This window comes from Lactuca sativa, chromosome 8 (assembly GCF_002870075.4).
Source record: "Lactuca sativa cultivar Salinas chromosome 8, Lsat_Salinas_v11, whole genome shotgun sequence".
In the NCBI taxonomy this organism is placed as follows: domain Eukaryota; kingdom Viridiplantae; phylum Streptophyta; class Magnoliopsida; order Asterales; family Asteraceae; genus Lactuca; species Lactuca sativa.
This window is the reverse complement of record NC_056630.2, coordinates 147,047,275-147,191,453: the sequence shown is the minus strand read 5'-3', so window position 1 is coordinate 147,191,453 and position 144,179 is coordinate 147,047,275. Positions and strand designations below refer to the sequence as shown.

The following is a 144,179-nucleotide window of genomic DNA, read 5'->3' as shown; positions in this document are numbered from 1 at the left end:
TGCCTAGACTACCTCCGGATAGGCAAGTATCATTTCGAATTGATCTTGTACCTGGTGCTACTTCAATTGCTAAGACTCCTGATCATCTTGCGCCAACTGAGATGAAGGGAATGATGATCCAACTATAGGAATTACTTGACAAAGGCTTTATTCGACCAAGTACCTCTCCTTAGGGTGCTCCAGTATTGTTTGTCGAGAAGAAGGATGGTTCGATGCGAATGTGTATTGATTACCATGAGCTAAATAAGGTAACCATCAAGAACAAGTACCCACTACGTCGCATTGACGATTTGTGATAAACTTCATGGCGTTAGCTATTTCTCAAAGATTGATTTGAGATATGGCTATCATCAGTTGAAAGTACACGAGCAGGATATACCGAAGACTGCTTGTCGTACTCAATATGGGCATTATGAATTCCTTGTCATGCCATTCGGTTTGACAAATCCTCGATAAATCTGTCATCGTATTCATTGATGATATTCTAATATATTCAAAGTCTAAAGCTGATCATGCCATTCATATTCGTGAAGTATTAGAACTTCTTCGAAAGGAGAAACTATATGCTAAATTCTCCAAATGTAAATTTTGGCTTCGTCAAATTCCATTTCTCAGCCATGTGAGTTCTGGTGACGGTATATCCGTAGATCCTACCAAAATCGAAGCCATTCAGAATTGGGAAGTGCCCCGTAATGCTTCCGAAATTTGCAGTTTCTTGGGTCTCGCAGGGTATTACCAAAGATTCATTAAATATTTTTCACGTATAGTTGTACCTCTTACAAGTCTTACACGAAAGGAAGAAAAGTTTGAATGGGGTGAAGCTCAAGAAAAAGCTTTCTCAACTCTAAAAGATCTTTTGACTCATGCTCCGATCTTATCAATCCCAGAAGGTGATAATGATTTTTCTGTGTATAGCGACGCTTCAAGATTGGGACTCAATTGTGTGTTGATGCAGCATGGTAGAGTAATAGCCTATGCCTCAAGACAACTGAAAGAGTATGAAAAGAATTATCCCACTCATGACCTCGAACACACTGCAGTGGTGTTTGCCTTAACTTTGGAGACATTATCTTTTTGGTACAAAATGCCAATTGTTTACCGACCACAAAAGTCTCAAGTATATATTCAGTCAGCAAAATTTGAATATGAGACAACAGCGAGCCATGGATCTAATCAAAGACTACGACTATGAAATTTTGTATCATCCTAGAAAGGCCAATGTAATTGTCGATGCACTTAGCATGAAGGTTTATCATAATAGTGTGTGTTATGTTATTTCCCACACTACCGTAAAGTTCACTATTCTTGATGAACTAAAGAAATGGCAAGTAGAGGCCTTAAAGTTAGAAAATGTGAAGAAAGAATGGATGGTGCATTATGTTGATATTTTACTTGATGATCCACGTGGACTGAAAGTATTTAAGAATTGGATATGGATTCCAAAGATTGGTGGATTAAGACAGAAGATTTTAGATGAAGCCCATAAGTCTAAACTGTCAATACATCCTGGTACAAGTAAAATGTACTATGATGTACGAGTTGATTATTGGTGGCCTGGATTGAAGAGAGACATTGGAAGATACGTGAAGGAATGTTTAGTGTGCTTAAAAGTCAAAGCAGAACACTAAAATCCATATGGTAATCCAAAAAGTATTAATGTCGCTATGTGGAAATGGGAGGAGCTGTCCATGGATTTTATTACCAAATTGTCGAAGACTGCAAGACAAAATGATAACATTTGGGTAATTGTCGACCGACTAACTGAGAGTGCAAATTTTCTTGCGATACGTGAAACAAATTCAATGGAGAAATATGCACAAGTATACTTGGATGAAATTATTGCAAGACATGGTGTGCCACTAAAGATCATTTTCGTTCGTGATATTCTCTTCACTTCTCATTTTTGGGCTAGTATGCAACGTGAATTGGGATCTCGAATTGCTCTCAGCACAACTTATCATCCCCAGATAGATGGTTAGACGTAGAGAATAATCCAAACAGTAGAAGATATGATTCGTGCATGCGTCTTGGAATTTGGTGGTAACTGGGACAAGTACTTACCTCTTGTCGAATTTTCATATAACAACATCTACCACACTTCAATCAAAATGCCACCATATGAAGCATTATATGGTCATAAATGCCACACTCCATTATGTTGGTGTGATGTAGGACAGAAAATCCTTGGAGGCCCTGAAATGATTCAAGACACCACTGCCAAGATTCAAATTTGTACAAGAAAGAATGAAAGCAGCCCAGGATCGACAAAAGTCATTTGCACAAAATAGGATACGACCCATAGAATTCCAGTTGGGTGATATTTTAATGCTGAAGGTCTCCCCATGGAAAGGCATTATGCGATTTGGGAAGAAATGAAAATTAAGTCCTAGATTTGTTGGTCCTTTCAAAATCATACAAAGAATTGGTAAGCAAGCATATCGTTTGGAATTGTCGGAAGATTTGGCATGTATTCATGATGTGTTTCATGTGAGTTATCTGCGTAAATGTTTAAGCGTATATGATGAAACGGTCCTTTTATCCGAGGTGAAACTGGATAATAAATTAAGATATGTAGAAGAGCCTGAAGAGATCATAAACCAAAGAACAACTGAATTGCGTAATAAAGAAGTGGAGTTGATTCTTGTCAAGTGGAAACACCATCGAGGCCAAAATTATATTTGGGAAAATAAGAATGAGATAAAAGTGAAATATCCCTGTTTGTTTAAATCGTTGTAATTTCGGGGATGAAATCCTCAAAAGGATGAGGTATTTGTAACATACACGTTATTAACCATGTATAATTATCGTGTTTTGTAAGCTTGATAGCTTAAAAGTAATTATTATTAAATAATATGTGAATTTGAGTGTTGAGTTCTAACAAGATAGTTTTATGAGATTGAAGTAAACTATGTTTAGAATCATTCGGGAAGTATTGGAAGTCTTATGAGATTCCGATCAAAAGTCAACTATTGAAATTAACGAAAATATATAGTTGGAAATAATTAAAAATGATGTTATTGAAAGTTGTAGATTATCTCGTTAGAAACATTTAGGCGAAAACCTCATTGAAATCTGAGTTATAACGAAGAAGTTATGACTTATTGAAGTTTCGCGACAGAACCGGCACGACGTCATATGACGTAAAAAGTGAGTTTACGATAAACTATGTTTTAGCCATTGTGATCTAGATGAAAGTCATAGTATCTATTAAATCATGAATTTTCATAAAAAAGAACGTCTAAATATAACTTCGTATGAGGAAGTTATGATTTTTCTAAGATTCGGCATAGCAGTACACAGCCCGAAACACAAAATAAAGATCGAGTGATTTTTAGCCGACACGACCTAAATGAGAATTGAAGATCTCGTCAATAGTAGTACAATGATAAAAAGACAGACGAAAACGGACGTCGAATGAAGAAATTATGAATTTTTAACGGACTTTTCCTGTCCCAGCCTGTTAAAAATATAATATTAAAAATGAAGTCAAAATTAGCCAACGGAGTCTAAGCGAAAGTCATAGAGCACGGTCGTACCTACGCGTGGATATAAAGAACGTCGAAAACGGATTTCATATGCGACAGTTACGAATTTTTGAAGTTTGATAAATCAAAGTACGCCTAGCGTACTCGCGTGGATATAAAGAACGTCAAAAACGGATTTCATATGGGACAGTTACGAATTTTTGAAGTTTGATAAATCAAAGTACGCCCAGCGTACTCATGTATGTGATCCGAAGTTGGCCACGTCGCCTACTTCTTCGCATGTGGTACATGTATTCGTAGCCTTGGTGCGTCTGAATTGATCCCCTCGTGCGCCCAGCGTACGATGGCTTACGCCCAACATAGTGGCTATTAAGGGAGTACGCCCCGCATACATGAAATTACGCCCAACGAAATCAGGTGCTTCAGATACTATAAATAGAGTGTGAGGCTGCCCGAATTTTGGTTACAAATTTGATTCTCTCTCACCCTCTACTCTCTCTCAAACTACCCTAACACCCCCCTCCCCCCCCCCCCCCCCGAAGCCTAGGAAACATCCCCGTCACACCCGAAGCAAGTCCCGACGCACCGGAGACCCAAGAAAATAATATTTTCAAGTTGAAAATCTATCCATGCAAGGCCCGATTTTCAACAAAAATCACCGATTTCGTCAAAGAAAGTCATTTTTAGAGGCGATGTGCTACCCAAATTATCATTTTATCAATCGGTTATTTCACGGTGAGTTCAATATAGGGATAATTGTATGTTATGTGTTATATGTGCCATGCGTTTTCCCGTGTTATTATGATAATGAGATATATTTCTAACCATGAAGTGAATGACTAAGCATCACTTGGGTATCGATATGTAGCCTTTGACCATGAAGTGAATGATTAAGCATCACTTTGGCATTGGCAGAAGGCTAGGCAGGGTTGAAAGCCTGTAAATTGCTAGCCAAATGATAATTCGAAATTGTATTTTCTATGCCACTTAGGCTGAAGTCTTATTGATGTATATCATGTTGAAAGTGTTGTATCTCATTGATTGTAAATCTTTGAATCAGATTATTTGTAGATATGGAGAGCTTGTCATATGATACTCATATGCCTTTGTTGTTCTTTGTCCCTCTTTGCTTCTGTCACACCCCGATCGTCGGCGGAAACACCGGGCAGTGTAACGTCATTTCTCGTATCATAGTTATCAACTTCCTGAAAACACATGCATTTAAAATACGTCAACATAAAGTTTGTGAGTTCACAGGTTTTGACTCCATATAAAAATAATACATTTTCCAAGTTCAAAAAGCATAGTTTTGAAAGTATCATTTTGACTCTCAAACATTTAGTATATATATCCTAGGTATAATGGTTTACCTACCAAATAAGTGTTATACCTAAGCGTTCTTTGAACCTAGAGTATAAGTATAAATGTTTGTAATTCCAGGCAAACTAAGTTGCTACGTATAAATCTTATTTCAATTCTATACGAGTAAAACCACTACATATAAATATATTTCAATTCTATACGAGTAAGTAGGATAGGTATAGTGGTCTACTTAATATACAGTAATATACCTACCAGATTCTTATACTTAGAGTATAAGTCTTTGGGAAACTTATACTTAACATTCATACTTGTATATCGACAAAGTATAATGCTTCTAAAGTTATGCTACCATGAGTTTGTAGCTACGACTGTATGACTTAGTTTTATACCTCTGGTTATTATTACAAGGGTCACACCTTGTGATAGTTACAAGGATCACACCTTGCGGTAGTACAAGGATCACACCTTGCGGTAGTTTCCATACACTTCATCGACCTCGGAAGGAAGTAAATTAAGCAAGTTTGTCACCCGCCAAATATTGGTTGTAGCTAAAAACCATGGGTGGGGTTGTCACGCTCACACGGGATTAAAGAATACAGGTCAGACGACTTTCACTAAGGTGTTGTTTGTTTTTTTCTAAAAAACCTCTTCTGACCTCTTATTGCTGCGCTGCGCAGCACACGCGTAGCACTTGGCCCTTCGCAACTGTTTGTTTTTCAGAAGACTTCTGACTTAAAAACTGTTGCGCGTGTGCTGCGTGGCGCAGCACTAAACCATCTGCTTCAAACCTCTTCACGTCTTACTTTAACTTACTGCAGCAGTCTGCAGACGTTAAAAAACAAACAAACTTTTTTTAAATGTTGTATTTGTTTGTTCCACCTCTTCTGCTATAGAGGGTTGTAGAGGTGGTCCACAGACTTTAGACATTTTTGCTTCGAAAAAACAAACAGCACCTAAGATTTCCAATCTTAGTTGCTGAATCCAATAACTCATGTAGACTTCAACAGCTTCCTATAGCTCTAATAACAAAAGTATTTTCGTGTCTAAAACCCTAAGTTACTAGACCAAGCTTTTAAACTTTACTCCTAAATTCATAATACTTTTAGGCAGTACAACAACTATAACTTGTGGAAAAACCAGGTTTATTCTTAACATAAAACCAATAATAACAACATACATATCAATTAACATATAGAACTTCCGAGTATAACTCTGGAACTATATCGCACACACAATATATATATATATATATATATATATATATATATATATATAATCTTAAGTATAAATCAAGATCTACATTAGTATAATAACATGCTAACAAGTTGATAATAGTTGTATATATTCAAAATATAATATTTAGAACAACTATATCCTGGTTAATATAACTGTCTATGTTGATATCAATACACTATCATATAGACATAATATTATCGTGTATACAATATTTAACATGCGTTTTACCCCGAAAATATTAGAAAGTGGGGCCGTGAAACTCACCCTAGTAGCTTGAGTTTATGTAATCTAAGCAGAAACGGTCAGCGGTACGAGGTCGTCGGGGCTCGGGATTCAAAATGGCCTCCAAAAACGAGATAGAGAGAAGAGTTTAGGTGTGAGAAGTGTTAAGGTCGAATTTGCTATTTATAGGCTGACTTTTGGCCATTCATGATGTGAACCAAGCATGCTCACGTCATGAGCTTGATCCTGCTCACTTCGTAGACCCACCATTTGGTCCCTAGCTTCGGATGGTGTCCCTTTGACTCCTCACGACATGAATCAATCCTCGCTCACGTTGTGAACTTTTGGCTTATCACTTTGTAGACTTGCCATGCGTCTACTAGCTCCGAAATCTGGACTTATGACGCCTCACTTCGTGAACATCTATTCTCACCTCGTGAGTTCAATCAGATTAGGGTTTCTGACACATGAATCTTCGGAAGGTCGTAACTTTCACATACGAACTCTGTTTTTAACGTTCTTTATATGCACGTGTAAGTATTTACGAGTACTACAAATCTCTTTTAGACTCCAATAGCTAATTCTAAGTCTATTTTAAGTTCCTCTTATTATAGAGATTTATAGTGTTAGGTTTATCATAACTTCTTCATGCGAAGTTAGATTTAGACGCTCTCTATATTTTTGGAATCGTATGGGCGTATACTTTAAGTTATATCATAAAAGTTCATACTTGTATTAGAATTTATCACGAATTACATAGTAAGTTTATCACATCACTACTTTAACAAAATCACATTACATGATTGGTATAATCACATGTGATTGTTATAGACCTATTTTGACTATTGTTACACATAACGTTATATTGTAACTGTTATTGAACTAACTAATTGTCACCGGCTTATCCCTCTCAATAGTTAAACTATTGCATGTGATAAGCATCTAGTATAGTCTAGTACTGGTAGAAGATGTAGATTAGTTAATATTATAGCTTTTGTATTTTGTATATTAATTCCTAGGAAGTTATGTAATATATATATATATATATATATATATATATATATATATATATATATATATATATATATATAACATTGTGAAAATCTTAATAGTCGGTTTGTATCCAGTATTTTGTAACAAAACCGTATATATAAAATATGTTTATGAATATGCATGTAGCATGTTTGGAGTAATAATGTTAATTATCAAAAGGGGTCTTTCATGTAAGTTGATGAAGTGTGGCAAAAACTCAAAGTATAGGTTCTTTCAAGTATCCACGAAGCAAAGATAAATCACTTCAAGATGCTAGTCTTCACTTGTATCAAGTATTGTTTAACCCTTAAAGAATTTATAACGAATAAGCCTTAAAGGGGAAGCAACATAGAACACTCAAACTACACAACACATTGCTAGGGAGAGAAAAAGGAAGGAGCATGTTTTCTCTCAGAAATTATAGAGAAAAAGAGAAGAAAATGATCAAGCTTTTGTACTAGCTATACACTCCTTTATATTCTAAATTTTAGATATAATGCACCATACGTGCAATAAATGAAAGCAGGGCTCTTATGACAAGTATGTAGTGTGAAGGGAATGACAACAAGCAACATAAGCTCATGCTTATGTACTTTCAGTTTTAACTAAAGAAAGTCAAAGCTAGAGTGTATTTTATTCCTTCTTAATAACTAACATGTACATTTTATATTTATATAAACCAACATTATATAAATGGACTTCAATAGGTCCAAAAAGATGTACACAATATACAGATTCATATCTTATGATTTACGAGTTGTTTTCTCTTTAGAAAAATATATTATTTCCAAAAAATAATAATTTCTCAATTAAATTTAAGTGTTGATAATACTTAATAATAATGATTTTGATAAATAATCAATAAGTGACAACTTGTTATAAGGTGTGGTCCTATAGAATCATATGTTATTAGCAAATATCATTCTATAAAAATTCTTAGACATATAAATCTTTCACAAGAATAACATAAACTACTTAATGGTAGTTACTGTATTCAATAAATGATTTTCAATTCGAATCATATTCAAAATACCTTAGTAGGATAATTTCATTTTAAGTTAAACAATCCATACAAAAAAAAAAACATTAAAAGTATTAGAAAAATATTTTAAACAACATAAAACCCTAATGTTAAATGATCTCTAAGAAACATTATCATCTCCATCTTCGTCTTGATCATCTTATAAATATATCCAACTAATTTTACCTAATATTTGAAAGTTGAAATATCTGTAGGAATTAAGTGAGAAAGATAAAAGGGTACATTGAGCCGATGATAGGATGGCTTAAAATCTTTTACATCTCTCACCAATTTCATATTGTCTTCAGAATTTTCCATGGTGTCATTGCAACAAGGTTCTAAATGGCGTGAGACGTGGCGTGGCATGGCGGCAAGGTCAAGCCTCAAGCTTAACGAGCCATGGTGTTTTTCATAACGTGATGTAAGACGGCAATTTTGTATTAATTTATAATTATATTACAACATAATTATAAATTTATATTAAATATAACTATTTTTTGAAGTGTTATATCAATAAATAGTAACAAAAAGTTAACAAAAAACACAATAGTTGTATCCTCAATTAGAAAAGACATAACAAAGAGCAAAAACAATATGTCTCAAACGAAAAAACATGCGTCATGACACACTATAACGCGGCATATCACGCATTGTCACGCGCCACGCCTAACAGCAACGTTATGAGGCTTTTCGTAACGGCGAAGTCATGTCTCACGCCTTGGCGCGCCATGACGCACCTTTTAGAAAACTGCATTGAACAAATTCCAAGTAAATAATTTTCTATTAAGAACTCTTTAAAGATCTTCATACATTACCGAAGGATAGGGGTTTTATTAGTTTAGTCTGCTTTATCGATAATGAAGAAGTCATTTAAAATGTAATTGTTGGATTAATTAGTTTAAAGATTATGAGAATATGTTTTCTACTTTTCGGTTTATAATAAGAGGAGAATATGTTTACTGTTTGTGGTTTGATAAGAAATTTCTTATATTCGAATAAGATAACTAATATGATGTATAATTATGACACGAAAAGGCTGAGTGTCCATCTTTTAGTTTCTAATGAATATGAGTGATTAATTATTGAAACCTTGTTGCCAATATAGTATAATCATTAACTGTGTCCAGTTATATAATATGAGCTAATAAAATTTATAATATAAAATAAATATTAATGCATCACTTCCCTTTATTATAATCCAAATATATACACTACGAAGCTAATTGAATTGTCAAATCTCCTATTATCATTATGACATCGAATCTCACACATTATTATTTCATTTGCAGTCATTTTAGCTGAAGATAAATAGTATAAACTTAAAAGATACACATAATTGATATTCATTAATATCCATATCTCCTTTATATTATAAATAGACTCTACCATTATACTATTCCTTATAAATAGACTCTTCCATTATACTATTCATCACCATAAGAACAAAATATTTTTTAAGATATTTGTTACAACAACTTTTGTAATGGATTTATCATTTCGTCCTTTACCTAAAAATCAAATCTCTAAAACCACATAAATAAAGATTATGCAAAGTGACCAATAGAGGAAGATCTTCAAGCTTTGTTGTTTGAGTACATAATGACATATTTGATCTTCCAGTTGCATTATAACCGATATTTTTGTGTGTATGAATAAGGTATCTTGTATCAAGGATATAGATCCACAGCAGTCTAATGCATCAGATCCACAGCAGCCCAATGCATCATTATAGCCCATCACAATATACTCACGTTTATAATGTATTTACTTATTCAATTGTATAAGTCAATAGATCCAAAAATATCTCCTGTAGAATAGCTTGTAATCTGTTGTAATTGAGACTATATATGGCATGTTAACAGTGGAATACAAATCAGGTCATTCGATCATATTCTTTTATTATCTCCTTATGGTATCAGAGCTCCAATAGCTCCTACGAGTTCTTCACACCCACTTGATCCAATTCATCTTCAATTCTTGGTCACACACAATCAACATGTCCAGCATCATCGAAGTCACAACCCATACGCACTTTCCAATAAAACTTACAGCCAACAACTTTCCAGTTTGTAGGAAGCAAGTAGTAGCAACTCTCACTGGACTAGGGCTCGAAGGTTACTTTGATGGATCCACAGAAGTTCCGGCCAAAACCCTAGCCGCCGACAGCACATCCAAACCAAACCCAGCATACATGAGCTGGTATCGTCAGGACCAAATTATTCTCGGTGCCCTATTAGGAAGCTGTGTTGAAACAATCTAACCAATTGTCTCCTCAGCCAACACAGCTTATGAAGCTTTTAAGCGTCTGACAGGTAGCTATGCAAGTGTCTCCAGGTCTCGTATCATCTCCTTAAAATCAAGATTAGCCAACAATCCCAAAGGTACACACTCTATCACTGAGTTTCTCCATGACATGAAGAATATTGCTGATGATCTAGCTCTAGCTCAAAGCCCCGTTGACGAAGAAGAACTAGTAGTGCACGTACTAGGACAACTAGGAGATGACTACACTCACATTGCATCTGCTTTAAAAATTCGTGACACCCCTATCACGTTCCCTGACCTTTTCGATAAGCTTCTTGATCATGAGCGATCACTCAAAGCAACTCAGCCTACACCAATTATTGCCACTGTCAATAACACCCAGAAATACTCAAATCGCTACCCATCAAAAACAAACCAGGAAAATCGCAATCAGCCACGATTCACCAACAACAATAACACCACTGGCAACAGGAATTTTCGCTCCCATGGTTCTAACTATGGAGGTAATAACAACTACCAGAGAGGTAACAGAAATAACAGTTTTTGTCAATTTTGTAGTATACCAGGGCATGAAACCAAGGATTGCAGGAAGCTCTCTCGGTTCCTAAGAGAAAACAACATCAGCATATCCATGTCTTCTCCTAGTCCCACAGTGAACACTACAACTGCTGTCTCTACATCAACCACGCCACCTTGGATGCTTGATACCGGAGCCTCTCATCATGTTGCATCAAATCCTGGTTCCTTCCATACCCTATCAGAATACGGAGGCCCTGATGAGATCGTGCTAGGAAACAGTAAAGGACTATCCATCTCTCACACCGGTCATTCTATTCTTCCTACCTCTTCCCGCCCTCTGAACTTGCATAATGTTCTCTATGTACCTCAGTTGCGTAATAATCTCATATCTGTAGCCAAACTCTGCAAATATAACAAAGTTTCTGTTGAATTTTCCCTTCTTTTTTCCTTATCAAGGACCTACGCACGGGCACCATTCTCATGCAGGGAGTGAACATCAATGATGTCTACTATGCAGCCATTTGCTCTCTTCGTAATATTTCAAGCATCAACTCCACTGTCTCCTCCAAGTGCACCACCAACTCTTGGCATCACAAGCTCGGTCACCCTTCCATCAAGATTTTTAAATTTCTGTCCAGTCGTTTAGGTCTCTCCTGTAATAAAAATTCGACTGTTTCTTTTCATTGTGAGTCATGTTCTATTAATAAAAGCCATAAGTTACCATTTGGTTCCAACTCTTTTACAGCCACAAAACCATTGCAATTAGTATACTCAGATGTATGGGGCCCGTTCCAAACCTCAAATGATGATTACAAATACTATGTCACCTTTATTGATTACTATTCTCGGTATATCTGGCTATACCCCATGAAACGAAAATCCGATGTGTCTGTTTTATTCCCTCAATTCCACACTCTAGTCGAAAAATACTATAACACTTCCCTCATCTCTCTTTTCACTGACAATGGCGGTGAATTCATCAAACTTACCTCCTATCTCCAACAACATGGCATCTCTCACTTCACCACCCCACCTCATACTCCCGAGCAAAATGGAATTGTTGAACGTCGTCATAGACATATTGTTGAAACCGGCTTATCTCTACTACATCATGCCAATCTTCCCCTTACTTTTTGGACCCATGCTTTTCAAACTGCCGTACATCTCATTAATTGCCTTCCCACACCAATCCTTCAGTATCAATCTCCATATGAAAAACTCCACAATACACCACCAGCCTATCATAAACTCAAGCCATTTGGTTGCCTTTGTTACCCATGGCTTAGACCATACTCTCTCACCAAACTTCATCTAAGATCCGCCAAGTGCATTTTTCTTGGTTATTCGTCATCGAAATCAGCATACAAGTGTTATGACCCCACATCCCACAAACTATACCATTCCCGCCATGTTGAATTTATCGAACACATTTATCCCTTTCAGATTGAACAATCTACCTCCTTACCCTCGGTTGATGCTCTCTGTTCCCCCATAGCCTCACAACCAGATACCACAGCTAGTACATCCTCACCTCCTTGTTGTCCCACTCCCACGGTCACTCATCCTATCCCTATACACACTCATCCAACTACATCGAGCTCTACCACAAATGCCACCTCCTTACCACAAAATAATCTGCCATCACCTCAAAATCCTCCACCATCACCACAACGTATTCCGCTCTCACCTCAACCCAATCTGTCTCCCCCTCCCTCACCTCAACATAATGCACCGGATCCACAATCACCACCTCAGCCACTCTCTCCTATCCAACTACATCCACCATCTCCTCCTCCTACCCATCGGATCAGGAAACCAAATTCAAAATATTTCAACAACAACCTTATCAATACCACAACCCTTCATCCAATATCTCCTACACTTGAACCATCTACTCATATCCAAGCCTTGAAAGAACCCAAATGGCGAAATGCAATGGACTCAGAATTCAATGCTCTCTTACAAAATCAAACTTGGGATCTTGTTCCCTTATCCACTCAAAAACCTATTGGTTGTAAATGGGTCTTCCGCATTAAACGAAATCTGGATGGCACTATCTCTAAATACAAAGCCCGTCTAGTTGCAAAAGGATTTCATCAACAATATGGCAAAGACTACTTTGATACTTTCAGTCCAGTCACAAAACCCATCACCATTCGTACTATTCTCTCCATAGCTCTTTCAAACAATTGGCCCTTACGACAACTTAATGTCAACAGTGCATTCCTTCATGGTACTCTTCGTGAGGAAGTTTTCATGTCTCAACCACCTGGATACATTCACCCTCAATACCCAAACAACATCTGTAAACTCAAAAAATCCATCTATGGTCTAAAACAGGCTCCCAGAGCCTGGTACATTGAGCTCACCACTTTACTCATCCAGTTCGGCTTCAGAAAATCCTTAGCCGATGCCTCATTGTTCATCTACAAACATCAACTTATCACTTGCTACTTCATGGTCTATGTTGATGATATTGTCATAACAGGCAATGACACCTCCTTTCTCACTCACTTCATCAACTCCTTAAGTAACAAATTTTCACTCAAGGATCTGGGTATGCTCCATCACTTTCTAGGTGTTGAGGTAATTCCCACACCCACCGGTCTTTTCCTTTCCCAACATCGATATATCCAGGACATTCTAACTCAATTCCACATGGAAGGGGCCAAAGATGTCACCACTCCACTTAGTGCTACTGAACCTTTATCTCTCACTGATCAATCTCCCCCAGTTGATGCCACACCTTATCGCAAACTTGTTGGTACTCTTCAATACCTTGCCTTTACTCGTCCGGATATCTCCTTTGCAATAAACAAACTCTCTCAATTTATGCATGCTCCTCGCCAAACTCATTGGCAAGCTCTCAAACGTGTCCTTCGCTATCTCAAAGGTACAATACATCATGGTCTAGTTCTTAACCGTAACTCCTCGCTCACACTCTCAGCGTTTTCTGATTCTGATTGGGGCGGAGTACGTAGTGTCGGACGCTCAACTACAGCCTACTTGCTCTACATTGGCACCAACATTGTGTCATGGAGATCCACTCGTCAGAAAACAGTCTCTCGCTCCTCCACGGAGACTGAATATTAGGCCTTAGCAAATGCATCAGCAGAAATCACTTGGCTCAAGAACTTACTTCTCGAACTTGGTGTCACTCCTACCACTACTCCTACACTTTTTTGTGACAATACGGGGGCGACATATCTATGTGCAAATCCAATTTACCACTCACGAATGAAGCACATAGCCTTGGATTATCATTTTGTTCGGGAACAAATTGCATCTGGCTCATTAAAAGTTCTCCATGTTCACTCTCAAGATCAGTTGGCTGACATGTTAACCAAACCTCTCTCACGAGCACCCTTCTTGAAGCACAGATCCAAGATTGGAGTTTCCGATGGATCCTCCATCTTGCGGGGGCGTATCAAGGATATAGATCCACAACAGTCTAATGCATCAGATCCACAGCAGCCCAATGCATCATTATAGCCCATCACAATATACTCATGTTTATAATGTATTTACTTATTCAATTGTATAAGTCAATAGATCCAAAAATATCTCCTGTAGAATAGCTTGTAATCTGTTGTAATTGAGACTATATATGGCGTGTTAACAGTGGAATACAAATCAGGTCATTCGATCATATTCTTTTATTATCTCCTATCTTGAAGTTATTAACGTATGTTATTCAACTTGTTCATTTGTTTAGCTTATTGGTTGTTGATTTGTGGGTTTTGGTTCATGTGAAACATCATAATCAGGATTCTTCTTTGTTGTGGAAGCAATATATGTATATGAAACCAACATAATTGACAACATTGATATAGTTTTAGTGACACCATGCAAGAATCTGAATAGAAGATCATTAGGAAATGTAAAAGATTTTTACATATCCTCATTTTAGTGACAAATGACAACATTGACGATATAACTTGAAAATCCCTTCAATGAACAAGGTTATAAATCTACCCTCCAATGAGTAACAATTTATAACGAAGAACAGTTTACATTGAACAAGATTATAAATTTTTTACAACTTTTTTTTTGCAAGATTTTAAATTTCCTCTGCAATATTTTTATAACTTTTTATAAAAAGAATTAAGTACTCTTATACTTATTTACAAAATGTTATAAGTTCGTTTTACATTTTTTAATATAACATTTTAAAACTTATGTTATGAATTTTTTTTAACTATTTTTACATTCTCATACAATGTTAATACATCTACTTTTAAGCAAAAGTATTTTATAAAAATTTAAAAGAAAATACAACTTTTTTAATACATTTTAATTAAAAGTTTATAAACTTTTGTTACAATTTTTATTCAACATTTTAAGAAAAAAAAATTAAAAAAAGGTTGTTAAAATTTCTAAAAATTCTTAAAAAAAATTGTAAAAAATAAATATGTAAATTAAACTATATTTGGGATGAATTCGTAATAAAATTTATTGTCCGGACGAAATTTATAATAAAACTTAAAGCCTAGGCCAAAAACATAAAAATAAAAAGATGGGTAACGTGTTCAATAGTAGATGGCTGGTAAATATACATTCCGTGATTACCCAAACCTAAAAATATGCATTTAGAAACTTTAATAAAATAGGAGGGGTAGTATTGAAAAATAAACTAGTTTGATTTTGTTTTGTATACTTGTTATGCGTGTAAAAGTTAGTTATGGTAGGCGTGGAGAGATGAAAAGGGCAAGACAAGCAGGCGCAGGAAGGAAAATACTGTGGGGGTTATTGCAATGCCTTCTCTCACTACTCCTTTTGCAGAGATGTGCCGGGACCGCCACTAGCAACGGTTGTCCACCACTCTCCACCACCACCATCACAAATATCAGCCGTCCTTTCAACACTTGTTTTTACTTCGATGCATGCAATTGTGTTTTAACTAGTACCATATTCTCCAGTTTTACCTTTTACAATGATGATGCACTAATAAATAAATAATTTACTTATCACATTTCAAAATTTATATGTAGCGAAGGTTTTTCATCAATTACATATAATTTGTCTATATATATGTCGGATTTTAAGACAAAATAGTTGGAAGTTTGAAGCAAACGAAACAAACTGGACCAATTGATACTTTCATGGTTGAGTGTCATATCTTATGATATAGGACGTACAAGGTACTCCAAAAAGTATGGAAAACACATGCTTATATACTGTAGATTGAAAAGTTAATCATGGAGAAAGTGAGTTGGTGAGATAAGATATGTCTTGTCCTTCTTACAAAGAATATTCCTAACATGGAATCTTGTATCTCTTTTTTTTTTGTTCCATTATATAGATTATGTATAGTACTACCTGACAATAAAATTTGAACATCAAAGCACCGTTGGTAATCTATCTTGTATTCAACGGCTTAGGCTAAACCGATTGGATTCGGTGAGGCTCGGCACTTGCCGATGTGGACTTAGTGAACATCGGGCCACCAACTTGGCATGTTGAGTTCGGTTGACAAACTCGGTAAATGGTAGCCGATGAGAGAGAAAGAGAAGTATTTCCAATTTCAAAAATACACATGTTTTTCACTTTTTTGTTAATGTTTTTTTTCAAAAAATTCAAATTTTAAGCCACTTTTCTATCTATATAAATACCACTCACTATCATATGTTATAGCTCTACTTTCTTCTATTTTTCACTCAAAAACTATTTCATATTTGTGAAAAATGGTTTTCTCTTCCAACCCAAAAACTCTAAAAACTAGCAAAAAAATACCCAAAATACAACTCAATCTCACATTCATTACTTATCTTCATCCAAAATGACCGGCCTATTCATTCATCTCCTAATTACCACTATCTCGATGCATACTACCCATACCATATCCAAACCCAACCACAATTCCAAACTCAATCTTAGCCCTAACCCCAACCCAAAATGCAATTTCAATCTCAATCAGAAAATGAGTTCAACCCCTTTGACTAACTTCCCGACTCGCAATTCCAATTTCAATCCTAAACTCAAACCCAAATACAATCAGTGGCGAATCTAGAATAGAGTAGTACGTGGTTCCTAATTAAGTGAAATCGAAAAATCTAAAAAGTAAACAATCCATGTGATGAATCGAGTTGGGTCGAACCAGTAAAAATCAGTCAACCTGACCCTTAAAACTAGATTTTTGTAAAAAAAAAAAACATTTATTTTGCACAACTAAATCTCTTTTTCATTAAAGAATTCATTTGCAATAATTATTTTTAGAACCAACAATATGGAATGGGTTGTGTTGCTTTTCAGCTTTTATTATAAGTATCCACCATCCATTTTATAATATCAAATAATTACATCTCTTTCTTTTTATCTCTTATATGGGATAAGTTTTAATAAATATTAATTATTTGTTTTCTAAATTTAAATATAAATTCATCATCATTTTTTTCATTTATTTGTCTTTTTATCTTGTCAAAAATGATGTAAAGTAGGTCATATTTTTTCTCAAGATGGTTCCTAAACTTTATTCAATATAATTAATATATAAAACTAAAAAAGTAGGTAGGTCCTAGGACCCACCTTTGTTATACGTAGATACATCATTGAATAAAATACGCAACAAATAAAGAAAAATATCGTGGCGACCTTAACGAGAAATACTAATAACCTTATTGGATGCGAAAGAGAATTAGTATTAAAGGCCAAAGTGGAGATTGCAAAAAAAAATATAATATTTAGGTCTATTTATTTTTCGTATTTTAATTTATGGGTTTCGTAATTTTATTTTCTATGTTTTGTATTTTTAAATTCTATGTTTTTTTTGTGCGCTGTAATTTTTTTTTCAAGTTTAATGAAATTTTAGTTTTTACAAAAATAATTTGTTTAAATTGGTTATTTTTTATGTAAATTATTTTTAGAAAAAAAAATATCATAACAAAAGTGGCAATCTACGCCCTCTAAATGACGATTTGAAGCAGTGTGATAAATCCAATGTGTCACTTATATAGCAGTATTTTTACTGTGACAAACTTGAAACCATTCCCAATAGCCTAATAAATAACCTTATTTCTACAAGTTTGTTCTAATTCACTTGGCTAACAATGTATCTAACAATATGTTTCTAATAAAAATGTCATGGGTTCAATGACAGACATTTAATAACTCGTCGTTCTAAAAAAATACATAAATAACCTAATCTCCCTTTTAGTCTTTCACATATCTAATTGGTTATCTCGCGATGCATACAAACAAATAATATGTTCAAGTCTAACTTATTTATTTTGTTTAGAATGGCATGTTGACTTTGGGAGTTTGTGTGTTTTGTATATAAATATATGCATCTACTACCTATATCACATAAGATGACTTTTGGCTAATGTGTCACAAGGTGGCTTTGTTTTCAACTAGGCGTTCAATTGGAAGTGCTTCTTCAGTTGGATGTTGATAGTTTGGTTTTTTGTATATATTTTATAATTCGTTTTCTTTAGTTTTAGCATTTTTAATATATTTTTTTGCATGTTAGATTTATTGTTTCAAATATTTTTACTCGTTTAAGTTATTTTTGTGTAGACTGTACTAGCAAGATGATATTTTGGAGCATCGTTAACCCCACATCAAAATGCTTTGTAAGCATGATTGAAGTCCTGTAGCAAAATCCATGAGCGACAAGAAAAACAAAGTGGTATAAAGAGATTTCCGGATTTTGACAGCTTTGCATGACTTATTTCAAACAATCAGACGGAGGGTCAAATGTTGTCCAATAGAACTGAAATTTTTCAGACGTCTTCCTAACTTGTTGAACTTCGATTTCACAAAATATGTATGCATTTGGACATATTTTCATGCTGTTTTTGGCCTCGTAAACAGCAGTGCCTAATGCTGCCAGCTTTAGCTTTGGCAGCCCATTTTCGGATTTTAAAGAGCCCAATTGTATTTTCCAGCAACCCAGTAGCAATCTAATTGAGCCCATTGTCTTGTGTTTGTGGTTGGGAAGAGAAAGCAACTACGTAAAAGGACAACATGACATTTTTTATCACATTCACAGCCGGCAGGAATCACATTCTTGGGGTGTCTCATTTATTTTCTTCATTTTAGTATTTTTGGAGACAATTAATATTATCATAGATATTATTATCTTGATATTATTATGTTGTAATTTATTTCCTTTAGATTAGTTAGGTTAATATTTGTATTAATATTTTGATTATAGCTGGAGTTTTTTGAACAAGTGACGATTTCAAAAAGATTTGGTTATCTCTAATTAAGAATCGGTATTGATATAATTTTTTTTTCTTTTTATTTTTATTATTAGTATGAGTAGTTAGTTTTTATTTTTAATATTGGATGAATCTATAGAACAATTAAATAATTATGAGTAATTTTGTGTGGGTTTTGATGGTATTCTACAAAAGTATTTTCTAGCAAAATATTTATTTATGTTCATATGTTTTTTAATCATAAGTTTAGATACGTGAATGTTTAAATAGCTGATTAACTTCTTGATTATCTAATAGATCTCTAAATTAAGAAGCAACAAATGGTTCTTATGATTGTTTTCCTTTCACATAATCATAAAATATTGTCTCCACCATGGTACTGAAAACATGTTGACTGCTCTTGGATTTTATGACTTTTAAATCTTAATGCTAATTATTTTTCATTAATTACATGTTTCATAGAAATTATGATTTTAACTAAGAAAATGTGTTATGAGCTTCTCTAATCATTATATTAACTAATAAATTCTAGGTGATCCCCAACTTCTTAGATTGCTTCAACCAAATTAGGATTCATCAAACTCATTGCACCACAAAATTATGATGATTAGTCAACGAATGGAACTTGCAATTTATCCCATTATTGGAACGTTCGGTTTTATAGATTTTATATTTTGCTATTTTTTTAATAAATTAGTTTTTATCGCATTTAACATTTCAAAAAACCCCATATCGTTATATATTTTTATTTTATTGAAACTGAATGCATAGAATTTAATTTGAGCTAATATTTGTGGATTCGATCCCTATTATCACTACTACATTTCATTGTTGTATGTCATCATATTTAGGTTTTTATTTGGTGGTTCTTCAGTTGGATGTGCTTATGGGCTAGATTTGGGTGTTCAATGACAAATTTTGATCTTCTGGTTGGCGTTTGTGGTTGTTTAGTTGTCGTCTAATTAACTGTGCCTTCAAGCTGCATTTTACCCGATTAAACTTTTTAGTTGACTCCTTATTAATGTCTTATGTAATCTGGTGTTTGTTTTAAGTATAAATGAAGCATGTGGTCTATCAATTGTAGATATTAATTGTTGGAACTATTATAATAACTAAGATGAGTTCATGATATAATTCAATTAGTGAGGTATATCTTAATTGAAGGGGCATCTTGTTCGTTTATGGAAGCAGCAAGTTTACATGAAGTCGTATGAATTGAACAACATTGTTATGGTTTTAATGGATAAGAAGGTATCAACCTATGATAGATAAGTTTCTCTCTTTTGTTTGTATTGGTAGAGATTTTCATCCTTCGTTTGTTTGTATATGATAGGGTGTGCTTGTTTTTTTTGAATTTCTTTGTTGGTGATAATATTGCTTGTTTGAAAATGGCAAGCCACATATATAAAATAAAATTTCCTAAAAACATGATGGTGAAGGCTATGGAAGTTGGTTTCCTTTAACTTTGATTTCATTTGGTTTTTCAAAGTTTATAAACATCATTTTTGGTGAAGTTAGGGAGGAGTGTACAGTTGGTAAGTAGTTATTGTTATCAAGGTGACACTTCCTATTTTGTTTTGTACTCTATTCCATGAATTATGATATATGTCGTGCTTCATTTTGTAGATGGAATCACTATCGTAACATGGTATACCGATTTGATGCTAATTGCAAAGGATGTTCAGTTTACTAAGAGGGTGTCATTTGAATTACAAGATTTAGGTTAGTAACCAATTAGCTAAACTATTTTTTGTACTTTTTTGGGATAAGTCATAAAATACATACTAATATTAATGGTTGTTTGTTATCCAAACTGGAACGTATTTGTTGTACTCTGTGGGATAAACATGCCGATGAATTTTTATCCCAGATTGATAATTTTCCTAATGGTGAATATGTAGCAGTGATCATTAAGCTTGGTACAATTCAGAAATGGAAATATAACATAACATCCCAAAATTCAAGGCAAAAAAAATTCATTTTTAATTAGGTTTTCACAAAACCAAAGTGTGAATAATCAAAATATAATATTATGAAACCATATCAGAGTATAATCCCAAGAATCTCGTGTGCAGAAAACATAGTGTGATGCGCTGCGATCAAGCCGGCTCTTTTCCTTTGAAAACAAAACACCTAAAACCAAAACTGTAAATCATAAGCACGAAGCTATGTGAGTTCCCCCATCATACCACATACCACATAATACCATCGGTATCTTTCAACCGGAATCTGCCATCGGTATCTTTCAGCCGGTAACCGGGGACTATTTCACCTCTACCATTGTCACATAATAATGTATCATAATCATACTGATCACATACTAATATCATAAACATAGTGATCACATACTAACATCATAACATATTGATCACATACTAACATCATAACATATTGATCACATACTAACATCATATCATACTGATCACATACTAACATCATATCATACTGATCACATACTAACATATCATAAACATACAGATAAGCATTGCATGGGTTCAGTATACCCCTTCAGTATCTTTCAACCGGTAACCGTCATCAGTATCTTTTAACTGGTATCTGCAATCGGTATCTTTCAACCGATAATCGGGGACTATTTCACCCCTACCACTATCATATAATATCATGATATAATCATACAGTCGGGCATTTCTGGGGTACTGACCTACCCTTCGATCCTAACGACCGAGTCAGGGAAAAACTATTCCCTGCTACTACCAGTAACACACACAGCATATCACATGAGCATATCACATAAACATACCAATATAATTATCACAAAGAAAATTATCTACCAACTACCCCTGTTGGTGGGCCGATATTGTGGCCTTAGACCCACCCCTATTGGAAGGTAACTCACATTGCATTGTTGAAGTCCCGTAGACTCAACCCCACACCACTGAAGTCCCGCAGACTCAACCCCAGCTGTTGGATGACAGATTCCCGATCTGTCAATATCAAAACATTACCCAATTAATAATTGGGTTCCATTACATAACCATAAGTACATGCTTTAGGTAGTTACTACATTACCCCTAGCTTGGCTTATTCCAGTGCAAGGCCCAATTCATAGGCCCAAATTTGACTAGGACTCAAAGCCCAATATATGGCCCAATTTTCCAAATTGGGCCCAAGCCTATACATAACCTTAGTCTAAGGCCCAACATCATATGTAATCATTAAGGCCCAGACTATGGCCCAATTTTCCAAATTGGGCCTAACTCCTCAAAGCCCATTAATTATTCTAGTCCAATTGCTTGACTTTGGATGGCCCAATAATAATCCAATCATCAAGGCCCAATAGAAAGGCCCAACAATAAACCCAAGTGAAATTAAGGTTTCACATAAAATGATGATTAGGGTTAAGTGTTTCTCACTTAACCCATTAGGGACTTAATCCACTAAGGACTTAATCCATTAAGTCCAATATTGCTTATATTAATTTTTTGCCAATGATTATTATTTAATATTCCAAACTATTAAATAATTCCCGAATGTTCCGATTAATTCCCCAAATTAGGGTTTCATGGCATTAGGGTTTCTAACCCAAAGACTAACCCATTTATTAACTTGTTGGGCTTCTAGGTCATTTAGGGCTTTATTGTACCTATCAAGCCCATAAGAATGTCATTAAGCCCATTAGGGTTTTATTAGGGTCCATTAGAGTCCATTAAGTTTTATTGGGCCCATTTAAGCTTCCTTGGGCCCACTAGGGTTTCAAGCACCACAAACGAAACAACACAATGAGGCAAGCACACCGCCACCCGAAACGGCAGCCGGTGGCGGCAGCCACCACCCTAAGGTGGTGGTTTTCAATTTCTTTCCATTATTCCACTATTACAATTTACAATGAAATACTAAAATAAACGTACACACACCCTACACTAACATAAACACACACACGCAACCACCGCTAATACTCACCCAAAGCCACCCACCCACGGTGGTTGTTGGTGGCTGTGAAGGAAAGAGTGGCGGCAGCCACTAGGGGTGAGCGCGGTACGGTTCGGTGCGTTTATTAGCCAAAACCTCACCACTAACCGCAAATACGGTTAATCCATTTTCAAAACCGCTTGGTGCGGTTATTTTTGTGGTGCGGTTAAACATTATTTTTGCGGTGCGGTTTTGTTTTTTCTGTGTTGCGGTTATTAACCGCATGAATTTGGTGCGGTTATTTTGTGTGATTTTTAACTACAGTTTAGAGCTCAAACGGTTTTAAGAGTTCAAACATATTACTTGTAAGAATAATAAAAAAGACCATAATGTATAAGACAATTAACTTAAATCACAAACAATTAATATCTTAAAAACGTCAAATCAATAGTAATTAACAATAAATTTCTTAAAATTGTCTAATTTCACAAATTTTCAAAGTTAAACATAAGAAAAAACCCTACTTTTGTCTTCTAGTGTTTTATTCATCTTTCATTCATGAAATTTGTATTATTTTTAATATTTAATATACTAATAATTAATATTAAAAAAGTTGTATATAATATATGCAGTGTGGTGCAGTTTTTTTTTTTTTTTTTTTTTTTTTTTTTTTTGCGGTTTTTGAAAATTAATAACCGCACCACACCGTAAATTTGCGGATTTTGAAAAACAGAAAACCTTACCATTGATTTTTATTGCGGCTGCGGTTTATTGGTTGCGGTTTTTGTGGTTAATTTTAGTTGCGATGCGATTTTTGCTCACCCATAGGAGCCACCATGGTTAGCAGCCATGGTGGTCTTTTCGTGATCTCCGGCCATTCTTGCGTATCAAACTGATGAACACATGTTCCCTCGTCGCCCTAACCGGACACACACACACACACCAAACTCACGGGATGACACCCACACCCCCCGACATGAACCATTCTGAACAATAGCTCTGACAGAATAAGGAAACGCCATCACAACCGCCATCTCGGTGACAGGGCCATGGTCGAAGGCAGCAACAGTGGGACGGTGGCGGTCTCGGGCTGAAGTGGGGCAACAGAAAACCTAGCCACGAGCAGCAATAACACCCATGAACAATGATTTAAGATCTCCTTGTAACCCTTCATCTTCGTTGGCGACAAAACCAGGATGCTTTGGTGATTCTTTGGCGGTGGCGAGGAGGCGGCAATGAAACAGTAGCGAGACATGTCTTTGCCGGCAGCAAAGCCACGATGGCTTCTTCGATGCTGAGGCAGCAGGCGGCGGCGTTCGAGACTCCATTTGATCGTTGGCGGCGGCTGAGGAGCATCGGAAGGAGGTGGCGCCGGAGATAGGAGATACAAGGGTGAGGGGGTGACGGCTGTAATATAATTTAGGGTTAGGGTTCCTTAAACAATATATACCCGATGCCTTTCCAAAGTTGCTGCCATAATGGCAGAAATGGCCCCTCTCCAGAATTACCTTTTCAAATTAAATCCCATATTTTACCCTTTAAACCCTCAGCATTAAATCCTTAACAATCCAGGTCCGGTTTCTACTAAAATAGCCCCTCCCCTACAAACTATTTTCAAAAGAAGTCCTAATAATTACCAAGTAATCCCTGCCCTCATAATTCTTTATGGAACCCATCCGAAACTTACACTTTTAACCCTTGACTTCTCAAATCTTTACAATTAGTTCCTCGAAATTACACCTTGCTTAATAATTATTGATTTTAGGGCTATATTACGATCATTAATTTATTTATTTATTATAAAAAAAAATAAACGTGTGTTACATATAAATTGTGTATATGTAATATTTATTGGTTCGGTTGAAATAATGAAGTTAGAACTTTGAAATTTGCATAAGTTGGCCAAGATATGTGTGTCCATGGTTATAACAGACCGCATTATAGTGACTAACTATTTTTTTGAGACAAGAGTGATTGTCAACTCAATGACTTGAAAGATTGTGTGGACTTTAGAAGATGACATAAGGATGTTAAATTATAGGAAAAGAGCATACATGATAGGAGGCTAGTTCATTGTGTTTCTTAATGGTATGTGTAGCACATCTAAATAGGGATGGAAATAGGGTGGGGTTAACTATCCATACCCTCATCCCCGAGTGCCTAACTTGTCCCCATGCACATCCACATCCTCGAATGATGTGGGGAATCGAATCCCCTCCCTTTAGATTTTGAGTTTTTCATTGGCCCATCTCCAATCTAAAAACATATCTTAAATTCAACTTACGGAAAAAAAATAATTTCAAGTTTAATAAGCGATCAAACTAGAGGCCATAATCAAATTTTGTTTACATCAATTTTGAAGTTTAACAAGCATAAAAAACGAGAACCGATGATTTTGTATAAGGACCGTCGAATGAAGTGATAATTCAAATACTCTAAAATTAAGGGTAGCTGTGGAACTAAATTTTTTTTTGAAATAGAATGTCTAAATACTAATCTAACTCTAGACAAAATTTCCCCTAGTTAAGAAAGATATTGGTCGCTGTTTTTAAGGACTTGGAATAGACAATAAATCTATACTCCCTGATATTACTTTCCTATAATTTCCATTGTTAAATTTCTTTTTATGTTCTTAGGAAACCAAGTTAGTGTTGGTTGGGAACATCATGACAATCCAGAAGGAGCAACAATAGTTCCATCTTGCATGTGAAAAATATCATTGTAGTGTAGAGTATTCTGGCATCAATAGTTTCATCATTACGGAAATCAAGTCTTAGGAGTGTAAAAAGTGCAATATGTTTGGGTTTGGTTATGAATACATGTTTGAAATTCTCTTCTAGTTTTTTTAATATGCCTAATTTTGAAATGGATAACTTAAATTTAAAGTGGGTGTTGTTTGATGTAGATGTGATTCAAGTATGGTTTAGAGACAGTTAAAGGGCAGTGTATGTGGTTACTTTGATCGTGATGCAACACGTTTGCCGCGGAAGAGTGCATATGACATGGTCAAGGAGTTTTTAGAAGATGGGGATGATGATGCATTCCCTAAATATTTGAACATGATTGTATGGAAGCATTATTTTAGATGTGTTAAAGTAGGTGATTTTAACATACATGATATGGAAGGATGGGAGGTTTTAAAAGTAAAAAACATGTATTTTCTAGAAATTATCATCATATGTCACCTTGATTATTTTATCTTGTGAACTAAATGATGTTGGCATGGTATACAACAAGGTGCTCTAACAATGGTAATATTGGCGGTGTTCATAGCACACCGGTAAGATATGTAGATAAGGTGTGTAATATTCAATGCATGTTCTGACGATCTTATATATATTGTTGGAAGTTATTAATGGATATTAAATTGTTTATTTATACATGTATGTCTTGTAAGTGATAAAAGTAATTCCAACCCAACAAGCTAGTGGCCCAGTAAGAAGTGGATGGGCAAGTTCGTTGAAGAAGTTGTCAGTTCCAAAGAAGGGGAAGATGTAGGCCGATTTAAGTTGCCATGTGTTTGTGATTATGGGATTACTATGGTTTCAAAACAGTATATGGAATGTATTAAGGATTCTGAAAACATTTGATGTAATATTATAGAAGATTGGTCATTAGGTAGGTTTGGTTTGTGAAATAATTTATTGAGCATATTAACAATTTCAGAACATATATTTGTTGTAAGCACCATTAACGGTATACTTTGGCGTGGTAAAATATTTAAAGTCTCTTTCTTTACACAAACATATATTTGTTTCTAGCACAACATATATGTTATTCTTTTCCTCGACCATAATCCTTCGATGTGTGCACCGAATATATTTTTGGAGGATAGCTTTGATCAATAATAGTATAAACTACTTAACAGTATGTACAATATTCAATAAATTTTGTTTAATTCGAACCATATTCAAAAAATGTAAGTATGATCATTTCCATTTCATGTTAAACAAAACAAGCTAGAAAAAGTGTTAGTAATATATTTCAAACAATATAAAAACCTAATGCTCAATGATCTTTAAACAACTTTATCTCCTACAATTTTGTCTTGGTCTTCTTATCAAGGTATTTAATTAACATTGTCAAAGAGTTGAAAATGGAGATATCATTGTGAATTGATTGAGACAGATAAATATGTGCACTGAGCTAGTGGTAGGATGACTAAAAATCTTTTACGCCTCTTTAGTGTCATATCTTCTTCAAAATCATGCATGGTGTCATTGAACAACATCATTGCATGTGATTTTATGTTCAGATCTCTCTAAAGTATACGTACACCAACAAATATAAATAGGAATATGTTTCTACTTTTTGGGTTATAATAAGATGAGAATATTTTTACTTTTTTGGCTAATAATAAATTACTTATATCTGAATAAGGGAACTAATATGATGTACAACCATGGCACGAAAAGACTCCTTATCTATATTTTGAGTTTTCAATCCAATATGAGTGATTACTTGTCGAAACCTTTCCGTCAATGTAGTGTAGTCATTAATTGTGTTTAGGTCTCTAATACGAGCTCACAAAATTTATAATATAAATAAAATATTATTGAATCACTTTTATTCATTATTATCCAAATATATACACTACAAATCTAATTGAATAGTTAAATCACCTATGATCATAAATGGATTGTTCGATTATACCATTCCTTATCGTCAGAACAAAATCTTCTTTAAGATATTTGTAAGAACAAGTATTTTTTAATGACTTCATCTTTTTCTTCCATTCTCTATAAGTCAAATCTCTCAAACCATATTTTTTTTTTACGAAGTGATAAATAGAGACATATCTCCGGGCTAAATTATTAGGATGCGTAAGGAAAACTTTTTATCTTCCAACTACATTGTAAACGTTGTTTTTTGTGTATGTGAATGAGGTTTCTTGGATTTGTTAATGTATCTTATTCATTTTTTTCATCTGTTTTCTTTAATGGTTGTTTCCTTATGGGTCTTGGTTTAGATGAAACATCATAATCAAAGTTTATCTTCATTGTCAAAGCATTACGTGTACATGAAGTCATAGAAATTGAACAGCAATGGTATAGTTTCGATGACACCATGCAAGATTTTTAAGACAATATCAACCCCTTGGGAGATGTAAAAGTTTTTTTTATCTATCCTTATTTTACATACAACGTTGAAAATATACCTTGGTTATTCCCTCAACGAACAAGGTTATAGTTCTACCATTCCAGATCATCTCATGACATCTATCTTGTACGATTTTCTTTAGATCATCTCATGACATCTTTGTAACGCCCCATTTCTGTTATGTGATTTAAATAAAGTATTTTCTTTTCTTGAGGGATACTCGACGAGTCTATAGCCCGACTCGTCAAGTAGAGACGGGATGATCACACGATTTAAATTGGCTACTCGACGAGTCCATACATTGGGACTCGGCGAGTCCGCCTGTCTGGATGAACACACACTAAACAAAATAAACACACACAGCCACCCTATGGTGGCCGGTGGTGGTAGAGGGTGGCAGCCACTATTGGGTTTTGAGCATTCTAACACTCCTATGGTGTACATGCAACCCTATAAACCTTGGATCTATGTTTTCTCTATTATACATGCAAATAAGAACTTTCCAAGGCTTTAATCCTAACTAGCATATTATGAAGCTCTTATACTACAAAGTACTAGTTAGATGACATACCTTTTGATGTAGCTTGATGTCTTCAAGCTTTAAGAGCTTAGCCCCAATAGTGTGGAAGCCTCAAGTGGAATCACAAATCACCAAAACACCTTGGAAGACTTTAGAGAATATGGATACTTGGTTCTCTCTAGTGAAATCGGCTAGCCCTTCTTAGTGTAACCACACTAGTGCCAATTTCACCAACCAATGACATCTTTATATAGTATGGAGACTAGGGTTAAACCCATGACCTTTCATTTCATATGATCCATGGGTTAAACACTCCATGGACTATCCATGAAAGCTTAACCCAACCTAAATGAACTTGGCCCATTCCATATATATAAGTGTCCATATTTAATTAGTTCATTTTGATCACTTAATTAATTCTAAATTAATTCTTGATCAATACTAATTAAATAATATGATTCCATATTAATATATTAGAACTTATAATATATTAATATTAATCATAAATATACTATTCTCAAAAGATTATCCATATAAATTGTGTCGGTGAAGTGCAACCCAAATGGACCATGCCGGGTCGGGTCAAGTACATACCAAATATAGTTATGGACTTAGACATTAATCCAACAGCCACCACTTCATGGTGGTGGTGGTGGCTTTTCCGACCAACTAGACATCCATACAACACCCTATCACTGTAGCAAAGAACACAAACACACCAACACGCGCGCACATGGCGGCACAGCAACAGATTGTGGTGACAGCCGCCACCACGAGGTGGTGACGGCGGTTCTCTTGATTTCCAGTCAAGCATCCACACACAAACATGATCTAAAACACGCTTCCATTCGTGAAATGACCCACACAACGCACCCCTGTCGGAATGCAAGCCTTGAACTCGTCACTGTGCTCCGGTGATAACGGAAACACCACGAGCTCATCAACCTCTGAGGCGGCAGGCAGCGGATGTCGGTTTCTTGCCACAAAGAGGAAACAGGAGAAGAAGGAAAACCGGAACAGCGCCGACAGCTGCCTTACACGGCTAAGCACGGTGGTAGAATCAGTAGAAGGAGAATAGCGACTTAGAGAAGCAGCTACAGCCGTGATATCGGTCTTATTCGTCGTCGGAGCCTCAAGAGGCCGTCGGTGGCCTTGCCGGTCGAAACACGAGTGTGAAGGGGGTGGCGGTTCACGTCTTCAACAACAGCTTAGCAACACCGGTGGTAGAGGCATAAGGCTGGCAGCGGCGGAGGAAGTAAGAGGGGTGAAGATGGCGGTTGGGTAATTGGTCAATTAGGGTTTGTTCCCTATATACCCAACGCCCATAATCATTTTTCCATAATACCACAATTAGTCCCTTTCTTCACATTTTCTTTCAAAGTAAGGCTAACATTTACCATTTAAACCCTGAATCCATAAATTTCCTTCATAACAAGTCCTTAAATTACCAATCATCCCCCTAAGCCTTCAAATCTTTTTTCAAATTAAGTCCCAATAATTACCCTGGAGCCCCTGTCTTCATAAATAATTATAAACTGAGTCCGGAATTTACACTTTTAACCCTCAACTTCTAAATTATGCCAACTCACTCCTCGAAACCAACACCCTACGTATATCATTATTGATTTTAGGGCTACTATACGTTCATCAATTCATTTATTTATTTAATAAATAAACGGGGTGTTACATGTTACCCATGAATAAAATTAAATATATATGGTTTAATGATATTTATAGTTGTTGTTATGATTAATTAATTTTAAAAAGTTTATTTGCTTAGGATTTTAATTTCAATCATTATAATTATTTAAAATATCAATTTTATTTTTAAATGTAACAATATATTTTTTGTATATAATGTTATTTTTAACTATTTTTGTTATAAGTTATTTAAAATAACGTATTTGAAAACTCTTAATTATTTTAATTTGGTTTCATAAATTTAACTTTTTAAAATTTTTTTTGATGAACATTGTTAGTTTATTTGATTCTAATTATGTAAAAAACAAACATTGTTATTGTTTTTAAAGATAACATTATAAGTTTTTTATATAATACTACTTTTAACTATTCTTATTGTAAGTTATTTTTAAGCTACTTATTTGAAAATTTTTAATGATTATACAAAATAGTTTCATGGTTTTTTTTTTGTTTATTTAGGATTACAGTTTAGGTTTAATACTATAATTTATAACTTTTAACTATTTATAAAATAGTCTCTCGATTTTCTTTTCAAGTTTAAAATAACAATTGCTCACATACAACAACAAATCTAAACTAATAAGTTAACTACAATATGTTAAAATGTTAAAGTCATAATTTTATAGATAAAAGTAAAATATGATATTTTAATATTATAGTTTAGTTAATTTATGATTAGAATTTAGTTTTTGCATTAATTTAACATTATTAACCAAATTATATTAACTATTAGAAAGAAATTGAAAACTCATGGTGGTTTCAAATGCATGTGGTGCAAGTAAAATCCCTCTTTATAAATATACTAGGCGAATACACATGCGTTACGCAAAATACAACAACGAATTCGAAATCTTTACTAATATATGTTTTTTTAAATATATAAATGACGTTGTTGTTAGCTCTTATATAATAAATCTTATAACAAGTTGGTATAAACATTATATTTTTGAATAATATGATAATGTAAACATCTTTTAAAACTGTATAATCTCAATTATATCAGTGGCCTCTACATGTGGGTTACTCATGATTAAAATTAAATATAATACATGGTTTAATGATATTTATAGTTGTTGTTATGATTAATTAATTTTCAAAAGTTTACTTGCTCAAGATTTAAATTTCTATCATTGTAATTATTTAAAACATCAAACATTTTTTTGTTTTTAAAGGCAACACTACAATTTTTATATATAATATTACTTTTTACTATTGTTGTAATAAATTATTTAAAGTAACGTATTTGGAAACTATTAATTATTTTAATTTGGTTTCAAAAATTTAACTTGTTTAAAATTTATTTGATAATATTGTTAGTTTCTTAGATGGTAATTATATGTTTTCTCAATCGTTTGAATGACCTCAACCCATGGGTTACTCATGAATGAAAATAAAAAATAATATATGGTTTAATATTATTTATAGTTGTTGTTGTTGTTAATTAATTTTTAAAATTTACTTGCTTAACCTTTTAATTTCTGTCATTGTATTTATTTAAAACATCAAACATTGTTTTTTTTTTTTTTTAAAGGTAACAATATAATCATTTATATAGAGTTATTTTTAGCTATTATTACTGTAAGTTATTTTAAGCTACTTATTTGAAAACTTTTAATGATTATAAAAATATATTTAAGAAATATTTTAGTTAAATTGAGATTACGATTTAGTTTTTGCATTTAACATTACAATTTATCACTTCTAATTATTCACAAAATATTCTTTAGGTTTTTTAAGTGGAACTAAAATTTATATCTAAGTTGACCATGCGATTTATATTTAAATTAATAATTTAAGTATTTTATTCAAAAATTTCTATAGTTGTAGCTTTAAACTGATAATGGTTAAATACAACAACATATTAAATCTAGTAAATTAAATATAATATGTTAAAAGTTAAAGTCCTAACTTTATAAGTAGAAGTAAATATATTATTTTAATATTAAATTTAGTTTATTTATGATTAAACTTTAGATTTGATATTTATTTAACCTTATTAACCATCTTATAATCATTCTAAGAAAAACACTACAATTTATCACTTTTAACTATTTACAAAATATTATTTAAGTTGTTTAAGTTGAACTAAAATCTATATTTAAGTTGACTCTGTAATGTTATATTTAAATTAACAATTTAAATATTTTATCCAAACCGTTCAAAAGTTGTAGCTTTAAAAAGATAACGGTTTACATACTACAACATTTTAAAACTAATAAATTAAGTATATATGTTAAAAGGTAAAGACATAACTTTATAATTAAAGTAAGTATATTATTTTAATATTGAAATTTAGTTTATATATGATTAGACTTTAGGGTTGATATTTATTTAATCTTACTAACTAACTTATAATCATTATTAGAAAGAAATTGAAAACTATAGTAGGCGAATGTCCGCGCCTTACGCAGAAACGCATATATAGTTGAAGTTTTCACAAATATATGTTTTTTTTGAATATAATAATAACGTTGTTGTTAAATTTGATATAATAATTCATATACTAGGTTGATATAATATATTGATTATTTTGAATTATATGATAATATACACAACTATTAAAATTGCATAATTTCAATCGTTTTAAAATTTATTTGTTTAACATTTTAATTTTTATTATTGTAATTATTTAAAACATCAAACATTATTTTTTGTTTTTAAATGTAACAATATAATCATTTATATAGAGTTATTTTTAACTATTTTTATGGTAAGTTATGTTAAGCTACTTATTTGAAAACTTTTAATTATTATAAAAATATATTTAGGAAATATTTTAGTTAAATTGATATTACAATTTAGTTTTTGCATTTAACACTACAATTTATCACTTTTAACTATTCACAAAATACTCTTTAAGTTTTTTAAGTGGAACTGAAATTTATATTTAAGTTGACCATGTAATCTTATATTTAAATTAATAATTTAAGTAATTTATCAATACTGCTCAAAAGTTGTTGATTTAACTGATAATGGTTAAATACAACAGAATAGCCAAAGAAAAACACACTTTTACGAAGGAGCATATTTATTTGGTAACTTTAAAATTCTTAATAGTGTAGACCTCTTTTTCTTCCGAAATAGCTTTATACTTGTTAATATGGTTCTTCATGATGAAAATCTGAATTGATTCACCCTAACAATATGAAGACACACAATTCAAAGATTAATATATTTAGCATAATATTTATACATCTATCACTACTATTTTTTTTAGAAAAAAAAACAACTTTTCATCAATACTTCAATAGATACCATCTCCAACCAAATTATATCGTTTTTTTAATTTTATGATTTAGCGCTTCCCACATCCTACACAATTGCATATGGATAAAAAAAAAACGAATCATAAATAGATACCATCTCCAACCCTATTATATCGTTTTTCATTTTTACGATTCAACGCTTCTCATATCCTACACAATTGAACATGGATAACCCAATACTCTTTTGCTGGATTAAGCTTACTTATCTTACGTATGTTAACTCAATAGTGAAACTTTTAGTAAAAATGAAGTAGGAAAAATAGTTGGAGTTTCAAATTGATGTGGTTAAAGGAAAAATTTATCTTTTATAGTATAGTATGATAATTATTGTCACACCCCAAAACCAAGAATGGCGGAAACGTTCCGGGGCGGAGGACGTCATGTACAGTATCACAACACAGTAAATGTAAATAAGCAAACAACATCATCCATTGCATTAAATATATAATTTTAATACCAGTGTTCTGTACAGTTATAGACACCAAAAATAATGAAACACAAAATAAAATGAGATGAGTCTTGAATGCACTCCATCTTCTCAAAAGCTGGCCTCGGTACCTGTCTACTGATGACCTGAGAATACAAGTTATTTTGAAAGAGTTTGTCAGCATAAAGCTGGTGAGTTCATAAGTATTTTAGTGTCAATGTTTCTTGTAAAAACGTTTGAACCTGTCTCAATGTATAAGTTTGTAAAAATGTAAGCAAATGTTTGAAAGTGTTTGTAAAAGTTTGAATCTCTCAGAAAATCCTATATTTTCTATAAAAGTAACCTTCTACCAAGGCTAGGCGGTTTTGTAAACTTGACTGTTGTAAAGTGTGTGATTACCCAAATATAACTATCATTTGTTAAAAATATAGTTTGTACACTAATGCTTAAGTGAGATTATCACTAAAATATGTAATGGGTAAATCATTGTAGTACTGTAGCTTTGTATAATAAGACTACTGCTGTACTAAATACTACTACCTTAAACCGGATTTATATTAAGGCATAATGTGATAAATTGCTGTTGGATAAGGTGTCTAAGTCCATAACTATTTCGGGCTTGTACTTGACCCGACCCGGCATGGTCCATTTGGGTTGCATGGCACCATGCAATTGGATAGACTAAATGAGAGAAATAACACTTGGAGATTATTAATATATTATAAGTTCTAATATATTAATAATATTATTTAATTAGTTGATCAAAGAATTAATTTGGAATTAATTAAGTGATCAAAGGATAACTAATTAAATATATGGGTTGATTATGTATCTTGTATAGTGGGCTAAGAGGCTCCATGGATTATCAAGTTGGGTTCTACCCATAGGATACTCCATGGATGCTCCATGGGAGTTACAAACCCATGGGTCATGGAAATGAAGAGTCATGACACATTAGGGTTTACATGGTGTAACCCTAGATGTGTCAACACTATATAAGAGTCCCATTCTCCAAAAAATTGGCTACACAAGTTAGACATGAGAAACTAGAGGGCTTGGCCGATTTTGAGAAGTGTGTATTATCTCAAGAGTCTTTCCAAGAGCATTTGGTGTTGTGTGAAGCATTTGAGGCATCACACTTGGGGTGCTAGGCTCACAAGGTTTCAAAGGAACACAAGCAACAACAAGGTAAGTTATTCTATCTATGATTCAAGTTAAAATTGTTCCCCATGTATGCTAGATAGGAATATAACCTTGGAATTCAACTTTGCATGATAATTAGACAAACATAGATCCAAGGTTATTAGGGTTGCATGTACACTTAGGAAGTGTTAAAATGCTCAAAACCCATCAGTGGTATCAGAGCCTAGGCTTGTTTGTTTGTTATTTGTGCTTAAAAGTTGAAGAAAGTCGAAAATCTTGCTGTCTGACTGATGGACTCGGCGAGTCCATGGGGAGGACTCGTCGAGTTCATGTGTATCTTCAACCTACTCGGCGAGTAGGTTTTTGCACTCGGCGAGTAGGGTCGACAGAGTGCAGAATTTCGACTTGAGTTGCTGGAAATGGATTAGAATCATTACCCTAAAATGTTTTGGTACTTGAAAACTTATTTTAGAAGGTGTAATGTCTTTTCTAACTCATTTACAACAACTAGTTATCAAAATTACAAAGATTAAATGTGATTTTGATTTTTGAAAGTGTTCATATTCATATTCTTGTTCTTATGATGTTTAGATGATCATAGGAATTATTTGTAACCTATGTGGTAGATTAATTCATGATCATAATGTGTTTTAATGGAGTCCATAACTTGTCCTCAAGTTATGGAAAACCAAAAGTCTCTTGGATTAAAAAACCATTAAAAGAACACAAGAGTTAGGAAAAATGAAAAGTCCTCGTTTTATTACTCTATTAAACTCATAAGTTACAAGAAATGAAAAGTTTTGAAAGTTTACAAAACTTGCCCTCAAGTTTTGGAACAAGTAAAGTTAAGCTAAAACTTTAGTTCCAACCCCTAGAATTTTAAAAGTTAAAATTCAACCCTTATACTTATATTATTATGATTTAATAATTATATATATATGTATAAGAACAAAGTCGTCTTACCGCTAGTACGCCTCATTCACGAAGCCGGTCTATAAGGTGGGTATAAGGTTGTTGCCTATAAAATGGTGACTTAATGGGTGTCCACTCTCACCCACCGCTTGCTTGATCGGTGGAGGGTCGTTAGCCGAACGGGTAAGACAAGGACTTGTTAATTCTCATTCAAAGTATGATGAATATTATAAAGTAACTAAATGTTTTATTAAATTCCCAATCTTAGTTACTTTAGGAAAAATGTGAATAGGTGCTATTCCATGAAATTACAATTTACACTTTGATTAAGTCGTTGGTGGAGCGTGTGTGGTTAACCGGCACACTAACTTGGACTTAACAAGGTAGGTAAATGGTGACTTAGGGTTTATTATAGTATCGATGGAGCGTGTGTGGTTAACCGGCACATCGATTGAGTGATAAACTTTAAGGGTACCAAGTGATTTGCATGGTTACTTCACACCTCGTTTTGTGATCCTCGGTATCCCAGTCACAAAACTTGGAGGGCACACTCGAGATTGAAACATGCCTTTGAAAAGTTCATTGAATCTCAAAGAATCTAGGAATTTCTAAGAACCATTCAAAAACCTAATACTAAAATATTGCGGTTTTCGTGGTGGAAATTGGTGAATCGTCATTCACCTACCTTTCAAATATGATATAGCTTAGATTACGGCATACCTCTTCTAAGTTATATTATATTGTGATTGGATCCTAGCCTTAATATTACATTTGGGTGTTTTATTAAGGACTCTCTTATATCTAAACTAATCTTGTCCTCTTTTCTTCAGATGTCTTTCAACAATGCTTCTGGCTCTAATCCTAATGGCTCCTTTTCCCTTATGAACTTGTGTGGGAAAGTCACCTTTGATGGATCCAACTTCAATGAGTGGATCAGAAACATCAGAATGATTACCCGCTACGAGGACAAAGAATATGTCCTTGACAAGGAGCTTAAGGAGATTAATGAGTCCACTGCAACTCCTCAGGAGATCGCTGAATTTCGGGCACATGAAAGGGATGCTACGAAAGTGGCTTGCATCATGATGGCCACGATGACAGCGGAACTCCAAAAGTCTTATGAGGATTTCTACCCTTATGACATGCACCAAGATTTGATGGAAAGATACCATCAAAGTGCACGACAAGAGAGGTATGAAATCATCTGCTCCATGATAACAACCATGATGAAGGACGGGGAATCCGTCACGAGCCACATGCAGAAAATGCAAAGGTATGTGGATCGTTTGCTGAAGCTTAATGTGAACTTCCCGGAGGATCTTGCAATAGATATTATTTTGCATTCCTTACCATCGTGCTATGATCAATTCCGCATGACATATCACATGAACAAGGAAGAAGTCACCCTCAGCAAACTTCAGGGACTTCTCAAGACCGCAGAAACAGGTCTTAAGGGGAAGTCGGTTGCTATCACTCCTACTCAAAACTCTACTCCGGTTTTGGCAATCGGGAAAAGTCGAGGGAGGAAGAGAAAGAGCTCTTCTAAGGGTACCAAGGTTCGGACCCTTGATGGCTCTTCTTCAAGTGGAACCAAGAAAAGTTTCATTACCCCTTCTTCTGACCCAAAAGAGGCTGAATGCTTCTATTGCCATGAAAAAGCTCATTGGAAGCGGAACTGCCCAAAATACCAGCAAGATGTGAAGGATGGGAAAGTTAAACCCAACCATGCAGGTATTTACACTATCATTTCTAATAACTCACCCCATTCTAATTCTTGGGTCCTTGATACCGGTTGTGGTATTCATATTTGTTGTGACTTGCAGGGACTAAGAAGAAGTGAGAATGTGGAGCAAGGAAGGGTAAACTTGATCATGGGGGATAGGAAAGCTATACCTGTTACCAAGATTGGAGTTTATACTTTATCGCTAAGTAGTGGGTTTAGTTTAGATTTGAATAAGTGTTGTTATTCGCCAGGAATGGCAAGAAATATTATTTCCTTTCATGCTTTGTACAAACAAGGGTTTACCTTTTCATTTAATAATGAAGTTGGTTCTATTGATGCTTTCTTTAATAATATTCTTTATTTTAAAGCATTACCTTGTGATGGTGTGTATGAAGCTGTATCTGTTGTAGATAACTTAGGAAATAATGTTTTGTGTATTGATTCTACTAATAATAACTTGGATAAAGCATCTTTATGGCATTGTCATCTTGGACATATAAGCAAGAAACGCATAGGCCAACTCCAAAAGGATGGAGTCTTGGAGTCGTTTGACCTAAAGTCAGATGATAGTTGCGAATCATGCTTACTTGGAAAAATGACAAAGTCACCCTTCACAGGTTCGTATGAGAGGGGTGAAGGTTTGTTGGACCTTATACACACGGATGTGTGTGGACCATTCAAACATGCCACAAGGGATGCTAATCGTTATTATTTGACTTTTACTGATGATTATAGTAGATATGGATATGTCTACTTGATCAAGCATAAGTCAGAGACTTTCGAGAGGTTTAAGGAATTTAAACAGGAAGTCGAGAATCAATTGGGCAGGAACATTAAGATGCTTCGATCCGATCGTGGTGGTGAGTATCTTAGTTCAGAGTTCCTCGACTATCTAAGGGAATGTGGGATAGTCTCACAATTGACACCTCCCAGGACACCACAGTTGAATGGTGTGGCTGAGAGGCGTAATCGAACCTTGTTGGATATGGTTCGTTCCATGATGAGTCGAGCTACGCTACCAATCTCATTCTGGGGGTATGCCTTAGAGACTGCCGCCCATATTCTTAATCTAGTCCCTACAAAGAAAGTTGCCAAAACTCCTCACGAGATGTGGACTGGTAAAGTACCTAAACTAGACCACATCAAGATTTGGGGTTGTGAGGCTTTCGTGAGACGCGAGACTCATGATAAGCTCGAACCTCGAAGCGAGAGGTGTATTTTCATCGGTTACCCACAGCGATCCTTTGGTTACCTCTTCTACAGACCTAGTGACAATGTGGTCTTTGTAGCAAGAAGAGGAGTCTTTCGAGAAAGAGAGTTTATAAGCCAAGGAGACAGTGGGAGGCAAATTGATCTTGAAGAAATTCAAGAATCAAGCGGTGAAGGAACTTCAAACTCTAGCCCTCAACTTGAGGAGGAAACTCCTGTTGAGCAACTTGACAAATCTATACCTCTGAGACGTTCCACGAGAGTTAGGAGTGCACCTGAGCATTACTATGGATTCCATATTACTGCAGAAGGTGAGACACTTATTAGTGATGAGACACTAGTAAGTCAAGATGACCCTAACAGCTACGAGGAAGCCATGGCAGGCCCCGAGTCTGCTAAATGGAAAGAGGCTATGGATAGCGAGATACAATCCATGTATGACAATCAAGTTTGGAACTTGGTTGAAAATGTACCAGGTCGCAAGACAGTAGGGTGCAAATGGGTCTTCAAGAAGAAGACCGACATGGATGGTAAAGTACACACTTATAAGGCTAGACTGGTTGCAAAGGGCTTCTCTCAAATTCCTGGAGTGGATTATGATGAGACCTTTTCTCCAGTAGCCAAGATTAAGTCTATTCGGGTTCTGTTAGCCATAGCTGCATTTCATGATTATGAAATATGGCAGATGGATGTCAAAACCGCTTTCCTTAATGGAAAGTTGGCTGAAGATGTTTACACGAGTCAGCCAGAGGATTTTGTCAGCAACGAGTACCCTAATAGAGTGTGTAAGCTTGAGAAATCCATTTATGGATTGAAGCAAGCACCTCGCAGATGGAATCTTTGCTTTGATGAAAAGGTCAAGGAATTTGGCTTTTCTAGGAGTGAAGATGAATCTTGTGTGTATGTCAAGGCTAGTGGGAGTATAGTTAGCTTTTTGGTATTGTATGTGGATGACATACTACTCATAGGAAACGACATTCCAACCCTGCAGGAAGTAAAGTCCTGGCTTGGGAAGTGTTTCGCTATGAAGGACCTTGGTGAAGCTGCCTATATTTTAGGGATAAGAATCTTGAGAGATCGGAGTAAAAGACTAATTGGACTTAGTCAGAGTACCTACTTGGATAAGGTGCTGAAGAGATTCAGCATGCAGGATTCCAAGAAAGGAGAGTTACCCATCCAGAGTAACACCAGATTGAGTAAGACACAAAGCCCTAGCGCTGAGGCTGAGATAGCAGAAATGAGTCGAACACCTTACGCTTCGGCTGTAGGATCGATCATGTATGCTATGACGTGTACTCGACCCGATGTAGCTTTTGCCTTGAGCATGGTTAGCAGGTATCAGGCGAACCCTGGCAAGGCACACTGGACTGCGGTAAAGAATATCCTCAAGTACCTCCGGAGGACTAAGGACTGGGTTCTTACCCTCGGTGGGAGTGATGACTTGAGAGTTGTAGGGTATAATGATGCTAGCTTCCAGACTGATAGGGATAATTTCCGCTCTCAGTCGGGCTGGGTCTTTACCCTAAACGGAGGAGCAATTTCTTGGAAGAGTTCCAAGAAAGAGACAGTGGCTGATTCTACTTGTGAATCAGAGTATATTGCAGCTAGCGAGGCAGCAAAGGAGGCGATATGGCTGAAGAACTTCATTGGAGACCTTGGAGTTGTACCAGCTATTAAAGAGCCAATGGAAATTTTCTGTGATAGTGAAAGTGTTGTTGCCTTAGCCAAGGAACCAAGGGATCATGGTAGATCCAGGCACATCGACAGAAAATACCATTTCATTAGACATCGGATCGAAGAAGGACACCTCGTGGCAAAGAGGGTATCATCAGATGAGAATCCGGCAGATCCCCTCACAAAGGGACTGACTCGGGTTAAGCATCTTCAGCATGCTCGGAGCATAGGGCTGAAGGATGATATTAGATTTAGTAGTTAGATAATCTCGAAATTTGTAAAGTGTAATTGACATTTGATGATGAATAAAAAGTATTTTATTTATGAGTAAAGTGTTACTATCTCTTGTCGATCGTTTACTATATTTCTTTTGCATGTTTTGACTTCCAGAATAATTTTGTTTGGTATAACATATTATTCAAACCTCCACAGTCGGTCATATCTTGGAAGTAGATATGAATCAAGACTGTCATGTTTGGTTGTAGAGGTCTTGGACAAGGCTACAACAATCATGAGTGCTCATAAGTTCTGAGCATTGGACTCAACCCACGCTCACTGGAATCACTTCATGGAATTCTATCTTGAGTGATCGTGAGACGGTAATATCATATAAGTCTTCAAACCTAGAGATATGATTTGTTACTTACAAGTTGGTTATGCATTGACTGTACGAAACCGCATTGGTAACTCGATGTTATAAAACGTACTTTTGTGTGTAATTCAATGAGTGGTAGAACAAACATATGAGTCGAAGTTTATCTGTTCCTTCTTGGATTAGAAGCTGATATCTGGGCCCCTCGATGATTTTGTTTTGACCCACGTACCGGGCCCGGTCAGAACTAAGTTGATGTGTTCAATTAAGTTCTATGTCAAACAAATCGGAAATCGGGAAACAAACTGTTGGACAATAAGTAAGACATTGTTCCATGTATTTGTCCGGCTGATATCTAGAACGAAGGATTATATGATCACTTATCTTAAATGGCGTACCATCATCTTCTCAGTTCCGAGAGACCTTGAAAGAGCTATGATTGCCGGTCGGTTCCTGAAGTACCAGAGATATAGTTATTAGACTTATCCAAGTGGGAGACTGTTGGATAAGGTGTCTAAGTCCATAACTATTTCGGGCTTGTACTTGACCCGACCCGGCATGGTCCATTTGGGTTGCATGGCACCATGCAATTGGATAGACTAAATGAGAGAAATAACACTTGGAGATTATTAATATATTATAAGTTCTAATATATTAATAATATTATTTAATTAGTTGATCAAAGAATTAATTTGGAATTAATTAAGTGATCAAAGGATAACTAATTAAATATATGGGTTGATTATGTATCTTGTATAGTGGGCTAAGAGGCTCCATGGATTATCAAGTTGGGTTCTACCCATAGGATACTCCATGGATGCTCCATGGGAGTTACAAACCCATGGGTCATGGAAATGAAGAGTCATGACACATTAGGGTTTACATGGTGTAACCCTAGATGTGTCAACACTATATAAGAGTCCCATTCTCCACAAAATTGGCTACACAAGTTAGACATGAGAAACTAGAGGGCTTGGCCGATTTTGAGAAGTGTGTATTATCTCAAGAGTCTTTCCAAGAGCATTTGGTGTTGTGTGAAGCATTTGAGGCATCACACTTGGGGTGCTAGGCTCACAAGGTTTCAAAGGAACACAAGCAACAACAAGGTAAGTTATTCTATCTATGATTCAAGTTAAAATCGTTCCCCATGTATGCTAGATAGGAATATAACCTTGGAATTCAACTTTGCATGATAATTAGACAAACATAGATCCAAGGTTATTAGGGTTGCATGTACACTTAGGAAGTGTTAGAATGCTCAAAACCCATCAATTGCACCATGCTATCGACTGGTAACAACGACATAATGGATGGTCGTAATAAAAGAAATGACGTTTGGCACCCGCAGACCTGCAGGTCCGGCTGTAGCTAGCAGCAAGGTGTAGGATAGTCAATCCAGTATAGATCTATACGCAAACTCACGCTCTCCCTCCAGGAGAATTCTGGCTACAACTCGGGCCATGACATTTAAGGCATGCCCGATACAGTGGATCACAATTATTACGTATTTATGTATATGTATTGTTTCTCGTATATCTGTATATGTATTGTTTCTCGTATCTCTGTATATGTATTGTTTCTAGTATATCTGTATATGTATTGTTTCTAGTATATCTGTATATGTATTGTTTCTAGTATATCTGTATATGTATTGTTTCTAGTATATCTGTATATGTATTGTTTCTAGTATATCTGTATATGTATGATCCTGCGTTACCCCGATGGTAACCAGCTAATGATGTACTGATGAGTATGAATATGGAAGTACTTTTATGTCTATATATGTATATATGATATATAAGTAATATTGAAACGACCTTCGGATGGTCACCCGAAATCCCACCAGACCACATCTCAAGGCGCGAAAAGGAAATAGGGCGGATGGCCTTCCTAAGTCCTTTAAACATTATTTATACATCTATACATATATGGGCATGCAATTGAATATATAAAAGCATAAATAAGTTTTCATAAAACATTTGAAGCATAAATATGATTTCAGGAGGAGATCGACTTGATGTCGATCTATAAAACAATTTGAAGGCATAAGTTAATAAAACAGTTTAAGTATAAGAATCATTTGTTTAAATCACAGTCTATAAGTAAGTTTAGACAGTAAAACAGTGTGTAAAACATTTCAAAGTAAGGCATTTTGATAAACAGTTTGAACAGTGGTAAAAATCGTTGTTTTCCTAGTTATTAATCACATGAGATTAAATGCAATCACATGTGATTGAAGCAATAACTTATAAGTATTTGACTTGTATCCCCCCCCCATAAAGTATTTAAAACACCTAAAATCATTTCAAAGGTTGATTCAAGGGGTATGAACTCACTTGTGGTGAGTCGTTTGAATTGCAGTGTCGGCTACCGTGCTAGTTGGCAAACGGAGACTGGTTTACACGCACGAGCCTAGTTATCATATAAGAAGCATATATATAACTAATTAGACAAATAATAACTTAAATAAATAAGTTAAGACACTTAGAAAACATTTAAACACTTTTATGAGTGTTTAAGGTTCAAACGGTTGCATCTAAGTTGCTACGGGACAAGGCAAAAGGGTTTGAAACATCAAAGGGCCTTGTATAGGAGTTCACCATCCAACAAACCCCACACCTTGGAGTTTACGGCCGTAAACTCATAGGTTTATGGCCGTGAACTCCTCAAATGGTGCTTTTGGGTGTTTTGTGGTGTTATCTTGATCCTAGAACACTCCTAGCTTTATTGGAATAACACATGAAGTAGTTTAAGGCTTTAGAACACTCCATATAGGAGTTTACGGCCTAAGGTCCTTCACCTTAGAGTTTACAGCCGTAAACTCTAGGAATTTAATTGATTTGAGGCACTTAAACATCAAGAATGGCATCCATGATTTTATCTAAGGCTAATGGGGACAAGAGGCACACTTTGGTGCCTTCACTTGGAGTTTACGGCCCAAGTCATGTTCCTTGGCCGTAAACTCCTTTCAAGGAGTGATTTCAATGTGTTCTACTCTCCATTCTAGTCCCAAAGGTGCAAGGTAAATTGTCTAAAGGCTTAAGGGTAGCTTGGAATGATTTTTGCCCCACAAAATGGGGTTTACGGCCCAAGAAGGGTTCTTGGCCGTAAACTCCTAGAAACTTATGGTTTTTATGGGCTTTTGATGTTCTAAACAAGTACAAGTACTAGTAGTTAAAGTCCTTAAGCATTTGGGGCAAGTTTTAGGGCATTTAAGCCCTTGAAAAGGGGTTTACGGCCCAAGGGAGTTCCTTGGCCGTAAACTCCTAGAACTTATGTTTCTTGGTTGCTTTTTGATCCATAAATGTCATACCCTAACTCCTAAACAAGTCTTCTAGCAAGGGATTGGGACAAGGAAGCCATAATGTTCCATTTTGGAGTTTACTCCCCAAGAACGATCTTGGGCGGTAAACTCCCGGATCTTGACATCTAGACATGTAATTTGTGTTAATGAGCATTTAACAAGTATTGAAACACATATAGAAAAGTAGATTCACAATCTGGGATGAAAACCCGAAGATCCGTCAGAGAGAATATGGCTTTTCTCTATTTGGAATTGTGAATAATGAATTAATTTAATTCAGAAAACTATTTATAGTCCTGGAATATTTTGGCAGAAAATATTTTCATTCCTGATATTGGACTGTAACAGTATGAAACTTGAAATGCCCAAGTTTTACAAAACCAGGAGTATCCACTCTCCTGATATCATCTAAAACATAACCCTAATGTACACAAACTTGTTCGAAAAAGCTTGAAAATCACTGAAACTGAACTAGCTTCTATTGAATAGGTGATGTTCGTACAATTTGAAATTTTAGGTTGTCACATCATCCCCCTGTTAGAGGGAATTTCGTCCCAAAATTAGAATTTAAGCAAATAAAAGTTACAAACAATCAAGCGAAAAGATGAGGGTGCTTCAACTTCATCTGATCCTCGCGTTCCCAAGTGAATTCCGGTCCTCGCTTAGCGTTCCAGCAAACCTTCACGATTGGGATACGGCTTTGTTTCGTCTGCTTGACCTCACGGTCCATGACCTCTACAGGTTCTTCCACGAAGTTGAGGCTCTCGTTTATCTCGATCTCGTCGAGTGGGATTACGAGAGTCTCGTCAGACAGACACTTTTTCAAGTTAGATACGTGGAATGTAGAATGTACGTTATGCAGTGTGTCGGGTAGATCCAGTTTGTAAGCTACGGGGCCGACCCTGGCAAAAATCTCGAAAGGCCCTATGTACCTAGGATTAAGCTTCCCATGCTTGCCAAAGCGTATTAAGCCTTTCCAGGGTGAGACTTTGAGAAGGACTCGGTCTCCCACCTGAAATTCCAAAGGTTTTCTTCGTTTATCGGCGTAGCTCTTCTGTCGGTCTCTAGAGGCTTTCAATCGTTCACGGATTTGAACGATTTTCTCTGTCGTTTCCCGAATGATTTCCGGACCAGTGAGAGTACTGTCGGAAGCTTGCCCTCTTGCTAATTGGGTATCACCAACCTCAGCCCAACACAGAGGGGATCTGCACTTGCGGCCGTAGAGAGCTTCGAATGGAGCAGCCTTGATGCTCGTGTGATAACTGTTATTATAGGAAAATTCGACCAGGGGTAAATGAGTATCCCATGCCTTCCCAAAATCAATCACACAGGCTCGCAACATGTCTTCCAATGTTTGAATGGTTCTCTCACTCTGTCCGTCGGTCTGTGGATGGTAGGCTGTGCTCATGTCCAGCCTTGTTCCCAGGGAACGTTGTAGGGATTGCCAAAATCTTGAAGTGAACCTATTATCTCTATCGGAGATAATGGAAATAGGTACGCCATGCAACCGTACAATTTCCCTAATGTATGTTCTCGTAAGTTTCTCCATCTTGTCGGTTTCTTTGATAGGTAGGAAGTGTGCAGACTTGGTCAATCTATCAACAATGACCCATATGGTGTCAAGTCCACCCGTCGTCTTGGGCAACTTGGTTATGAAATCCATAGTGATCCGCTCCCACTTCCATTCCGGGATCTCTGGTTGTTGCAGTAAACCAGAGGGCTTCTGGTACTCAACCTTAACCTTCGCGCAAGTAAGGCATTTACTCACAAAGGTAGCAATCTCTGCTTTCATATTAGGCCACCATTATAGCTTTTTCAGATCCAGATACATCTTATCTAAACCTGGGTGGACGGAATACCGAGTGTTGTGCGCCTCGGTCATGACCAAGTCTCGGAAACCACCGTGTTTCGGTGTCCAGATCCGGTTCATGAAATATAAAGCTTCGTCACCCTTGGCTTCGAAGTTCTTGTCCATTCCCCTAAGGGCTTCACTCGACACATTTTCAGGTTTCATGGCCTCAAGTTGAGCCGCCTGAATTTGCTCAGTCAAGTGTGAATGGATGGTTATTGATAATGACTTGACTTTGCGACCAGAATATTCTTTCCGACTTAGGGTGTCTGCTACTACGTTGGCTTTACCCGGATGATAACGAATATCGCATTCGTAATCACTGAGTAGCTCAACCCACCGTCGTTGTCTCATGTTGAGCTCCTTCTGATCGAAAATGTGTTGTAAACTCTTGTGGTCGGTAAAGATAGTGCTCTTCGTTCCATACAGGTAATGTCTCCAGATCTTCAGAGCAAACACTACTGCTCCTAGTTCAAGATCGTGGGTCGTGTAGTTAACCTCATGTGTCTTCAACTGTCTCGAGGCGTAGGCGATGACCTTACCTCGCTGCATCAGAACACATCCGAGTCCTTGATTGGATGCATCGCAATAGACTACAAAGTCTTCTATTCCTTCCGGAAGGGATAGTATTGGTGCGGTGCACAAGGCTCGTTTGAGCGTTTGGAACGCTCTTTCTTGCTTCTCTTCCCAGTCAAAGGCCACACCTTTCTGGGTCAGGGTCGTAAGAGGCTTTGCTATTCGGGAGAAGTTCTGAATGAACCTGCAGTAGTAGCCAGCGAGACCTAGAAATTGGCGAATTTCTGTAGGTGTCTTTGGTGCTGACCAGTTCTCAATGGCTTTTATTTTGGATGGGTCCACGTAGATTCCTTCTTCGCTAACCACGTGTCCTAAGAATTCGACTCTTCGGATCCAAAATTCACATTTTGAGAACTTCGCATAAAGTTTCTCCTTTCGTAGTGTCTCTAGAATTTGTCGCAGATGATCACCATGCTCTTTCTTACTTCGGGAGTAGATCAGGATGTCGTCAATGAAAACGATGACGAACTGATCTAAGTAAGGTCGGCATACTCTATTCATCAGATCCATGAAGACTGCGGGCGCATTGGTCAATCCGAATGGCATCACTACGAACTCGTAGTGTCCGTAACGAGTTCGGAAGGCTGTCTTCGGCACATCCTCCTCGAGCACTCGTAACTGGTGATATCCGGATCTCAGATCAATCTTGGAAAAATAGTTTGCCCCTTGCACTTGGTCGAATAGATCATCTATGCGTGGCAGAGGGTAACGATTTTTGATCGTCAATTTGTTGAGTTCTCTGTAGTCAATACACATACGGAATGATCCGTCTTTCTTCTTAACGAACAAGACTGGTGCTCCCCAAGGTGAGAAACTTGGTCTTATAAAGCCCTTGCTGAGCAGTTCGTTAAGTTGACCAGAGAGTTCTTGCATCTCGGCTGGTGCTAAACGGTAGGGCGACTTGGCTACTGGGGTAGCTCCTGGGACTAAGTCTATTCTGAACTCGACTTGTCGTTGCGGAGGTAACCCGGGTAGTTCTTCTGGGAAAATGTCGGGAAAGTCTCTCACTACTGGGAGGTTCTTTAGTTCTTTCGTTTCTAGGTTCGTGTCGACGACGTGAGCAAGAAATGCGTGGTATTCTTTGCGCAGATATTTCTGTGCTTGAATACTAGATATTATGCGAAGACTCGCACCCGGTTTGTCGCCGTAGACTATAAGCGTTTCGTTAGACGGGAGGTTTAGTCGGACTGCTTTCTCGTAGCACATGATGTCGGCGCGATGAAGACTTAACCAATCCATGCCGATAATAATGTCGAAACTTTTTATCGAGACCGGCATAAGGTCAATTGGGAATGAATGGTTATCTAAGGTTAGAAGACAACCTAAGTATATGCTATTAGTACTTTCAGTTTTCCCATTGGCCATTTCTACTGTGAATTGTTCATTAAGTGTGTGTGGTTGTTGCTTAAGCATGCGAGCAAATTTGTGGTTTACGAAGCTTCGCTCCGCTCCACTATCGAACAGAATGCATGCATAGGAGTTATCAAGGAGGAACGTACCAGTCACCACTGTCGGGTCAGCGACTGCTTCCCCGTGGCCTATTGCTAGTACCCTCCCTGCTCCTCCAGTATTCCTCGCCTTAGGGCAGTCCCTTTTAAAGTGGCCTGCTTCGCCACATCCATAGCAAGTTGGGCTCACGCCAGAGCCAGGAACTTGGGAGATCGGTTGCGCCGGGAACCTACAGAATCGGACGGTGTGTCCTTTCCTGTGGCAGTTAGTACACTGCATTTCACGGCAGGCGCCGTTGTGGTGGAAGTTGCATTTGTTGCACTTCGGCAAACTTCCAAAATACTGCTTCCCCGGAGCAGTAACGGCAGTAGGGGCTACCGCAGTATGTACTGCTACGATTTGCTGTTTCTTTGAAGCTCGCTGTTTCTTCTTCTCATCCCAAAACTTCCGCTTGTTACCAGCGGGTTTGGAGGGTTCTGGGATGGCTAGGGTGGTTGTGGCTGCAGGGGTCTTGACTCCATGGTCAATAAGTCTTTGTGCCAATCGCTTAGCACTGTCGAAGGTAGCAGGGTTGGATGCTAAGACATTCCCCTGGTACGGAGGTACTAGCCCCCATACATACCGTTCAATCTTTTTCCCCTCAGTAGGAACCATATTGGGGCATAGGGCCACCAGTTCGCTAAAGCGGGCAGTGTAAGCGATCAAGTTGGTGCCCTTCATTGTTAGATTCCAGAGTTCATGTTCCAACTTCTGGACTTCGCCCCTAGGGCAGTACTCCTCAGTCATGAGGTCCTTCATTGTTGCCCATCCCATGTCGTTAGCCACGACGAGAGTTAGGGTTTGACGTGGCCGTTCCACCACGTTAGGGCTTTATCCTCGAAGGTGCATGCGGCATATTTCACTTTGAATGCTGCAGGGCACGAACAGATTTCGAAGACTGATTCCGTCTTCTCGAACCATTGCGAGAGAGCAATGACTCCGTCGGTGCCATAGAAAGGCTTCGGCTTGCAGTTTGTGAAATCCTTGTAAGAGCACTCCCTTGAGCGCACAGGGATTTCGATCGGAATAGATTCCACATGGGTTCCACCTCTGCTAGCATCAGACGAGTGATACTGAGCCATGGCAGTTGCCACTGCTGCAGCTACGACAGCATTCAGGGCTGCAGTATCGATGACTGCAGGTGGTGGAGGCGGTGGAGGTACAGGATTATTCCTATTTCTGGGAGACTTGCGAAGAGGCATCCTTCAGCTATAAGTTTATAAAAACAAGAAGAATGATAAGGATCAATTTGTAAGCAATGTGAAAGTGACCCATGGACTAATTTCCCATAGCCCAACAGTTGAATGAGTGTTTGAAATCACAATAAGAAATATTAGTAGGAATACACAAGTGTACAAATTTTTCCCACAGATTAGGTAGATTTCAATAGTACGGGTATTACTGATGTAATAAGTTCAAGGAAAATCGACCTAACAGTAGGTCTTACATCATACCATAAGGACAATACTGACAGTCCTAGATTCCTAATTAGAGTACCGAAAGTTATGAATATTTTACAGACAAGTGCTACTTAGAGCACATAAGTTCAAGGCTATCCCTAAATCAAAAGACAGAGATGTACTAGACATCATCTAATGGCGATGGGAATTCCTCGGGCGATCCCTGAGGTCGGACATTTGACGAAACACCTCCTGAAGGTGTCGGTCCTGAGCTCTCTGACGAGCTCGAAGTTCTAAGACTTCAGCACGGGAGGCAACCAGCTGTTGCTGTAGAGTTTCGTTGGTTCTCCGGGTCCGTTCCATGTCTTCTTCAAGACGGCGAATGCGGACTGTATTGACACCTGAATTGGCATCAATCTCCATGACCCGGTCGATGGCTGCTCGACCTTGCTCGACATTACGAGCTATTCTGCGGATGATCACCGGCAGAGCTCTGTCAGCAGGGCCACCATCGCTGATGTTGTAGAAGGTTCGGTCCCCAAAGTATGGTAAGGGCTGACCCTGCTCATCACTCCAGCGATTCAGATTGTTTGCCCACATGGGAGTAGGACCTGGAAACGCTGGTCGAGGGTTGTTGTTCGGGGCTTGACCTACAAGCGGTAGGTTGTTGACTTCAGGCTCGGAGTCAGATCCATCTGAAAAGCCTTCTGCGAGGTGATCATCCAAAGGGATTGGATGGTCATCTTCGGGCTCTTCATCGATCCACCCGGCATTGCCTTCAATGGGGAAGTACGGGTCGCCATGATGGAATCCAGCCATTTAGATCTACGCGAGAAGAGAGGTATAAGAATATAGTATACGTGTAACTAATAGCACAAAATACTCCTATAGTATTTTAAGGTTAAGTTCTACTGATCTTCTTGTGGTATTGTTGGTAAGTTTTTTTTTAGACTTGTTAACATATCACAACCATTCTAGGGCATATGCTAATCACTCCTAGGACCAGCATAGTTGATCAGGCTATGCCATTCCCAGGACTGACCATACATCCCCGAGCTCACTTGTGATATTCAACAATCGTAATACTTTTGTTCTTGTCATTGTGACACTGATTTTAGTATAATGTAGACTAGTATACTTAATTAAATATTTTATTATTTAAAGTATAGACTCTTGGTCAGAGTGTTTTAGTCCCTTTTGGGTTTATAGATTAGTATATCTTTTATGGGTTGATATACTTGATTTACTATAAACAATGCTCTGATACCAATCTGTCACACCCCAAAACCAAGAACGGCGGAAACGTTCCGGGGCGGAGGACGTCATGTACAGTATCACAACACAGTAAATGTAAATAAGCAAACAACATCATCCATTGCATTAAATATATAATTTTAATACCAGTGTTCTGTACAGTTATAGACACCAAAAATAATGAAACACAAAATAAAATGATATGAGTCTTGAATGCACTCCATCTTCTCAAAAGCTGGCCTCGGTACCTGTCTACTGATGACCTGAGAATACAAGTTATTTTGAAAGAGTTTATCAGCATAAAGCTGGTGAGTTCATAAGTATTTTAGTGTCAATGTTTCTTGTAAAAACGTTTGAACCTGTCTCAATGTATAAGTTTGTAAAAATGTAAGCAAATGTTTGAAAGTGTTTGTAAAAGTTTGAATCTCTCAGAAAATCCTATATTTTCTATAAAAGTAACCTTCTACCAAGGCTAGGCGGTTTTGTAAACTTGACTGTTGTAAAGTGTGTGATTACCCAAATATAACTATCATTTGTTAAAAATATAGTTTGTACACTAATGCTTAAGTGAGATTATCACTAAAATATGTAATGGGTAAATCATTGTAGTACTGTAGCTTTGTATAATAAGACTACTGCTGTACTAAATACTACTACCTTAAACCGGATTTATATTAAGGCATAATGTGATAAATTGCACCATGCTATCGACTGGTAACAATGACATAATGGATGGTCGTAATAAAAGAAATGACGTTTGGCACCCGCAGACCTGCAGGTCCGGCTGTAGCTAGCAGCAAGGTGTAGGATAGTCAATCCAGTATAGATCTATACGCAAACTCACGCTCTCCCTCCAGGAGAATTCTGGCTACAACTCGGGCCATGACATTTAAGGCATGCCCGATACAGTGGATCACAATTATTACGTATTTATGTATATGTATTGTTTCTCGTATATCTGTATATGTATTGTTTCTCGTATCTCTGTATATGTATTGTTTCTAGTATATCTGTATATGTATTGTTTCTAGTATATCTGTATATGTATTGTTTCTAGTATATCTGTATATGTATTGTTTCTAGTATATCTGTATATGTATTGTTTCTAGTATATCTGTATATGTATGATCCTGCGTTACCCCGATGGTAACCAGCTAATGATGTACTGATGAGTATGAATATGGAAGTACTTTTATGTCTATATATGTATATATGATATATAAGTAATATTGAAACGACCTTCGGATGGTCACCCGAAATCCCACCAGACCACATCTCAAGGCGCGAAAAGGAAATAGGGCGGATGGCCTTCCTAAGTCCTTTAAACATTATTTATACATCTATACATATATGGGCATGCAATTGAATATATAAAAGCATAAATAAGTTTTCATAAAACATTTGAAGCATAAATATGATTTCAGGAGGAGATCGACTTGATGTCGATCTATAAAACAATTTGAAGGCATAAGTTAATAAAACAGTTTAAGTATAAGAATCATTTGTTTAAATCACAGTCTATAAGTAAGTTTGGACAGTAAAACAGTGTGTAAAACATTTCAAAGTAAGGCATTTTGATAAACAGTTTGAACAGTGGTAAAAATCGTTGTTTTCCTAGTTATTAATCACATGTGATTAAATGCAATCACATGTGATTGAAGCAATAACTTATAAGTATTTGACTTGTATCCCCCCCCCCATAAAGTATTTAAAACACCTAAAATCATTTCAAAGGTTGATTCAAGGGGTATGAACTCACTTGTGGTGAGTCGTTTGAATTGCAGTGTCGGCTACCGTGCTAGTTGGCAAACGGAGACTGGTTTACACGCACGAGCCTAGTTATCATATAATAAGCATATATATAACTAATTAGACAAATAATAACTTAAATAAATAAGTTAAGACACTTAGAAAACATTTAAACACTTTTATGAGTGTTTAAGGTTCAAATGGTTGCATCTAAGTTGCTACGGGACAAGGCAAAAGGGTTTGAAACATCAAAGGGCCTTGTATAGGAGTTCACCATCCAACAAACCCCACACCTTGGAGTTTACGGCCGTAAACTCATAGGTTTATGGCCGTGAACTCCTCAAATGGTGCTTTTGGGTGTTTTGTGGTGTTATCTTGATCCTAGAACACTCCTAGCTTTATTGGAATAACACATGAAGTAGTTTAAGGCTTTAGAACACTCCATATGGGAGTTTACGGCCTAAGGTCCTTCACCTTAGAGTTTACGGCCGTAAACTCTAGGAATTTAATTGATTCGAGGCACTTAAACATCAAGAATGGCATCCATGATTTTATCTAAGGCTAATGGGGACAAGAGGCACACTTTGGTGCCTTCACTTGGAGTTTACGGCCCAAGTCATGTTCCTTGGCCGTAAACTCCTTTCAAGGAGTGATTTCAATGTGTTCTACTCTCCATTCTAGTCCCAAAGGTGCAAGGTAAATTGTCTAAAGGCTTAAGGGTAGCTTGGAATGATTTTTGTCCCACAAAATGGGGTTTACGGCCTAAGAAGGGTTCTTGGCCGTAAACTCCTAGAAACTTATGGTTTTTATGGGCTTTTGATGTTCTAAACAAGTACAAGTACTAGTAGTTAAAGTCCTTAAGCATTTGGGGCAAGTTTTAGGGAATTTAAGCCCTTGAAAAGGGGTTTACGGCCCAAGGGAGTTCCTTGGCCGTAAACTCCTAGAACTTATGTTTCTTGGTTGCTTTTTGATCCATAAATGTCATACCCTAACTCCTAAACAAGTCTTCTAGCAAGGGATTGGGACAAGGAAGCCATAATGTTCCATTTTGGAGTTTACTCCCCAAGAACGATCTTGGGCGGTAAACTCCCGGATCTTGACATCTAGACATGTAATTTGTGTTAATGAGCATTTAACAAGTATTGAAACACATATAGAAAAGTAGACTCACAATCTGGGATGAAAACCCGAAGATCCGTCAGAGAGAATATGGCTTTTCTCTATTTGGAATTGTGAATAATGAATTAATTTAATTCAGAAAACTATTTATAGTCCTGGAATATTTTGGCAGAAAATATTTTTATTCCTGATATTGGACTGTAACAGTATGAAACTTGAAATGCCCAAGTTTCACAAAACCAGGAGTATCCACTCTCCTGATATCATCTAAAACATAACCCTAATGTACACAAACTTGTTCGGAAAAGCTTGAAAATCACTGAAACTGAACTAGCTTCTATTGAATAGGTGATGTTCGTACAATTTGAAATTTCAGGTTGTCACAATTATTAAGTATAATATGTTAAAAATTAAAGACATAACTTTCTAAGTAAAAATAAAGATATTATTTTAATATTGAAATTTAGTTTATTTATGATTATACTTTAAATTTGATATTTATTTAACCTTATTAACCAACTTATAATCATTATTAGAAAGAAATTGAAAAGTCATGGGAGTTTCAAATGAATATGGTGAAAGGAAAAATAGTTAGGAGTTTCAAATTGATGTGGTTAAAGGAAACACCTATATAGTTGAAATCTTTATAAATATATGTTTTTTTTAATACAGCAATAACGTTGTTGTTAAATTTGATATAATAATTCGTATACTAAATTGATATAATGTATTGATTATTTTGAATTATATGATAATATATACATTTATTATAAGTACTTAATCTCAATCGTTTGAATGACTTCTACCCGTGAGTTATACATAAATAAAATTAAATATAATATATGGTTAAATGTTATTTATAGTTGTTAATTTTCAAAATTTATTTTCTTAATATTTTAATTTTTATCACTATAAATATTTAAAACATCAAACATTGTTTTTTGATTTTAAAGGTAACAATATAATCATTTATATAGAGTTATTTTTAACTATTGTTATTATAAGTTATTTTAAGCTACTTATTTAAAAACTTTTAATGATTATAAAAGTATCTTTAGGAAATATTATAGTTAAATTAATATTACAATTTAGTTTTTGCATTTATTACTAAAATTTATCATTTTTAACTATTTACAAAATATTCTTTGGTTTTTAAGTGTAACTGAAATTTATATTTAAGTTGACATTGTAATGTTATATTTAAAATAACTATTTAAGTATTTTGTCCAAACTGTTCAAAAGTTATAGCTTTAAACTGATAATGGGTTACATACAACAACATATTAAATTTAATAAATTAAGTATAATATGTTAAAAGTTAAAGACATAACTTTATAATTAGAAGTAAAGATATTATTTTAAAATTAAAGTTTAGTATATTTATGATTACACTTTAGGTTTGATATTTATCTAACCTTATTAACCAACTTATAATCATTATTAGAAAAACACTACAATTAATCATTTTTATCTATTTACAAAATATTCTTTGAGTTGTTTAAATTAAACTAAAATTTATATTTAAGTTGAACCTGTAATGTTATATTCAAATTAATAATTTAAGTATTTTATACAAATTGTTCCAAAATTGTATCTTTAAAATGATAATGGTTAAGTATAATATGTTAAAAGTTAAAAAAAATCACTTAATAAGTAGAAGTAAATATATTATTTTAATATTGAAATTTAGTTTATATGTGATTACACTTTAGGGTTGATATTTATTTAACCTTATTAACCAACTTATAATTATTATTAGAAAGAAATTGAAAAGTCATGAGAGTTTCAAATTAATGTGATGAAATGAAAAATACATGGTAGTTTCAAATGAATATGGTGAAAGAAAAAATGTTTCCTTTATAATATGATATGATATGATATGATATGATATGATATGATATGATATGATATAGTAGATATAGATCGTATTACTACCATTCAAAATTGAATTTGTCTCCTCAAATTCTTATTTGTATTAGTTATTATATAAAGAAGCTATTTTTTTACCAAATGTGGTACGATTTTCTTGAGATAATTATCATCTCCTAATTCTTTCATACACAATGTTTATTTTCTTCTCAAACAAAACTTATTCTTTCCATTTATAAAGACATCACACATAATATCAAATAAAGAAATGCTTCAGTAGCTTTGTTAGAAGGAACCATACAAGCCTTTGATGTGGATACACATATATTTCATATTATTTCTTGTTACATAGTCTTTAAAACCATGTCGGTGGCATGACTCTTCCTTTACAAGTCAATCATACTTAATACCCAGCTTATTCGGTTTTTAATGGAGTTGAATGATTTTTTGGAGAGATGATTAAGACAAATATGACTTTTTTTTTGACAAGTGAATGAGAGAATAAAGGGCTAACATAAAGTTTTTCTTGCTTTGTTTTCTGGATTTTCTGTGACTTTTGATTGATAATATATGTTTTTGTTTAAGATTGTAAACATTACTTTTTTCATTAAAAAAATATATAAAACTTTCACTATCATCTTTACCTAGATTATTGTTTACTTACTGTTTGCATTTATTTGTTTACTTATAATATTTTTATTATGAATCATATTGAATGGTATAGAAATGTTTGTTAGAAATGGTTAAGATATTAAGTTTTTGTTTAATATTTGTTGTCTATGGTATTTTTAAAGTTTAATTTTGTTCACATGTTTCAGCATCCGGAAGAAACTATAAAATAATAACTATCTTGGTTTTTATTTTTAATTAAAACCTAAAACTATTGATATCATTTAACGGTATATTTTTCTAAATATCTTACAAAAATCATTATTTTATACTTTTGTTCATCAAAACCAATTTTGCATGATGATCTTGAACATCCTGTTTTAGAGGTTATTTAAAAATTTAGTTAAAAAACAAAAATAAATAAATAAATAAAAGTAAAGATTACAGATAAATAAAAATTTATGGATAACTTAAATGCTTTTGATTATAAAGAATCAAAATAAAATAAACAAAATTTATAGATAACTTAAATGATTTTAATTATAAAGAATCAAAATAAAATAAACAACCTAGACCGAGAAGATTTAGCTTAGTGAATACCATATTGATAAGAATGGGAAGTTTTTTGAGGAAAATATGCGATAACAAGTTTCATTAAAGGATTGGTCAATGTAGTGCTCATTTAAGCGAAATCAAACTAGAAGGTCTATTCTGTAACATTAAGGAATACAAAAACTTTGAGTTATCTCTCCATTTGTAATGCCCTAATTCCGATTTGATAAAGTACAGATTTCTTACTGAATTATTTCGTATATATGGAATAACCATCGTTATAAACCTAGAATCCTTCAGTTAGTCGGGATTAAGGATTTTTATGCTTCCGTTGCATGATTACGTCATAACCCTTAAATGAGGAACTTTAAAGGATTAAAGTTTAGAGTTATAGACCTTTGAAGGTTTCTACTTATCAGATACATTTTAAGTATAATAAACAAAACCAAATTAACTAATTAAAATAAATAACAGAAAAGTAAAGAACACGGAGAATTTATCAAATTGTCTTTCATAATGAAAGGGTTTTGTCTTCCTCAAGAAGACGACTTGTCACAAAAACGATTACGAAACCAAGCCGTGAACGTTAGGGTTTCATCCTAATATTGTATATATACTAATCTATTTTAGAGAATCCCTTTAATCAAGGGATTGTATCCAGTCTATACTAAGAACCGATCTTCATCACAAAGATATCGAGTCTACTATCTATTTTATACTTATCTATATCATTTCCTAATATACAAAGATATCTTCCTAATATATAAAATCATATGTCTAAATGATATCTTGCTAATATACAAAGATTACTAAAATTATAGACTTCACGGTGACGTTGATCATTCTGAAGCAGAGTTGGCATTGGCGCTGGTGGTCAGCATGTAATTATGTTTGACTCATCAGATTATAAAATGTGACCTTACAATCCCCCATCCCCCTTATCTGATGATGTCAAAACTAATCTTTAGCAAGTTCTTCAGCTTTAACAAATGTTCCCTCTGAGAAGGTGTATGACTCTTCATATTTTGGGTTATCAGCAATAGAAGCATTAAGAGCAACATAAACCCTAAACAGTCAGCGTATCATGAGTTGCAGCGGAATGATATATGATAAGGAGATGTTGATATCAGTTCCCCCTCAGATAAACAACATATGAGGATTGCTCCGTCATAGATAAATAGTATTCTCCTTTCACTAGTATCTGATATTCAATGAATGATCAAGTGACAACATAGTAGAACTAAGCTTTTCTCCCCTTTTTGACAACATCAATAGGTATTGCCTTCTTTTTGATTTTTTTGAATTTTTTTGATTTTTTTTTTTTGATTTTTTTAAGAAGACAGCAAGTAACCTGAAATAAAAAGAAAACATCAAACAAAGTTAGAGGATAAGATAGGTGTATCACACTATTGTGTTGTTGCAATAATAGATCATTTACACAGAATTGCAAAGTCTCATCAGTGTATGTAAATGTTGAATTATTAACTTCTTATATTAGAAGAAAAAGGGCGTGAGTGGATAATATATCACGATACATGATATACATATCGGCATTGCGTTTTCAAGTTCTCATCAGTGGTTGGTATTTGACAATGAATCATAAAACTTTTAAGAAGAATGATAAGGGCAAGAATGGGTTGGTGTGTGTGATAGCCTACGGTACATAGACTAACCATCGTCACAAAATTTCGAACATTTATCAGTGTGTGATATCTTACAGTGAATCATCAAGTTCTTATAAAGAAGACTTGTGGTAAAGAAGTAGGATATCTCAATCACGCTGAGGTGAAATCAACATGAATCATTAATAGTGATAAATCATCAGCAATAAGTTGTTTAATCCTTGCGTCATCGAGTTAGTTGCAGTCTAGAATCAAGGATTCACCGTCAATTCGTAATGGTAGCATGTCATACCTCAGACTAAGAGGTCAATGACATGAGAAAAATATTGGCTAAGAGAGGAGATAACATCCTTGCCTTATAAGAATTTTTATTTGTAACCATGCAATATCTCTTTATTGAAGAATAAACCTTGCTATTAGATTTAGTACAAGAGATGGATGACTCATTTAGTCTTAACAAAAAAGATTATGACCTGTTGGGATAAAGACTTCTAAACTAAAGTCACATTAGGTCATTAACTGCTAGAAGACACAAGACTTATGAAATGCCACCTTCAAATCATGAAAGATACCTTGATTTTAGCACAAGAGACCAAACCAAATGAAACATAGATCTCAACTTCAAAAAACATTTTTACCCGCATATCAACTTTTAGTTCATTTTCCTTTGTCAACCTTGGTTGCTCCCCTTAAACTTGTGATTCATTTCTTTCAGTACTTTGAGACACTCTGTCAGCACAGTGTACAATCATAACCTTTCTCATCAATTTCATTAAAATGGTGCAATAAAATTGCAAATCTTGAACCAAATGTGTAACATTAGGTAGACCATCACCAAGACCCATTTAAAACTATCTAAAAACATCACATGATCAAACGATAATGCTATCTCTCTGTTAACTTCAAATCGGTGCCGGAAACCAAGAAGCTTTAAACGCACAACAAAAATATAACCGTTAGGAGCTTTGGGGGGTAAATAAGTTCTAATGTTGATAGATATTGAAAATCGGACACATTGTTAAATTTGTCCACCGGAACTGAAGATTTGTCTCTATATCGTTCTTCCCTTTGTTGTTGCAAGAATTCTCCCCCTTAATTCTATCAAGATTTAAAAAAATATACACTTGAAGATCTTTGATAAAAAAGGCATGCACACCACTTGTTTTTGTATTTTAGATTTAAAGAATAACTGGAAAACAAAATAAGTATAAAAGATAAAAATGAATAAAATCAACTAGAAACTCGGAATTAACAACATTAAAAACTAAAAGCAGTTTAACTTAAACAAAAGCTAGCTAATAACTTGAATATATATATATATATATATATATATATATATATATATATATATATATATATGTGTGTGTGTATATATATATATATATATATATATATATATATATATATATATATATATATATATATATATCAAACACAACAGTAGAGAAGTAGACCAATTATGTTTTTTATTCAAACGACACAGCTGTAAAGCTAGAGCAAAAATCAAGAAGTACCGATAATACCTTTCCAAACTTACATTTTCCCATGGTTGTTGTACCATGTTTGACCAAACTACCCCTAAGCATCTTTCTCTTGAAATTTATTGTTTCCAGCTTTAGAAGAAACTTGTAGCTTCAAATTACCACATGCATACCCATGCAAAGAGCAATATAAAAGAAACCATACAAAAATTCCTTTCCTTGAATTACCAGCAATGCCCTTGACATTGTTTTTGTCATTATTCAACTGAACACATTCGAACCACTTAGGTCAACTTCTTATTTCCATGCTTTATGATACTTTCAGACGAGATGTTGTTGTTGTTCCATTTAACCAACAACAGTCAACATCGATGAGCAAAATGAGAACCATTAATGGCCCACGTGAAGAGAGATTATCATCCGTATCAGCTTTAATGCAGAATCTACCCTTCCTTTTATCCAATGCAACATGACACTAAAAATAAATCTTTTCAAAATTTTTATGTTATACAAAATCATCATCGAACTATTCTACTCAATCATATCAGCCTTTTCCTTGACAACTTCTTATTTGCATTTGACAGTCTTTTGCTCCTAATTTGAAACTCTTCACGTGATTTACACTATTAAACTCATGCAATATTTTCTAATTCATTCAAGACCAGCAAGAAAATATAACACTAAAGAAAGAATGGTTGATCAGTGAGTGAGTATCAGCGTGAAATCTTCTTTTCTGCTGACCAACTTGATGTGAAGATAATGAATGATGAATAATCTTTACAAAAATGAAGCTGGATGGGAGGGAAAACACTGATGGAAGATCTTGTATGAAGTTTTGAATCATCACACAACATTTATTTACCAGCATGTTTTCTTTATCAAACAAAATGCATCAATAACCAAGCTATGTCGCTATGAAGCTTGGGTCAGTGAGGAAAACAATCAGCACAATCTCATGATTCTTTAGAACATGTTGTTAACCCCCAAGATTTATAGTGAAATTACCAAACTACCCTTATATATCTTTTACTATTAATGACTTGGCTCATGGAACAGCAATATCGACCAAAAAAAAGACATATAAAGAGTTTTCAAGCTTATGACAAAACTACCCATAGCATGTCCTTGAGTAAGAGAGAGACTCATTGATCATGACAGCATAATCAAAAAGTCAACAATAGTATTGGAGAACTTTAAAGTCAGCATGTGGGATTGCCATCAACTTGAGAATACATTAAGAGCACATCAGCATGAAAGTCTCATCGACTTTAACCAAAATGCTCATGTCAGCTTTGATGTCTCGAATAACTGCATACGAGTTGAAGACATGAGAGAGAGAGAGAGAGTAATCACATTTAATTCTTACTTGGACAGCAGAGGATGATGTTTTTCCATTGGTTCATGAGTCTTTCGCTTTTTGATGTTATGACTAATTCTTTGAGTAGTACGACACCTAAATTCCATCATTTCAACACCAACTCATCTTGTACACATCCGCCAACCATGTGATACCCAATACCCTGAATACTTTTTTTTTACATCAAACCAGACATAATGATTTCACATATAATAACAGTACACAACACTTAAAAAAATCAAATAAAGGACATTAAAAAAAGTTTACACATATATTATACAACGAATCTTCCTTTTGCTTACTAAGAGTGAGGAAGAGTGACTACCAACCAGAACTTTGAAAGATTCAAAAGCTTTCTCAAATATTCATATTTTAGCAAATGATTTTTAGAGACCAATAAAATATTGGTTTAGAAACACTTACCTCGAGGTATCTTTGAACAGTAGAATAATGAACACAATGCTTCATTGTCTAAAAAAATCTTGAAGAGATCCATATTAATCTCACTTCTTCTAAAGATTTCTGATCTGAAAGGAAGACGTTTGCATCAAGATTTTTGAACCCTTCTCTTCTTCTCCTCACTTTTGAAAAATTCTGATCAGATTTAGCTTTAGATATCTGAACTCTTTTCTTCTTCTTCATCATCATCATCTACATCTTTATAATAGCCATTAGATTTAGTGAATGATTGTGTAATCAAGGTTTCTTCTTCTTTTCATTTTCATGGTTTCTGAGAAACAATTTATGACCTTATATGAATAGATCTTAGAACGGAAATTCTTACCAACTATGATAACTTGAATGTATTAGAAAACCCGCTCTGATACCAATTGAAGGTTAGTATAGATTGGATACATTTTAAGTATAATAAACAACAACAAACTAACTAATATTGTGTGTGTGTGTATTATATATATATATATATATATATATATATATATATATATATATGTATGTGTGTGTATGTGTGTGTGTGTGTGTATATATATATATATATATAGAAAGAGAGAGAGAGGGAGAGAGGTAAGTTTAATTGAGAAAATAAAAAAGGTTGAGAATGGGGAATCATTCTCAGCAACTCATTTATTTTTACCGCAAAAACCTCCATCCTACCGGTGGAAATAGGAAAGGAATACACATGTGTTTTTTAACAAAACATATTTCCTTAAACTATGCTAATCATTACCTCAATATATACAAAAAAAATAGTTTTTTTTCGCTTTTTTAATTTTTAAGGAACTATTTTTATCGAAAAATGATATTAAATATATCAAAATTCATAATTTTATTATTCTCTATAAATAGACATCCATATTGATATAGTTTTAAAATAAATTAAAAATTTTATTTTTTATAGTTTCAGCTATCGTTATTTATAAGTGAATAAAAATTCATCAGATTTTTACTACATGTACATTCATTATTCACTTATGAATAGAACATGATTAATTTTTTTTACAGTTTAAGTATCATTTATACTACTTATTCATATATGAATATCAAATTAACTGTAAAAAAAATCTGATAAATGTTTTATTCATATATGAATATAAATATGACGAAAACTAATACACGTTTTATTCATATATAAATATAATATATCACGAAAGATGATGTAAAAATATATTTTAAGTAAGAAAACTTTATTACGTGTTATATTCATATATGAACGATAATCAAACTATAAAAAAAGATAAGCATACATTTTATTCATGAGTGAATAACGAATGTCCTGTAATAAAAATTTGATGGATTTTTATTCACTTATGAATAACGAGAGCTGAAACTCAAAAAAAAAATATTTTTATTTTAAAACTATATCAATATGGACGTCTATTTATAGAGAATAAAAACTTATTGATTTTGATATATTTAAAATAATTTTTCGATAAAAATAACTTTCTAAAAATTAAAAAAAATAAAAAAAATATGTTTTTGTGCATATTAAGATAATGATTAGCATAGTTTAAGGAAACATGTTTGGTTGAAAAACACAAGTTTATCTATTATCCATTTCCACCGGTACGCCTAAGAGTTTTGTAGAAAAATAATATGTAGCTGAGAAAGATTCCCCAATTTTCAACCTTTTTTTTTCTCAATTGAACTCTCATATCTCTCTCTCTCTCTCTCTCTCTCTCTCTTTATATATATATATATATATATATATATATATATATATATATACTACTCTATTCTTGAGAATCCCTTTAATCAAGAGATTGTATCTAATCTATACTAAGAACCGATCTTCATCACAAAGATATCGGATTTCCTATATGTTCTATACTTATGTATATCATTTCCTAATGTACAAAGATATCTTCCTAATATATATAAATCATATATTTGTTGGGTTTTGAGCATTCTAACACTCCTATGGTGTACATGCAACCCTATAAACCTTGGATCTATGTAATCTCTAAAATATATGCAAATAAGAATTTCCAATGTTTACATTCTAACTAGCATGGCCTGGGGAACTTGTATCATAAAAGTACTAGTAGAATGACATACCTTTTAGTAGTGGTTGATTCCTTGGAGTTTGAGAGCCTAGCACTAATAGTGTGGATGCCTCAAATGGAAATCACAAATCACCACAAACTTTGGAAAACTCTTGAGAGAATAATGAACACTCTTGAAATGGTCACCACTCGTGTACACACACAACTAGTCCCAAATCAAGTGCCAAGGACTCCTTTATATAGTGTGGAGAATTAGGGTTACATCGATGTAAACCCTTATACCCATGACTCTTCCTTTCCAAGGATCCATGGGTTAAAAGCTCCATGGACTATCCATGGACTCCCATGCATGTCAAGCCCATTCCAAATGAGTATTAGCCCACACTTATATAAATACAAGAGCCCATATTTAATTAGTCATCTTTTTGATCACCAAATTAATTCTAAATTAATTTATGATCAATACTAATTAAATAACATGGTTTCATATTAATATATTATAACTTATAATATATTAACAAATCATAGACATATTATTCTCAAAAGGTTATCCAAATCGTTCGGGTGAAGTGCAACCCAAATGGAACATGCCGGGTCAGGTCAAGTGCATCTCAAATATTTTTATGGACTTAGACACCTTATCCAACAGTCTCCCACTTGGATAAGTCTAATAACTATATTTGTAGATATGACTTCCGGAACCAACCGACAATCGTAGCTCTCAAAACTCTGTTGAACTATGAAGCACCATTTTAGATAAGTGATCATATAATCCTTTGTTCTCAAGATATCAGCCGGACAAATACATGGAACAACGTCGTACTTATTGTCCAACAGTTTGTTTTCCGATTTCCGATTTGTTTGACATAGAACTAAATTGAACACATCAATTAGGTTCTGATCGGGCCCGGTACATAGGTCAAAACAAAATCATTGAGGGGCCCAGATATTGCTTCTAATCCTCCAAGGACTAGAAGGAACAGATAAACTTCGACTCATATACTTGTTCTACTACTTGTTGAATTATACACAAAGGCACGTTTTATAACATCAAGTTACTGATGCCTTTTCGTGAAATCAATGCATAACCAACTCATAGGCAACAACTCATATCTCTAGGTTTGAAGACTTATATGATATTACCGTCTAACTATCACTTGAGATAAATTCCATGTAGTGATGCAAGTGAGCGTGGGTTTATTCCAATACTCAGAACTTATGAGCACTCATGAATGTTGTAACAACCATTGCTATGGCTAAACACCTTTAGTCATCTACAAGCACAATTCATGACAGTCTTAATTCATCCCTACTTCCGACGTATGACCGACTGTGGAAGTTTGAACAACTTAGTTATTCGAAAGAATAACCTAGTTATTATGGAAGTCAAAACATGCAAAGTGAAACACAAGAATAATTGAATCCAATATGGTCTCAACACTTATGAATATGAATAAAACACCTTTTACCCATCACCATATTGACTACACATTATTCTGTTTCGATTTATCAACTTAACACTTGAATTAAAACAATAGTTGTCCCATGCTCCAAGCATGTACACTATGTTTTTCTAAACAATAGTCATGCCATACTCCAAGTATGCAAACTATGTTTGTCTATGATCCTTACTTTTTCAAGTAGATCAATTGAACATTATTCCATTGATGCTTATTTCACAATCCCAAATCCTTACTGTAAATGTAAGAATATCAAATTCTTGTCATTTATTGTAATCTGTTAGATTTTAAACTCATATACATTGATCCTCTTGCAATGACTATGCACAAAAGTCACAAAGACCTGGCAACAGACATTACAAAGTATTCCAGTGGAGATCAATTCCATGGAAACGAAGTCTCACATTTAAAGTATATTCCTTTGAATATCCTTCTTGCATAAAAGTTTCTATCTTTCTCATAGATTCTTAAAATCCAGCTCCCAATATGGAAAGCATTTCGATATTCATATTTTGACTATCACTACTGAACAAGAGCTACCTCTTTTCAGAATATGTCAATATGGCCCTCTCCAAAATTTAGCATCATACTTCCAACTGTCCATGAGAAACCAATCTTAGGTAAACCTCAGATTATTCTCGATAATTGCTTAATCATTTCCGTCATATCCGGTTCTATTGCTTTTTTCCTCTTAATGCTCTAGGCATTTTTGAAAATTTAGATCGGATAGATATTATAGCACATGTTATCGATCCTATACCCGAAGCATATGGGAAATGATTCATGATGTCTCACATAAAGACATGATACTAGATTAGTCTTTTGCTACAATATTTTTATTTATTTGCCATGTTCTAAAAAATCTACTACGAAGAGGGATAGCGTAATCATAATCATATTTTGAGAATGCAATATATATAGAATTCCCTTATGTTGAACCATTCCAACATAAAATTCATATATATATATATATATATATATATATATATATATATATATATATATATATATATATATATATATATATATTTAACTAAAGATGATTAAAATCTCAATCTAAACTTTTAGGATTGAAAAGATGATGTCCTACAACATCCTGCTTCACTCCCTCCACCTCCTCCAATTGAGATTATACTTCATTTCAATCCTAAAAGTTTATATTAAGATTTTAATCATCTTTCGTCAAGAATATATATATGAATTTTATGTTGAACCATTCCAACATAAAATTCACATATATATTCTTGACTAAAGATGATTAAAATCTCAATCTAAACTTTTAGGATTGAAATGAAGTATAATCTCTTCTCCTGTAATTATAGCAAAACAACCTTTTTCCAAGCGAAACTTTGTTTTCTATAATTAACAATACTTATCATAACTGATTATGCTCCCAGTAGCATAATAATTATTTAGCATAACAATTATGCTCCCACTAGCTTTGACATATACTCAGAAATCGACTTCTATAAATCAATACTTTATTGACTTGCATCACCAAAGTTCAGACTTCTGATACGAGATGCTTCGACAAAACTTTATCTAAGCTTCTCAGACTCATACACCTTTTCTTAGACAGCTCACATGTGTGTCTAAACAATTATGAAGACGGATGCCGTAATCATAATGTTTAGACCTTTTTCCATTTCTCACAAGTCCATGTTAGTGTGTCGGTTAACCACACACGCTCCACTAACAACTTTCAGAATGCAAATATCACAATTGCTATCTACTTAAAATATTCTTAGTGAAAGCATTTACTCACCATCATTTTCATGAATCGGAAAGAAACCTTAAGACACTTAGATTTCATGGTGTATGTGTTCCCATCCATAAGAATTTGTCACAACCATAATTACAAGAAAAGGTTAGTGACAAACTCAAAACCATATGGATTGAACTTGTTCAATCTTGATTTCTTGCCTCTTGGCAGCACAAGGGCCCACCATTGCTTCCTGGTTGTTATGCAGACAATTGAGAACTCACAGAACTCACATACATAGTCAACTTTACCGGAATAGGCATAGAAACAAGAATTATGTCAACACGATAGGGTACAAACCTCACGTCGTGTGCTGGAGATAAACAATAGGTTTTATCCTTGATTAGTACTTGAAACTTTCAAGACCTTTAGGACTCATACTGTCCTCTTGACATATAAGTTTCTCTTTGTCAAGAACCATTCCATGACAACCAAACAAATATTCAAGAATCAGTGTGGATTCTTATCAAGATAAACACTTCACACAATTGGCCTTAGTTGGTCTTTGTTTTATCCAAAACATCACAACTTGCCAATTTCAAATGTACAAGATTAGAAAACATTTTACTCTTACATTTGACAAGTGTTATAAACCTTCTTTAAGATGTGTCACTCAAATTACAATCTTGGAGTATGACTCTAAGACTTGTTTTGGAACAAAGTATGTATCACCTTCTTGATTTAACCATTTTAATAATTCATGACTCCTCTTCATAGCCATAAGAATGCACTAAGATGTCCCCAGAGGATGAATTGTGATATGGTCTTACAATCATTAAGATGATCATAAAACATGATACTAAAGTACTCTCCCATCTTTTTAGATTTGAGAAACTTTTATCTTTCTGCCTAATTTGATTCTTCCCATTCGTTCTGCCATACATCGAAACTTTTCTAATGTTTCAGAATTATACTTAAACTATTAAGTATAACCATATTTACTAAACTTTAGTAAATCATGACGAATAGTCTTATCGATCCTTTTGTGGTGGACTTGACCAGTGCACGCGAATGTGATGTCGATCCCTTAGTCCTTCACTTGACTCACATATACATGTGAACAAGGAATTAGTCTTAATTTTCCACAGATGAAAATTCTCATTCATCATACTATACAACTTGCATGATTTCCAAGTTTCTATCCAACTGAAACCTTGGGTGATGAGAATCATTCCTTATTTGGTAAATTTAGACAATACCACAAATGAAAGTATCAAATTCACATTTCCATTATTGCTAGAAACATATAATCATCAATTTTCCATAAAAGCCATTGCAAGGAGATATAAACTAAAATAAAATCAGAAATTTTATTTATTTATAAAATGCGGAAAAACTTTTTCCTTACAATGCAGCTTTAAATGAAAACTATGCTATTACATAATTCCTAGCAATCTATCATAAGTCCTAAGTAGTAGCTTAAGAATCCAATCTTCAAACCATGCGATTGAAATCCATCTTCACGATCAGATTCAACATACTCTTTCTTTAAGTGTCCTTCCCTTTGCTTGATTCTGCCAAACACCAAAATGTAACCGAGTCACATTTTGTATTAAGAATCATCAATACAAACTTAACAGAGTTTGATAGTGGACTTACCTGAAGCAGAGTCAAGTTGTTTGACTAGACCTTCTCTCAGATCTTTCTAAAGTTAAGGCAGCTTCACAACCAATGACCCTTCCTTTGGCAATAGACACATATGGACCCTTTGGGAATGGTACATGGGACTATCTCAGACTTAGCCATTCTCTTTACCATTTGGTCAACCAAGCTGACTATGGACGATCCTTTCCATTGGGAAGAGAAAGCTTTTCTGGATATTCAATGTTTCAATTGTCAATGTCCATGGAAGTCTGGGAAGTTGATCTTCTTAATCAAATTTTCTCTACCAGTGCTCCAAATCATTGCCGATTCAGCACCACCAAGCAAATAGATAAGATCATTAAGGGTCATGTCATAGTCTTTTACATAGTAGTCCCAAAGAACACTAACTATGTGACTTAAAAAGTGATCGGATAACCAACTTTCTCAAGACTTTGACACCCAACTCTCCCGGTTTGTCAATATGTGACTTCATCTCCAAGATGTGATCACACATAGACCTTGCTTGCCAATAGGGCTTGAGTGACCTTGAACTTGTGGGATAGGGAGACTAAAAGGAGGAGGTGGAGGTAGAGAAGTATGATTTCCATGAGATTTGGGAAGATCACAGTTGTCTAAACCAGACATCTTTTGGGAGATATTCAAGATAGTTGATTTGATCAAGTCCTTAATATAACACCCAATATGAAATATTAAGGCTAGGACTCAACACAATATTTTATAACTTGGAAGAGGGATGCCGTAATCCAAACTATAAAATATTTAAAGGTAGGTGAATGACGATTCACCAATTTCCACCATGAAAAACAAAATGAAATTAGGTTTTAATTGGATTTAAAACTCCTAGATCTTTTGAGATTCATTGAACTTTTCAATGGCATGTTTCAATCTTGATTGTGCCCTTCAGATTTTGTGACTGGGATGCCGAGGATCACAAAACAAGGTGTGAATAACCATGCAAATTCACTTGGTACCCTTAATATTATCACCTAATCAATGTGCCGGTTAACCACACGCGCTCCACTCATCTATAATAAACATTAAGTCACCCTTTGCCATCCTTACTAGTCCAAGTTTGTGTGCCGGTTAACCAGACACGCTCCACTAACGACTTGGTAAGGTACAAAGTGTAAATTTCATGGTGTAGCACCAAATTCACATTTTCCTAAGGTAACTAAGATTGGGATTTATAAAAGGTTTAGTTACTTTATATTTATCATTATACTTTTAATGAGAGTTATAGTCCTTGTCCTACCCGTTCGGCTAACGACCCTCCACCAGTCAAGGAAGCGGTGGGTGAGAGTGGACACCCATTAAGCTGCCATTTTATAGGCAACAACCTTATACCCCCCTTATAGACCGGCTTCGTGAATGAGGCCTACTAATGGTAAGATGAACTTGCTCTTATACATATATAGATTATTAACTTATAATACTATAAAGCATAAGGGTTAAATTCTAACTCTTAAAACTCTAAGGGTTGGAACTAAAGTGTGTGTGAGACTTTACAAATTCCAAAACTTGAGGGCAAATTTTGAACAATTCAAAAACTTTTGGATTTTCATAACTTATGAGTTTAATTAAGGTTTAAAAAACTTTTAATGAAGAGACTCTTGGACATCATAACTTGAGGACAAGTTATGGAGTCCATAAAACTATTTATGATGAAAATGACTATTCAACTTATGTAACCTCTGGTTTTTAATGGAATTTAATAGAAAAGACTTTTGGTAATCCATAACTTGAGCAAAAATTATGGATTCCATTAAAACACATCAAGATCAAGAATTAACTAACAAAAAATTAGCAAATAATTCCTATGATCTAACAAAACTCATATATAAGTTCATTAACATCCATATCAACAATTTCAAGAATCATATGAACACATACAAAACTTGAAATTTTGATAATAGGCTTTGAAATTGGATTAGCATAATCATTACAACATTAAAAACAGGTTTTATAAGTCCAAAACAATTTAGTGTAATTATTCTAGTCCAATTTTAGCTTAAAAACTCGGAAAACTGCACTCTAGGCCTCCTACTCGTCGAGTGCATGAACCTACTCGACGAGTAGGATGAAGATATGATTGGAATCGTTGAGTCCCCCCATAGACTCGGCAAGTCCACTATCCAGACAGTAAGATTTTTCGATTTTTCAAGAGTTTGCATCAAGTATTCAAGAAAACAAGCCTATGCTCTGATACCACTATTGGGTTTTGAGCATTCTAACACTCCTATGGTGTACATGCAACCCTATAAACCTTGGATCTATGTTTTCTCTAAAATACATGCAAATAATAATTTCCATGGTTTACATCCTAACTAGCAAGGCATGGGAACTTGTATCATAAAAGTACTAGTAGAATGACATACGTTTTAGTAGTGGCTGATTCCTTGGAGTTTGAGAGCCTAGCACCAATAGTGTGGATGCCTCAAATGGAAATCACAAATCACCACAAACTTTGGAAAACTCTTGAAAGAATAATGAACACTCTTGAAATGGTCACCACTATTGTACACACACAACTAGTCCCATATCAAGTGCCAAGGACTCCTTTATATAGTGTGGAGAATTAGAGTTACATCTATGTAAACCCTAATACCCATGACTCTTCCTTTCCAAGGATCCATGGGTGAAAAGCTCCATGGACTATCCATGGACTCCTATGCATGCCAAGCCCATTCCAAATGAGTATTTGCCCACACTTATATAAATACAAGAGCCTATATTTAATTAGTCATCTTTTTTATCACCAAATTAATTCTAAATTAATTTATCATCAATACTAATTAAATAATATGATTTCATATTAATATATTATAACTTATAATATATTAACAAATCATAAACATATTATTCTCAAAAGGTTATCCAAATCGTTTGGGTGAAGTGCAACCCAAATGGACCATGCCGGGTCGGGTCAAGGGCATCTCAAATAATAGGTCAAAACTAAATTTGTTCAGTAACCATAATTGGGATGTACTAAGTGGTAGATATCATAACAAGGTTTCCAGAAATATAAGGAACACTAAAATCCGAGTTATAATGAAGAAGTTATGAACAATCGAAGATCCGCAACAAAACCGGTGAAACACTGTTAAGCCTAAAAATGTGAAGTTTTAATAAAATACTTTTTAACCTCAAGTATCTAAATGAAAGTCGTAGATATCATTAAACTGTAAAAAAACATAAAAAGAACGTCCAAATCTGACTTCGTATGAGGAAGTTATCATTTTTTGAAGTTTCGGACATAGTAGTAGACAGCAAAAACTCAAAATAGAGATCGATTGACTTTTTGCCGACGCAACCTAAACGAGAACCAAAGATCTCGAAAATAGTGATACAACGGTAAAAAGACAAACGAAAACGGACGCCGGATGAAGAAGTTATGGATTTTAATGGACTTTTCGTGTCCCGGCCTGTTAAAAATATATAATTAAAAGTAAATTCAAAACTAGCCGACGGAGTCTAAATAAGAGTTGTATATTATATTCTCACCTACGCGTGCATATAAAGAACGTCAAAAATGGAGCTCGTATGCGAAAGTTACATATTTTACAAGTTCGAGGCACACAAACCAAGATGATCTACGCCCAACGTACCCTCGTATGCCCAACGTACTCAGGTGCTAGGCCTCGGTTCGTCCACGTCACTTCGGGTCCCATCCAATGCTTCTTCCTTGGATGCGGTAAGCGATGACGCACGAGAACGCTCCGCGTAACCTCATACGCCCAGCGTTCGAGGGGTTTTGAGCCCCTATATAAAAGGTACGAGGGTTCCGGACATATTTGCTCATTTCTCCTCTTTGTCGTGCCGAAGCTCTGCGCTTAAACCCTCGGAGCCATCCTGAAGTCCCAGTTTTCATATCCAAGTCCGGAAGGAAGTGTTACACTCTCGAGATTCCCGAGATTCCCGAGAATCCCGAGAAAATCAGCTTTCTCCAGTCGAAGTTATGCTCGACTTTTGTCTCACATTCTTCAAACTACCAGGTGAGTTCATACCCCCATTTCTACGCTTTTAAATACTTTCTAAAATGTTTTTAACACATTACAAGGGAGAATAAAAGTAAACACACGGTTAATCTTGTGTGAAAACATCTATCTTTCGTTATACCTTTCATATTGTTTTTAATACATATCATATGGATCTATTGACATGCAAAACATCTTACATTACTTTACCCTCTCGGAATGAAACATGATTATAAATACTATAAGCTTATTTATACATTTGAATCATATCAAGGGTAACCATTTTCAGTATACCATTTTTATACAAACAAGAACATCCACCTTTTATTATGCCTTTGTTAGCATTGTGAAAAAGGATAATCATTTCAGAAACAACATTATTCATTTTAATACGGGACTTAATTGAGAATGTGTGAGACATCCATATTCATTATACCTATTAAGGTACCGCTAGAAGTCCTGTTTTATAACTAGAATCTCCTGTTCGGAGAACGTGACAAGTGTGTATAGATCTATACGGGACTAATGATCCCGCGCACTGACTGCTAGCTACAGTCGTTGGGGTGACAAGTGTCAACTCATTTCGACGCCTGAAGAACGTCGCTACAGGCAAATTATGATTGTATGGTTATAAAAACTCATTGAATAGACAATTATTATGGTATTACGTTTTCACGGGAAAAGTAACAGATACAGTTCTTTTCCCATTCAAATACAAATCTTCTTATAATCTTGTTTTATAATAAGACTATGTTGGGTTTTGAGCATTCTAACACTTCTAAGTGTACATGCAACCCTAAAGTTAGAATTACATACCTCTTTGATGTTGAGTGCCTAGTGCCCCAAGTGTGACACCTCAAATTGTTCACACAACACCAAATACACTTGGAATAACTTGAGAGAACATACACACTTCATGAAATCAGCTAGCCCTTTTTTCTCAGACATAGTCACCGATTTTCTCCAAGAATAAGATCATTATATAGTTAGGGTTACACCATGTAAACCCTAATTGTCATGGCCTTTCATTTCCAAGATCCATGGGTACAAATACACCATGGAGAATCTTATGGGTTTTAGCCCAACTTGACAATCCTTGGAGCAATAGCCCACTATATAAGTATGGATGATTACACAATCAACCCATATATTTAATTAGTCTTCTTTTGATCACTTAATTAATACTAGATTAATTCTTGATCAATACTAGTTAAATAATCTTATTAATATATTAGAACTTTTAATATATTAACAAACCTTTAAGTGTTATTTCTCTCATTATAGTCTATCCAAATGCATGATGCCATGCAACTCAAATGGACCATGTCGGGTCGGGTCAAGTCTTAACAATTACAGTTATGGACTTAGACATTAATCCAACAGTCTCCCACTTGGATAAGTATAAAACTATTATTGCGTATGACTTCAAGAACCAACTGGCAATCGTAGCTCTCAAAAGCTTCTGTCGAACATTGACCTTGCCGATGATCTCTGACCTTTGTCAATGACTTGTCCATTAGATAAGTGATCATATATTCCTCCATTCTAGATATCATATGGATTGAGACATGGATTATAATCATTCTCTCTGTCCATCTGTTGTTTCCCGATTTCCGATTCATGATGACTGACTGATTGAACAAATCAAATCAGTCCTGGCGTGGCCAAGCACTCACATGTGTCATCATTAAATCATCGAGGGGCCCACAAATATCGCTTTTGTCTTGAAGGTAAAAGGAATGGATAAACTTCGACTCATATGGCTTGTCCTATTATTTGTTGAATCATACACAAAGGCACGTTTTATAACATCGAGTTACTAATACGTTTTCGTGCAATCAATGTACAACCAACTCATAGTAACAACTCATATCTCTAGGTTTGAAGAATATAAGATATTATCGTCTCATGATCCCTCGTGATAAAATCCATGAAGTGATTCCAATGAGCGTGGGTTGAATCGAATACTCAGAACTTATGAGCACTCATGAGTGTTGTAGCACCACCTTGTCCAACATCTTAGACCTCTACAAGCCCAACCCATGACAATCTTGATTCATATCTACTTCCAACATATGACCGACTGTGGATAGTTTGAATAACTTAGACATTCAGGAAGAACGACCTAGTTATTCTGGAAGTCAAAACATGCAAAATGAAACACAAGAATAATTGAATCCAATATGGTCTTAGAACTTATGAATATAAATAAAACACCTTTTATTTATCACCATATGATTACACATTATTCATTGCATACTATTTCAGCTATCAACTTTATTCTTGAATTAAAACAATAGTTGACCCATGCTCCAAGCATGTACATTATGTTTTCTAAACACTAGTCATGCCATACACCAAGTATGCACACTATGTTTGTCTATGATCTTTACTTTGTGAAATAGATCCATTGAACATAACTCCAATGATTCTCATTTCACCGTCCAAAATCCCTACCGTAAATGCAAAAATTCCAAATTCATGCCATTTACCGAAATCTGTTAGATTCTAAACTTATATGCATTGATCCTCTTGTAATGATTATGCACAAAGTCACAAAGACTTGACAACAAACATTATAGAGTATTCCAAAGGAGATCATCTCCTTGGAAACATCCTTCTTGCATTAAGTTTCCTAATCTTACATAGATTTATTGAACAACTTCCACCTTCCCACATTCCCATTTTGACAATCATTTCTGAACAAGAGTTGCCTCTTCTCAGAATATGTCAATATGGTCCTTCCAAAATTAACACCATACTTCCAACTGTCCTTGAGCAACCAATCTTTGGTAAACCTTAGATTGTCCTCGACAATTGCTTAATCCTTTTAGTCATATCCAGTTCTAGACCTTTTCCCTTCTTAATGCCCTAGGCATTTCGAAAATTTTAGAAATGATGAATATAGCACATGTAATCGATCTTATATCCGAATCATATGGGACATGATTCATGATGTCTCACATAAAGACTAAACCAGTCTTTTGCTATAATATTTCCATTTCTATTTGCCAAGTTCTCATAATTTTGATTATGAAAAGGGATGTCGTAACCATAACCGAATTTTAGAACGCAAATAATAAACCTATATATAGAATTTCCTTATGTTGAGCCATTCCAACATGAAATTCATATATATTCTTGACTAAATTTGATTAAAATCTCAATCTAAGCTTTTAGAATTGAAATGAAGTATAGTTTCCTCTCCTTTAATTATAGCAAAACAACTTTTTCAACCCCTACAGCCTCATGAATTGAAACTTTTGTTTTCGATAATTAACATTGCTAACTTGCAATACTTATCATAATTATCATGCTCCCAGTAACATGATGATTATTATCATAACACTTATGCTCCCACTAGTTTTGACATGTATTCAGAAATCAGCTGGACTTCTAAAAAAACAATACTTTATTGACTTTCTTACCAAAGTTCATATTTCTGATACTAGATTGCTTTGATAAAACTTTATCGAGATCATACACCATATCTTAGATAGCTCATAAGTGTGTCTAAACAATTTAAGAACTATGAAAAGGGATGTCGTAATCATAGTCTCAATTGTTTAGACCTTTGCCACTTCTCACAAGTCCATGTTAGTGTGCCGGTTAACCACACACGCTCCACTAACGACTTTGAGAATGCAAATATCACAATTGCTATCTAGTTAAAATCTACTTAGTTAAAGGGTTTCCTCACCATCATTTTCATGAATCGGAGAGAAACCTTATGACACTTCGATTTAATGGTGTATGTGTTCTTATCCATGTGAATTGTCAAAACCATAATCACAAGGCAAGGTTAGTGACAAATCCAAACTCTTATGGATTGAACTTGTGCAATCTTAACTTCATGCCACTTGGCAGCACAAGGGCCTGCCATTGCTTCCAAGTTGTTATGCAACCAATTGAGAACTCTAAGAACTCATATGCAAAGTCAACTTTAACCGAAATAGGAACAGAAATAGAAATATGTCAACACGATAGGTTATAAACCTCAAGTTGTGTGCTAGCGATAAAATTACAGGTTTTTATTCTTGATTATCCTTTCAGGATCTTTAAGACTCCCACTGTCCTCTTGACATATAAGAATCCCTTGTCAAACACCCAAGAGATAGTGTGGATTCTAATCAAGACAAACACTTTACACAATTGGCCTTAGTTGGTCTTTGTTTTATCCAAAACATCACAACTTACCAATTTCAAATGTACAAGAGTAGGACACTTTTACTCTTACATTTGACAAGTTTTTTAAACATTTCTTTAAGTTATGTCACTCAACTTACATACTTGGAGTATGACTCTACGACTTGTTTTGGAACGAAGTATGACTCATCTTCTTGATTTGACCACTTCAACAATTCATAGCTCCTCTTCTTAGCTATCAGAATGTACTTAGAGGATGAATTGTGATATGGTCTCCTAATCATTAAGATGATCATATAACATGATACTAAAGTACTTTCCCATCTTTTCAGATTTGAGAAACTTTTATCCTTCTGCCTAATTTGATTCTTCTTATTCGCTCTGCCATACATTGGAACCTTTTCCAGTATCTCAGAATTACACTTAAGCTTGTAAGTATAACCATATTTACTGAGCTTTAGTAAGTTATGACGAATAGTCTTTATCGACCATTTGTGGTGGACTTGACCAGTGCACACGAATGTGTACTCGATCCCTTAGTCTTTTACTTTACTCACTTAACCATGTGAACAAGGAATTAGTCTTAATTTTTCCAAAGATGAAAATTCTCATTCATCATACAACTTGCATGATTCCAAGTTTCTATCCAACTGAAACTTGGGTGATGAGAATCTTTCCGTATTTGGTAAATTTAGACACTACCACAAATGAAAGAATCAAATTCATATTTCCAATATTGCTATCAATGGAATCATATAAGCAACAAAGTTTTTTTTTCCACAAATGCCACTGTAAGGATATTTTAAAATAAATAAAATCAAAATTTTTCCTTTTATTTTAAAAACTATGCGGATAAACTATCCTCACAGTGCAAAGCACATGAAAACTTTGTTGTTATCTATTCCTAAGCAATATATCATAACTCCTAAGAAGTAGCTCAAGAATCCGATCTTCAAACTATGCGATAGAAATCCATCTACGCGATCAAATTCAGCATATTCTTTCTTTAAGTTTCTTCACTTTTCTTTGATTCTTAAAACATCAACATGTGACCCAGTCACATCATGTATCAAGAATCTCATAATAGAAACTTAACAGAGTTAGATAGTGGTCTTTACCTGAAGTAGGGTCATAATTATTGACTCTAACATCCTTAGGTAAAACTGGCAGCTTCGCAACTAATGCCCATTCCTTTGGTAATATAAACATATGGACCCTTTGGTAATGGTACACAGGACTATCACAGACTTAGTTTTTCTCTTTACCATTTGGTCAACCGAGTTGACTATGGCCAATCCCTTTTCATTGGGAAGAGAATGCTTTTCCTGGATTTCCAGTGTCTTCATTGTCAATGTCCATAAAGTTATAGGAAGTTGAACTATAGAAAATAGATAAGATCATTAAGGGTCTTCTCATAGTCTGTTGCATAGGAGTCCCAAAGGAACTCACTATGTGACTTAGAAAGTGATTATACCACCAACTTTCTCAAGACTTTGACACCCAACTCTCCCGGCTTGTCAATATGTGACTTCATCTCCAAGATGTGATCACACCTAGACCTTGCCTTGCCTCTAGGACTTGAGTGACCTTGAACTTGTGGGTTAGGGAGGATAATTGGAGGAGGCGGAAGAAGGGGAGTTCCAAGAGATTTGGGAAGATCATAGATGTCTGAACTAGACATCTTTTGGGAGATATTCAAGATAGTTGATTTAAAGTCCTTAATATAACACCCAATATGAAATATTAAGGCCAGGACCCAACATAATATTTTATAGCTTAGAAGAGGGACGTCGTAATCCAAGCTATAGAATATTTGAAGGTAGGTGAATGACGATTCACCAATTTCCACCATGAAAAACGAAATAATTCAATTAGGTTTTACATGGATTTGAAACTCCTAGATCTTTTGAGATTCATTGAACTGTTCAATGACATGTTTCAATCTCGAGTGTGCCCTTCAGGTTTTGTGACTGGGATGTCGAGGATCACAAAACAAGGTGTAAAGTAACCATGCAAATATATTTGGTACCCTTAATATTTACCCCTTAATTGATGTGCCGGTTAACCACACATGCTCCACCAATACTATGATAAATATTAATTTACCCTTTGCCTACCTTGTTAAGTCCAGGTTAGTGTGCCGGTTAACCACACACGCTCCACTAACGGCTTAAACAAAGTGCAAAGTGTAATTTCATGGATTAGCACCTTATTCACATTTTCCTAAGTAACTAAGATTGGGTATTAATAAGAGTTTAGTTACTTAGTATTTATCATTAATACTTTTAATGAAGGGAGAATTCTAGTCCTTGTCCTACCCGTTCGGCTAACGACCCTCCACCGGTCAAGGAAGCAGCGGGTGATAGTGGACGCCCATTAAACTGCCATTTTATAGGTAGTAACCTTACACCCCCTTATAGACCGGCTTCGTAAATGAGGCCTACTAACGGTAAGACTAAATTTACTCTTATACATATATATATATATATATATATATATATATATATATATATATATATATATATATATAAATATTATTAACTTATAATATTATAAAGTATAAGGGCTGAATTTTAACTTTTAAAATTCTAAGGTCTAACTTGGAATTAAAGTATTCATAAGTGAAAACTTTTCAAATTCCAAAACTTGAGGGAAAGTTTTGAAACTATTCAAAACTAATTAATTACATAACTTATGTGTTTAAAGTAGTTTTAATTAAAAAACTCTTCAAGTTCCATAACTTGAGGACAAGTTATGGAAGACTTTAAACTAATAAAAGAATGTAACTTTTCTTTATTTTGTAACTTATGGAATTAATTAAGGTTACACATTTTATTACTTAATGAAGTGACTCTTGAACCTCCTTAACTTGAGGACAAGTTATGGAGTCATAAAACCATTTAATGAGAACAAGACTCTTCATTTTGTAACGTTTTCCATCTTTTATGAGTTTTAAGAAACTTAAATGTGACCTTTCATGTAACTTGAGGACCAGTTACACAAACACATTTTAGAATCATCTCTTAGATTAAAATGGATTGAAAACACATAATCAATTAACTTATCTATTAATCTAACCAACTCATATGAACAAAGATAATTCACATCAAACTTTTTTATGTAATTAGCATAACTTTTAAACTAATACAAAACATGAATCTATTGACAATTATCTTTGAAATTGGATTAGCATGAACATTACCACATCAAAAACAAGTTTATAAGATCAAAAACAAATTAGGGTAATGTTCCTAGTCCAATTCCAGCCAAGTACCCCAAAAATATGCTGTCTGGAGGCCAAACTCGTCGAGTTCTTCATGGAACTAGTCGAGTTCATGCTCTAATACATGAACTCGTCGAGTTTTTTTTTCCAGAAATCGTCGAATTTTAGGCCCTGACAGATTCTTGGCTTCGAAAAATCTATTTGCATCAAGTATAAGAGAAAGAAAGTCTAGGATCTGATACACTGTTGGGTTTTGAGCATTCTAACACTCCTAAGTGTACATGCAACCCTAAATACCTTGGATCTATGTTTTCTGTAATATACATGCAAATATGAACTTTCCAAGGTATGCATCCTAACTAGCATAATAAGATTGATTTATATGAATATATCAAGTTAGAATTACATACCTCTTTGATGTAGAATATCTTCATGAAGCTTGAATGCCTAGTGCCCCAAGTGTGACACCTCAAATGGCTCACACAACACCAAATACACTTGGAATAACTTGAGAGAACATACACACTTCATGAAATCGGCTAGCCCTTTTTTCTCAAACATAGTCGCCGATTTTCTCCAAGAATAAGATCATTATATAGTTAGGGTTACACCATGTAAACCCTAATTGCCATGGCCTTTCATTTCCATGATCCATGGGTACAAATACACCATGGAGCATCTTATGGGTTTTAGCCCAACTTGACAATTCATGGAGCATTATCCCACTATATAAGTATGGATGATTACACAATCAACCCATATATTTAATTAGTCTTCTTTTGATCACTTAATTAATACTAGATTAATTCTTGATCAATACTAATTAAATAATCTTATTAATATATTAGAACTTAAAATATATTAACAAACCTTTAAGTGTTATTTCTCTCATTATAGTCTATCCAAATGCATGATGCCATGCAACCCAAATGGACCATGCCGGGTCGGGTTAAATCTTACCAATTACAGTTATGGACTTAGACATTAATCCAACAGACTATACATCATTCTTTTGATCATGTCATAGTTGCTTACAGGTTACGTTGTTGGACATTTGAGACTGCATTTCACTTTTAGAAAAATAAAGGATTTTTCTGGTTCAAATACATTCATTTTGTACAATAACGATTTACAACATCATTCTTTTTAGCATGTCATAGTTGCTTAGAGGTTACGGTCTTGGTCATTTGAGACTGCATTTCACTTTTAGGAAAATATAGGATTTTCCTGGTTCAAATACATACACCTTATACAACAATCATTCATACTCATTTCATACACTCATAAGAAAATATCGGACTTTCTGGAAAACATACACGAACTTTCGAACGGCATACATTTTCTCAAAACACTACCTATGAACTCACCAACTTTATTGTCGACACTTTTTCTTTGAAATAACTTGTATTCTCAGGAAAACGCTAAACCAGGTAGCAACTACTTTTGAAGAATAACACGCAGGCGTTAGTAACATATTTTGGATCACCATATAGTATTTGATATTCAAACTTGTAACACATACAATCATGTAAACTTTTCAAATATATTTATATGATGGTGGTGTGTACTATCTTTACTATTCAATTGTTATGATACTGTACATGACGTCCTCCGCCCCCGAACGTTTCCGCCGTTCAGGTTTTGGGGTGTGACAGATTGGTATCAGAGCATTGTTTATAGTGAACTAAGTATATCAAAACCATTTTTGATATACAATTATAAACACAACTGGGCAAAAACACTCTGAGTGAGATTTATACTTTTAAAATGAAACTTTATAAAGTATACATGCATACATTATATAACAGGGTCAGTATCATAATGAGAACAATATAGAAGTATTATGGATTAGTTGTGCAATACAAGTATGCCTTGTAATATGGAATTGGGACTGGGATGGATATAGCCCGATCAACTCTATTTTTATGAGAGCCGACCAGCATATGCCAGGGGATAGCTATAGTGGACAACAAGTCTAAAACTTACCAAACATATAAACCTTAGAATCAAACATAACATCTAGAATACTATAGGAGTATCTTATGCATACAATAGTTTAACTTTGATGTTCAACCTTATGTGCCTTAGTCCTAGACAATTCTTATATCCCTATTCCCGTACAGACACAATGGCCGGATTCCATCTACAAGGGGATCCCTACTACCCGAACCAAGACAGTGAGGGATGGGTAGAGAATGATCCAGAAGAAGAAATGCAAGAAGACTCAGACCCAGATCTCAAGGACAATAACCTACCCTTAGTGACTCCAATCCAAAATCCTAATCCTCGATCGGAATTTCATGGCTCGACACCTCTATGGGCAACCAACCTGAATAAGTGGAGTCGCGAACAGGGTCAACCCCTTCCATAAAATGGAGACCGGAGCTTCTACAATCTGAGCAAGGGAGGCTCAACAGACAGAGTCCTTCCTATATTGGTTCTCCTCATTGCTCGCAATGATGAGAAAGGAAGGGTAACTATCCAACGAACCGAGGAGAATGATGCGAACACCAGAGTAAATACAGTTCATATCCGACAGTTAGGATTAGCTTATGGAAGAATCGTAAATCAAAATGAAGCTTTGCAGAGAGAGCTAATTGCAACTCAAACTGAAGTCAGGGAGATCTGTGCTAACTCTAGAGTCAACACAGTTCGTCTTCATCATCTGACCAAGGACCAGGACTTTGAAATGTATCGTACTGACGCCTTACAGGTGGAGTTGAATGTATGTCGATCTGAAACCAAGGATCTTCATCAGAACCAGGTGGCACTGCAAAGACGCGTATGGGAAGCGGAACAGTAGCTGGCTGAAGCCAAGGTTGAATCAAGTACTAATCACAACAATTCCCCTTGCAAGTAGAGGACACTTTACTCGCCCTTTCTTTTGGATTGTGGAATAACCCTTGTACGCACTCCAAGTGGTACTCTTTTCATGTAAACCTCCCCGTCTAGCAATTTCTGTTTCACTAGACCTCTATGCTGTCAAATCTTCCCTGTGTGGTATGTTGTAGACCTACGCCAAGGTCAAGTTTTCCGAATTCTATGTAACTTCTATACAAACTATTATGACAGACTTCTTGTTTCTTTTAAAGATCATCATTATCAATCCATGATTTGGGCTATGTAAAAAGTTCATGTCATAAACTGTTATAGCAACTCACTACACCGTCCCTGTCGATCTAATCTATTGTAGTTCAATGATATTGAACTCAACAACACTGGCGAAGTCTTTCCACCATTTCATCTATAACCCTATAGCTGGAAATCCCTTCTCGCTATTCAAACAGACTCAATCCTTCGATAAATCCAACTTTTCTAACACCTACACCCTTTAGAGAAAGAGACAGTTACCATATAAGAACAAACCTTTTCAACTTCAACTAAAGGCAATCCAAACAATGACGGAGATTATACATGCCCGAGGAAAAGCAAGGATGTCGTAAATATAGATAGCAGGCTATAACAAATCAGTACCACTGGGGATAGGACAGAGAATAGAGGAAACCACTCGTGAAGCATGTGAGGTGGTAGAGAACCTGATACGTCGGACTAATAAGTAATAATTACTATTACCTAATGAGTTGGTAATTATATTACTCACGCTATGGGATAGGTACATCACATCCTTCGTCATAACTCGGAATAGTAAGAAAGATACCCTCTCCCAAAACCCATGAAACTAGATCGACTTAAGATTTTAACGTCCCTACCCTAAATTGCTAAAACTAAACTTAAAAACGATACCTATTTCAACCCTCAATCACAAATACATCATAATGAATGTGAGTCGAAGCATTTGAAACCGAATAACAAAATGAGGAAATTATACTTATAGAATCCAACTAAAAACAATCATAGTTATCTAACCAACTCGTTTCACATCATGTAACATAATCATGTCTTCACATGGAAGTAACCGACCAACCAACGAAACACCACTCCTGCATATAGACTCAACTACTTTTCAAGCTTCGGTCACAGCCGTCGTGACAGTCATCATGGCACATCTTAACGCAAGAAACATTAGTAAAACTGGGAAGGATGTCCAAAATTCAAATGTTTGTGACAACCAAGGATATCAACGAATGTCTACCCACAAGGATACTCCAAACCACAAACCTAGTAACACGAAATGAAAGTTCGGGAATGAAAAAGGCAGCCGTTCAAAACAATGGTCTACCAAAAGACAACGGATAGTGACAGCTCATGTTGTTACTGTTCCTACCACCCTCACACCCACAAGGCCGTACAATGACAACCAGCCTAAGTGCAACCGATGCAAGTTTCATCATCACGGGCCCTACCGTGAAATGCATTGCATTAGGTGCAACAGTAAGGGACACACCGTCCGCTACTGCAGGGAACCAACCCAACCGACCGCTCCAGCCACAAATGTCGTAGTAGACCGTACTTGTTATGAGAGTGGAGAAACGGGGCACTTCCGAAGGGACTGCCTGAAGGCAAACAACAGGAGTACTGGGGGAGGTGGCCAAGTATTTGCAATGGATCAAGAGGAATCCGTTGCAGACCCCAATGTTGTTATGGGTACGTGTTTCCTCGAAATCACATTAGCATGCATTTTAATTTATAGTGGAGCGGAGAGGAGTTTCGTGAGTCATAAATTTAAAAATCTTTTCAAACAAGCACCCCAAATCATTAAGCAAAACCTTCGTAGTAGTAATAACACTTTTCCTGATCGACTTCACAATTGTTACGATAAGAAGTTCCCAAATAGCTGCTACAAATGGATTGGCTTGGTCTTCACCATACCAATTGCATGTGCTATGAAAAAACCCTTCGCTTTCACCATTGGCTAAGGAAACTCTATCGACTTATAATGACAAATCCGACACAACTCCCAAACCATTTCTAGTTTCAAAATCTTGTAGCACTCATGTGAGAAGTACCATATCCTTTGCAACCTTCCCGAAGTATTACCGACAGACTATTTAGGAATAGCACACGTACGACGAGTCAAGTTCGAACGCAGAGGCTCGGAATGATTACGGTTAACCTATCACTGCAAATGTGTATGCAACTTGTATACACAAGGTGGTGATAAGCGGACCAGGTAAGAATTCAACCATGAACTTTAAAACGAAACGACCTGTATTATGAGTGAACAATGCTAGCATTTATATGAACATAGTCAAACAAACCCAAATCCACATGACCTCTACCGGTCAAAGCAATAGACGGAGTAATGAAGGTCCGCAGGAACACCCACGCTAGGATCTGCGCTCACTAGTGAACATGAAAATTCAAATGGAATAGAAGTACACACATCTTTCCTCAACAATTGAAGTCCCAGTCAAAATGCGAATTTCGGGACGAAATTCTCTCTAACGGTGGGATAATGTGACCCCAGCGAAAAATAGGTCAAAAATAAATTTGTTCAGTAACCACAATTGGGATGTACTAAGTGGTAGATATCATAACAAAGTTTCCAGAAATATAAGGAACACTAAAATCCGAGTTATAACGAAGAAGTTATGACCAATCGAAGATCCGCAACAAAATCGGTAAAACACTATTAAGCCTAAAAACGGGAGGTTTTAATAAAATACTTTTTAACCTTAGGTATCTAAATTAAAGTTGTAGATATCACTAAACCGTAAACAAACATAAAAAGAACGTCCAAATCTGACTTCGTATGAGGAAGTTATGATTTTTCGAAGTTTTGGATATAGCAGTAGACAGCTAAAAACTAGAAATAGAGATCTAGAAACTTTTAGCCGATGCAAGCTAAACGAGAACCGAATATCTCGACAATAGTGATACAATGGTAAAAAGACAGACGAAAACGGACGTCGAATGAAGAAGTTATGGATTTTAACAGACTTTTCGTGTCCCGGCTTGTTAAAAATATATAATTAAAAAAAAAATTCAAAACTAGCTGACGGAGTCTAAATGAGAGTTGTAGATTATATTCTCACCTACGTGTGCATATAAAGAACGTCAAAAACGGAGGTCGTATGCAAAAGTTACGTATTTTAAAAGTTCAGGCACACAAACCAAGATGATTTACGCCCAGCGTACTCAGATGCTAGGCCTCGATTCGTCCACGTCGCTCCGAGTCCCATCCAACGCTTCATCCAAGGATGCGGTAAGCAATGACGCACGAGAAAACCCTGCGTAACCTCGTACGCCTAGCGTTCGAGGGGTTTTGAGCCCCTATATAAAGGGTGCGAGGGTTCTAGGCATATTTGCTCATTTCTCCTCTTTGTCGTGCCAAAGCTCTGCGTTTAAACCCTCTGAGCCATCCCGAAGTCCCGATTTTCATATCCAAGTTCGGAAGGAAGTGTTACACTCTCGAGATTCCTGAGATTCCCGAGAATCCCGAGAAAATCAGCTTTCTCCAGTCGAAGTTTTGCTCGACTTTTGTCTCACATTCTTCTAACTACCAAGTGAGTTCATACCCCCATTTCTACGCTTTTAAATACTTTCTAAAAAAATTTTAACACATTACGGGGGAGAATACAAGTAAACACACGGTTAATCTTGTATGGAAACATCTATCTTTCGTTATACCTTTCATATTGTTTTTAATACATATAAATGGATCTGTTGACATGCAAAACATCTTACTTTACTTTACCCTCTCGGAATGAAACATGATTATAAATCCTATAAGATTATTTATACGTTTGCATCATATCAAGGGTAACCATTTTCAGTATACCATTTTTATACAAACAAGAACATCCACCTTTTATTATGCCTTTGTTAACATTGTGAAAAAGGATAATCATTTCAGAAACAACATTATTCATTTTAAACGGGACTTAATTGAGAATGTGTGAGACATCCATCTTCATTATACCTATTAAGGTACCGCTAGAAGTCCTGTTTTATAACCAGAATCTCCTGTCTGGAGAACGTGACAAGTGTGTATAGATCTATGCGGGACTAATGATCCCACGCCCTGACTGTTAGCTACAGTCCCTAGGGTGACAAGTGTCATATCATTTCGACGCTTGAAGAACGTCGCTACAGGCAAATTATGACAGTACGGTTATAAAAACTCACTGAATAGACAATTATTATGGTATTACGTTTTCATGGGAAAAGTAATAGATACAGTTCTTTTCATATTCAAATACAAATCTTCTTATAGTCTTGCTTTATAATAAGACTATACATCATTCTTTTGAGCATGTGATAGTTGCTTACAGGTTATGGTCTTGGACATTTGAGACTGCATTTCACTTTTAGAAAAATAAAGGATTTTTCTGGTTCAAATACATTCATTTTGTACAATAACGATTTACAACGTCATTCTTTTTAGCATGTCATAGTTGCTTACATGTTACGGTCTTGGTCATTTGAGACTGCATTTCACTTTTAGGAAAATATAGGATTTTCCTGGTTCAAATACATACACCTTATACAACAATCATTCATACTCATTTCATACACTCATAAGAAAATATCGGACTTTTTGGAAAACATACACGAACTTTCGAACGACATACATTTTCTCCAAACACTACTTATGAACTCACCAACTTTATTGTTGACACTTTTTCTTTGAAATAACTTGTATTCTCAAGAAAACGCTAAACCAGGTAGCAACTACTTTTGAAGACTAACGCGCTGGCGTTAGTAACATATTTTGGATCACCATACAGTATTTGATATTCAAACATGTAACACATACAATCATGTAAACTTTTCAAATATATTTATATTATGATGGTGTGTACTTTCATTACTATTAAATTATTATGATATTGTACATGACGTCCTCCGCCCCCGAACGTTTCCGCCGTTCAGGTTTGGGGGTGTGACACAAAGTGTCATAGAGGTGAAGTTACACACCTTTTAGGGTTAGAAACTGGGATTTGCATCTAATTTATTTCTATGAACATTTGAAGTTGTTCGAAGAAAATAGAGCTTTATAATTTCCTATTTTTTAAGATACAACCTCGGTGTTCGTATAATCCTCGGAGATTGAAGAGTTAGATCATCGTGATTTTTGGACTAACGGTTTTTGAGACATATACTGTAACATACATGTTCTGAAATCGTGTATTGTAAATTATAAAAGAGAATAATATTATGTGAAATTGAGTGTTGAGTTCTAACGGATAGTTTTTACTAGAAATGAAGTAAAACTATGTTTAGAATCACTCTTAAAATATTGGAAGTCTTATGAGATTTCAATTAATAGGCAAATAATGAAAATTTAGCAAAAATATAAAATTTGAAATAAGTAAAATTTTATTATTGAAATTTGTAGATAATCTTGTTAGAAACATTTAGGCGAAAACCTCGTCGAAATCCGAGTTATAACGAAGAAGTTATGACCAATCGAAGATCCGCGATAAAAACAGCACGACGCCGAATGAAGTAAAAAGTGAGTTTTTGATAAACTACTTTTAGCCTTAGTAATCTAAATGAGAGTTGTAGTATTCGTTAAACTGAGAAGTTCGATAAAAAGAACGCCAAAATCTGACTTCGTATGAGGAAGTTATGATTTTTCGAAGTTTCAACTTAGCAGTAGACAGCTAAAAACTCGAATTTTAGATCGAGTGATTTTTAGCCGACACAACCTAAAAGAGAATTGAAGGTCTCGTCATTTGTAGTACAACGGTAAAAAGTCTGACGAAAACGGATGTCGGATGAAGAAGTTATGAATTTTTAACGGATTATCCTGTCCCGGTCTGTTAAAAATAATAATATAAAAATTAAAGTCAAAATTTGCCGACGAAGTCTAAACGAAAGTTGTAGAGCATAATTTTAGCTACGCGTGAATGCACGTCAAAGACGAAGCTCGTATGCAAAAGTTATGGATTTTACAAGATTTGGCACATTTTTTATTTAATTTTCGCATGAATAGTGTTAACCCACTTGGCAATTTCTGATTGGACCGCAACCTCGCTGGCACCTTCTGATTGGTCCGATGCCGTGTCCGCCTCATTTGCGACGTCGTGACTCACCCTCGCCCGGATCCGACGCGTGTCGCGATGAGTCGTCCGAAGCTGCTTAGTCACCCGGTGACTCCCCGCATCCGAAGACGCCTGTTGCGTCCGAAGCGAGCCACCTGGAGCCCTCGCATGCACGCCACCTGTTCCTCTCGCGAGCTGCCATCTGTCTCGCTGACTCCTCCTTCTGATCAGCGAACCCTCGCATCTCCTCCCTATAAATACAAAGCCAGCGAGCCTTGCCGAGGAATGTTAGAAAATTGCCATTTTTGGCCCTCTTTTCCATATTTTGACTAGTTTGACATCCCCCGAAGCCCCAATGTCAATTTTAACACCCGAAACACACCCCAAAGTGCCGTGAAGCCCGAAAAATTTATCTTTTCGGTTTTGAAGCTCTACCTTTTTAGAGCCCAGTTTTTAGCTAATTCTCCCGGTTTTCAACAAATAAAGTCATATTTGAAGCCGATATGCTGCTCATATTACTATTTTAACCCCCGATTATTTTAAGGTGAGTTCAATATATAGGAACAATTGTATGTTATGTGTTATACGTGCTATGTGCTTTTCAGTGTTATTATTCCGGGTTATTTTCCCGTGTTATTTTTATTCGCTATTTTTAATAAGCAAAGTTATACCTTTGACCATGTGATCAGTGAAAGGACTTAGATTCACGGTGGTACTGGTATGTAGCCTCTGGCCATGTTGAACATGTCTCGGAAGAGAATGACTTCTATTCTATGGCATTGACAGAAGGTTAGATAGGAATGGTATGTAGCCTCTGACCATGTAGAGCATGACTCCGTAAGAGAATGAACTCTATTCTATGGTATTGGCAAATGGTTAGACAGGGATATATGCCTGGAATCTACCAAAATGTTAATCAGAAATTATATATCTTCTATGCCGTTTGGGCCAAAAGCTTTATTGATGCATATCAAGCATGGAAATTGTTATGTCTCATTGATCGTAAATCTTTGAATCAAATCTTGAGTTGATATTGAAAGCGTGACATATGATACGCATATGTTATTGTTGTTCTTGTTCCCTTTTGCTTCTGTCATATTGGTATATATAAGGCATAAAATTATATTGTATCTATTTATTGAATTCACTAAGCGTTATCGCTTATCCCTCTCCATATTTAACAATTGCAGGTGATGAGTATCCAATATAGTTTTATACTGCTGAAAGATTTAGAATAGTTAATACTATTTGTATGTATTTTAATGTTCGTGTATGTATATGAATAGTAGATTCCTGGGTAGATATGAAATGTAATAAAACTTAGTCGGTTTGTATCCAATCCTTTGTAATCACTTTATCAATATAAAATATTGTTTTATAAATATGCATGTAGTTGTTTTGAGGAAGTAACTTAAGAATAATGTTGGAATAGTATGAAAGTTTGGTTCTTTCATAAATACGAAAGTTGGGGTCTTTCAATCATGGTATCAGAGCAATGGTTTAAGTGAACTAAATATCACGGATTGGTATTTACACTTAAACTGTTGGAAGCTCAATATATGAGCCGATTCATAATAAGTATATGGATACAAACCATAGGAAATATTTAAGTGGGGGATTGGGTAGTGATAAACCCTAATATTCTAAGATATTAAGTTACTTCAGAATTTTAAGAAAATTAGTTTAAGTGAACTAGGAGTTTTGAGAATTTCTAAGCTTAAACAAGAATTGTTAAGTGAAGATGATACGATATGTATCTGGTATATTTTAGGTTGAATACCTAATGGAGTCAAGCACTAGAATATTAAGAGGAGATATGCCTTATATTCAAATATGTGCTAAATGATAAATGAATATAACATGCCTTAAGGTGCTTATCTATAATTGCTATTATTTGAGAAAGCTTAAGGTCTGTTGCCGACCTTGGTTTAGAAAATTTTATATTCAGAATTCTAAGAATTTTCGTAATAGAATTTTTCGAAGTGATAAAGAGACTTATGATAGTTGACATCCATAAGTTTATAAATAAACGATCACGAGATATTGCAAAATAATAAATATGAATTGTTATCATAATAAGTGTATTAATACCAATAGAGTGGTAATATACATTTAAAGTATGTTTGATATATAATAACATCTTTGGAAGAAAGATGTGCGTTTGAAACACGTTTGGGCAAGATAAATGTGTTGGTGCAAATCCACGAAGTTGTTCTACCGCTGTTTAGATTGAAGCAGTGATTGTTTAGAGAGTCAGAAGAATCGAAGATGGCGGTCAATACTTCAATAGTATCTCAATCAATGTTGTACAAGATTTAGAAGAATTAAAGGAAGGACTAATGAAGTTTTCAGACTCAATAGGCCAAGACTTCGTCTAAAACATTGTAATGTAGTGTGCAGTTCGAGTAGTAACCCTATACAAGATGTTCAGACTTAGTATTTAATAATACTAAGTGATGATTGACTTCTATCCCATCCTTATAGAAGTTTCACTGTGTGTTAAGCCGACTTTAACATACAAGATTGGGATGGTGAATTGAGTCATTTAGTGGTAAATGGTTAAGCAACTTACTTGTTTAAGTAAGGTAGAATGCTTAATTAAAGAAGAAATACACTCATAATATTGTATGAGAAGAGATGTTGTAGTCAGTAATGACAGAGAACCAAGTTGAAGCTAGTAGAGCTTGCTGAGATGCAGCTAAGATGCAGACTTTTTAGGATAGACTCCTATGAAGTAGACTTAGACTTACTCAGATACAAGAATAACGATGTCAAGGAAGAATAACGAAATGAACAAATGTGCATGATGGTTTGCATGAGTTAGAAGATGATGCAGGTAGTAGAAGACCGTTTGTCTCCATGCTGCTAGAGTAAATTTTGGAATAGTGTGTCTTGTAGAGTAGACACTACTCGAGAAAGAATTTATATGAAGAAATGGAAGTAAAATTTATATTGACCTATGGAAAAGTATTAGGATATATTAAATCGAGCATATGCATGAGAAGAATCCTAGAAGACGAGTATAGGTAATCCAATATATGTTTGATAGAAACGTGAAAACCCTAGTTGAGTCTAGGAGAAAGTGTTGTATGTATTTGCTTAAACACATTCATGTGTGATAAGTTGCTTTGTGAAAACTTTTGAAGGGTGACTTGGGAACTGCGAGACAATACTTGGGACGAGTATGAGTAGGTGTGAATAGTAGTAGAGGCCTATACTACTGGAAGCACAGGACTCACACTTGGATCAGGAAAAAGTCACAAGGTTACCAAGAAGCTAGTAAATGATTTCGTTTTATTCATGTGTGTCCTTACCTTCGTTTCGGTAATGACTAAGAAGATCATTATCGTTCAAATCTTAATGTCATAAATAATCGAGTGCGATTAGTATAAATCTGCGAAAGGAGTTGATTGGTTCAGAGAACCATGTGTTATATAGTGATAAAACTTCAGTAGGAATACTAAAGAAGTAAATGGTCGAGGTAGTCGATAGAAATATAACGATCTTCCTTAAAGAATTGAGCAATCATTAGCCAGAGATGTGACTTGCTATGTGGTGTTACTGGCCACAAGAAATGTTTCTGCCCTACTCTTACTAGTCAAATGGTGGGGAGTCAAGTTTCTGTTCAACAATCAAAGAGTACTCCAACTAAAAAGGAGGAGGTGCCAAAAGCTATAAGATGTGTAGGTCCGAAAACACGAATTAGAGATACGTGGTGCTATTCTTTCTGTTCCAAAGCATCTACGTGTTGATCAAACTCTTTTCATTTTCTTTATTCCATCAGCTTGATTTATTTGATCTGATTCTAATACAAGAGTTTGGTTCGTTATGTGTCTTGTGTGTTATAAATACAAATGTCATTAGAATAAAACCATTCGAGTTGCTGTTATAGAAAAAGTAAAGACCTTATCACGGGTTTAGTTTATAAACCAAGAAGGGGAAGGAGTCTGCAATGAGAATTGAGTTTTAACTCAAAGATTAGCATCGAAAGCCCAATAGAGAATGATGAGCGGGTGCAGGTTTGAGCACTGCTAGTAATTAATAAGTTTGAAGAGTTTGACAATAGTTCGGCAAACTAAAAGTTAAATATCGTACATTTTAGATTACCACAAAGGAAGTAAGTTAAAACTCGAATGTTGTGACTAGTAATTTTCTCGTAAACTCTAGATCTACTCACATCTTATTTGATTTCAATACCTCAGATTCTTTCGTACCTTATAAATTCGCATATTCTTTTCAAATTTCTTGTTACGTAATTGTCCAATCATTTCATATAGATAACATAGGAAATATATCATTACTTGCTGATAAAGCCTATAGAGTTAGTGTTATAGGAATTGAAAGTTATAATCTTCCTGCTAACCTAATTCCTATCTTTGATATTATTCTCGACATGGATTGGTTGTTAAAGAACCACACAGAGCTCTTGTGTTACAAAAAGATGATATGCATCCCTATTGAAAGGGAAGATTCTATTTATGTCTACGGTGAAAATAATAAATTTCTTTCTTAAAAACTCTTAAATTATGTCGAAAGGATATTCTACTTATCCGACTTATACAGTTAATACCTTGAAAGAGGAGAAGAAAACTGTGAATGATAACCTTTGGATAATTGTCTACAAGCTGACTACGAGTGCATATTTTCTCGCCATACGTACAACAGTTCTAATGGAGAAATAAGTACAAGTTTACTTAGACGAAATTGTAGCGAGACATGGTGCGCCACTAAAGATTATTTCCGATTGTGATACTCGTTTCACTTCTCACTTTTGGGTGAGAATGAAGCATGAGTTAGGATCTCGAGTTGCTCTTAATACAACTTATCATCCTCAGACAAATGATCAAAAGAAGAGAGCAATCCAAAGAGTAGAAAATATATTGAAGGTATATAAAGTACTGTATGAGCGTAAATGTCATACTCAAATATGTTGGTGTGACATAGGACAGAAGATCTTTGGAGGATCTGAAATGATTCAAGACATCACTGACAAGATACAAATTTTCCGAGAAAGAATGAAAGCGGCCCAGGATCGACAAATGCTCTATGCAGAAAAGAGGAGACGACCCGTAGAATTCCGGGCGGATGATTTAGTAATACTGAAGGTATTTCATGAGAAGGCATTATACTACTTTGGAAGAAAGAACGGTTGGTAAGCAAGCATACTGCTTGGAATTGCCTGAAGATTTGACAGATATTCATGAAGTGTTTCATGTGAGCTATCTGTGTAAAGGTTTGAGCATATATGATGAAATGGTTCTATTATCAGAGGTGAAACTGGATAATAAGTTAAGTAGAAGAGATCGTAAATGAAAGAACGACTAATCTACATAATAAAGATGTAGAGTTGGTGATTTTCATGTAGAAACACCATCGAGGCTCAAATTATACTTGGTAAAAGTAAGAATGAAATAAGAGTGAAGCATCCCTACTTATTTTAATCGTTATGATTTCGGGGACGAAATCCTCAAAAGGAGGAGGTATTTGTAACATACACGTTCTGAAATCATGTATTGTAAATTATAAAAGAGAATAATATTATGTGAAATTGAGTGTTGAGTTCTAACGGATAATTTTTACTAGAAATGAAGTAAAACTATGTTTAGAATCACTCCTAAAATATTGGAAGTCTTATGAGATTCCAATTAATAGCCAAATAATGAAAATTTAGCGAAAATATAAATATTGAAATAAGTAAAATTTTATTATTGAAAATTGTAGATAATCTTGTTAGAAACATTTAGGCGAGAACCTCGTCGAAATCCGAGTTATAACGAAGAAGTTATGACCAATCGAAGATCCGCGATAAAACCGGCACGACGCCGAATGACGTAAAAAGTGAGTTTTTGATAAACTAATTTTTAGCCTTAGTAATCTAAAAGAAAGTTGTAGTATTCGTTAAACCGAGAAATTCGATAAAAAGAACGCCAAAATCTGACTTCGTATGAGGAAGTTATGATTTTTCGAAGTTTCAGCTTAGCAGTAGACAGCTAAAAACTCGAATTTTAGATCGAGTGATTTTTAGCCGACACAACCTAAATGAGAATTGAAGGTCTCATCATTTGTAGTACAACGGTAAAAAGTCTAACGAAAACAGATGTCGGATGAAGAAGTTATGAATTTTTAACGGATTATCCTGTCCCGGTCTGTTAAAAATAATAATATAAAAATTAAAGTCAAAATTTGCCGACGAAGTCTAAACGAAAGTTGTAGAGCATAATTTTAGCTACGCGTGAATGCACGTCAAAGACGGAGCTCGTATGCAAAAGTTATGGATTTTAAAAGATTTGGCACATTTTTTATTTAATTTTCGCATGAATAGTATTGATCCACGTGGCAATTTCTGATTGGACCGCAGCCTCGCTGGCACCTTCTGATTGGTCCGATGCCGTGTCCGCCTCGTTTCCGACATCGTGACTCACCCTCGCCCGGATCCGACGTGTGTCGCGATGAGTCGTCCGAAGCTGCTTAGTCACCCGGTGACTCCTCGCATCCGAAGACGCCTGTTGCGTCCGAAGCGAGCCACCTGGAGCCCTCGCATGCGCGCCATCTGGTCCTCGCGCGAGCTGCCATCTGTCTCGCTGACTCCTCCTTCTGATCAGCGAACCCTCGCATCTCCTCCCTATAAATACAAAGCCAGCGAGCCTTGCCGAGGAATGTTAGAAAATTGCCATTTTTGGCCCTCTTTTCCATATTTTGACTAGTTTGACATCCCCCGAAGCCCCAATGTCAATTTTAACACCCGAAACACACCCCAAAGTGCCGTGAAGCCCGAAAAATTTATCTTTTCGGTTTTGAAGCTCTACCTTTTTAGAGCCCAGTTTTTAGCTAATTCTCCCGGTTTTCAACAAATAAAGTCATATTTGAAGCCGATATGCTGCTCATATTACTATTTTAACCCCCGATTATTTTAAGGTGAGTTCAATATATAGGAACAATTGTATGTTATGTGTTATACGTGCTATGTGCTTTTCAGTGTTATTATTCCGGGTTATTTTCCCGTGTTATTTTTATTCGCTATTTTTAATAAGCAAAGTTATACCTTTGACCATGTGATCAGTGAAAGGACTTAGATTCACGGTGGTACTGGTATGTAGCCTCTGGCCATGTTGAACATGTCTCGGAAGAGAATGACTTCTATTCTATGGCATTGACAGAAGGTTAGATAGGAATGGTATGTAGCCTCTGACCATGTAGAGCATGACTCCGTAAGAGAATGAACTCTATTCTATGGTATTGGCAAATGGTTAGACAGAGATATAAGCCTGGAATCTACCAAAATGTTAATCAGAAATTATATATCTTCTGTGTCGTTTGGGCCAAAAGCTTTATTGATGCATATCAAGCATGGAAATTGTTATGTCTCATTGATCGTAAATCTTTGAATCAAATCTTGAGTTGATATTGAAAGCGTGACATATGATATGCATATGCTATTGTTGTTCTTGTTCCCTTTTTCTTCTGTCATATTGGTATATATAAGGCATAAAATTATATTGTATCTATTTATTGAATTCACTAAGCGTTATCGCTTATCCCACTCCATATTTAACAATTGCAGGTGATGAGTATCCAATATAGTTTTATACTGCTGAAAGATTTAGAATATTTAATACTATTTCTATGTATTTTAATGTTCATGTATGTATATGAATAGTAGATTCCTGGGTAGATATGAAATGTAATAAAACTTAGTCGGTTTGTATCCAATCCTTTGTAATCACTTTATAAATATAAAATATATATTTATAAATATGCATGTAGCATGTTTTGAGGAAGTAACTTAAGAATAATGGTGGAATAGTATGAAAGTTTGGGTCTTTCATAAATACGAAAGTTGGGGTCTTTCATATACCCGGGGGGTGGGGGGGTTGACATGAGGAATTTTGATATCAAGGTCTAGAGGTCAAGATATAATCTGTCGAAGTTTTTGAAAATTGTAGGAAAACAAGAGGAGTTGATTTTGATGTGAGTTTAAAGCAAGAAGCTTTGGCAAAAGACTTAGCCATACACATCTCCTTTGTTATGTTTTTTCAAAGGTAAAGTTTATGTATTTGGAACTATATGCTAGTTTTTTGGGTTCAAAGATTTAGGTATTGTGATTTATGCATGTTATTAGGGTTTGGTAATGTTTTAATGCTCAAAAAGGATTTTATGATGCTTGGCCACCCTACCATGATTATCTTGCATGTTTATATCATCGAGAAAGACTAAATGGGGTCCTATAGTTCTAGAACTGGTACAAGTATGGTTTGATCGTTATTAGAAAACAAAAAGCATAGGACTATAGAATGCATTGGGGTCAATAACCCCGATGAGTATATGCTAGATGTATAGAAAACGATGCTTCCCATAATTGGAACAAGGCATATTATCCAGGAAATTGGCATATTGGGTTAGTTTTAACCCGTGAAAGATACTTAGGGATTGTTTAGTAAACCGTAGAATACCTATACATGATTATGTAAATGATGCTATGTTATATTTTACTTCCAGTAGACATATGTTCATTTCAAATACCACATTAATGTATTCACACCATATTTTTGGGGGTAGCTACTATCGGGTGGGTTTCATTTCCCTACATGTGATGTTATGTGTTTCGTATTGCATGAATTGTATGTTATATGTTCTAAAATAAGTTGATGTAAGACTATTGTTGGAGCTCTGTAATAACATCCGTAAGTGGAATTGTATGCTTCTTTATAAGTGGTAGAATGTATGGAGGTAGTGTACTCATTAAGCGTTTTTCTTAGCCGATGATATAACATTTTTCAGGACCCTTAGGGTGGACAAATAGAAGAACCCGACTTGACTATAGTGGCATCCGCATAAAACTTTTAGTATTAATGTTTTAAAGAAAAGTCTTTTGCTATTATATTTGTATTTCACTGATGGTTTTTTTACCGTTGACGAAAAAATCATGGTTTTTGGTTATAAAAGAATTATTCAGTTTCGTTAGGAGTTTATCAGTGTCATTTATTTCAAAAAGCAAAAAAAAATGGGACTTTATAAGTTGGTATCACGGTATGGATTGAAGGATTCAGGTACATATTCTTGTATGCCTGAACCAAAGCTCAAAATTTTTGAAGAAAGTTTTCAAGAGATGAAATTTAAAGAGAAAAATTGTGGGACAAGTAGTCAATCGTAGTTCAATGGTTGTGAGCCCATAATGCTTATTTGTATGAGATTGCATTCTAGAAAAAGTTGAAGCTATATGTGTTTGATGAATGTTGAATGTATACACATGATATGTACTTGAATGTTCTTGATGAGTTAATATGCTTGTAGGGACAGTAGCATTCCTATAGCTAAGAATAATTCATAAAATTGAAGTTGGGCATGTAATGATGAAAGTAGACAAAATTACTCTGGCATCCCCTATTTTTCATAACCAAAAAAAACTTTTCTTAAACCTTTAAAAATCATAATATCTTTTATTGTGGAAATTCCTTATACATTACAACATTTTGAGTACAAATGATTACCTCAAAATAAAAAATAAAAACTATAAGGATGTCATAATCCATATTCAACATATGTTATAGTCTAATGACCTAACGGTCCTGAACACTATTATAGGTCTTCTATTCAATCACTTAACATCTATTTAAATATCCAGCAGTCTTAACACTATTACTTGTGGTGCATGTAAATTGAGTGGGTAGGGTTGGGAAACCTGGTGAGATACAATAGGTTTTCAAACGCATAATGTTTTAATGAAAATAATTTATTTATCTTAGACCTGCAAAACCAACAGTCATTAACAACACAGATATATCTTATATCTATAATACAATCTACCCTATACCATCGATCCTCACATACTGATCATATACAATGATCTTGATCAGATCTATCATGATGGATCACTATAAACAATGAGTTGACTATAATGCTACGGGGATTCCTTAGCAGCAGACGAGGATCAATAAAGACATCATATAATGGGAATGAAGTACTCGAATGAACACACAATCCAAACATCCCGGATAGTATGATTCAGAACGAAGTACACGAACTAACACACATTCTAAATTCCCCATATATTATGATTCATTAATACCACAGGACATTTAAGTCAGGTGTGGTCATCTATACTCCGCTAGATGATTTAGATATACCTAGTGGTGCTCTGATACAAACACACCCTATCTGGCAGTCTATGAAGCTCATCTGATCACTTCGTAAATAGAAATGATGACACACAAAGATCATAAAAAAAGAATGGAGGTGGAATACTAATGTAGCACTCATGTACGTAAAACATACCCCACTGGTCATCAATAAGGAAAAAGGAGGGGGAATACTGATATAGCATTCTTCTACATAAAATTACCTCGCCGGTCATCGACATCATTGAACAGATTTCTACTCGCCATTCTTATCTCATGCATACCCTTAATATGATGCTACCCAATATCCAAATGTAATTGAACAAAGCATCCACTTTAGTTATGTAACGCCCGCAGATCCGAGCTAGTCAAGTTAGAGGCAATAAGTGTCGAAAACGACTTTTCGACAAAAGATTATTGAGAATAAATAATCTGAACCAAGTTGTAGTATATGTCACAAGGTTTCCGTACATATAAAGAACGCCAAAATCCGAGTTATAACGAAGAAGTTATGACCCGTCGAAGTTTCGTGACGGAACCGGCACGGCACCGGGAAGCATAAATAGTGAATTTACGATAAAGCGAGTTTTAGCCTTAGAGATATAAACGAAAGTCATAGAATACGTTAAACTAAGATCATCCATAAAAAGAACGCCCAAATCTGACTCCGTATGAAGAAATTATGATTTTTAGAAGTTTCAGCTTAGCAGTGTACAGCCCAAAATTCGAATAATAGACCAAGTGGTTTTAGCCGACACGACCAAAATGAGAATCGAAGATCTCGTTAAGAGTAGCGTAACGAGAAAAAGATGGACGAAAACGGATATCGGATGAAGCAGTTATCAGAATTTTTAACGAACCAATCGTGTCCCGGCCTGTTAAACAATATAACTTTTAAAATAAAGTCAAAATTAGCTGACGGAGTCTAAAAGAAAGTTGTAGAGTACGTTCCTGCCTTTGCGTGGATATAAAGAACGTCAAAAGCAGAGTTCATATGAGAAAGATACGAATTTTTAAAGTTGTAAGGTGAATTTGCGAAGCTGTTGCTAGATACGATGACGAGGCGCAATCTGGACCCTCCATCGTTGGCCTCGGTACCCGCCTCGGATGTGTGACACGCAACCCATCGCCTACGCCCCGCATCCGAAGACATTACACCCCGCGTTCCGACCCTTGTGTGGTTCCGAGAAGAACCACGATGACCCAGCAGCGAAGCAACGCGTGTCTACCTTATCCGAACTTACGCCCAGTGTAAGACTTCGGTATGCCCAGCGTAAGTCCGAAGCCTCGCCTATAAAAGGAGGCCGAGGGCAGCCACTTCTCTCACACCAAATCCTTCTACTTTCTCTCTCTACTTTCTCTCACTACCCCCTAACCCCCTCCTAAGCCTAGGTAAACCCCCTAGCACCCGAGGGAAGCCCCGAGAGGCTCCCGGAGTCCCAAGAAAAAGTGTCTTTCGGTTTCGAAACGCTGCTTCGAGCAAAGCCCAGTTTGCTTTAAAATCTGCTGTAAGTGAGCTATGCTTACGCAACTTTTAATATAGCTTTCAAATAGATATAGTAATGTTATTAGGTCCTTAAAATAATTATTTGGGCTATTATTATAAGTTATATTGAGTGTTATTTAACGCTTATATAATAATAATAATAGTCAGACTATTAATTTGTCGCGGTTATTGTTAAACTAAACCCTAGTGGTATTGGTACTAGGTTTTATCGAAGGAAAATTGTTTTGAGAGTATCGAAGCGCTGTCCGAGTGCTGAGTCACCACCTTTCAGGTGAGTGCATAGTTACTTTCAACTTACACATAGATATGAAGTATTTTATATAAATTACATGCTATGTGTGCATATTATCTGAATACTTGCTATCTATGCTGGGTGAACGAATTTATACACGTTTTAAATGATTTAAACTGTATATGTATTTTATATCTACGAAAATGTTGGGATAAGACATGGGTAGATGTAATAGATGAAATAAGAGTTGGATGATGAGTTGAGGGGCGAAATAGACCGTGAGGTGAGGGTGAGAGGTGGACGATGTGAGAAGCCTTTTTCCCAAATTATGGCCCCGTCATTCAGCAGAGTATGGATGACAACCACGGACTATTCTAGATAGTCCATTGGAACACTAGCAGGCTCGCAACCTGTAGGTGTTGTGAACGACGTGTTCACCGGTGTACTCTAAAAACCCATTGATATGTATTGCGAGTGGACTCTCGAAAACGATACTGTCAATAAAACTCGGCAGATGCGCCTAAAGGACTCTACCGGCAGAAGCGCCTAATAGAGAACCTCATAACCCCGGCAGATGCTCCTAAAGGAATATTTCGGCAGATGCGCCCCATAGAGAATGTCACAATTTTGGTAGCTGTGCCCTAGTGACAGAACTAGCAGTTGTGCTTGACAGATGTGTCATTTACAACAATGGAATTCATACATATTCCTTAGGATACTCCTTAGGAATGAATGAACGAGGAATAGCTGATTCTTAGGGTAGATCCTTAAGAATAAAGAAGATAATGGGGATGGGTAATTGGGTTAACTGTTTGATGGTTAAACATAATAATTATATTATTGTGGGTTGAAAACCCTATGTACTCACCAGGTTTCCCAACCTGACCCACTCAGTTTATTTATATCACAGGTGTCGATATGAAGTGACATTACACTGAGAGATTAAAGAGATGTAGATCACTAGTGTAAATAAATGTAAGTTCCGTTTATGCTTATGTTCATGTATTGAAAATGACATCCCAAACATTTTAAAATGAATAAAATACGTTTATTCAAAAATGTTTTGATAACGTATTTATCGTATTTTTCTGGGAACAAATTCCGCAACATTTTTACGAAAAGAAGTACTCTGATTTTTATAAAGCATAAACAAAATTGGTCTTTTCTGGCCGTGAAAGGGAGGATGTCACAAGGTATAACAAGATTCCTATCCCTGTAATCAACACCAATTTCCTATCTATGTAATATCTTTATAGTACACGATATAGCTAAGCACTCTTTCAATTTAATTGAAACTAAGCATCCTCATAAGTCTTATCTCATCACTTGGAAAGACTACAATACTTATAACCAATATCCAATATCGACTCTGTTTAGGCAACACTATCCAAAATTTGTGTATATATTTAACATAGAGTGTTAGGTAGTTTATCTTTTCAGTAATAATACTTTTATTATTTTTATCATGTAATATTATATATATATATATATATATATATATATATATATATATATATATATATATATATACATATAGAACCATAGTTGGTTTGCATAGCGTATGTCACCAAGTATACATCTAACACATATTCTAGACAATAAGCATATAATTCTCATAAAACTTTCAACAAATATTTAATACTCTTGATAAATACTTGTATTAAATCATGTTCGTGAAATTAACTATACACCCACCTTATTGAGGTGGAAGATCTATGGTTAGGCCAACTCCTTGCCAAACTCTTTAGCTTATCTCTTATAAACAACCTGAATACGAATATTACCATGCTTTAGTATTCGTTCATATTTATACAGGTTTTTTTAACTATTCCCAGATTTCACAACAATCCTAATGAATATATAGAGATCTATCAAATAAGGAAAAGCCATGTAATATTATATCGGAGATAGGATCAGTTTGGTATATAGAGTATGTTGTTTGGAAAATCCACTTTAAACACCTCACTAGATCTAGCCTATACATCACTCCTGTAAATAAATCAATCAGTATTATGACATGGAATCACTGATAAATCTTGTTTATAATTTAATAGCAACGATATTGAACTTAATAATAAGTTACACTTAAAGTATAATAAGTGTAGCTTAACTTACAAAGTTTCTAGCGATAAGTTGGAATGTTGCGGCATAATCTCGACACAAAAGCTCCATTTTGTCAGGATCCTATATATTGCAACACTTCGCTAAATTTCTCATGAACTTAGGAAAAAACAAAGGCATGCGATCAGAAAGTTTTTCAGAGGAGTTTGGGATAAATTGTGGGAAAAATAGACAAGAATCTCTCATACTTATATCTGGACAGGGGCGTGTCGCACATTAAGCCAAAGACACGCCACACCTTCGATGACGGTGAACCTCTCTTTGGCTACCACGTGTCTGATGGGTTTTATCCAAAAGAACATCTTATGTGCTCATGCAAACCCTAACGCTTGGATCTAGGTTTCTCTATTGTACATGCAATGTATCCAAGACTTACAATCTTAGATCTAACATATTATAAACTGAAATTAGGGCTTAGAGAATTACCTTTGATTGTTATATAGAAATAACAATCACAAATCCTCCTTGTATTGACTTTAGAAAGCTTAGAGTCACAATTATCACTCCTCTAATGGCTCACAAACACCAAGAGCAAGAGGATGAAGAATAAGGAGAGAGGAGGCTGCCCAAAACGTCCAGAAACCCTAGTGGAACTCTTAGCCACGTTTTTGGGGCTTAAGGGTACTATATATACATGTAGGCTATTAGGGTTTTCAACTAGGAAACCCTAATCTGACTGCTTAAGCCCTAAGCAGCCCATGGACCCTTTTAGAATATCCCTTGGACGATTTCTAATGGGTTTCCCCCATAGAATTCGTCCAACCTATTATTCCAAGGTGATTCATAGCCCAAATGCAATTATCTTATAATTACAGTTCCAGTCCCTTAAGTTTAATTAATCTCTTTTAGCCACAAAATCAATTATCAATTAATTCTTGACAAATATCAATTAAACAATATGATTTCTCCTTTAATATATTATTCTCATAATATATTAATAAATCATAATTAATCCTTTCTCTCCATAATTCATCTTATCAAGTTGCTTTGGTGAAGGCAACCCAAAAGGACCATGCACCATCGAGTCAAGTACATACCAAAATAGTTATGGACTTAGACACTAATCCAACAGTCTCCCACTTGGATAAGTCTAATAACTATTCTGCGTATGACTTCAGATCTTGATCTGCAATCGTAGCTTTCAAAAACCGCTGTCAACTCTGATCTTATCAGAAACGCGTGTCCTTTAGATAAGGGATCATATATTCCTCCATTCTAGATATCGTATAGACGTGAGACATGGATTTCAATCATTCTCTCTGTACTGTTTCCCGATTTCCGATTTATGAAGACTGACAACAGACTACATTTGAACACATCAAATTAGTCCCGGCTTAGCTAAGCGCTTATGTGCCATCACTAAATCATTGAGGGGCCCACAGATATCGCTTTCATCCCACTTTGGATAAAAGGAACGGATAAACTTTGATTAAATGCTTGCTTGCACTTACTCAACAAATCACACACAACAATATGTTTTATGACACCAAGTTACCGGTGCGTTTACATATTATCAATGTGTAATCAACTCGCAAGATACAACTCACACATCTCGGTTTCAAGAATATAAGATATTATCATCTCACCAATCACTTGTGATAAAATCCATGAAGTGATCCAAGTGAGCGTGGGTTTAATCCAATGCTCAAATCATATTCATAAGCACTCATGAACGTTGCAGCAAACATTTTCTTATGTCTAATACACTTTAGACAATCCACACACCAATTCACGACAGTCTTCATTCATACATACTTCCAACATATGAACGACTGTGGTCCGTTCGAATAATTTGATTGTTCAGAACCAATTTAATTATTCAGGAAGTCAAAACATGCAAAGTGAAACACAAGAATAATACTAATCCCATATGGCCCCAAACTCTGGGTATAAATAAAACATTTTATTTAATCACCATATTGATTAGTTATTATTTGTTGTTTCGGGTAATCAACTTCTTACTTGAATTATTACTACACTTTTCCCATGCTCTCAGCGTGCACACAATGTTTACCTACAGTCCTTACTTTGTGAAATAGATCAAATGAACACATTTCCAATCATACTCATTTCACAACTCCCAATCCTTATCATAAGTATAAGAATATCAAATTCTTGTTACTTATGCTAGATTCTAACATTTTATGCAATGATTCTTTCGTAAATTCATAGCTCAAAATCATCAAGACTTGGCCAATCTCTATCAGAAACAATTCTATAGATATGATGTCTCTCACTCAAAGTACAATCCTTTGAACATCCTTCTTGCATAAAAGTTTCTAATCTAGACATAGATTCTCAATATCCAACTCCCAATATGGAAACATTTCCATATTTGCCATATAACAACTCATTCTTAATAGAATCTTATCTATTCATAATAATGTCGATATGGTCCATCCAATACCATACTTCCAACTACTCACAAGCGACCAATCCTCAGCGAACTTTAGATCGTCCTTTGATAGTTGTTTAATTATCTTAGTCAAAACCGATTCTTGTCCCTTTTCCGTCTTAATGTGCTAGACCTTTGGAAAATTTTAGAATGGTCAAATATTATAGCACTTGCAATCGATCCTATACTCGAAGCGTATGGGACCCGATGCACAATGTCTTACATAAAGATATGATACTTTATCAATCTTCTGCCATAATATTTAATGTGTCACGTTCTCACAATTCGAACTATGAAGAGGGATGCCATAATCATAATCGAAATTTTGAGAACGCACTATGTATCCTTGACTAAATTTATTAATATTCCACAACCTAAGCCTTTAGATTTGAAATGAAGTACAATATTCTCTCTCTTAATTATAGCAAAACAACTATTCAACCCTTACGACTTTGCAAAGTATAACTCTTGTTTTCTATAATTAATATTGCTAACTTGCAATACTTGCCTTAATAATCATACAAGCACAACATTTATGCTCCCACTATCATGATGATTATTATCATATAAGCATAACACTTATGCTCCCACTAGCTTTGACATGTATTCAGAAAATAGCTTAACCTTCAGAAAAACAATACTTATTGAATTTCTTAAGTTCATATTTCTAATACCTCATGCTTTGATAATCTTTTATCTAAGCTTCTTAGTCTTATACACCTTTTCCTTAGATAGCTCATATGTGTGTCTAAACAATTCAGACTAATTGCCAAATCTCATAATTCAAATCATGGAAAGGGATACCGTAACCATAATCGAATTCGAGAATAGAATTTCACAATCACTATCTTCTTAAAATCTCTCTTAGTGAAAGCATTTCCTCAAAGTCATTTTCATGAAGGAGGGAATCTTATGACACTTAGATTTTAATGGTGTACATGTTCCTATCCATGCGAATTTGCCAAAACCAAAGTTTGCGATAAATCCAAACTCATATGGACCGAACTTTCTCAATCTTGATTTCTTGCCTTATGGTAACACGATTGCCCACCATATGTCTTCCAAGTAGTTAAGCAGCTCACCCTTTCCTATGAATGTACTTTTCATTGATCAAAGTGCTTGCCTTTTATGCGTTCAAATGAGAACTCGTAGAACTCACATGCATAATTAACTCAATTGGAACGGCACAGAAACAAGATAGTGTTAACACGATAGGTTGTGAACCTCCAGTCGTGTGCTAGTGATGATCGATAAGGTTTACTCTTGATTTGTTCTTGAAACCCTTCAAGACCATTAAGACTCCCACTGACTCCTTGACATATATGATTCTCTTGTCAATAAAAATTTCTCGACAAACAAATATTCAAGAGTTAGTGTAGCTTTTATCAAGACAAAACACTTCACAAAATTGTTCCTAGTTGGTCTTTGTCTTATCCAAGATATCACAACTTTCCAATTTCAACTGTGCAAGAATAAGAAAAACCTTTTCCAAATCCCACATTTGATGAATGTTATAAACCTTCTTAAGACTTGTCACTCAATATCACAATCTTAACTCTAAGACTTGTTTTGGAACGAAGTATGATTGACTTCTTGATTTAACCATTTCTTCAATTCTTGATTCCTCTTCTCAGACATATAATTTTAGTAAGACTTACTTAGAGGATCAATTGAGATATGGTTCTCAATCATTAAGATCTATCATAAAACATAATAAAAGGTACTCTCCCTTCTTCTTAGAATAGAGAAACTTTTATCTTTCTGCCTACTTGATTCTTCTTATTCGTTTTGCTATTGATCTAAACTCTTTCAATCAACTCGGAATTACACTTAATCTTATAAGTATAATCATATTTACTAAACCTTTAGTAAATCATGACGAATATCTTTGTCACTCTTGTGGTGGACTTGATCAACACACAACCTTGTCTACTCAATCTCCTAGTCCTTCACTTGACACTTTGTCAACGAATTAGTCTAATTTCCAAATATGAAATTTCTCATTCATCATGCAACCAAGTTGTATGATTCAAAGTTTCTGTCCAATTGAAACTTGGGCAATGAGAAACTTTCCCTATTTGTTAAATTCTTGACCTTTCCACAAATAACATAATTAAGAATCAAATCCATTACTGCTAATAATAGAAACTTACAAACATCAATTTTTCATACACGCCATTGCAAGGATAAATAAATAATATAAAATCAAAATTTATTTTATTGCGGAAAAATTTGTCCTTACAATACAATTCAATGAAAAACTATGTTAATACATATTTCTTAGCAATTTATTCTAACTCTAAGTAGTAGCTCAAGAATCCAATCTCCAAGTAATGCGATCGAAATCCATTTCTTCACGATTAGATTCCGCTCACTTCTTCCCTTAAGCTTCCTTTCATTTCTTCGATCCTACAAAAACATCAATTGTAATCTTATCACATCATGTATTAAGAATCTAGAATAGGAACTTAAAAGAGTTAGTTAATGAATTTTACCTAAAGTAGAGCCACACGTTTTGACTCTCCCATCTCTTAGGTCTCTTAGGTAAATATGGCAACTTCGTCTCCAATGCCCATTCTCTTGGCAATAAAAGCAAGTCGACTCTTTTGGAATAGCACATGGAACTACTTCTAACTTTGCCTTTCTCTTATGATCAAACTTTTCGATCATGGCATGCCTTTTGTTTCCATTGCCTATATCCATAGAGATCTGGAAGGCAGGTTCACCAATCAACTTTGCTTTTCCAGCGCGCCAAATCATTGCTGATTCAGCAGCAATAAGCATATAGGTGAGATCGATGAGGGTTACGTCATGGTTCATCACATAGTACTCTCTTACGAACTCACTATATGAATCAGAAAGTGACTGAAGAACCCAGTCAACAGCCAGCTCCTCACAGAAAACAGATCCCAACATTTTTAACATATCAATGTGTGACTTCATCTCTAGGACGTGTGCACACACTGACTTTCCTTCTTCATGTTTACTTGCCAAAAGGGCTTGAGTGAGTTTGAACTTTTCAATCTTTTGAACTTGTGGGTTAGGGAGAACAATAGTAGGAGGTGGAGGAAGTGAAGCATGATCTCGTGTTCCTCGATCTAATCATGGAATATCATCTTCATGTGAAAAGCTTGTTCCACGGGATTTGGGAAGACCATAGTTGTCATACTTTGACATCTACAAAACGGGAGAAAATAAATTAAAGTTAGTTGATTGATTGAGTCCTTAATAAATCACCCAAATGAGATACTAAGGCTAGGACCCAACACAATATTCCACAACTTGGGAGAGGGATGCCGTAACCCAAATTGCAGAAAATTTGAAGGTAAGTGAATGACGATTCACTAATTTTCCACCATGAAAAACGAAAAACATATTAAGTTTTAAATGCTTTGAAAACTCCTAGATCCTTTGAGATTCATTGACCTTTTCAATGGCATGTTTAAATCTCGATATGCCCCTCGATTTGTGACTGGGATGCCGAGGATCACAAAACAGAGTGTGAATAACCATGCAAACTTACATGGTGCCCCCACATGTTACAGTCACCTATTCGATGTGCCGGTTAACCACACACGCTCCACCGAACTATGACAAACATTGAGTCACCCTTTGCTACCTTTGCTTAGAACCATTTAGTGTGTCGGTTAACCACACACGCTCCACTAACGTCTTCGCAAGGGCACAAAGTGTAATTTCATGGAATTGCATCAATTCACCTTTGCCTAAAGTAACTAATATTGGGAATTTGTAAAAGCATTGAGTTACTTTAGTACTTCATTATACTTATAATGGAAGGTTTCTGTCCTATCCTACCTGTTCGGCTAACGACCCTCCACTATTCAAGAGTGTGGTGGGTAAGAGTGGATACCCATTCAATCGCCATTTTACAGGCAATTTCCTTAAACACCCCTTATAGACCAGCTTCGTGAATGAGACCTACTAATGGTAAGACTGACTTTTACTCATACATATATGTAATATTAGACTTTTAATGTTATATATAGTATAGGGTGTATTTTACACTTTTAAAACACTGGGTGTTCTAATTTAATAAATTATACTTTTAATTTAATTAAATGTAAACCAAAACTTTATGGGTTTATTAAGTCTCTTTTAATTATACACCTTAATTAATTAATAAAACCATAAGGGTGTGATTTGAACTTTTCAAAAACAATACTAGGGTTTCAGAATTTTAACATTTCTAAATTAAACATTTAATCAACTTTTAAATTCCAAAACTTGAGGGCAAGTTTTGAAACATTTCAAAACATTAGGGTTTCAACTATTTAAATTTCAAAACAAAACCTTTAAGTTCAAATTTAAACCATAAAACTTACATGGGCACAATAGAAACTTTTTCACAACACAAGGATCAAATAACAAATAATATAAATTAAACAATTAATTTGTCATTATCTATATTTGACCTAATTTCAATTTCTTGCAAGATAAATTACCCAATTAATACAAATAATCAATCTTTAATCATATAAGGAAGTTATTATCTAATCAATTGGTAATTACCTTGTGTTTTGGCAAGGATAATCTTTTAGAAACATTAAAAATAGTATTTTATAAGTTTAAAACGAATATGGTAATTATCCTTGAGCAAAACAACAATAAAATCCGAAATTCCCTCTGTCTGACGCTCCGACTCGCCGAGTCACACAATAGAACTTGTCGAGTAGAGCAGAGTCGCCGAGTCAGTTCGAACAGAAGGCCAGAATTCGATTTTCAGTTAATAATTCAACATAGCATCACATACAACAGAAACCAATCAAGGCTCTGATACCACTGATGGGTTTTGTCCATAAGAACATCCTATGTGCTCATGCAAACCCTAACGCTTGGATCTAGGTTTCTCTATTGTACATGCAATGTATCCAAGACTTACAATCTTAGATCTAACATATTATAAACTGAAATTAGGGTTTAGAGAATTACCTTTGATTGTTATATAGCAATAACAGTCACAAATCCTCCTTGTAATGATGTTAGAAAGCTTAGAGTCACAATTGTCACTCCTCTAATGGCTCACAAACACCAAGAGCAAGAGGATGAAGAATAAGGAGAGAGGATGCTGCCCAAAACGTCCAGAAACCCTAGTGGAACTCTTATCCACGTTTTTGGGGCTTAAGGGTATTGTATAACATGTAGGCTATTAGGGTTTTCAACTAGGAAACCCTAATCTGACTGCTTAAGCCCTAAGCAGCCCATAGACCCTTTTAGAATATCCCTTGGACAATTTCTAATGGGTTTCCCCATAGAATTCGTCCAACCTATTATTCCAAGGTGATCCATAGCCCAAATGCAATTATCTTATAATTACAGTTCCAGTCCCTTAAGTTTAATTAATCTCTTTTAGCCACAAAATCAATTACCAATTAATTCTTAACTAATATCAATTAAACAATATGATTTCTCCTGTAATATATTATTCTCATAATATATTAATAAATCATAATTAATCCTTTCTCTCCATAATTCATCCTATCAAGTTGCTTTGGTGAAGGCAACCCAAAAGGACCATGCACCATCGGGTCAAGTACATACCAAAATAGTTATGGACTTAGACACTAATCCAACAGTGTCTTATCCTCATTCGTCCATGTTGTCCGGTTAATCGCATCCTGTGTCATTGCTACATGTCGCTTCGTTGTCGAGACATGTGTCGCTCACTCAATATGCCACATCAACGTGTTGGTTAGAATATCTGACCCTCTCTTCGACATGTGGTGCACTCTGGTACCGCCACCGCACCCTCAGGAAGTATTTTTCACAAATCTTCAAAAAATCATAAATTCTGCATATCCATTTTCGACGTTCTTTATATCTACGCGTAGGTATTTCAAAGTACTGCAACTTTCCTTTAGATTCTAACAAATAATTATCAATAAATTTTAAATTCATATTTTTATATAGCTTTCACTGTTAAAATCCATGTAAAAATCATAACTCTTTCATATGAATTCCATTCTCGACGTTCTCTACATCGATGGAAGCTTATTTACGAGATCTCCAACTCTCGTTTACATTGTTTTGGCTAACACTCAACCGATTTTAAGTTCGATTTCTATGTCGCATATTGCTGCACCGAAACTTTAAAAAATCATAACTTCCTCATACGAAGTTAGATTTAGGCGTTCTTTAGACGTGTTCGACACATAACGTTTAGGAGTGTTTGGGAGCTTATAGCTTCTAATGTTTGACATAAAACTCTGTTTTGAATAGAAATCATCGTTTGACACTACAAGCTTCTAGAATTTAGTTTAAATAAAATGCTCCAGATCCAAAAGCTTCCACATGTAGCGTTTAACCAAACGCTACCAGCTACCCGCTACCAACTACCACCTACCTGCTACCGATTAGTTTTTCCGAACAAGCTCTTTATATGCATGCTCTCAGAATTATGATTACTAGGAAATTTATTTAGATCACTTAGGCTAATAAGAAATCTATCTCCGAGTCATATTTTACGACACTCTTTGCCGTATAGGGCCGAATGTGAAACTTCAAAAGAACATAACTTCTTCATACAAAGTCAGATTTGAGCATTCGTTATACCCATGAAATCTTCATCGCGACTGCTGCAACTTTCATCAAGATTATTTATCCTAAATAATCTTCTATCAAAAACGTTATTTTTATCATTTAGTGATAAAGAGGTCTATATAGTCTGTAACGTTTACGTCTAGCAATTATACTATTTAATTATTCAGTAAAATGAAAAACTATTTATTATAATCACTTAAATTATCTAGCATTAACTTATGGGTGTTACAATTACAAGGTGAACGCTTAAAAACTACGTATGATTTGGATTTGAATTCTAAATGCTTAGAATTTTTTACTTAACCTTACTTAATGTTGTTGTTTGATTAATGCTTTAGGGTAGAGTTACTTATTTGAATGCTTATATGATTCGTTGTTATGCATTTGTAGTTTTTTTTGTCATTGTTTTTTAATTAGCATTGTTAGTATGATAGATTGTATTCCTAATAGATAGTGATAATGACTTGTCCAAACTTGTAAATTGGGGTGCTAAGTGGTGAATAATATTGCTAAATTAGTCGTTAAATGTGATTTATTATATTAGCATTTTAAATGAATAATTGTAAGATAAAGATAAATATGATCTAAAAATTTTCATATTTGATAAACAAGTCCAAAATCCAGAGACAAACACTAAAGAAGAAAAAATGAGCTAAAAAGGAGTGTATTAGAAAGAAAATCGAAGATATAATAAAAAATGGGTTTAGCGACACGATGATGGAGATTAGCGATGCAAAAGAAAGGATTGCTTTAGGAAAATGAAGTTGTAGAGGTGATCTAGAAAAGGATTGTGGAAGAAATCAAGAAGAATAATATTAGATTTGCAATGTTTAGCATTCTTAGTATTTGTTTATGTCACTTTTCTATAAACATGAGAGGCTAAATATCTTCTCTTCCACTTAAATGTAGATGAACTAGATTAGTTGTTTTTCATGTTATTAACATGATAGAAAATCACTTCTTGATCAAATCGTTTACCTTATTTGTCAAACTTTCAGTTTTTATTGTTTATAATTGAGTTTCATATAGTTTTGAAAACAAATCTGATTATTGTGACTTGTCACTAAATGGTTTTTGATTTTAATCAAAAACTACTGATTTAACCAATCCTAGGTTTAGGTAGTAAATATTGGTAACTTTAATGTGACATCCCCAAAATCACGGCCAGAAAAGACCGGTTTGTTTATGCTTTGTTTAAAAATCAGAGTTACATTTTAAATGAAAGTGTTGCGGAATTTGTCCCAAAACAAAAATATGATAAAGATTTATCAAAAGCATTTCCATAGAAATGTATTTCATTAAAAGACTCGGGATGTCATGTTCGTACAGATCAAAAGCATAAACAGTACAATATAAGCCTTACTACATTATTTCATATCTACAGGCCTATATCCATAATCCCTCGTCCCAAACATCACACCTATGCTCATGCGCCACTACCTGTAATACATAAAACTGAGTGGGTCAGGCTTGGGAGCCTGGTGAACACATAGGGTTTTCAACCCATAATAAATAAGTTTATTAATTTCATCGATCAACAATAACCCGATTACCCGTTCCCGTTATCCTCACTTTACGTCCCTAAACACCTATCATAAGGGACCTAGCCTAAGGATCATCATTGGGACGGACACTACTGCTAAGGGGATTCCTCAGCAATAAATGTCCTAAAGGCAACCATGTGGGGGATGGAGTACACCGGTGAACATATCGTTCACAAACACCTACAGGTTGCGAGCCTGCTAGTGTTCCACTGGACTGTCTAGAAGAGTCCGTGGTCGTCATCTATACTCCGCTAGATGACAGAATCAACAACATCAACATCGAGGCCTCTCATCATTTTATCACACATCACCTATTACATCTACCCATGTTTTACCCCAACAATTTCGTAGATATAAAATACATATACAGTTTAAATCATTGAAAACATGTATAACAACGTTCATCTAGCATAGATAGCAAGTATTCAGATAATATGCACATATAGCACGTAATTTATATAAAATACTTCATATCTATGTGTAAGTTGAAAGTAACTATGCACTCACTTGTTAAGGTGATGATTCCAAAATCGGGCAGCGCTTGCTTCTAACGATTCTATTTTCCTTCGACGAAACCTAGCATTATTATCGCTAAATTTTAGTCTAATATTTACCGTGACCAACTATTAGTCTTAGTATTATTATTATATAAACGTTAAACAATATTTTCCAACCACTATGTACAGACAGGGGCCGGACATAAAACACCGGAGGGCAGGACCATTTTGGCATATAGCACTTCTGAAATCCAACAACCCTATGCGGCCCTTTAAACCAGATTCCCCGTACCGCGAGTAGTTAAAAAAAATATTATAACGACACTTATATAAGTTATAATATAGCTCAAATATTTATTATAAGTTCATAATAACAATACTAATTTTAAATATAAGCTATATTAAAATAAGGTAAGCATAACTTACTTACAAGGGGGTTTTAGCTAGGAGTCGGGCTCTCCAGGGGCAGAACTTCGTCGCTGAATCTTTCTAAGAAAGATTCGTGCAGCGCTTCAGCTCTCACCTTACTATACTAAGCTACAGAAAGAGAAGTTGAATCACGAGGGACCGAAATGCTCGGGGGATAAGGAGAGAAAGACTCTTGAATCAAGAGAATGGTGCAAGAAATATGAGAGCCCAAGGCTCTTATTTATACTAATTGAATTTTCAAAAACTACCCTCCATAATTACTTAATGACCTTTTAGTTATATAAACAACTAAACACCCCTCTATAGTACTATTATAAATGGATTTAATGATATTTGTACTAAACTAATGTCGAAAGAGCTCAACATTAGTCTTATAATGACCGCATCGTCGATACCTTTCTAATGATATATACATATGTATATATATGTGTACGTATACATGATTTATACTTTATTTTGATACGTAAATATGCTATTATAATTAGTAACTCGTTCATACGAACTCCGTTTTTGACGTTCTTTATATCCACGCGTAGGTGGAGACGTACTCTACAACTTTCGTTTAGATTCCGTCGGCTAATTTTGACTTTATTTTTAAAGTTATATTTTTAACAGGCCGGGACAGGATTAATCTGTTTAAAATCTCATAACTTCTTCATACGAAGTCAGATTTGGGCGTTCTTTTTATCGATGTTCTTAGTTTAACATATTCTACGACTTTCGTTTAGATCACTAAGGCTAAATCTCGCTCTATCGTAAATTCACTATTCACGCTTCCCGGTATCGTGCCGGTTCTGTCGTGAAACTTCGACGGGTCATAACTTCTTCGTTATAACTCGGATTTCGGCGTTCCTTATATGCACGGAAACCCTGAGACATATTCTACAACTTTATGTAGAGATATCGGGATTATCTCACACTTTAATTTTGATGCTCATTTTTATTCTTTATTAATTATACATTTATAATTAAATAATAAACACATATAATTCACATAATATTCAAATATTTCATCTTTATTACTTCAAAAAGAGTTACAAGAGTTGACCTAGACTATTACATTGACAAAAATGCTTAGCCCTGAAACCCGGACGTTACATTTAACATAGAAGATAACATTAGTTTTGCAACTTATGCTAGATTTAGTTTTATTAGACTCTTGATTTAATCATAAATAGTTATTAACAGTTAGTTGGTTTATAGGTTTGTAGTTTGATGAACATTATATAAGATACTTATTAGTCATAAAAATTAGTAATTGTTCACAATTGTTTGTATAATTGGTAAAGAATTAGTATTTCATTGCACTATCATAAGTTCACCATAGGAAATATGGATTCAAAGTTTAAGTGGAAGTTCTTCAAAATTCATTGTTTTAACCTAAATCTATTCATTAGATTGAACTAAATTACCCCCCACCCCCACACACACACCCTTTAAATTTTAGTTTATTTATTTTAATATGTTATTGCTCATACCTAATCCCCGAGAGTTCGACACCATTATTTATCACAACTATATTGTATCTAATTAGGTTTACTTTCTGTGTGAGTATTAGTTAAGAAATGTTAGATAAATGTTTTATAAATTTAAAACTTCCAAAAATCTCACATCAAGTTTTTGGCGCATTTGTTAGGGAATAGTTTTATCTTTAGTAGTTTAATTTGATTGTTCAAACTGCTAATTACATTTTGTTTTATGTTTTTAGCCAGTTAAAATATTATCTGAATTCACTACTTTCACGACGTGAAACTACCAAATCATGCTACAAATTTCGCCAATTCCAAATCCTGTTTTATTTTTTGTTTTGTTTAAGTTTATGGTTTTTTTTTTGTTTTATTAGCAACAGTTAATGACTATATGATTCAGTTCTAGTCTAGCTTCCCTAATTGAAGAACCAGAAAGAGAATTGCACAAAAGATAATAAGAAGTCGAAAAAGAAGTCGATCAAGTAGACGATCACCTGTTGGACAGAAGCTTTCATGATTCAGAAGACAACCAAGAAGATCAAGACAATATGACGGACACACTCACTTTGGAGGAGTATGTTATAAGGACACGAGAAGGCACTAGTCCAGGATTGGATCGACGCATTATCTTGCCAACAAAATAATTTTGAATTAAAAGTTCTATTCTTAAATATGCTCAAAGAAACACCATTCTTTAGCAAGGACCATGAAGATGACAACAAACACATTGATGAAGTCTTGGAGATTGTGGACTACTTCAACATTCCAAAAATATCAAGAAATGAAATAGTACTATGAGTTTTACAAATAACTTAGAAGGATGTAGTTAAAAGTTGGGTAAAATCATTACCAACTAGATTAATTACAACACGGGATGAACTAAAGGCTAAATTGTTTCAACAATTTAACCCATTTTCACGAATTGACAAGATGAAAACAATAATTCTCAACTTTTCAAAAATATAAAGGGGGGAATTGTTCGAGGAATGGGACCATTACAAAACCATATTGCCAAATTGTCCATAACATGATTTAAATGCACATCAAGAAATCCAAACCTTTTACAATGGTGTTAAAGTTTATACAAGGTAACTCGTTGATTCACAAGTACCGATCATGAAAGGAAATTTGGCGGATTACAAAGAGATCATAGAGAACTTAGAAAAACATTCTCACGAATGGCACTCACTTAGAGATGGAGGTATTCAAGAAAGATTGATCGGGAGGAGGATCTGATGGGTTAGCTGATGGGTTTACTAAGCATGCATACATGTACTTTAGGCAATGTCAACATTCGTAATAAACCTAAAGTATATGCACACCCTATATCTAGGATAGACTATTATGACAATGTACAATCAAATCTAGCAATATAAACTAAAGAAGGGGATTGATTTACTAACCTTTTGACAAAATCAAATTAGTCACTTGAACACTTAATGATTTTGGTCTCCTTAGTTCCTCTTGGAAAGTCTAGCACCCAAAGTAGAATGTATCTAATGGCTCACACCCAAAAGACTAAAACCCTATAACTTGAAAAGGGAGAAAGAGAGAAAGAGGGAGAGGGGGAGAGAGAGAGAGAGAGAGAGAGAGAGAGATAAAGAAAGAGGTTGGAAAACCAAATTCTCAACCTTATGAAGAGTATGATCAGATTTTCTAAGGCTTGGAAGGGTCTTTATATAACTGTGATACTTTCCAAATAAACCTATTTAAATCAATTAAAGAAACAAATTTAATCATGATTCAAATCTTTATCCTTATCAGTTATCTGAAAGATTCTGGAAGCCTTCTAGAAGTCCTCCAGAACCGTCCACCTCCATGGAGTTCAATAATATTCACCTAGTTCAACTATTAAACAATTATGCTTAGGCCCTTGCAGCTTTAAATTAAATCCAAATTAATTTTAATTAATTTTAACTAGTTTCTAATTAATTTTTAACATTTAATAAATTAATAAACTAGTTATCTTGACCTCTCTAATTAATTTCTAGCTATTTTAGCTCTTAAGGGCAGCCCAAAAAAAAGACTTAGTTATTATTCCTAAAGTTATATTGATTAGTTGTAGCATTTGATACTTATTTCTAATAGTCCCCCACTTGGACAAGTCATCAACTACTATTGGTTGAATCTACGAATAACCAACAAATTGTGCCTTCCACAACAACTGGCGAACTCTAATCTAATCAAAAGTCAGCCCTTAGATAAGTGGTCAATTAACCTTTTGTTTCTACAAGATATCATTGTGAACTGATTCATGGATAATAAACCAAAGTAACAATTCAACATCAGTTTCTCATTTTCCAATTTGTGATGATCAAATCAGACTACTAGCACTTTAATGTCATTATCGAATCATCGAGGGGCCCATGATATCGCTTTTTCCACTAAGGAGAAAAGGAACAAATAAACATCGCTTTTGTCTAGTCTTTGAATCATTCCTATACTTACTTGCCATGAAAACTAGTTACAGATAACATTTGCGTAAGACTAATACACACTCAAATCGTATCCAAAGAAATCAAATATCTCTCTATTTTAAAAAATAAAAGATATTATCGTCTCTAATTACTATAGCCAATCTACTAACACTTTATGAAAATCGAAATTCAATACTTACTTCCAAGAGTTTGATCGATTATGGAGTTTGAGTAAATTAATACTCGAAAGTGGGGATCTAAACATGCAAAAACAAAACATCAATCTTTTGGGAGGACATGCATACAAATCATATACAAATTTCAGAATGAAAACAAACTTGAAGGTTTTTGTGTTTGGTTGAGGTCTTATGACCATTTTTGGAGATATGCTATTATATTAGAGCTTTTAATTTGTAAGTTTGGTATACTAATTCTACTTTATATTTTCTTCGTTTTCGGATTATTGTAATACAGTCGTTGTATACTGTGGTTTAATCGTTAATATATTGATCATATGTTATATATGGTGATGTCGAAAATATTTAATTAAATATTTTAAATATGTTCTTGTTGTTTTGAAATTGTACCATTTCATAAAGATAATTAATTAAAACACATACATATGTTATACTTTCCATCTCTCTCTCTCTCTCTCTCTCTCTCTCTCTATATATATATATATATATATATATATATATATATATATATATATATATATATATATAGGTCAAAACACTTCAACCAAAATTCATTTAAAATCTAAATATTTCAAATGCTTTTTAATAATGATTGTAAAAATTTCAACATGTGTTACTTAATTGATTGATTAATAAAAATATTAATGTTTTAAAAACTCCTAACTCTTAAACTTATATTATTTAATTTGTTAGTTAATTTTCCTACATAAAGATAACATTTTTATGTTTTGTTACTCATATTTTTTTATGTAATTAGAAAACAAGGTGTACATAGAATGACTACTTCAATTTCACATTGAAATTGATACTACTAGAAATGTATGTTGTCTTTAAGCGGTGGTAAGAGATCCACATACCCTTTTTAATTATTTATATTAATGCTTAGTTATATCTATTTTATATTCTTATTCACTTTAATTTTTAAGGTACAGATTAAGGAAGAAGATTCTCGGTGCACCAACATAAAGTCAAACGTACGCTTTGCAAAATATGTAATTAAAATTAAATATCATATTTACTAATCGACTTATTTTAAAACTCTTGATGAAATTTATGCATAATGATAGATTTTGTATGACTTCATTCTTAATTTCAATGTTTAATATTTGAAAGTTCATATACGAAACATTAGATGTTTTGGTGTAATATAAATAGTGTAATACAAAGTTTATTAGTTCAATGTTGTTTATTAATAGCTCATTCAAAACAACTTATTTCTTATTTTATTCAAAAAAATATTATCAGACATAAGAAAAGTAAATTATATTAATGTTAAACAAAAACTTATAACACATATTGGATATTATAAAAGTAAAAGTAAAGTTTATAAGGTATGGACTATATTAGATAGTATTAAAATATAAGTTGATGGATTTTTATGTTATTTGATAATTCGGTTAATGCCCAAAACATGACTAAAAACGTAAATTTCAACATATTTCTATTTTTTACCATAATTATTTTAACCACTTAAATGCATTATTGTGCAATGCGCGAGGTTACGCCTAGTCATACATACTTATAAAGCTAGCATTTTTTCTTAAATGTCATGCATTTGAAACCCCCTTTTTTAACTTCTTCAAACCACATTCATTTGAAACCCCATTTTTTAACCAATGCAACTCAAAAGTTTTCTTAATTATGATTTAACACTCAAAAGTTTTATAACTTATATTATGTTTAATTAACATTTAGTGAAAAGTTTACTATAAAAATGTCAATCATTTGGGAAGACATGCATACAAATCATATACAACTTTCAAAAAGAAAACAAACTTAAAGGTTTTTGTCTTCGGTTGAGGTCTTATAACCACTTTTGGAGATATGCTATTATATTAGAGCTTTTAATTTGTACTAATTCGTTTTTATATTTTCTTTGTTTTTTGGATTATTATAATACAGTCGTTGTATATTGTGGTTTAATCGTTAACTAGGTGGGGACCCCCGCGTTGCAGGGGTCGGATGCGACAATTTTTTTCTTTGTTTGTTCTTTGTAAATGTCATTCGGTCAACTATTTGTTTATAGTTTGAGTTTTGTTATGAGGCAAGTCAATTTAAAAAAACATACATCATCCCATTTTACTGTTATGAACCCTTTTAAAGTTGTATTTTTATATAAGTTCATAAGAATCATACAGCTTTCCTAATTGCACCTAGTCCAAATAGGACCACTGTAGTTCCAGTTTTCACATTTGCAGCTTTCCAGGCAACAGCTACCCCTGAAAAAAAAATATTTTCATAAACTCAAATTCTCAAATGCATGATCTATTAATGTTCATTCATTTTATTACCAATCTATATATTAAACATAGTAAAAGGCACATACATATTAACAAAAGTTACCCGGTGATACTACAAATCAACGAAAAATGGCGGTGACAAATTCATCTAAAAAAAACTTCATTCTTGACGTGTAGATTCATGTAGGTATTCCAGCGAACAGCTGTTGTGCAACAATAAAAAATAAAAACAAAATTAGAAATGTAATCTTAAATAACAAAAAGACAAACATAGCATACATCCAATATAGAAGTTACCTTAAAGAATGGTGAAGTTGTGAAATCGGAGATCAAATTCGACGGCTGGTGTATCTATGGTTCTTCTTTCCTAAATGAGAATGCACTTGGGGCATTTCACTCGTAAAAATGAAAAAAAATACATATAAATTGAAAATATGTTGCCATTTAGGTCATTTTACTCGTAAAAATGGAAAACGCACCCAATAGCAATGTAGTTAGGTTTTTGAAAAAAAAAATAAAAGAAATTACAAAAAAAAAAACCTAAAAAAATGTGTAAATTTAAAGCTCATTGCTATTTATTGCATTTAGCAGCTAAAGATGGAAAAACAAAAAATGACTATGTACTTTGTTTTTTGGGAAAGGAATAAAAACAAAATGCAAAGTATATCGCTCTTTACTCAATCTACTACGTAAATATATTCAACATCAATCTGAGTTCAAAACCGTTGAAATAAAAAAAAAGATTAACTATAAAAAGGATATGCAAGAGTTGTGTCATCCAAAATTGTTAAATTCAAATATTTTGAAGTATAAAAACATTATGCAAGGGCATTTTCGTCCAAAACTGTTAAAAAAAATTAACTATAAAATTAGTATGCAGGGGCAGTTTGGTCTAAAACTGTTAAAAACAATTTTCTTAAAGTTTAAAAACAATATGCATGTGCAGTTTCGTCCAAAAATCGTAAGATCAAAATATTTAACTATAGAAACAGTATGCAGGGGCAGTTTGGTCCAAAAATGTTAGAATCAAAAATTTGAAACTATAAAAATAGTATGTAGGGGCAGTATAAACCGGTTGAAGAGTGGCATCCCAAGTTACACCAAAGCATGTATAAAGTGCGAAATTACTTTAATCACTGTATAGTTGGTTTTGAGAACTGACCTAAGTCCTTCTTCGCTTTCTCTTCTTGATAAGCAAATGCACATCCAATCTTTTGCATAGAAACATTGACCATTTGATCTCATGTCACATAATGAAAAGAAAACAAAAAGGTTAAAATTTTCTATAACCAATAGAAAACTCCAAGTAAGTTGCTATTATGGGTAAAAATTAAAGCATAGGGGTTATAATGTGAAAGAATTGGGAACTGTTTTTTTGTTCGAAAGAATTGAGAAACTTACTTCTGTCTTGTAGGTGAGGAAGAGTGGTCAGGTATGGCCGATACGGAACCGCCACCGGAACCCAAAAACGTTGTTGTCTTGCGATTTTGTTGGTTAGCGAAGGCCACCTACCAGAGAACCAAACTCGATACGTGGTGATGGTGAAGAAGTAGTAACATACGGTGAAAGGAGTTCATAAAATTATAACGAAATAAATTGCACAAACCTTTGACAAGGGCTTTGCTTTTTCAATGTTGTCCCAAATTGCAGAATGAAACACATTGGAGCGACGATCGTAGAATCAAACCTGCAAGTCAGACGGTTGTAGAATGGGGGAGAACATGTTTCAAACTGCCGATTTTCTTTGGTTCAAAGTCAGGTGGAATAGGAATATTTCGACATCTTCTTCTTCGGTGGTGCGAATGGGGATCTCACCAGATCAGATCGTTTTTGGGCTTCCTCGCCACAGATGGGGCAGATTATGATATCCCCGCCTTATTTTGGGCTTCCCTGCTGTATGAAGCATTCGCTCTCCGATCATCCATAGTCGCTCTCAGAGGTAATTCCCTTCTTTTATCTTCTTATTCTTTAACTGGAGACACGTACGAAAATTGAAGCATTGGATCTGAAATCAAACTCAAAACGTTAACATACACAAATTGAAAGTCATCTCCATCCCCTGTTCTTGTGTAATACACCAGCAAAAAATAAAAAGAAGAATAAGATAAAAGAAGAGGGAAATCGATTTAAAAAAATAGGAAGGCCTGCATTCAAGTGTGGGACCTACGATTCTTGGCAGTTTCGATCGGAACTGAGAACCTACAATAAAAAATATGGCCGGTAACAAACCCTTGTTGGACGGTGGTGAGAACAAACAGAATCGCCGACTTCTGCAGTGCCGGATAGTGAATCGACACATGTCGGCTTCAGCTTCCCGTCGGAAAGGCAGTACATCAAGGATCAGAAAGGAGAAATCTGTGGAAAGCATGAGAGAGAGGGAAGCAAAAAAGACTGACCGTATGTAGGAAGTTAGCGGTGGAGACATCGATATCAGGTAAGCAGGTGGTGGAGAAAGAATATGGCGGCTTCAACGGGTTTCAGAGAACGCAGAGAACACGATGTAGATTAGAGGGAGATGGAGGGGAAGAAAGCAAGAAACCCTAAGTTTCTTTGTTTGAAACCTTGCTAGGTCTGTTGGAGTTAGCTGCGTCATCTGCATCGTGTCTGTTGAAATCAGTTGCCTCTGTGTGGTCCCGTCTGTAGACCGGAGAAGAAAATTTTGAAGTCGATGAGTTTAGATGAGTTTAGACGGAGATGGTGGAATTCGAATATGGTTAGATGAGAAATCGAGTGGGGGAAGATAAGGAAGAGCCACCCGGGGAGCCGCGAGAACGACACGTATCAGACTCATCCTTATCTTTACGCCTGATAATAAATTAAGGGACCAAATTGTCAATACCACAAACTTTAGTGACAAAAATCTGAACCATTAAAAATATGAAAACTCATGGGTCATTTTTGCTAAAAAAATCAAGATGTTTACTATTCCTAAGAAGTGCTCCCCTTTAATATATATATATATATATATATATATATATATATATATATATATATATATATATATATATATATATTGATCATATGGTATATATGGTGATGTCGAAAATGTTTAATTAAATATTTTAAATATGTTTTTTTTGTTTTGTAATTGTATCATTTCAAAAAGATAATTAATTAAAACTCATACATATGTTATACTTTCCATCACTCTCTCTCTCTCTCTCTCTCTCTCTATATATATATATATATATATATATATATATATATATATATATATATATATATATTGTAATAGAGGTCAAAACACTCATACATATGCTATACTTTCCATCTCTCTCTCTCTCTCTCTCTCTATATATATATATATATATATATATATATATATATATATATATATATATATATATATATATTGTAATAGAGGTCAAAACACTTTAACCAAAATTCGGTTAATGCTCAAAACATGACTAAAAATGAAAATTTCAACATATTTCTATTTTTTACCATAATTATTTTAACCACTTAAATGCATTATTACGCAACGCGCGAGGTTACGCCTAGTCATACATACTTATAAAGCTAGCATTTTTTCTTAAATGTCATGCATTTGAAACCCTATTTTTTTAACTTCCTCAAACCACATTCATTTGAAACCCCATTTTTTAACCAATGCAAGTCAAAAGTTTTCTTAATTATGATTTAACACTCAAAAGTTTTATAACTTATATTATGTTTAATTAGCATTTAGTGAAAAGCTTACTATAAAAATGTCAATCATTTGGGAAGACATGCATACAAATCATATACAAATTTCAAAAAGAAAACAAACTTAAAGGTTTTTGTCTTGGGTTGAGATCTTATAACAACTTTCGGAGATATGATATTATATTAGAGCTTTTAATTTGTAAGTTTGTTATACTAACTCGTTTATATATTTTCTTTGTTTTTTGGATTATTATAATACAGTCGTTGTATATTGTGGTTTAATCGTTAATATATTGATCATATGTTATATAGGGTGATGTCGAAAATGTTTAATTAAATATTTTAAATATGTTTTTTTTTTGTTTTGTAATTGTACCGTTTCAAAAAGATAATTAATTAAAACTTATACATATGTTATACTTTCCATCTCTCTCTCTCTCTCTCTCTCTCTCTCTCTATATATATATATATATATATATATATATATATATATATATATATATATATATATATATATATATATATATTGTAATAGAGGTCAAAACAATTCAACCAAAATTCATTTAAAATCTAATATTTCAAATGTTTTTTAATAATGATTGTAACAATTTCAACATGTGTTACTTAATTGATTAATTAATAAAAATATTAATGTTTTGAAACTCCTAACTCTTAAACTTATATTATTTAATTTGTTAGTTAACTAAAATATTTTTCCTACATAAAGATAACATTTTTATGTTTGGTTACTCATATTTGTTTATGTAATTAGAAAACAATGTGTACATAGAATGACTACTTCAATTTCACATAGGAATCGATACCACTAGAGAGGTTTGTTGTCTTTAACCGGTGGTAGGAGATCCACATACCCTTTTCAATTATTTATATTAATGCTTAGTAATATCTATTTTTTATTCCTATTCACCTTAATTTTTTAGGTAAGAGGATTCTTTGCGCACCAACATAAAGTCAAACGTACGCGTTTCCCAAATTTCAAATACCAATATTAACTTAAAATAGTCTCAAAACTTCTAAAATTTGAAAATTCAAATACTAGTATCATTATTAATAATAATTGCGGAAGCGAATAAAAATTTAAATAAACAATTGGTGCGTTACGTCCTCCTAAAACTTGTCGCCTTCTTCAAGTCGGAACTTTATCCTTTCCATTCCTGCTGCCACTTGCTACGTTATTTCCTAGGTTGCGTGCATTTAAAGAGTTTAATGGGTAAGCCTAGTGCCTAGTGAGTTAATGGTTTTCATACATATTGACGTCAATAAAATAAAAACAATGCAACAATCAATCAAATATAATTTTTTTTTATTTCTTTCCACCATTGGTGACACATTAGGGAACTAATGTCATTTCCAAGGAACAAGTCCCTCCACCGGGCACAACAAATATGCTTACGGCTAATTAATCAGAGCGTAAGCTCTCCGCCGCGTACTGACACTCTGTACGACGACTAATAAAAAGACCGTGTAGTTAATACACTTGTTCCCTATATATATGTCACCCACTATTTTCACCCTTTTATATGAAATAATTCATAAAAATCCACACAAATATTCATAGCAATAACAACGGTAACATGTAATTGCAAATCATTTTGAACAACTTTTCAAGCAAGCAACCACAAAATTCACACAAAACTCACCTTGTTGGCGTTAGGTCTTAACCAAAGCTTGTCACGCTACACGCACCCTACATTTAACCAACATATTTTCTAAGGCTCCCTTCTAGAAAACACTCTATGCGGTCATTTTGGTTCTGATATCCACGTGTTTCATTCGGCCAACATAGTGATTATATCTTCGTTAATCGCGACATTCATAATAACCTTTTGAAAAATATATTTTGCCTTTTTAGATATACTAATATAATTAAAGGACAAAGTTTCACCTTTACCATTAATAAAAGAAAACCAATGAAATAATCAATTAAATAATGTATTTCGCCCTACAATGGTACCTCTAGTATTTATAAGGTGTTTAAAAAAATGTGTGTATGTTTCGTAATGAAAAGATACATAGCAAAATGTAAAAATTGTATGGACTAAAACTAAAGGAATTGTTAAATTTGTATCTTATAAAAAGAAAACAGCAAGTCATAAAAACTAAAGGGGTCAAACATGTAAAATGTAGTTTCAAAAACCTAAGTCATATGGTGAACTTACCACAAGACTTTGACTAGTTACCCTTTTAACTTTTATGATGCATTATATTATTCTTTAAATTTAAATAAAGTACTATGTCCAACCATTCAACAACGAATAGTCCAACATATTCTTTTCTTTACTCGTAACTTATTTCTCAGCTGCCATTTTTAAAGAAAACTGAAAGCTTTGACTTAACCCAATATAATGATAAATAAATATATAAAAATCACTTCTAATCATCTCCTCATCATACAAACATATATCCATAAGCAATTTTCAGTAATTCATACACATAAGCAATATTCATTTTTATTTTCAAGAATTAACATTTCAATTTTTTTATCAGTTGCATCACTAATGGCCCGAACAGAAACATGGTATGGAACCAAAACACATAATAGAATCAGACAAACCTAATCAAGCTTAAATCGAATATACATACCTTAATTACTAGAAAACTCCGAAAATCTTCAACAACTTTCTCGCCCGATTTCTCCCTTGATTCTTCGTCTTTTTTCACAATTCCAGTGGAGTTTTCACTTGATTTCTCAAGCTTTATATAATGCCTAAGTCTATAACTGGTGAAACCCTTTGATTTGCTCGAATTTACAGCCCCATTGAAAGTGACGGTTTTAGACATTAATCTCCATAATTTGCCTCTAATTATATATATATATATATATATATATATATATATATATATATATATATATTACCAAAATCGGTTTGTGAGGAGTATCACTATTTATTTCAACTTCAAATTTTATCCGTGGATTATGCTTCGTTGTCCTTTTCTTTGTCTATGATGTTGCCACCATTTATATTTCTTTTTTCTATTTCCAAATCCAAGTTTACTAAAACCAAATCATGTTATATATTGACAAGCATTCATTATTAAATGTAAAACAATAGTTTTCTAGAAATAGCCATTTAGGTTTTGGTCATAAAAGATTTTCATATTTATAATTTTTTCCCCTTAATTAATTTTTATTTAACAGTTTTCACCCCTCATAACTTTAAAGTTAAATTATTGGTACTTTATACATTACAATTTGATCCCCTATTATATTTTAAAGTTACACTTTGACCCCTTACATATTTTTTTAATAATCTTTTTTTATCAATTTATTTATGATACAATTTCAAATCTTATTTTTGTCCGCCTCGTCCATACATAATTATTTGTATCCAAGTTTTATTTTTATATTTTTATGCTCCACTTTATATGTTTTAATCATCTTTGTGGTATGTATGGTGTCGATCTGCATTTTTGAACATACTAGGACTTCCGCAGCATCGCGCGGACGGTCAAACCCTAGTTGAAACATTAACTATGAACTAATCATTATTCTATTAATATATTTTGATCATATTTTTATTTTATTTATTTTGATATGAATTATTACAGCCTTGCAAAATATGTAATTAAAATTAAATATCATATTTACTAATAGACTTATTTTAAAACTCTTGATGACATTTATGTATAATGATATATTTGGTATGACTTCATTCTTAATTTCAATGTTTAATATTTGAAAGTTCATATATGAAACCTTAGATGTTTTTGTGTAATATATATAGTGTAATACAAAGTTTATTAGTTTAATATTGTTTATTAATAGTTCATTCAAAAAAACTTATTTCTTATTTTATCCAAAAAATATTATCGGACATAAGAAAAGTAGATTATATTAATGTTATACAAAAACTTATAATATATATTGGATATTATAAAAGTAAAAGTAAATTTTATAGGGTATAGACTATATTAAATAGTATCAAAATATAAGTTGATGGACTTTTATGTTATTTGATAATTCGGTTAATGCCCAAAACATGAGTAAAAACGTAAATTTCAACATATTTCTATTTTTTCCCATAATTATTTTAACCACTTAAATGCATTCTTGTGCAAAGTGTGAGGTTACGCCTAGTATATCATACATACTTATAAAGCTAGCATTTTTCCTTGAACCTCATGCATTTCAAACCCCCATAAAAATTTGCAAACACCTCATGCATTTGAAACCTCATATTTTAATGAATACCACTCAAAAGTCTCTTAATAATGATTAACAATTCAAAGGTTTTATAACTTATATAATATATTTAATAAACAATTAATGGATATTCTACTATAAAAAGATCAATCTTTTTGAGTAGACACACAAATACAAATCACATACAAAATTCATAAAGAAAACAGGTTTAAAGTTTTTTATGTTGGTTTGAGGGATTTGAACAATTTTCTGAGCCATGTTATTATATTGAAGTTTTTAATTTGTAAGTTTGTTATATACTAATTTTTTTCCTTTTTTTTGTATTTTCTTGATTTAAGTATTCTTTTTAAGAATATCATTGTATGTTGTGGTTGAAATTTTAATGTAAATTAGATTAGATTCATGTTATCGATTATATGTTATGGAAGGTGATATATATATATATATATATATATATATATATATATATATATATATATATATATATATAATATTTAATTAACTATTGTATACATGTTTGTATGTTCATGTTGCTTCAAAACAATAATTAATTAAAAATCATGGATATGTCATATTATCCATATTATCCATGTAAGCATTTTTTAAAATGCAAATTGTCTATCTTATCACTTTATATTTTAATATATGTTTAACACTTTAATTATAATAATAAGTGTTTTTTAAAAGTTTCTTTCACTTATTAATAATAACAAGTGGTTTTAAAATTAATAAGAAATAATTATAAATAATAAAATCAAATACAAGGAAATACCATATTATCCATGCAAGTCTCTTTTGAAATGCAAATTGTCTATCTTATCACTTTATTATTTAGTGTATGTTTTCACATTTTAATAATAATATTAAGTGTTTCTTAAAAGTCTTCTTTAACTTATTATTAATAATAAGTGGTTTAAAATTAATGAATAACAATTTGAAATGATAATAATGTCAAATTATAAATTACATTTAACTATAAATAAATTGTATTTTAAATGAACATCATTATTGAAATTAGAAAATGATCGCATAAGTAAAAATATATTTATTCAATAATAATAATTGTTAAAAATAATACTAGATAGATAATTATATTTAATTATATTAATGAGGAATGTGGGTTGATGTCAATGAATATTATTGTTCAAAATAATAGAGATTATATATATATATATATATATATATATATATATATATATATATATATAAATTAGTGTAAAAATATTATCTCAAATTTAATGTCAATCACATAACCATTTTAAACATATATTTTTCAATATTTTAACAATATTTTTTAATCATCGTTGCGCAACGCGCAGGAATTCGTCTAGTATACTTATAAAGGAAGCATTTTTCCTTTCACCACATTCATTTGAAACTCCCATGACTTTTCAATTTCTTTATAATAATGATTATAAGTTGGTTTATAAGGTTAAATAAATATAAAACCTAAAGTGTAATCATATATAAACTAAATTTCATTATTAAAAGAATATATTCTCTTCTACTTATAAAGTTATGTTTTTAACTTTTAACATATTATACTTAATTTATTAAGTCTAATACGTTTTTGTATGTAACCATTATCATTTTAAAGCTAAAACTTTTGAACAATTTGTATAAAATACTTAAATTGTTAATTTAAATATAACTTTACAGTATCAACTTAAATATAATTTTTGTGCAACTTAAAAAACCTAAAGAATATTTTGTAAATAGTTAAAAGTGATAAATTGTAGTGTTTTTCTAATAATGATTATAAGCTGGTTGATAAGGTTAAATAAGTATCAAACCTAAAATATAATCATAAATAAACTAAATTTCAATATTAAAATAATATTTTTACTTCTACTTATAAAATTATGTCCTTAACTTTTAACATATTATAATTAAGTTATTAAATTTAATATATTTTGTATGTAAACCAATATCAGTTTAAAGATACAACTGTTGAACAGTTTGGACAAAACACTTAAACTGTTAATTTAAATATTACATTACAGAGTCCACTTCAATATAAATTTCAATTCCACTTAAAAAAACTGAAAGAATATTTTGTGAATAGTTAAAAGTGACAAATTGTAGTGTTAAATGCAAAAACTAAATTGTAATATCAATTTAACTAAAATATTTCGTAAAAATATTTTTATAATCGTTAAAAGTTTTCAAATAAGTAGCTTAAAATGACTTACAATAATAATAGTTAAAAATAACTCTATATAAATGATTATATTGTTACCTTTACAATAAAAAAAAATGTTTGATGTTTAAAATAATCACAATGATAGAAATTAAAAGGTTAAGCAAATAAATTTTAAAAAATTAATTAGCAATAACAACAAGTATAAATAACATTAAACCAAATATTATATTTAATTTTATTCATGAGTAACCCGCGGGTAGAGGTTTTTAAAAAGATTGAGATTATGCAGTTTTAATAGATGTATATATTATCATATTATTCAAAATAAGCAATATATTATATCAACTTAGTATACGAATTGTTATATCAAATTTAACAACAACATTATTGTTATATTTAAAAAACATATATTTATAAAGATTTCAGCTATATAGATGCTTCTGTGCAACGCGCGGGCATTCGACTAGTATATACTTATAAAGGAAACATTTTTCTTTTCACCACATTCATTTGAAACTCTCATTCATTTTTCCTTTCACCACATTCATTTGAAACTCCCATGACTTTTCAATTTCTTTCTAATAATAATTATAAGTTGGTTAATAAGGTTAAATAAATATAAAACCTAATAGTGTAATCATATATAAACTAAATTTCAATATTAAAAGAATATATTCTCTTCTACTTATAAAGTTATGTTTTTAACTTTGAACATATTATACTTAATTTATTAGGTCTAATATGCTTTTTTATGTAAACCATTATCATTTTAAAGCTACAACTTTTGAACAATTTGTATAAAATACTTAAATTGTTAATTTAAATATAACATTACAGGATCAACTGAAATATAAATTTTAGTTCAACTTAAATATCCTATAGAATATTTTGTAAATAATTAAAAGTGATAAATTGTAGTGTCTTTCTAATATTGATTATAAGTTGGTTAATAAGGTTAAATAAGTATCAAACCTAAAGTGTAATCATAAATAAACTAAATTTCAATATTAAAATAATATTTTGACTTCTACTTATAAAGTTATGTATTTAACTTTTAATATATTATACTTAATTTATTGGATTTAATATGTTGTTGTATGTAAACCATAATCAGATTAAAGCTATAACTTTTTAACAGTTTGGACAAAATACTTAAGTTGTTAATTTAAATATAACATTACATGGTTAACTTCAATATAAATTTCAGTTCGACTTAAAAAACCCAAAGAATATTTTGTAAATAGTTAAAAATTATAACTTGTAGTGCTAAATGCAAAAACTAAATTGTAATATCAATTTAACTAAAATATTTCCTAAAGATATTTTTATAACCGTTAAAAGTTTTCAAATAAGTAACTTAAATTAAATTACAATAACAATAGTTAAAAATAAATATATATAAATGTTCATATTGTTACTTTTAAAATTAAAAAAATTGTTTGATGTTTTAAATAATTACAATGATAAAAATTAAAACATTGAGCAAATAAATTTTAAAAAATTAATTAATAGTAACAACAACTATAAATAACATTAAACCATATATTGTATTTAATTTTATTCACACTACAAGAAAAAGACCATTTTACGACGCGCAAACCATGACACTCATTGATTTATGTTACGCAAAAGAGAGTGGCATTAAAAAAGTGTCATCACTTTAAAAAATTTAAAGATTTAGGTCATGCATTATTGCGTGCCCTTATATTAGTGTCGTAAGAAATAAAATTAAAAACACGGAGGGGGCTTTATGTTAAATGCGCGTCCTCTGTAAGTGTCGCTTTATAATTTTAATGAAACGCGTGTCTCTTGTTAACCTAGGAAAACGAAATCCCCAAAATTTTGAAAACCCACCTTCTTCTTTTCTACCTTCTTTCTATCTTTTATCTTCGCAATCACGACCATTCAACCTAAGTAGGACGAGCATTGCACTCTTGATTTCCCTAACTCTTTCTCATTTTCTGATTCAAACTTGAAAGAATAAAAAAAACTATCAATTTTGAAGCCTAGAGAATCACAACAACCGACTTCATTACATCTTCATCTTATTCACATTACCACTTCGAATCTCCTACCCTAATTTTCCCTTAGCAACAATTCTAGCAGCTTCGTAGACATGGCTCAAAAACCCAGATGGGGCGAATTGGAGGAAGAAGATGATGGCGGTGATTATGACTATTTGTTGCCGCTGAAACAGGTTATTGGACCCGACGAACACGGGTTGAAGAAGATTATTGAGTATAAATTCAATGACGAAGGTAATCGGGTTAAGATTACCACCACCACACGCGTTCATAAACTCGCTAATGAGGCGTTCTTGGCCTATGTTTGGTGATTCCGTTCAAGAGGATGTCGGCGCCAGACTCACTACGGTTTCTACCGAGGAAATCATCTTTGAGCGACCAAGGGCTCCAGGTACGTCATCCTTAGATCTAAAATTTCATATAATTGTAACAATCCTTTAGAATTATTTATGTGAAATTGTTAAAACATATGTAGTTGAAGAAGTTTATTACTTTATTTACATCTAGCCCTAGTTCTCTACATCAGGTTTATTGCCTAGATCAACAGTTTCATTTGAAATTCACTATGCACATATCAATCATCATGACAATATTCAATCGCTACCGATTTAAAAACTTAGGAATCTATCTCAATGTCATTGCTGCTTGTTAGATATGCATATTGTGAATGCGAAGTTTTGTCTTTTAGGTACAAAAGCTGAAGACTCAAATGCATCTGGAGACCCATTAGCCCAAATGTCGAAAGGAGGAGTTGTATTGATGGAATGCAGGACATGTGGGAAGAAAGGAGACCATTGGACCTCAAAGTGCCCTTACAAGGAATTGGCTCAGCCTACCGAGTCCTTCTCTGAGAACCCAAACCCTTCAGACTCATCAGCCACAGGTGAATTTGGACTCTGGTTCCCATCATAATCACAATAATTTTCTTACACTTATAGACCCGATGATTTAGGGCACTACTCTCTACAATGTCTGACGAGTTCAGATTCACCCCATCTTGCACGAATTAAGGTATGTTTTCGTTCTTCTCTCATCCCAATTTTTTACATTCTTCTATCAATCTCAATTTTATCTTATACAACAGCAAGCAAGCACAAGAAAGATACAATGCCTTTTTCTCGTATCTTCCCCTCTGTGTGTTCTCCTTCCTACCCGGTCTCCATCATTCTATATCTTTAGTATATCTCTATAAGAAAAACCCTATTTTTTGTTATGTGAGTCTTTGTTTACAGGTCCTAAACAAATTGTCCCCTTATATCCTTTTTCATCTTCAGTAAATAACCACTTCATCCTTCATCGACTTCAACCACTGCATCCTATTTCTCGTTCTTGTCTTTCATTTTCAAGAACCTCATTTATCAATTTCTCATTCTTCTCGTCTGCCTTTCTTTTTTCCTATTTTTTTTATTAGGATGGGTTTCATCGACTATTAAAAGTCATGTCTAATACTCCATCCATATATAATCAATAACATATTGCAACAAACTTTATCAGTTATTTCTGGGAATGTGATAATATATGAGCTGATAGACAAATATGGGATTAGCAATGTCACACATGCTACCAAATATTATGAGGTTTCTGCTTCGATAAATTTGACTTGAAGCTTCTAAATAGAATATAGCTTATTTTTTAGAATTGTGATTTTTAATTACTTTATAATTCTACCTGAGCATCAAACTTTCTTTGGTCAATGACAGCTCTTAAGTCAACAATACCCGTCAACAAACGTGAAAAGGATGACTCATCATCTAATGGTTTATTGCAAGCATACTGAGCACTATCAGCATTTTCACTCATTTATGGAAGGTAAGCACCTCTTCCAGCCGATATCAAGTCTATCTGACTAGTCTTTGCTGCCATCAAGGGTATCTAGAAGTCATGATAGCAACAGATGACGTGATCATTCCTTCATCAGATTGAAGACCAACACATACCCTACCTGATAAGGATAAGAACAGGTAAGAATTAAGATCATCCATTGATACCGAATCATAAACAATATGCATAGGTGTTTCCTTTGTTGCATTAGCTTTTGAATATTTGACCAATATGTTGACCGGAGCCCATTTGTTATGTATGATATCCTTGAATATTTCCAACACACCATCAAATTTTACCTCAACTCGTGAACTTCTTATGAACTTATCCCCATTAGCCAACAAGGACTTCACTTGGTAAATTGTCTTCATAGGTGGAGTCAGTTTCCAGTCCCCATAATTCTTTTTAAGTATCTGAGAGTGGTTACTTTTGAGTAGACGAATAAGAAAATAAAACTTTTCTAACATGAACCGATAAGTAACTTGAGGGCTGAAATTAAAGGTGTGTTTGTTATTGTTTGACCCAGATTGAAGCAGGGTTCTTCACAAAGTATGGAGAGGCAAGTAGGTACCAAGTTCAAGAAGTTATTGGGAAAGGAAGTTGTGGTGTTGTGGGATCCACTGTTGATATTCACACAGGAGAAAAGGTTGCAATCAATATATATTCATGCAGGTTGGTTCTTTTTATCTTGACAAGATATATATTCTTGTGGTATTGTGACTGATACATACAAATACTTGTATCAATGTGCAAATATATGTATCAGACATGCATACTTTTGTGTTTGATTGTTTGTCATGTGTGCAGCAAATGTGTTTCATTAAGATTTAAAACCCAAAAACATTCTTGCTAATTCTGAATGTAAACTTAAGATATGTGATTTAGAACCCTAAAATAGTCACAAATAAGAAGATTACAGATTTTTTTCCTGGTTTCACTCCCAATGTGAACACAGGTTGCACTACTGGGGCACAAGTGGTGAATCCCATGGTGTTTGATAACAGGAACCAACACCCTTCCGTGTGGTATGCTCTTTTATTCCTATAGACTGTTATTTATCAAAAAAAATCTTTTTGACTTTTCTTTATAACAAAAATGTTTTTCTTTCACATTAATACTGTCATAGATTAAGGTAAATGATGCAATCTTAGAATACTAACTTCCTTGTATTCTATCAGGATGTATTTAAAGATCTGAGAAGGGATTGCTTCCACTGGTTCATTACACACTTCCATGCAGATTGTAAGTACAACCCAATTGTTTTTTTATAAAGAGGATTAGAAGGGCATTTACATCTTTTTACATACTAGAGACCGAAAACGAGTCTCTGTCCCGATCCCACCACAGTATTGTCTATTCTTGATTCTCATTACTTATGTGCCATTATATCCACCTTTGTCATCCTTCCAACATTTTGGCTGAGAAACCTCAGTTTACTCTCTTATATTTCAGGTTCTAATTTCTATATCCATCAGTAATTTTCCTTATATACCCCTGGCTAAGTTAAAGGGTCTAATTCCAGAGGTTTTATTGAGCAACTTTTAGAGTTGTAACATTGGCAACTGTGATTTTGTGCTTGCTATGGCTAGGGGTAGTTGATGGAATTGAATATCAACCAAGTGGAATTGCATTAGAAGTTAGAAATTTGCCTATAGTTGTTGGACTTATTGGTTTTTGCTATCGTATCCATTCTGTTCTTCTAAACATCTACACTTCCATGAAAGGACCTTCTAGATTTCCATCTAATATGATTATCAGGTGACACTATTATTCATCAAAAACACTTTTTTACCCCAAACACTTTTTTATTGAATTTGTAAATTCATGCATGCAACTTTTCTATAGGTTTTGTGCTATACACTGCAGTAGGAGTATTTTGGTACTTGTTGTTTGTGAATTCATGCATGAAAGGACCTTCTAGTATTTGTGAGCTCACATTTCATATGCCAGAGGTCATCTGTGAAAGCATTCTATCTACCCTTGGGTGAAAATAGGACTGTATACATCTTACCTCCCTCTTACCCCATTTATATAGGATTTGGGTTTACTTGTTGTTTGCCTTTAAGTTAATACTACATTGAGATATATTACATGCCTAATCAACTTTTGTCATGACATGCAGGTTGATGTTAATCTTCAAAAGTTTTTTACTTGGTATACGGACGGTATATATGACACTGAAGGGTGGCCTCAGATCCTAAAGTTGAAAGACTGGCCTCCATCAAACTCATTTGAAGAACGATTGCCATGTCATGGTGTTGAATTCATCACTTCCTTGCCCTTCAAAGAATATACACATCCTTGTGATGGCTACCTTAATCTTACTGTCAAGTTGCCTGAAAAATCTTTGAAGCCAAACATAGGTCCTAAAACATATATAGGTTATGGTGTTTCTGAAGAATTAGGACGTGGAGACTCTGTAACTAAACTTCATTGTCACAAGTCTGGTGTGGTATGTTTTTTCTGTTTAGTTTTTCCAAATTCTTCTGCTTGAAATTTTCTATTGATCTATTCTGATTTTAGGCAAAGACAAGATCACCAGTGTTGGATTTCATCTAGTATCATTGGAATTGAATTTTGCTCTTTAGGCATCATCAAGAAAACTTTTTTTTTTTTTTACTTTTTAGTTATAGAAGTTGCCATTTCAATTTGAATGAGAAGGAATTGGTTTGCTGATGACTTCACTATCTTCAAAAGAAATATAATAGAAGTTGTCATGAAAGTTTGTTTAATTTCATTTCACACTTGCAATTTATGAGAGTCTCATATATATTACATGGGGATTGCATAAATTGTTGGAATGTAATCTTAGTTTTTTCGAACCTTTCTTGATCTGTTGGAAGAAACCAACAACTCTCTTCTGATTCTCATCTTTTTTCTGTTATTAAAAGAATAAAAAACAGTACTTCTTGGACTCACCATGGAAAAAAGAACCGCTAATTAGAAAAGTAAAGTGAAGTGAACTTTATGAAGTAGCTGTATATTTACTATCCGAGTTAAACATTAATTTGTAATGCCTATTTTTGATTTATAATATAAAATCATTTCTAGCTTTATGTGGTGGCTAATTTCTGGTTGACATTCTTGTGATTCTTCCATTGCCAGGTGAATATATATATATATATATATATATATATATATATATATATATATATATATATATATATATATATATATATATATATTGGTATCTTTCTGAGTGTGAATGGTCTGAATTGAAGTTTTTGTTTTGTGTTATATCTCAGATTGTGATTTGGTTGGTTATCTTGAAGATGCATGGGTCAAGATCTTTGAATACAAAAAACATGTTGAAGTTTGTTGTTGTGTTCCAGTATATCCCCGATGACCACAAGCCACCACCGGAGGACCACCGTTGAACAACCCCAAAATCCAGTGGCCACTGCCCACGGAACAGGTAAGGATGCTTTGATTTGGTTTTTTTACTGATGTGTTGTTTTTCGATGACCACCAGCCACCACCGGAAGACCACGTTGAAGCCAACCCGGAGAAATCCCACTACCGCTGCAAATATGCAATCCACTTCAAGTGCAATCCACTACTCCCTCTTAAAAATTTTGAAACTTAGACATGACTACATATGATCAAAATAGCTATCTAATTTTAATAATAATAACTATTTAGGAGGTTGTATTCATTTGAATACACGTTGTCAACTTGTGACTTGTTTTGCCTGTTGACCCTGTTTTTTTAACTAATTTTGTTATATGATGATGGATATATTAAAGTGTTATGTTTGGATAAGGAAAGGTGGAAACTTGTAAAAAGTGGGCACAAACTTGCAGAGGTATGATTCCTTGTGTTTATGCTTGGGTTTTGTTTCATTAGATGGAATGGAATGAAGCATTCCTTCCCTAATTCCATTCTACCATACAATACAATGATATATAACATTTTCATTAATTTTTCTCTTTATAAAATTTATTTATCAAAGTTTATTGTGAGTATTGCCTTCTCTTTCATTCCTTCTTCGTTAGTTGTTGCTATTATGAAGGTAGGTCACTCTCCGGTTGTATTTTTCACATAATTGACAAGGAGCTGTTGTATCTATTCGGACTAGGATTAGAGCAACAGTTGCAAGAGATGAGTTCAGAAGAAGAAGAAACAAGGCGGCAACTATAGTTCAGGTACTATGGATGAATTATGTTTGTAAAGTATTTAAGAAAATGATTAGAAACAAGGGTGAATTTGTACAGATTAGTTAGCTACTTGCAGGTTGATCTTGAATAGGCAAAGGGGCAATGGATTGTATTTTTTTGTATCTAATTCGTTTGTAAATTTTTGTTACAACTTCTATTGATTTGTTTTATCTTTCCATGGAACGATTATTTGTATGACATTAAATTTATGCAATGGATTCTATTATTTGTATATGATATTTTATTTTTCTATTATGAAACATTAAATACAAATTTAATTTGAAATAAGTAAATCTATTAATAACATTTTTTTTAACATTTAAAATTATGATATGCAAAAATGTGTGTCATCTTCATTTATGACATGGCCTTTCTTGACATGGTTTTTCTTGATACGCATTTCTTGTCATTAACACGCGCGTCGTAAGGTTGTCGTAAATGCGCGTCGTCTTTCTTTATGACAGGGTCTTCCTTGACACGCATTTGCACGTCGTCTGAGACTTTTATGACGCGCAATGAGCGTCGTAAAAGGCTATTTTTCTAGTAGTGTCATGAGTAACCCATGGGTGGAGGTCATTCAAAAGATTGACATTATGCAGTTTTAATAGATGTATATATTATCATATAATTCAAAAAAAATGAATATATTATATAAAATTAGTATACGAATTATTATATCAAATTTAACAAAATTATTGTTATATTTAAAAAAAAACATATATTTGTAAAGATTTCAGCTATATAGATGTTTCTGCGCAATGTGCGGGCATTCGCCGAGTGTGTGTGTGTGTGTGTATATATATATATATATATATATATATATACACACACAGACACACACACACACATACACATAGAGAGAAAGAAAGAGTAAGAGAGGTTGAAATAAATATTTTTATTAAATACATATAAAAACGTATTTATACATTTAAAAACATATTTATAAATTTAAAAATATTGATTTTATTTAATAAATATAAATATGTATTTATTTTGTATAATAACTATCGTATACATGTAAATATGAAATAAATACCTATTTATAGCTAGTAAGCAAAAACCAAAACCCTTTTTTTGTGTTTTAGTTGATGAATTACCCAAAGAATAAAAAAAAATATTTTGTTTATATGTATTTTACCATATAAATATGTATAAATACATATTTTATACATATAAAGATGAAATAAGTTAGTAATATGTACAAATACATATAATTATATCTTTTGTACAATGTAAACCTTATAAATATGCATTTTATATTTATATGTATATACTATGTTTTTACATGAAATAAACATATATTTATACCTACTAAATACAAGTAAAAATAAATTTAATATATAAATATGTGTTTAAAGGAATATACAGGCTTTCAAATGTATAGAAATACTAAATACAAGCACACATATTTTTAAAATGTATTTATATCTATAAAAATATCTTTATACATTTAAAATTGTATGTATAAAATATGTTTATATGTTTAATAACATATTAAAAATATATTATAACAACAACAACAACAACAACAATAATAATAATAATAATAATAATAATAATAATAATCTAAGTAATAGTAAATCTAAACATCTTTGAAAACTTAAAAGTAAATTCGAACATTTTGAAAACTTAAGGGTTTTACTAGCATCATGTAACCGGTAGGTTACCTGAAACCGGTTAAAAATGTATGAATGAACAAATTAAACAAAACATCCAGTTTTACTGGACCTAAAACATGTCAATGGTAAAACAGACATTTTTTTGGAAAACCTAAAGGTTTTTATGTCATTTGCCCTTTGTTTTAACATAAAATAGCAAGTTACTTTTATTTTTAACTCAAAACGACAGTATACGTCATAAGTAAGTTTTAATGCTAATAATATTTGACAATAAATTATGTTTCTTTGCTACTTAAAGTAGGTATTAAATCCTTATTTCAGTAAAATCTTAATGGAAAATTTGGTTTTACAAATGTTTAATATTCACACTTTCTATTTAATCTACAAGTAATATTGGAAACCGTATGCTTATTCCAAAAATGTTTTTGATACCTTTAGATAAAAAGATTATTTTCACATTTCAAAAAAGACTTTTTTCCATTAGTTGTATGTTTTGCGATAACAATAAATAAGAGTCAATGATGACCGGCATCAAAGGTAGTGTTGTTTTTTAAACAACCAGTGTTCACTCATGAGTATTTGTGTCTAGACTTAAAAGTAGAGATGAATTAAAAATCTAGGGTTACTTGATCACGATTCCAATCTGATTGCGGAAATCATAAATTGACCATTAAGTACGTGGCAAAGATCTTCCATGATGAGAAGAACCTTATAAGTAAAATAATGGTAATTTTAATTAAGTTCGTTTTACGTTCTTTTTTAATTTAGAGTGTATCACTAAGGGCGTGTTTGGCACGGAGCTTTTGGAAGCGTTTGGGAGCTTCTAGCTTTTAGCTTTTGATAAAACGCTCTGATTTAAATAAAAAGCTTCGTTTGGCAGTACGAGCGTTTAGCTTTTAGTTTTAACAAAACGCTCCGATTTTAAAAGCTACTTCATGTAGCTTTTAACAAAACGCTCCGGAGCTTTTGAAATCAATTTCCATAATTACCCTTATAAATATATTTATATATTTTTTTATTTTTAATCAATTGTCATTTTATGTAATTTTATATATTTCAAAAGCTTCCAGCTACTTTTGCCAAACATTCATATAACAAATAAAAGCTACAGCTTCCCGCTATCAGCTACCAGCTACCCGCTACCAGCTACCCGCTACCCGCTTCCAGCTAACAGCTACTTTTGCCAAACACGCCCTAAGGGCGTGTTTGACTTAGCTTTTAAAAGCTCAAAAGTTCTTTTCCAAAAAGTTACAAAAAGTCAGGAAATCCATTTCCTGACTTTTCCAAAAAGATGTTTTTCCTTGTATTAAAACTCCAAAAGTTACTAGTTTGCCAAATATTTTTTTGTATTTTTTCTTTTACAAAAAGGACTTTTGGCTGTGAAAAGCTAAGCCAAACACCCCCTAAATTGTTATATATATATATATATATATATATATATATATATATATATATATATATATATATATATATAAGAAAAATAAAACAATATGGGCGTGTTTGGCATAGAGCTTTTGGAAACGTTTGAGAGCTTCTAGCTTTTAACTTTTGATAAAACGCTCTAGTTTAAACAAAAAGCTTCGTTTGGCGGTACGAGCGTTTAACTTTTAGTTTTAACAAAATGCTCCGATTCTAAAAACTACTTCATGTAGCTTTTGAAATCAATTTCCATAATTACCCTTAAAAATATATTTATATATTTATTTATTTATAATTAATTGTATTTTTATGTAATTTTATCAATTTCAAAAGTTTTCAGCTATTTTTGCCAAACATTCATATAACAAATAAAAGCTACAGCTTTCCACTACCAGCTACCTGCTACACGCTACCAGCTAACCGCTTCCAGCTAAAAGCTATTTTTGCCAAACACACCCTAAATGTATAAACACAGAAGAATCATTTTTTGGATTGACATGATCTTAATAAGGTTAAATAGAATAATATCGTCGGCATTAATGGCATATATCGATCACTAAATGTATATCGCTGGAGAAGACACCGGTTACGTGTTTCATGTTTCTATTTTACTGATTGTATTACTGGGCCAAAGCCCATTTATAACTCAAGATTTAGTTGCCTTCAATGGTGGGTTAAGCCCACTGTACTTAGTCAAATAAAAATACAAAAAATGTTTGTAATTTTATCAAGATTTTAAAGTTACATGTTATCCTAAAATCTTATAATGTTCCAAGGTTATTTCGAAGTCTATGAACATTAGAATTTACATACGATCAAAATTTTATTTAATAAATCAAAACAATAAAGTTCCATATATCTAATTAGATTTGAATTGATTCTGGAAATCTGCTACGCTAGTAATTTAGTATTAAAGATTGTATACTGATTAAATTTCAAGTAATAATCTTGATGTTTTTAAGGAAATTATTCAAATTAGTTTTAATTATTAAATATTTAAAGTATCTATAATAAGAGTTTTTTAATAATTTATTACTTTTTTTATTGATCACTTCAAACCATTTAAGCATATTGAGAAGATATTGGATAATATAATTTTATACTTAATATATCTCACGTCTAACCCATATTTTTTTAATTATACTTTACTAGTTGTGAGACCCGTATAATATACGGGTTGATTAAAACAAAATGTTAAGTACGAACGATTAAATAGAAATTTTATTTGAATTTGAAATTGAAATAACTGAAAACTATGAGAAAAAAACATGCAAAGAATAAATTAATTAAAATTATGTGTTTAGTGTACTAAACTGGTTAATTATAACAAAATATTAAACATAAAGGTTTAAACTGTAAATTTATTTGGAATTGAATTTGAAATTGAATTTGAAATTTAAAATTTAAAATTTAAAATTTGATAGTCATTATGGTAGTTTTAATTTATGGAAAGTAAATTAATGATATATTGAAAATAAAATTAAAGTAATGACAAGTGGAAAATAAATATATCTCAAATTATGACAAAATGACATGTGACTAATCTTATGAGAGAATGACATGTGACAAAGTCATTTTCATTTATTAGAGTAGACTAGTTTATAACCCGTGAAAACTACGGTTATAAAATTAATTAAACTTTCATATTAAAAAATCAAAATTATTAATCAGTTATTTTAAATAATTTATTACTTAAGATATATTTTTTTAGTTATATAAAATTATAATCGGTGATTTAAATAAATACGTGAAGTTATATCACCTTATAAACTGTATTAATTTTGTTTTATTTTTTATTCTAGTGTTATTAATTTAATATAATTATAGTGAAAAAAATTGAAATTTGAAATTTAAATGGAGAATCAATTACTAATTTAATGTAATTGGAATGAGAAATTTAAATTCTGAAATTTAAAATTGATAATTAATATATTGACAAATAGCATGATAAGTGACATCTTCTCTAATAAATGAAGTTTTTTTTTACACTTATCACACTCTCATTCAATTTGTCAAATATCGTTTTGTGGTTATTTTGAATTAATTTTTTTTTTCCAAATATCATTTTATGAGTTTTTTTTTCTATTTTATTAAATTCAACATAATATTTTAATGTAATAATTGTAATAAATATCTTCTCTAATAAATGAAGGTTTTTTTTTTGTCACTTGTCACACTTTCATTCAATTTGACAAATGTCATTTTGTGGTTATTTTCAATTAATTTTTTTTTTTCCAAATATCATTTTATGAGTTTTTTCTATTTTATTAAATTCCACATAATATTTTAATGTAATAATTGTAATAAATAT

General features: G+C 33.8%; 1 pseudogene; it reads left to right on the top strand.

Annotated features, from left to right (window-relative positions):
* Positions 1–29,488: 29,488 nt before the first annotated feature.
* Positions 29,489–133,764, top strand: LOC111918534 (uncharacterized; annotated as a pseudogene).
* The last annotated feature ends 10,415 nt before the right edge of the window (positions 133,765–144,179 follow it).